The sequence below is a fragment of the Pempheris klunzingeri genome, chromosome 15 (assembly GCF_042242105.1).
Source record: "Pempheris klunzingeri isolate RE-2024b chromosome 15, fPemKlu1.hap1, whole genome shotgun sequence".
NCBI lineage: Eukaryota > Metazoa > Chordata > Actinopteri > Acropomatiformes > Pempheridae > Pempheris > Pempheris klunzingeri.
In genome coordinates this window covers 18,997,502-19,141,680 of record NC_092026.1, presented here as the reverse complement: position 1 = coordinate 19,141,680, position 144,179 = coordinate 18,997,502, and the positions used below count along the sequence as shown (strand labels likewise).

The 144,179-nt window shown below is 40.1% G+C and overlaps 1 protein-coding gene and 3 non-coding genes across 4 annotated transcripts; 1 reads left to right on the top strand and 3 right to left on the bottom strand.

Annotated features, from left to right (window-relative positions):
• Positions 1-25,445: 25,445 nt before the first annotated feature.
• On the top strand, positions 25,446-129,512 carry LOC139213849 (contactin-associated protein-like 4). Its single transcript, XM_070844511.1, has 24 exons — positions 25,446-25,530; positions 54,312-54,422; positions 65,483-65,676; positions 70,765-70,912; positions 75,063-75,269; positions 83,290-83,465; positions 83,591-83,737; positions 86,501-86,768; positions 87,050-87,193; positions 88,467-88,638; positions 93,996-94,102; positions 95,363-95,482; positions 96,219-96,419; positions 99,790-99,952; positions 101,745-101,872; positions 102,389-102,559; positions 106,455-106,673; positions 114,899-115,138; positions 118,254-118,478; positions 119,953-120,086; positions 121,774-121,861; positions 125,059-125,277; positions 127,278-127,349; positions 129,225-129,512. The coding sequence occupies exons 1-24, from the start codon at positions 25,446-25,448 to the stop codon at positions 129,419-129,421; spliced, it is 3,936 nt and encodes a 1,311-aa protein (XP_070700612.1). The 3' UTR covers positions 129,422-129,512.
• trnal-caa (transfer RNA leucine (anticodon CAA)) lies at positions 89,055-89,137 on the bottom strand. The gene has a single exon. It is a non-coding gene; the product is annotated as a tRNA-Leu (tRNA).
• Positions 90,894-90,976, bottom strand: trnal-uaa (transfer RNA leucine (anticodon UAA)). Its single transcript has one exon. It is a non-coding gene; the product is annotated as a tRNA-Leu (tRNA).
• Positions 91,078-91,156, bottom strand: trnal-caa (transfer RNA leucine (anticodon CAA)). The gene has a single exon. It is a non-coding gene; the product is annotated as a tRNA-Leu (tRNA).
• Positions 129,513-144,179: the final 14,667 nt, after the last annotated feature.

The following is a 144,179-nucleotide window of genomic DNA, read 5'->3' as shown; positions in this document are numbered from 1 at the left end:
GTGTCAGTGTTGTGTGTACAGCTTGTTGCACTCAAGTGTCAGGTGAGCAAGAGTACTTTTTTATTAACTAACGTCTACGTCTGATGGAGCTGCCTGTACACGTGCTATGAGTTGTGGCTGTTATTTTGTATTCTAGGAACAATCGTTATTATGTCAGCTGTGATTCCTACTGATCATAGCAGCTTTTTCTTGTCGCCTCACTTGCTGCCGCTGCATATGCAGCTGCTGCTGATGTCTCTCCTGCAGCGAGCTGCTGCTGGAAACAACTGATGCTGCTGGAGCTTTTGTAATGGAAGCTGACTGACTTGTGGAATTGAGGTCAGAGCTTTCACAATGTTTGTTTTGTTCAAGACATTTGAAGCACATCAGCTGTGGATGCACAAACATATTACATCCTCGTCTCTGTCTCCTTCTCACTTTCGCTTCCCCCCCTCCCCCTCGGTGGTCAGTAATGGATGTTTACATGGAAGGAGAAATAGCTTGGTCAGATCAGTCCCGCTGCTGTCAGCAGGAGATCAGTGGAGGGGAAGCTAGTGTCAGCTGTGACAGGAAGAAGCCCTGCAGAGAAAAATGTCCAACGCTGACAGGAAGAAAGGAGTGAGACACAGAAAAGAGAGAGTGAGCTGATGAGAGACGGTGTACTTACTAGATGTACTCGGCCTGCCAGATCTAATCAAGGCTCTGCATTTACAGCAGCATTTACAACAGCATTTACAAGACGTTACACATCATGACTGTATGACTGGCTGTATGTCAGAAAGTCCACAGGTGTGTGTTTGCACTGCAGACTACAGTTTAAATGAGAAAAATTTGGTTGTAGAGAAAGAGATTTACCTCTAATGAAATGTGTTGATTTCAAATTAATAGAGTGCTTTAATTACAGCTTTGTGCCATGAGGTGTGTTAGTTTGCTTGGAGTTAGTGTGTGTTTTTGTGTTTGTCAGTTAAAATGATGTGATATTATATTAGCATTTATCAGATTTTAAGATTTTTCAGTTTCAGTTTCACCTGGATAACGATGGAGAATGTGTACCCTGTAGCAATGATATTCGTTTAATGAATATTAGTCCCAGACTGCAGCACGACAGTTATACACACAGCCAATTATAATGTCTTACTGTGTAACATCTTCTGTAAATGCAGTACCCCGAGCAGATCTGGCAGGCTGAGCACATTATGTACCTGTTAAGGGCAGACAGACAGCCAGAAGGAGAGACACAGACAGGAAGATGGCAGCATGCGCAATGAGAGAGGGAAACGGCAGAGGAGGAAATTACATATGTGATGGAGAAACTTAAATGGAGAATGTAGCCTGAGGCGGCGCTAAATGCATTAAGAGTTTGTGAAGAGCAGGAAATTATGTTATTACAGAGGACTGTGAAGCAGGTTATTAAAAATGAATAATTGTCCAAATGTATATGTGGGCAATTTCCTCTAATACAGGTTTGGGACCTAAAACCAGAACAGCAGCGCTGCAGTATTTAATAAAATGACTCCGACCAACTAGTGAGACAAATCCCTCAGACGAGTCAGATTTCAATCTAATCCCATTTTTTACTTTTAAAGGGGCATTCCCTGATTTTAAGGAGTTCTTCTCTTAGCCTGTAAAATCAGTTGTATGATGTCAGCTTTATATTTTATAGTGCTGTAAGAGACTGTCCAGGTAAAATGTACTCACACAGTGAGGTGAAGAATCTGGACCTTTAATAATGCACCTTTTGTTTATCTCCCCCAGATGTAAGTCTGGAAGGGATAATGTGTTTGGTTGTGTTTGTGTGTATTTGTCTGTCAGGCAGCTAATATCTCAAACTACTGAGCTGATCAGCCTAATATTTTTGGTGCACATTTTTGCCTGTTTGCTGAACGACTTGTCGTGGATGCGAGGATTCACATTATTTGAAAAACCTACTTTATTGACTGTTTTGTACCGTCACTGACTCCTCACTCCTCTTTACCACCACAAGCCATCAACACCTGGTTCAGTTTGACGTCACAGTGCAAAAGGTGTTCAGAAGAGCTAAAAAGCCTTACAGAGTGTGTTCTCACTTTTGAAGCAGAGCAAACACAGATTAAATCCATATTTAATATGTTATGATCCACTAAAGATAGCAACATTAAGACATGATAAATTTCTTCGCCGCTGTCTCTGATGTAAGTAATTTTTTAAAACTCTATTAAAACAGTTTTACAATAAGTTTGAGACTCTTTAGGCTTGAGTCTGTAATTACAAACACGCCAGGGGACCAAAGGTTGTTTAAAAAATATCTTAAAGGAAATAAAAACTTAAATACCTTATTAAGCTTACGGTGGTTCTAGTTTAAGGTTGGATGATAGTTAGGTGTAGCAAAGATCTGCACTCTACCAGTCCAAATACCGTATTGTTAACTGTTTTCCAGCGTCCTCACCTGTCTTCTGCACACATTGCAGCATCCCTTCTGATGTACACTGCTTCTGCAGGTATGCAGATACAGTGAAAAAACGCCGAGCAATATCTTTACAATGAGAAGATTGGTGACTCTCACTGTTTTATTGGTCAAAATTCAGTTAAGTGGAAACTTCACAGGGAAGAAACTCCCATTTCACCAGTTCCTTGATAAAATAGTAAGTGAATTCTACTGTGACTCTGTCTTCTGTCAGTGGGCATTCATTCAGAGTAATTTTCAGTGCACTGAACAAGCAGACAGGGTTTTTGTGTCTCAGTGTGAACACTCTGGTTATAACATTCGTCGAGCTTGTGACCTTTTGGTTTTTCTCTTAACCGAGGTGCTCTGTCTGATCCTGGACTTTCAGAGGTGTCAAAATGTTATCCAGTGATCTGTGGTCAGTTTTCTGTCCCATTAGCAGGTTCACTTCTCAGTATCTGTACTTTCAAAGCGTTCAATAATCTGTAGACAGTCGCTCTGTCGTAACAGCAGGTTCAGTCCGCTGACCCTCTCCTCTTCATTTCACATTACTGAGGCAGTTTCTCCCTTTTAGCAGCGTTTTGTTCCAGATGAGAGCAGCTGTCAGTCACAGCCGACGTCTCAGATGCTCAGAGGTGGTTAGGACTCTGTAGCCTCCCGCTGTGATGCTCAGGGTCTAATATCACGCTTCATGACACTCCTCAGGGATCCCCAGCTGGGCACTAGCCCTGAAAATCAGTCTTTCAAACAATCAGTTGGTTGTAAAAACAGGTATTTAGAGCCCAAATCCTAAAAGCGAAGACAAATGTCAAACAAAGAGCCAAAAGTGTAATGAATGAGTAAAGTTTATGCCGTCATCAGGTTAGTTTTCCTGTTTTTTTTTTTTCCGTGTAAGATAGATTTTTGAGGACATGAGGTGGGCTTACTGAGGCCAATAGGCTGTACAGATACTGATTACCGCATCACTGGAGACCTGAGACCTGCGTGTAAGCTTGTGAGTTTCATATCAGGTGTATTGATTTTAATGTCAAAGATTCATTGTGAAGATTCATGAACAGGTCAGATGCTATTGGAGACAATATGAAGATGTCTTACTCCAAATGATAAACGAGATCCTGGGTAGACCTGAGTATGCGTCAGTCCTTTTTAAAAAAAAAACGGACTGAAACACACTTAATTCCTTAACCATGTTGGAAATAAACAAATTGGAATGTGCTTAGTGTTTGGACATTTAGAACAGTGTTGGTTTGCTGAAGTTTTTCATTTTTTTGGAGCTTTTTGGGGCTTTAAGTGCCTGAGTTTTGCCAAATCAGACCTCTTGTCACTATGTTTGCAGATTGTGAAAAGAGTCTCAGCAGGAGTAGTCGGTGCTTTTCGTGCCTTGCTGTGATAGTTCAATCACTGCCTCTGCCATCTTTCCTTTGGTCTGTTATCCTCTTTTTCTGCTGTACAGGGTTTATTTTACACTGTCAGTTGCTCTGTGCCACACATTTCTTATGAACAGAAGTTAATATAGAGAAAATGCCTGCAGTTTCTCACAAATTACAAAGCAATCAGCACTGCCAGTACAGGCACTCTCTGCGAGAGAGAGCTCGTTAAAACTTTTTAGCGAGTAGCAAAATTACAGTCTGGTTTAAATTGAAATTTGAATAATAAACCAGGGTGCACTTAAATATTATAAACAATGTAGTCTAACCTAACAACCCTCCAAAGTTTTAAACATTAGAAAATGCAAATTGGCTTGATTTCAAGAGTCATTGGTTATTAGGATGGAAACTGTCCTGAGCAACGCCTGAGGTTGAATCTTGTTGTTGTTACAAGCTCGTTTCAGCGTGTCTTCGCCTAATAAAGGATTCACAGCTCCGAGGCAAACACACAAAACAGGGAATAACTCCTGTAGCAGTTTGTTGCAGATAAATCTCAGTAGCAGCACAGGCTGTCATGTTTGGCAGCTCAGATGGCAGCTTCAGGATTCCCAATCTCCTCACAGGATCTCCTCAAAATGTGTGACGGCAGTTTTTTAACTGCACCGAAGTGAAAGGTTCAGATGGCATTTGGAAACACGTTGCATTTCAGAGTGACGAGCAGCATCCACCTGCTCATAAAAAACGTGATCAAAAGAGAACTACTGTACCTCTGGCTGTTATCGACTATATGGATGATCGCGGTGCAAAAAAACCCAACAACAGACCCAGAAATATGTCGAGTTCTGGACGTGTCAGTCAGGTTTACGTAACTGTTAATTAGAACAACTTTTCATTAGCGCAGGTTTGTCATATGCATATGCTGAATCTGCTTTTATAATACAGTTATAATACAAACTGTGTGTCAGGCTGTAGCTACACAGCGTAGAACTCACTAGATCTTAACTCCTTGGCCCATTGGATCCTTTTTTTTTTTTTTACCAATGTGGCCACTTACTCACATATCAGCAATTAAACTGTTAATTCCAGTGTTATTATAATAGAAAAGAACAATGGCTAAACCCATGAAAAAATGGTCCATATTATAATGAAAAGGAAATACCTTTGAATAATTGTTTTTTTAATGAAAATGCATTGTCTTTGACATGATGAAATTATGTTCGTTCAGATGGTCTCTGTAGAGAAGGGTTTTGGAAGTGGTGGAGAGAGATCTGCAGCTCCAAACTCTTCTGTCAGTTTGCCTCTGGTCTCCCTGCTGAAGACGTCCTTGGTGAAAAGTGCTACGTGAATAAAGTTTGCTTGCTTGCTCGCTTTCAAACTTGCAGAGGGGCTCTCTCCTGACCAGCAAATGTAACACAGAAGTTTTTTTGTCATGCAGCTTTTATTCCCCATTTGCATGAAAAGTTTAATTCATTTCCAGCAAAAATTAATTTTTCATCACTTCCATTGTTGTGTGTAGTCATACAGTAGAGGTTCTGGATTCAGTGTTATATTGCTGTTCAACATGCTTCTGACCAATATGACCATTAGTAAGAACAGGCATTTCTCATGTTATTTGTAATGAAATGTAGGTCCACATTAAGGCAATATATTTAAGAGTCCCCACTCCCCTCACTATTTTCAGTCAGTGCAACCATGAAAGAGCTTGTTGTGAAAACGGATGCAAAATCTCCTGTTTTGGATTATTTTTGCACTGCACCAGAAAAATGTCTCCTACACACTACATACCCAATATGTGTACTATCCCTGAACATACTTCTGTGTGAATAAACAGTAGAATGTATTTTTTTGGATGCACCGCTCAGTGCATAATCATCGTGTCACTTCCTGAGAGCCCACTTGTTGGTTTGAGATGTAAAACTGTGGAAACCAAAACAACAAATTCATTTAAAAAAATTGTCATGCAGACCAAAGTGAAACCATTGGACTTGCACTTGAATTGAAACATTACTGACGTTATATCAGAGCTGGCTCAGGTCTGTCCGCCATTGACTGTTATGGTGGTGTTGTTGTCGTCAATACTGCATCACATTGTTGGGTGTGTATGCTGGCGCGGTGTCCAGTGCTTACATACTGTAATATTTCATTTCTAAATAATATATCATAATAATGTGTCGGACACACGCGTCCTAAATAACATGTCTGGAATTTTAAATTGAGCACAACCAGCAAGCTGAACGACCTTAATGAGGCAACATGCAATTTTTTACCAAGTTGAATTCTCGAGGAGGAAGGCCATTAAATTAGCAAAGCAAAATGACAAGAATCCCCCAAAAAACACCCACAAGCAGTGACGGATTCAGCCATCGCTGATAGCCAGTGTATTTGTCTAATTGCCCAACCCTAATCTACAGTGACGTTGACGTGTATCTGTGCAGAACTTACACACACAAACATTAATTATGTGGTGAGATGCCATTAAAATTTCAGACCATACAGTTTCACTTGTTCAGTTGTATTTACTGCTTTTCTTTGTGTTTGTTTGACAGGCAGTATGATGACATCATTTTTGCAAATTGTTTGATATTTTTTAAACAGATAATAATTGTGAAAATAATCTATTTGATCAATTAATGAAATAACATTAGTTGCAACCCACTGGGCTTTGGGTGCTGATAAAAGGTGTGAGTACACAGCAGACTTTCAGTTGTGTCATCATGTTGGCCAGTGATCAAAGCGTTCAATAATCTGGAGACAGTCGCTCTGTCCTAATAGCAGGTTCAGTCTACTGACCCCCTCCTCGTCATTTCACTTTACTGAGGCAGTTTCTCTCTTTTGGCAGCGTTTTGTTCCAGATGAGAGCAGCTGTCAGTCATAGCCGATGGCTCGGAGGTGGTCAGAGGTGGTTAGGACTCCTGCTGTGAAGCTCAGGGTCTAATATCATGCTTCACGCCACTCCTCAGCGATCCCCAGCTGGATAGAAACCTACAAAGCTGTGAAGTCAGTTTAGAGCCGCAAATACTGAAAGCAACAAAATAAAAAGAAACGTAAATGATGTATTCATCTGTAAATATAACACCAAAATCCCAAAAGAAGAAGACCACTGTAAAACAAAGAACCGAAAGTGTAATAAGTGAGCAAAGAGTTACAAGTGCGTGTTCATCAGGTTAGTTTTTCCTGGTTTTATTCACGATGGAGGGCTGAAGCTGCTGCTGTTGTGTTTTTCCATAACATTGTGAACAGCTAAGACAGGGTACTGTCTCTTATGTGCAATGCAACCTCAGTTTGATCAGTCATTTCAGTTCATTTGACCTTTAGTCACTCTAAACCGCCCGCCCCCGTCACCAGTACAACCCATCTCCTACGTGTTTCTCAATGAGACAGATCATCTGAAGTGAGTGTCTTCCTACGAGAGAATGTGGAGAGCTGCTGGCAGACGGAGTTAAGAATAGCCCTTAACATCCCCAAGTTATGTATGAAATGTTCCTGTAAAGCCATTCATGTCACAAAACCATCACTCGCGCCTTCAACTTCACATCCGCACAGACCTCTGGACAAACGTAGCAGCCGCTGCTCCACAAAAAGCCATAATTAAAAATTTGACTCTCTTTTTCGTCGTCCTCCTCGTTATCATCTGCTCATGACTTCGCTGGCTTCCACTGCAGATCAACTTAAAAATGAAATGATAAGTGCAGACCTTAGTGGCGTCAGTGGCACGTGGGTCAGTTCAGGACCAAATCACGCTGGAGTCTGTTACACATTTAAAAAATAATGTGAACAAGCCAAACAAAAAAGCACATCTTGGCATTAAATCTGAATTGAGCACTAGGGGCTCGCAGTGTGATCTGAAATATCCGGCGCAGTGCAGTTACAGTATGCCATGGACATTTTTCCTGGTGGAGTTTCCCCACAATCAGTCAGCTCAGTTTGCTGCTCGGTGCTTCAGAGAACCACTAAAGGGAAAGTCATCTGCCAGTGGCTCCAGAAGCGTCAGGTTTCCCCTTAACAGAATTAATATGGTTAAGCTTGTGGGAGAAATTCCTCCTAATAACAGAATCCCTTCTGAAAGATATTTTAGTCCCGTACGAGCTTCAGGTTTTATCCCGAGGTTCAACATTCATATGTGCCATCTTGAATTGCGTTGAACCCTACTTCTTCGCCAATAACAGTAACCGTAACTGAGCGCAGATATAATTACAGCAGATTGTTTCTGCCTACATCTATTAACCTGTCTGCCGATTCCTCTCCTGTTCCTCTTAGACTTAACAGCAGGTAAACTCTTCTCTGTTGACTCTTGTATCTGTCTCATTGTCCTCAGTGGACTCGCTGCAGCATCTCGTTCCCTGTAGAAAATATCTGCAGGCAAATGCTGCTTCACTGATTCCGTTTTTCTATTTATCAAGATGGTTGTTCAGTCCTTTATTCACTTGAAAAGACAGAGATAATCAGTAGAACAACATGGTAGTTCTGTTTTCAGATCCTTAGAGGTCAATTATCTCCAACTAAACTGGATAAGCGTCATAGTAAAACTAAGTCAGGGTTTTTGAGTGGCACTTTTTGTTGAGTTTGTCTCAGTTCGAGACTACTTTCATACCAGGAGAAATAAAATGAATATGCTGTTGAGAGATAAGCTTTCGGATCAGCATGACATTTCAACCGTTTGCCGGACACTCTGTCACAACGTCTCAGTGCCTGATCAGAGATAAACAGCATGTTTCATGTATTTGAGAAAGCTTAAGGAGCTCTGCTGTCTCTTATCTTTTAAAGAGACGTTTCCACTTGTGAGGCTGTTGGTGTGTCAGGCGAGATAAACCAAACATAGCTTCAAAAGGTTCAGGTGAATAAAAATCTGATTAAAGTGAATAGAGATCTGCAGCACAACTTTGACAAAGAAAGAAAGAACATTTCCATTTCTGAGGCTGTCCGACTTAAATCAGATACACTTCAAAAAGTGCAGACATTTCATGCTTTATTCATATATTTTTTTTTTGTCCAAGACCGACTTGTCTGAATAAATTCAATAGCCATTAAATTGAAACCAATTCATGGAGCAAAATACCACTCCCCTGCAAAGTTTAATTTCCGCTACCAGCAGATGTGTTTCTCTTCATGAAGAGCAGATTTTTTTCACTTCAACCTGCTTCAATTTTGCTCTGGTATCGCTCACACTATCAGTTCATAGCATAACGAGTTGGGTAATATGTTATTGATTTATTTATTGTTCGGTATCTCAGAGGGTCTGAGGCAGAGAGAGTTCTGAAGAGACGCACAAGACGAGAATTCATAATGGAGGTGTTGGTTTATTAATTACTCACGGAAACATTGCAGGCAACAGTCCACCTCAAGTGCAGAACTCCTGGGAAGTCCTCATAGGGCCCCCCCCCACTGCAGCACACGTTACACGCGCTAAGCATTGTGGGAATCTGACAGAAACAGCAATGCAGTGATTTGCATAAGTTGTCGGTTTGCGAGTCAGGTTGAGTTCTGGTTGTCTTTGAGGGGGTGGTGCCAATTGGTCAGGAAGGTGCAGGTAGGCTATTAGAAAAACCTGAATCGTGACTCACTACAGTCTTGTGTTCAAGCTAAAATTAACAACAGCACAACACTTTTTATTTTTTTTGGTGAGTGTTTTTTGCTGACTGTGGTGCGATGTGAGGGAGAGTGGCCTGGAGCTGTTCTGAGAGCAAACGAACAGCTAAGTGAGCGAGGAGCAGAAATTCTCAGTGCTCCGCTCTGCTCACATGCTACGTCCTACCACCAAATATTATCTGTGCTGTCAAATCCTGATATATGTAAACCTCTGAGCTCCATCCGGTGCTCTCTGTGTGCCCCCCCACCCCTGTCCTGAGCACCTGTGGCTCATCAGCCCTGATCAGCTGCCTGCATCCCCAGCTGCCTTTCATCACCAATCAGTGTCTGAGTGCATATTAAGGTCAGTTTTTGGCTGTGCCCACACCGGATAGTCCCCCCCCTGCTCCACCTCCATCCTTTTTAGGTGGCCATTCATTTGTTGTCAGGGATGGTTTTGCCAGCAAAGTCACTTAACCTGGACTCTCTCACTGTTTACACAGTGAGTTTAATTAGCTTCCATTATGATTATTATGAGTTTATCCTCCTATTGGTGGCTCTTCCAGATACTGTATGTCCCTATAAGGTCTGTTAGTCTCATCAGTGTTTGGCTTTTCAAACAAAATGTCATTTGGCCTGCTGTGGATTTGCCATGTGACCCGCTAGTTTCTTGTCGCTTTCTTTAGATGGTTTTGGTGACGACGATGATGACAGTGATGTTGCTGTTGTACTTGTGAACTTTTTTCGTATTCATTCAACTTTGCTCCTGCCAGGAGTTCAGAGAATTAGTTCAGGACGGTTTCATTTGTGGGCTCATGGGTTTTTATCTGACTGGGCTCAGGTTTACTTTAAGTCCAGGATCAGATGGTGTGGCTGGTGGTTCCTGTTGTCCTCCACAGGCTCATTCTCTGCTGCAGGCTGCCCCTGCAGTCATCCAGCTGGTTTGACAAAACTGGTTTATCACCCTGCTCACTCATTATCCACTTGCCCTGCTCCCCCTTTATTTAGTCGTTTTTGTCTTTATTTTGACTATTTTTACTTCAACTAATACAATTTTGGTAAGAAATTGAATTGAAATGAGTTTCTCCAGCATAAATTCATGTTCTTCTGACTCTGCTGGCAGACCAGCCATCCGTCCCTCCGTCTATCTGGCTTCTTCTCTTCCTTCCTGCCTGTCTGCACACTGTGTCAGCCAGCCCATATTCTGGGAGCTATTTGGATAGATTTTCTCCTCTTCTTCTTCTTCTTCTCTGCACTACAATACAGTTGGAGTGATACTTTGGATGAACCGCACATTGGCAACAACGACTTAAATGAGCAAACAGATGCACGTTCAATAACATCACCTTACAACAAAAAGCCAGCCTAAGTAAATCCATATAAAACTCTTGTTCATAACTAATTCATGAATGACGTGATTAATTCTCCCACCAAAATTGAGCTGATGATTTGGGCTCAGTCAAATTTCCTCTCAAAAACATTTTTAATGAAGGAGGTGAATTGGAATGCTATTTTCAGGTTTAATGATACCCCTTTTTCCCCTACTCCTTTAATGAGCCCATTAATGCACAAAAAGTGAAGCTCTGGTGGAATCAATTTACACTCCAGTTAACTCCAGAGCTCTGATTGACAAGTTGATTAATTTCTTCTCACCGTGCCTCAAAATTAAAACATGATATTCTTTTCAGAGAACTTCCTGGACTTCCATATTTAGATTGGTAATATGACTGCATATGGCTCGTAGAGTAGTATTTTATGTGTTTTCAGCCAAGGAAAAATCCATGTGTGTTCCAGTAAACTGCACGGAGATGATCAATAGATTAGCAGGGAGGATAATGTCTCACTGTAGTAGATAGATGTTATTACGTGAGTAACTGTAAATGCTTTATTTTTTTAACTTTGCAACATCAAACACGATTTATGTGCTGCAGACAAATAAATTGTTTCCACTTTTCCACTTCCAGCTGTGTCATTTTCCTGTCTGTTGTTGACTTTAGAGAGAGTCTGCTGCTGTGTAATCCAGCAGTAAGCATGTTAACTCCTGGAAGAGACCAACAACTCGACTGTCTGAAGCTTCCAGGAGGCGGCTGCCAGTCTGATCAGCTTTGCTCCAAAACAACAAACCTGAGTTGGCCTGAAAGAGAAACCAATGGGATTAGTGGCGTCGCTCTCTGTAGTTGTCTAACATCGGTGTTTCAAGGATAAAACAAAAGAAAAGTTATACTGAGCTCACTTTTAATACCTTTTGAATCTCCTTTGTTCTTTGCCCTGCTTTCATAAATCCAGGCTTATAAAACACCTTCAGGCTGTTTTTAACCGTTATTGAACTGGGCGTGTTGTGTAAAAAACATTCATATTTATAGCACTAGACGGGGGGAGTCACTAGAGTGGGGGAGAAAGGGGAAGGTCAGATGAGAGAGCTCAGGTTCACCTCCATCCAGCATATTTAGCCTGAGCAGAAGGCACTCAGTGCTTTACTCAAAAGTGCTAATGTGGTACAGAAGGGATAATGTCCTTCAAGCAGACAACAAATTTCAGCGAGGCAGAGCTGACCTCAGTGGTTCATTGACATCTCATAACATTGACAGAAGCTGATGTTGCCCACTCTGAATCATTCCTGCAAACTCGTCACCTTTTGTAGTGTCGACCAACTCATTCATGTGAATTGTGTAGATCTGGAGAGCTTTTAAAAAAGGGGATATTGCCTGAATGAGCGAATAGAAAATGACTGCGATTGCATATTAACTGTCTTTGCTATGAGAACGTCCCTCCCACCGATCCCGGCCAGCTTTTTTTTATTTTCGTTGTGAACAGCATTGCTGCTCTTGTCATGTTTGGGGCCACAGTGTGACACTTTCATGTATTAAAGGTTCTTTATACAATATCACAGCATCTCAGACCAAAACAAATGTGCACGTCCCCCGTAGCTGATTGGCCGGGTCTCTCGTCTGTTCTGTGAACAGCCACTGACTGACTATGCCTCTGAGCTTTTGTGCTACTGTGTTAACTCAGTAACTTACCTCAGCCCGTTGCTGGGCAGTGGCTCTGACTCCTTTTTCGGTAGGGTTTCTCTGTGCCACTGGTTCACTCACTGAGCGACTCACATGACCTAACATTTTAATCTGAAAATTCTCCAAAAGGCTTAATTTGCATTTTACAGTCAATTTTGTGAATGCCCCCGGAGCTCCCTGTCTTACTTTAGTTTCATATCGTTGTCACCTTTTTAACGACTGTAGAGTAATTTAGTGACTTAAGTAATTTCTCCGGAAACTAGTGGCAATTCATCGGTGTGATGATGCCAATGTTTCTCAAATCAGCAGAGCCCCAATAACTATGTAGTCTGTCTGCTTGGAACACATTTTAATATGCTATTTGGTGGCTTTACAAAAAAAACACTGAACACAAACACAACTGTAAATGATAGTTTGTGGTTTTATACTGGAAAGAGAAGCTGGGACTTAGAAAGTCTCTGCTCCTGCCTGTTGTTCCCCAAGAAATAGTTAGAACATATAACACCATCTTTAACCGCGATTTGTCTTTTTCACATTTCATTTGTGTACACATGAAACAAATTAGATACGGGGCCCTATTTTCATGGCAACTCTACGACCAGCAGAAGCTTTGCTCTGATTCTTGGTATTTTCCTGACCTTGAAAAACACTTTGTCCGTTTGTGCGCAGGGTGCTCGGTGCACAGGTGGGAGGCTCATTCAAATGAGAAAGTGCAAAGAGAGCTGTTGGCATTTTGGTGAAAAATGTGCTGGGAATAGATGTTTCAGAACCACGTCCCATCACTTTACCGCCAGTCTCAGTAATACAATGCTTGATTTCTGCGTCTGTCTATCTGTTGTCCACAGCTGCTTTATATGGTATGAAAAGCTTCTCCTCTAATAAGGGTTCGACAACACTTACTGCTTTTTGAAAACATCTTTTGTCCTACTTACCATATACAGTAAAGCCAACAGCCTGGTCCTGGTATTGCTGTGTGTGTGTGTGTGTGTGTGTGTGTGTGTGTGTGTGTGTGTGTGTGTGTGTGTGTGTGTGTGTGTGTGTGTGTGTGTGTGTGTGTGTGTGTGTGTGTGTGTGTGTGTGTGTGTGTGTGTGTGTGTGTGTGTTATCTGTCGAATTCTGTCGTTGTCAGTACAAAGAAAGACAACTGGAGGTAACATGCATCCCCAAAGTCAAATTTATCAGGTTCATTTATGTAAATTAATCTTAATTTCTTGTCTAAGTGTGCAGAGGTAGTGAATGTGTTGTTGTCTTTTTATTTTTTAACAATATTTTTTGTTGGAAAATATAAATGTGTATAACATTTATATTTTTCTTGTGTCAGACAAAATGTAGGAGTCCTAAAAACTGCTATTACATGTAGACCAGGAACAAATACACAGACTTTTATACCCAGAGGCTGCAGTGATGAAGACATGTAGCTCCAGACAGACAAGAACCTGTCGGATTAACAAAAACCTCATTTCTCTCCTCTGTTAGATCTGATGAAGAGCAGCTCACCTGTAGTCCACCCAGTAGAGCCAGGGAGGGCCTCTCTGAGGAAACCTGCTGCTGTCTTAATCAACTGACTGGCAGCCTGCAGGCATTTCACACCGTCTGTCAGGTAAGGATTAAACAATGCAGAACTATACACTCCCACGGCTCTCTAACTCTATCTAACAATCTTCCTTCTCACACAAAACCTGCCACAAAAAGACAAGTCTGGATCTAGTGAGGAGGATATTTTTGTGCTCAGCCATTAATTCCTTGAGAGGTTCATTAAATCCAGATAGCAGAGTTGATTATATAGAAGTCGTTCACCTGCGTGGCTGGTAGATGTTTTTCATAAAACCCCTGATTAATATTACATTTTCTTAGATTTAGTCTCTCCATATAGGAACTTGTGCTTGAGTGATAATAATTTGTTTTCAACATACAAAGAAATGTTTTTTGTCCCAGATGAGTTCTTACAGAAATTGAATCATCGTCTCAGCGCGTTGAGTCTAGTTGCACAGTGTGGAGAATTATCATCACAGATTTCCTAAAGTGTGGCATTTTTAAAAAAAATCCTTTGACCCATGTGGAATTTATTCTTGTACATGAATCCAGCAGATTCAGTCGTTTTGTTTTTTGCCATGAGTTAATGGCTACACCTGTGACCCATTTTGCGGACGGACCATATTTAAACTCTCTGGGGTCCAGCTTCAGTTTTGTGTGTTTTGTATATAGTGCAGTGAAATTAGCACAGGTTGAATTGTTAAACATCTTTACCACCAACTTAATGCTGACATTGTTTATTAAAATATCGCCAAAAACATGCATTTTATAAAGTTGCCTAAAGAGACTCAACAAAGTGAATAGATGATGTTCATTAGATCACCTTTGAATATGTTTTCTTCTCACTTCAGCTCTGGGAATATCTTAATTCTTTCTTTCTTCACTTGCTTTAAGAACTTTTTTACCTCTTACAAGAGTATTCCACCTTGCTGCTTTAACATTGTCAGACTCAAGGTGGACAGATAAAAATCATTAAAGAAGGATCAGATGTATTGTGTTTTTTTTTTTTTCTTCTAACTCTAGGTGTGCCAAAACTGGTGCCTACATTAACCACAATGCAATTTGCTGATGGTTATAAACGGGAGTGGGTACTGTAAGTGGCGGCTGATGTAGCCTTGTGCTGCTGCCTCAAGTAGGCAACAAATGAGGAATGGGGAGTTCTGGGTAGCGCTCTTCTTCACTTCCAATGCCTCACCCCCAGATAAAACAGTTCTGAATTTGAATATTTCATGATATAGAATCTCATTCTGTCAAAACTGCGTAGACTAAGATGTTATCCACACTTAAAGTAGTAAAAGTAAAGGATGTTGAGCAGATCATAGAAAGGATACAGAATAAAATATGCATGTGCTTATGTATGTAGTAGTAGAGTCCAATCGATTGGTTGATGGTGGGGGATTATTCCACTGCTACACTATTTCATTCACTGCACTGTGAACACACTCTTTCTTCCTCCACTCTGTTTTCTTCTCCATGTGCTTCTTGTACTTCCTCCAGAACAATTGTTCAGCCAACACGGAGCAGAAGAGAGGTGTGTGTGTGTGTGTGTGTGTGTGTGTGTGTGTGTGTGTGTGTGTGTGTGTGTGTGTGTGTGTGTGTGTGTGTGTGTGTGTGTGTGTGTGTGTGTGTGTGTGTGTGTGTGTGTTCTTCTTCTTCCGCTCTCTCAATTACTCCCTTCAGTCCAGTACCTCCACTAGTGGCCAATTATAGTATTGTGTCATAATAAGTACACAAAAATAATGAATTAAGAAGGTTTTTCTACACTCGTTCATGTCTGACAAATGAGAATTTGATTGGACAATCGCATCATATTGACCAACTGACCAGAAACATCAGCCTTAGTGTGTAGAGAGTTGGAGTATAAAGGGTATGTTAGTAAGATGATAAGAAATGTGACATTTAAGGTCAAGAATGTCCTTGATCTTATACATACAACTGTAGTCATGTTAGCCTGACGCCGTGTTATATTGAATTATATTGTCACTGCCAATAATAATGCCACAACAGGTGATTTGAGTGTGTTCATCACTAGGGGTTGTATTTTAAGGGAATTTATAGATGCACAATATTTCTAGATATAACGAAGAGGTTAAGACGGTGTGTGTGGGAGTTTAAATGTAGATTTATCCTCTTCAAAGAACCTCCATTAGTTTGAGGACAATAAATGAAGGCTAAATAAAATGATAAACAAAATTGGAAACAGAATGTGATTTTATTAAAATGTATCGGCAGTAGCATCACTGCGGGATGCTGATTCCTGAAGGGGAACTCTCCGTGTCGCTCTGCCAAAATAAAATGTGTTACATGAATAAATTAATGAACTCCAAATAAAACTGGATGAAGAGAGTCTGAAGAGCCACAGGAAACAGGCTAAAATGGTACCAGTTGTATCAAAATGGAAATATATTCAAATATGTCTTCTCTCATATGCTTATGGTACAGAATAACAGGGCTTTAATTGATCTCAGTCACAATGCAAATCATATTTCAAGAAATTTGAATATTTGTATCCACCAGCATGAAAGTGAGGGAACATCACAGTCCTTAAATGTAGTTATTTGCTTAGTAGCCAAACAAGAATCTGTCTTATATCCAGACTAAGTTGGCAAAATCTATATATATATATATATATCTATGTATCTATCTATATAAGTATATTGATACATGGAATGTAGTTGTTGGTAGGTCAAAAAATATAGATATGGATACAAGAAATTAGACATAAATTAAACCAAGATCTGATATAAATATTATGTACAGGTTAGAAAATGGATACTGTATTTGTATATGCATACATAAACCAGCATGTAGACAGCCACTGAACAACACACAGATGAAATACAAGCTGGATAAGGAATAAACTGAGGTTGTGATCTGGTTGGCAGACTCAAGCGCCACTTGTTTCTACAGCCAGTCAGCTAGTGACAAAGTCAGCTGGTCAAGTCAGAAAACTGTCAGTTTGTTAAAATGTTTTGGGATGAGGGGATCGCCTCATCAGTTTGAAGGTGGAACAGCCTTAAATTTTACTAGAATAAGGTCAGCAAATAATACATGTCTTTTGACACATTGCACAATAGATAGCTCCAAATTCAATGTCCAAATTTAATGTTTCTGTTGTTTCATCAATACTAGAAAATCAGCTGTGGCAAGTAACTCAGTGTCACTATCCTCTACACACTATAAATTATATCCAACTCAAAAAAAGCCTGAAAAGCCAACAGTTACACCTGATGAACAGAGTCTTTACTATAGAGACGATACGCCATCAATGCTCGTAGCATTTGTGTAAACTGGGAGGTTCCAAAACGTTGCAGAGTGTTGCATTGCAAGTATTGGCAAGTTTCAACTTGTGTCGTCACAAATCTTTGGTCTAAACTTGGCTTTATGGGTCACTTTTCATGTGTGACAGCAGTGTGCATCCACAGCAGTACTTTTAGTTTGCTTTCATAAAGATCAGTTGTCATGTAGTTTTTCTTTTTGGCTTTAATGTGTGTGTGTGTGTGTGTGTGTGTGTGTAAAAGATGATTTTTGGATTTAGCCAACTGATTGTGGACAGACTTTAACATTAAGGTGACATTATGGCTTCTATTTGCCCACAGGGAACCGATACATATCTTATGTGATAAGAAGCTATTTGGCAATTTCCACAAAACACAGCAAAATGCATTCATGCTCTTAAGTCACTGCACAAGTCAGTGCTGTTTGGCTTAAATGGGTCTTAAGTTTACAGCAGACAAAGGGCCAACCTTCCTATTCCAACCCTTTCTACCCGAAATCCAGTGTATCAGTGTGCAGTTCAGAGAGCAGTTGACTTCTCTCTGAAACTCGTTGATTTCTCTTCCTCTTGCTCGGCTCCCAGCAGCTTGATCTTTGCTCTGCACTCAAAGAAACCCTGAGTGTCTTTTCTGTTTCGGCCAACTGGCCGGCCGGTCGGGCAGCAGGCCTCCAACAGCCTGCATCTGCTGCTGTGAATATAAAGTAGAGTCAGAGAGCATCGATCACCGGCTCGCTACATCTGCTATTCAACATAAATAAGAGAGCTCAGAAACAGCTCACGTCATTCAGCAGCAAACTCACTCATCATGTCAGAGACACTTTGAGCCTTTAATACTTCAATTTACTCCATTATCACTTAATAACTGTTCTACCGACAGCTCACCGTGGCTTTGACTGCCTCTAATATATACTGGATGATTTTACCGCTTTCATTCAGAGACTAAAGTCTTGCCCACACCACAAAATGATCCAGCAAAATTAATTTGCACGTCCTCGCAAATTACCACAAAATATATGGTTCTAGAGGCTTAATGACAAAGGGAACTACTCACAAGTACAGTTGGTTAACTACCGTAGTTGGCAAGCTAACCACTAACAACCCAGCAAGCGCTGGATAAATGTCCCATTGGACCACACGTCCATTTGTCTGTTATCTAACCCGAAACCTACAGAAAGTTAACCGCCAACAACAAAATAAAGCAATGTAGCCTCACCTTGCCGCCTATATAATATAATAATATATATATTATATAATATATAATGACTCAGGTGACAGTGCAGGTGTGTTGTGTGGTGCAATGCCAGAAAAAAAACCATTGATTTCATGCAGTTGTGTTTTAGGATTACATAACATCGTAGCTGGTTTGCAGCTCGTTCTCTGTGTCGGCTGATGTGATCCTCTGGACCAGTTCTAAAAGTTGTTGTACCTACCACTCATTTCAGACCCAAAATATGTAAAAACAGTGCCCAGGTTCAAAAATACTGTAGTTATCCTTAAAGGGAAAAATTCAGCTGCCAATTCAGCACCATGGACAGAGCCAGCAGTCACTCAACTAACAACTGCAGGGAGAGTGTGTGTAACGTGCCTTCAGAGCAATGGCCGTATGTTTTCAGGATAACGAACATTTTTCAGGCTATTGGGGTTTCGGAATGAAGCCTCTTTCTGTCTCCTCTGTACATGACAGCTTACCCTCCTGGCATTTTAGCTGTCTGAACTGTGCATCATTTCACTCTATTAAAAAAAAAAAAAAAAAAAAAGCTCTCCAAGCTAACAAGCATGCTTGCTAACTGTCAGTTAGGGTGTTCGTTAGCTCAGTCGCTAATTGGACTGTCTGTAAACTACTCCTGTTTTGTGGAGCGTTTATACTCCGACAGAGGAGGTTAAATTAAAGTGGAGAGTGCCACACAGTTAATAAGCTATAGTAGCTTCTTCCATTTTGGACTCTAAAAGGTCAGCGCTGTCAACATTGCTTGTTTTCACTCAGTCAATAGCTTTAATTAATCGGTACAAGTCACCAAAATTAAAGTTGATGCTAAAAGAAATAATGATAATTGCGTGAGTGACTCCACAACATTTCCCCATTTTAAATGTTAGTACAACCAAACGTTTACTCTGCTCTCAAGTGAATGTGTGAATAATTTACTGTAAAATGTTAGCATAGTGCAACCACAGCATCCCACTGGGCTGGATTTTTTTAGAACAAACATGAAGCCACATATTATAGATTATTGACTTCAGTGGGACAAGACAGGACACCAAAGCGAACCGACTCAAATAAAAAGCGGCGGTTTCATTTCAGTATTTATCCAGAGAACCACACAGATTTACGAACAAATCCTGAGTCAATGTTTTCTCACACTGTTGGTACATAAATTGTCAGTTTTCTTTAATTATGCATGAAAAATTTTTCATCCAATTTAGCGTCAGCGTTTAGTGTCAAACGTGAAATTAAGTGAGCAGCGCATCAGATTTTCATTATATGACTGCCTTAGTTTCAGTTTTATTCACAGCCTCTCTTTCCCACTTGGCTCTTTCTCTAACTGTTCTCCTTTCTGTCCATTCAGTGTCCATTTAGCTGTTTTGTAAGTTACCATGGCAAAGGAGAAAAAACTCTTCATTAATGACAATGTGGTGCAGAAGCAACACGTTGCCTCACCACAGGAACCGCTCGATCAAAATACAACGGCAGCTTTGACCGGCAGCAAATGCTCCGTGAATAGTTTTTGACAGAAGAGGGGGAGATTGTTTAATGGCGAGGGTCCCGTTGGGAGTCAGCGGCTGAACGAGTGCTTAATCACTTAGTGTGTTTGTATGGAAATGTATTGATGGCCACTACTAACCCTTTAAAAGACTTTCACTTAGGTGCTTAAAGAGGTTTGTTTCGATCCGACACAATATACAATACACAATAAAACAATCAAACTAATCGATCAATACAGCGGCAGACCATAAATCTGTGTTCTGTGAGGTAGCATTTCTGTTTTTGTCACTGGGATCAGGTGACTTTAAAGAGAGTGACACAACAGCCGCTTGTGGTTAAACAAAAAGGATCTTACATTTCTAACTTCTTTCCATAATGTTATCAGACACTCAGAATAACAATCTGAGCCTGTCGGTGGCTAAAACAACCACTTTTAGTCAACATACCTTGATCGAGTGCAGTTTACACAATTACATTACAGCCATTAGAGCCTCTTACACGGCCTCTGACTGAGGTGTTCTACTGGACCACTTCTACAACTTCTTCTACCTACTTGTCATTTTGAACCCAAAATACGCAAAGATAGAGCCCAGGTTTAAAAACGCCTCATCTCCCCTTTAAGAATATTTGCACCTCCCATTTACTTTAAGCGAAATAAGAGAATAAGAGATCACGTCGATCCCCTGACCAGCTTTGGAAAATTTTCAGGTCAGAGATCAGCTTTGTTCAACTTTGTACAGTCTCTGTCTGAAAATGGACAAGTCATCCCTGTATTGTACAATATTACTCTCATACATTACCCACAGTTTAATTACTCTGTTCAATATTTCTTTATTACCCACATAACAACTCTGACAGCTCATCTTTTTACGGGCTGATTATTGGGGAATTTTACTGTGGTGACACCTGACAGCCTGTATTTCTCATGCTTAGAAATAAAGCCTGAGCCTCTTTCTTCCATATGAATAATTACCCACATGCTCTCACCAGTAACCAGGTAGATTACAGCACAGATTAAGCCCATGTAGTCATCACATTGTGGTTTGATTTCCTTCTGCTTCCAAAATCTCTGACAGGACGTCTTGCTACACTATCCAATGAATGATTTCCATCCAGCTTTGACTGGGGAACTTCAGAGGAAAAAACTTATAACAAAAGCCAGTCTGCACATGTGAAGGAGGGAGGGGGAGAGTCACTTCATTGCCCACAATCCTCTCACTCATTCTGCACTTTTTACTCTTAACCTATTTTACCAACTTGTGGAATACAAATCTGGTCACATTTTACACACATTTCTAAAAAGCCACAACTCAGTCAGTTGAGACGAAAAGGGATGTTTCTCTTTTTAAATGAAACAAATAGCCTTTCTCAAATTCCCCACTGTGGCCCAGTTTCACTCATGACTGCCAAATGGTTTCATCAAACCTTTCAAATGCAGCAAAAAGTAATCTTCACTTACCAAAACAAAAATGGCATCATTCCAGTGTTGCTGAAACTACCTCTTTTCTGTTAATAAAAATACAAACCTTAACACGAACTGAGCCGGCGCCTTAACTCAGCGAGTCGAAAGAGAATCAAACCTCGACCCACTGTTCCTTTCATTTTCCATTTCTCTTTATCTCTCTGACCCTCCCGCTGCTTGTGTTTGACTCTCGCAGTTTATCGTTAAGTTTCATATCTGTCCTGCCACCAGTAGCTCGCTGTTTCCTCTCAGTGTGTTTTGTCGTATCTCAGGTCAACATAATTTTAAAATTTGTCACTGGTCTGATTTGAACATTGAGCAGCCAGCTGGTTTCTCTGTGTGCAGCGTGTCCGCGGGCCACCGAGGTGTGTGACGCTCACGGTGAGTGTGTGTGTGTGTTAGTATGCGGTGTGATCCCTTGTTTCTCACAGACTCTGGCTTTCAGTGTTATCTGATTCTCCTGCTGTGTTTGCTCTCAACAGGTTTTTTATCGTCTGATTCCCCTGCTGTCTATACTCTCAGTAGGTTTTCATTATCACGTTCCCCTGCTGGCTCTCTCTGCACGCCTTACTCTCTCCTCTCTGTTTCCAGGCTTTGTCTCAACTGTCCACTGAAGGCAGCCAAAATCCTCTCTCTCAGAAATGTATTCACTTAATATTCAGTGCTGGACCTGATCTGTTGAACATGACACCGTTACCTCGTCCCCAGGCGGTTCTGTGTTACACAAATTGGTCTGAAACTCCTGCTGTGTATTGATTCAGTGCTGCTCTGACCCACCTGTTGTAATTAGAACCAGAGCCACATTCACACTGGACTCCTAATACCCGTAGCCAAGTTTCCATTCAAATGTAGCGCCAATTTAAACCAAATTTCCAGGAAATCAGCAACATGAAACGCTAAACTATTGCAGGAGAAGAGATGATGACGTGGAAAACCTGATGGTTTGTTATGAGTTATTCACTAAGTCTGTTTTCATCGCACTTTGTTGCCCTTTTGTTTTAACAATTGACCAACTTCCAACTCAAGCTTAAAACCTATTTAGCAATATTTTGACTTCTTAAATCTGGTTTTACACATGCTGGCAGTGAAATGAATAAAAACAGGTGCATGAAACACATTTGGTGTTAATTTCTTGGAGAAGTATGTAGGATTATATCAGAGGAAAAAATTATGTAGTAAAGTAGTTTTTTGCAAATCCGTATTCTCACATCACACAGATGAACCAGCTGTAAAGGGAAGGGAAAACATTTGTTGGTGCACTCGCTCTTGATGCATTAATGAGAAGCAAAGTCCAAACTTTTGTCATCTTTTTAGTCACCAAATGGAAGCAGAATATTACAACATACATCTTGTATGCTGCACATATGGCATCAGACTGAAACAGTGGCTCAGAGCAGTGCTGAAATTAGACACACCGCACCTCTTTATTGATAATGCATAATTTGTATGTAAAGAATGAAAGCCAGGAGGTATTTTGAGGCTTTAGCATTAAAACAGGAGGTGGACACAGTATTGAACGGGATGTTATAGTATTTTCACTATTTTTCTGATATCATTAATTAGTTGGTGCTTTAGTTTAATTGGTATCACAAATAAATGCTGAATTAAATTACTTTTTTACAGAAATAAAATCACCTCCTCGCCTTGAAATGAGAAAATTTCTCTCTAGACCACGCTCTCAGTTCAGCAATCATTGCAGGTCATTAATCCAAGAACATGGATTTCCACACCGGTATTATTTTCTACTACTACTACTACATTTCTATTTTGTTTCACTGGATTGTTCGCCTTGATATGAGGGAAGTGATGAATATTTGGTAATTTACTGTTTTAATTGCTGAAAAAAACAAAAACAAAGATGACTACCATGGAAGGAAATGTGTCAAAACACGCTAATATGCCTTAATTCTCATAGCTCATAAATACCTGACATGAAGTCACTGAAGTTGAAAAGTCTGAACCAATAAAAGACACTTTGCAAAGCAACTATGTTTAATAGTGTTTGATAGTGGTTTAGAAGACTGTTGTCAAGTGTTTATTAATTGAAACAGACATGGAGTAAATCTATTGAAAATAATGTCTTTTTGTCTCTCTCTCTCATATCTTCATTTCCATTTTCTTCTCGTCTGCTTTATCCTGCAATACTTGATGGTCCTCAGATATTTATCTGAGAGAGAGAGAGAGAGAGAGAGAGATCAGCGGAAATCAAATAATGCTACATACCAATACCAGCATCACTTTTCCTGTATTCATGAAGAGATCTTAAAGCATTCTAATTCTATTGATCAGGACTAAATGATAGTTACTCTGATGATGATTCTCAATGAAAATCACACAACAACCAACTCTATGGACTCCCCTGACTCTAAATGGGCTGTTACACTGTGTAATGGGAGCACAGGTGATTATTATAATTGTGTACTTACACTGCGGGATGTCAGAAGTTTCTCCTATCATGTTGCATAACTCGATCTCTTTCAGTCTGATGAAGAGCTCACACATTTCATCTGCCTCGCTCCATGAGGCAGAACCAGGATCCTCCGCCGTCCCGCTGAAGACGTCCAGAGGTCGGTAATCGGGCGCTGCCAGGCGGCTCAGTTTCATCCATGATGCTTTAGCTTTGTCCTGCTGGCTGGTTGAGCTGTTCTGATCAGCAGGATGAGACGAAGAGCCTGAAGCGGAGATGGTGGCCAGAGAGTTCAGTTGTTTTAGTTTAGGGTCAAAATGAGCCCAGATTTTCCTGTTGTCTGCTGAGCTGTCATGTATTGAGGGGAAGTAACTGACAGCAGCCATTTTGCTCAGTGAGTGCATCATTTTTGTTTGGATTTGAACTGAAGGGCATCCTAACAACTCTAGAACCAGAAAAGATTTTAGGTTCCACAATAGGATGCCAAATAATAAATAATGTAGTTTAAATTTTAGCAGCAAGGATGACTAAATATTTATGGTGAAGGTCTATTCTGACATGATGCTAGTTTAACATTAATGGAAAATACGTTGTTTGGTTTCTTGCAAAGAGTTTGATGAAGAGATTTATTTGTTTGTGTGCTAAATATAAAACATCAGTCTGTAGCTCTTTAGCTCAGCTTAGGCATTTCAAGCCTGGGTGCAGTTATTTCTGGAGGCAGTTGCTCCAGTTGAAACTTAATGTGAGCTTAGTTCTAAGGAGTTATTACCCATCACAGCTGTATTTCTTACATAGAGACGACTTATTACTAAATATATTTACACCCTCAAACTACCAGGTGTTCCTGTTGTGAAGCTAACTGACAAAACTAACGCTGCTTGCTTACATATAACCCGTTTTTGAGAGAAAAAATATATCGATAATATGGAATATGTCAACAAATCTGACCAGACACCTCATAAATTACGTTTAAATATATACATTTTGAACATAACTCAAATCTTGGAACTTCTTGGAAGTTGTGTTAGCATGTGATGCTACAGTGACTTCCTGTTTACTTAATTGTTTGCTCCTGATTGGACAGTGTAACAGATGTCTCCTAGCAACTGATTGACACTTTCCTGAATTGATTTTCCTGATGTTTTAATTAGGCTGCCTTTGGTAAATCAGTAGTTTGAAACTAGCTAATTACTTAACATGTAGGAGGGATCTAGTAATACATTTATGAACGAGTTTGAATGACTGAACGAGTTTATTCAAACCAAAGTTGGTGTGAAGCAAATATTTTCCAAAAAGGAAATAAAATGCAGAGATGTGGGTAATAGAAATATAAGAATATAATTATTACTATATGGAGTTCAGTCTCTTTTCATTGGTATGTGCGTGTTGATTCCGGCCCATATCGCTGTTACCGTAGGTCTGTCTGGTGGGATTTATTGCCCTCTTTGTGCTCGGTAAATGGTGATCAATAGGTCATTAACTGTCAGCCGCGCACGCAGTGGAGGCTGGGAAACTGGAGGTCTCAGTTTGGATGTGGGAGCTTTCGGAGGAGGAGGAGCTCTGAAGTTGGAGCTGTGGCCGCGTTGTAAAACCACCCTCCTCCCTCCTCTGTCCCTCCAGTCGGTCTGAGGAGATCTCTCTTGGAGCTGGAGAAGAGAGGTTGACCGTCTCTCTCCTCCAGCAAGCCGCCGGGCTTCTCTGCAGCCTCCCGCCGCTTCATCATGGATCTGGGGACTAAAAGAGTCGCTGGGATTATCGCTCAGGTCGCCCTGCTTCTGTCCAGCTCGTATGGGACAACCGGAGAAGGTGAGCAGGCTGTGCGCTCTTTTACTTTCCCCGGAGGAGACGGAGCGAGTCCGGGCAGCGCAGAACCGAGAGGTGCGGCTTTAAACGGGGCTTTATCCCTCTGTCAAACCGCCTGGAGAAACACAGGGCGACTATTTTCTGGATTTAGCAACATTTCACTTGTTTGTTACACTTATTTATGATATTAATCCAGGGAAAGTGCAGGGCTTTCTGTTTTATCTCCTTTGGGTTTTTGCGCGTATCGGTTGCGCACCAGCGCGCGTTGTTGAAGAGATTCAAGAGGAGCTGAGGTGGTTTGGCATCAGTGATGATTTAATTTTGTATAGATATATTTTAAAGAACTGCATCAGTCTGAACAATTAACCATATGAATGCTATTTCTTAGAGTAACATTTAAACAGAACGTGTCCTCTGCATATTTTGTAGAAACAACTTTTATGCAACGTCCTTGCCTTATTCCATTAATCAGCTATTTACTGATTCTCAGGCTTAATATGATCATAAGTCCTCCTGAGAAGCTTTGCATTGGAGGACTCTGCTGCACAGACACGGTTTCTCATTCACAGAGCTGAATGTTTGGCAGGTGAAGGTGTTAGCTGTGTGCCTCATCCTCTCTGGGCTGAAATGAGCTTTTTTTTTTTGCTTCTGCTGGTCCACCCTGTGCATAAAACAACGTTATCTCTTCTCTCTCTGGTTAATTTGGTGCTCAGAGCAGCATGATGAGCACCCTGGGACTGAGCCACGTTTGTGCTCACACACTCCAGCCAGAGTGTGAGGGTGTGTGTCAGATAGAGACAAATGTAGTATGCAGGTTTGGAGAGGTGTGTGTGGGACTGAGAGGTTGCTGGTTTGATGCTGGTTTGATTCCTCTAATAGGAGAAATGCCAGTATTTCAGTCTGGCATCATCATTGGGTAGTTTCCAGGTGTGAAGCCGTGTGAATACGAAAAGCGGGGCGTTGCTGTTATCCCTCTCTGCCTGAGAGAGGAGGAGGAGAGAGAGAGAGAGAGAGAGGACGAAGGGAGGAGAGAGGGCGCAGTGATGTATGCCCCGATGTAATCGAAACAGATGGCGGAAAAAAGCCCTCCATCCTTGCACTGTTTTATTCTCCTCTTGCACAACACAATGATCTCTTGTCCTCCTGTTTCTTGTCCTCCATTTTCTGCTCTTTATTTACCCCCCTCTTGCCTGTTGTTTCTAGGCTTTCCTGCCTTTCTTATCTGCTTTTTTTTTTATCTGTCAAATATTCTTCTTCTTCTCTTATCCCCTTCCCTCCCATCTGTGCTGTCTTTAACCTCTTAAACCCCACAGTCACTACAAACTCATGTTGCACTCAAACTTTGGTCCAACCCACAGATCTTTATTTTAGACTCTAGTGAGGATCCTGAATTCACCACCAACCTCCCTCCAAAAAACATATATTTGGTTCAACTTTGAAGAAATGGTGCAGCCATTAAACATGCAGTCTTGGTTTTAAATACTTCACTCGATCAATGAAGAGCTGCCAATAGAAGAAGCTGATTTTCCAACCTTGAAGCTTCTTAGAAGGAAACTGTAGGCCAAAACTGGATATTAAGGTACTTAGGAACCCTGATATTTCACTTCAGGGAGGATTTTATAAGCAAAGCAACATGTAGCATCATTTTGAGTCTGATCTTTCTGCTGCAGACAAGGAGAGAGACACTTGGACAGATGAAAGAAGGATAGAAGAGTGTAGATGGCTTGTGCAGTTCCTCATCCGGAACTGTTCTTCCTCCATGAAAGAAATGAATACAGCCTGACCAAAATATCACATTGTCTCTGTTTTTCCTTCCTGCTGTTTGTGACTCAGATCTGCTGTAAACTCTCCGTTCTCTCCCCAACCTGTCTTTCAGTTCCTAACTTTCGCTGTCTGTTGTTTTACTGTCACCTCATCTCCTCCTCCTCCCAACACAAACTCTGCAGTATTTGTCCTCATACTCACTGTTTTTCTTTCTTCTCTTCTACCTGATTGCTGCCCCCTCTGTTCCTCACTCAGAGAGCTGCCATGTCCTATTTTTTTTCTGTCCTCCACATACCCATGTTTTTAAAAAAAAAAATGTGCCCACATCCCTCATTCTTGCGCTGTCCTCTCTGCTGATGCTTTCTCCTCGTCTTGCAGTTTCATAATTTTCATCTGGACGAGGATATGTTTGGTTTTAGCTGTTTCTTTGAATATGAAGTGTTTGTATGTCGAGCAAAAGCAAAAAAAGAAATTTTATTCGAAGGCCCTGCACATCCCTCCACATGTTCACCGGTCTGATTACACCTCTGCCCAGGTTGGAGGTGGGTGGAGCTATAAGAGGCCACCTGACTGCATGTAACTCAATTAACTATATACATCACTGATAGTAAATCACGATTATACAAATCATGTTAATATAATAATGAAAAAGTTTGTAAAAAGGATCATCAATCTGGCCAGAAATGGGAAACCAGCTTTCGGTGCTTGACGGTTTTTGCTACAGACAGTATTGGTATTGATGTGTGATCCCCAAACTGACGCCTTACCTGTAACATCCTTCTTTACGTAGAAACCATAGATTGCATATAAGAAGTGGATGTAGCCTCTGGGCCTGAAGTGCCTTTAAGGAAGTGCCTTAAACGTGCAGTCTTTCCAATGGACATGGACTACGAGAAAATGAGCCGACTTCTCACAAGATTTATTACCTCAGTAAACATTTTCCTAATGAGTTTATTGTCTCAGTTGCCAGTTAACAGTCTTTTTCAACACAGCAGGATGTTCATTTAGAAAATTCTGGTCCCATTTAGAGAAAAATAGACAATAAAGCAGAGCGGTATTATGTTGAGACTGAACAATCAGAAGTGGTCTTTGTGGAATGAACGTCATGTCTAGTTCTAAAAAACCAAGATGGCGACGCCTGTAAAGCGAAACTTCAGGCTTAAAAAGGGCAGTCCACAAACCAACGGGTGACATCACGGTGGCTACGTCCACTTCTTTTTTACAGTTTATGGTAGAGATGTACTGAGGTCCAGACTGGTACAGTGCTTTAATGAAGTGTCTATTTGCACCCTGGTGGCGTAATATAAATGACGTAGAATACATGGATGTTTCACATGTTAACATGGACTTTTTATGTGTAGACTTATTATTGTCATTTGATATTTTCAGTCACAGTTTGGGTCGATTTAGACACTACAATTACTTGGTTAGGTTTAGGAAAAGATCATCGTTGGGGTTTAACATAATAAGTGAAGGCTGACTTTTGGTTTCACAAAAGACACAAACCGTGACGATCGGCAGAAAGTCCCAAGGCAGACTTCTCCCACATGCCAGCTACGTGTTGGCAAGGCTGAAGGGTGATACAAATGTAAAAGATGGGGAACATTAAACACAAAATACACCCTTTCCAACATGCACCTGGGTGGAAATTGCCAAATTGGCTATTCCACCCCATCCCAAGTACATATGCCATTGTTTTATTGCCTCCAGGTCCGTAAACGAGGTTGACCCATCACTCCTATTCAATGGCAGAGGAAGTCTGTGATACATTTCTGCCTTTAAATGAATAATTTATAATGTATGTTTAACAGCTTAGGAAATATGTCAAATGAGCAATGCCAAAAAGAAAATGAATCCATCATATCAGAGGTGGACAGCACTGATTGAAATAATTAAGTTAGGGCTGAACGTGGCCAAATGTTTTGTTTTGGTGCAGTTCTAGTGGAAGTGTTTCCTACTCTTTTATTTTTTCTGTCTGTTTTTTTTTCTCTGCTTTGGCCAATCTCTCTCTCTCTCTCTGTATCCATCTACCTCTCTGTTTATCTCGCTCGGCCGGACCCAGCAGCACACTCATCATGCACGGACCATAAACCACAGCAGCATAATAAGTTCAGGTTTCAAACTGAGCTTCACATCTCCTTCCCCCCCTGGAGACAGTTGACTGTTCATTATACAGTTGGTACTAAATGACAACAAAGTAGACATACATATTTTAACAGACACAGATGGCGCTCAGATGACTTGTTAGCCGGAGCAGCGAAGGAGGGAGTCACTAGCAATAAGATTCGAGGAAGTCAGCGTGTGAAACGCTGCCCCGCAGGGTTGTAAAGTCACTGCGCGTTTAATCGCCTTCCAGTATTACAGCATGAAAGAGTCATTGTGTGTTTAGCAGCTCAGAATCCAGCAGCCAAATTATTAAAATGTGAACTAAAATGTGCCCTCGAGCTGCCAGGAACAGTGATCTGCTGTTTTCCTCATTTGCGCTGCAGGTTAGTTTAGGTGTTGAAGGGAAAAGGTGAGATTGAGAACATAGAGTCTGTTAGCAGTGTGTCTTGTGGTTATAGCAGCTCAGTTTTGTTGTTTGTTGGTTATTTCTGTAGATATCTTTGAGTGAGTGGCTTCACTGTAACATGCTGTAACATTTTTTGTAGAATTGTTTGGATGGGCAGGTGATGCAACATGAGCGTCATCGATTATTTTGTTGGTGGTTTGATCCCCAGCTCCTCCTGTCCAAATGTTGAAGTGTCCTCAAGCAAGACTGAACCTGAAATTGCTCCCGAAAAGTGCAAACACCTGCAGAATGTAAAGCGATGCACATGCCTGTTGTTTTGTGGTGGTGAATATGATTTCTGGGAAATCTAAGACATTCCCAGAATACAGAATGTGAGAAATCACTAACTGAAATCGTAATATCTCTTCGTCAAGTGGAGAGTTAATGCATTGTTAAAGTAAATATGTCACTGACTACTTATTGGAGAGATTTATCAGATCTGACAGCCTCTTACTGTGGATCTTTGACTTCTGTCATTCTGCTGACAGATGCAGGTTCAAGGTTCACCTAGCAAGATTTAAGACTTTTAAAGAACTTTTTAACACCACATAGAATAAAGAATTATGAACAATTTCATGACTAATGCGAAAGTAGAATGGAAAAGCAGCATGATGTAATTAATTAAATGAATGCAACCTGGATCAGGGTAAGTGACAGAAAATGGATTAAGAAATTAGAAATGATGAATTGATTCTTTTAAATGTTCTACAACTTTTCTGCTACCAAGGTAGTCTAATGAATGAAATGAAGGTTATTTAAATCTTAAAAAAATAAAAGGTAAAAGAATTTTGTTGACTATTCTTAAGACCTTTGTACCTTCTGCTTGCTTTTTTGTAGAAACTCAATTAAATTCATTTTAAGACTGCGGATAAGCTGACTCATATACTGTCTAAAAAAGGTCTTATAAAGGCTAACTTTCAGTAAAATAACATGTACCTAGAGTGAAATTTAATGTTTGTTAGAGCAGCTCAGACTGCCTCTTCGCTCAACTGCTCTTAATGTGCCTTTAAAAAGGCTCCAGATGTTTTATTGGTGATGCTGACAATCATAGATGATTGAATGTGTGGAGTTGAATCAAAATTAGTCTGAAATGCTGCAGAGGTGTTTAGCAAGACCTTCCCTGAGCAACAATAATAACACCACTAGAGGTTTTTTCATTACTCTTCACAGGGAAGCTGGTAGAAACTGTTGTCTTTCTTCTTTACTGTTTTATGGTTTGCTGCTGTGCCTCTAATTGTGCCCTCAGAAAGTTTTGTTGTCTTGTGACTTGTTTTGTTCTGATTTATTTCTCAGTTCCTTTGAGCACTGCAGTACTTTGAGTTTATGCCTACGTTAATTAATGGATTTAATTAGTCCTGCTGTATTGTTAGCTGATGGTTATCCTCAGATGCCTTCAGAAATCTTCCTGATCCTTTGATTAGTTTGCTTTTATCCCTTTGGATCGGACTGTGTATGTTCCAAAAATATCAGCCATGGGAATTTTTGTCATTTAGTTGTGCTATGAAAGTGCACCTTAAGTGTTTCTGTCATACATTTCAGAGGATCCTATCATATGATATTGCTACACAGTAAAGTTTGGTAGTGTCTGTGGGTATAAGCAGACACTATTAAATAAACTGAAACAGAACTTGTGAATAACCTCACTGACATAATAGATCCTCCCATTACCCCACATGCCTAAAAACTACTTCTAGTATATATAGTTTAAGTCTTTTAAGTCTCTGTGTCACTGCTTCCTTAGATTCAGACTGTAAGTCATCAAATAGCCTATTTCTAATTTAAAGTTCTGTTTAAAGATAAAGAAAATTATCACACTAGTTCTTCCTGTAACATACAATCCATCAGTCAAGTTCAAAGACTGCATCTCTTAAGTGTTAGATTAAACTCAGAGACTTCATTTCCCAGAATACCCTTCAAGATCTTTTTCAGCAGCCTGTTCTCTGGTGTAGTGATTTTAGTGCTTTGTGGATATATTTTGTAATTATCATCATTATTACAAATAGAAACTGGATCCTCGAGGTGGTGCCAAACATGGCGTCACAAAACAACTTGTCATCATACCGTGTAAAGTTTTTAAGGCAAAAGGGTTGGCAGAGAGATGCTTATTTACACATCCAGGAGAGAGCAACATTAGGATTCATATTCTAATATTTACCCTCTTTTAGCTCTGTTTTTGGTCCCCACCAACTCCTCAGGGAATGCTCCACTCAGTTCACCAGCTAGTTACTAACTGTGTCTGACTGTCAGCTGGTTTTGTCTGAGCTCTTTTTTGTTGTTGCTGAAAACAGCTTTGTGTTACTGCTGGAAATGGGATTGATCAGAACAGTGATCCAAAACAGTAAAGCTGTGGGACGGAAAACCAAAAACAAGTGACAAGAGGCAAAAAATGTCAATATAGCCGAGAGGAACTGCAGAGTCAGGTGATAATTCTCTGTGGGTTTGTCCCCATGAGCAGTCATTTCACCCATTGTTAATGTAAAATGGTTGTTTAGTGCAGCCTTAAACCCAGTTCAAACTGTATGCAGGAGAAAAGAGAATAAAACTCTCAGGAAACAATTAATTCTGTTAATTGATCTTCACGGTGACATCACATTTAACTATAGCCATTACATCATACTATCACATTTAATTTGACAATTAAATAATGAGGCTATTACACGTATAAGGTTTGTAAGGATTACCCTAGGGGTAATTTGATTGAACAGATAAATAACTAGTTGTTATTGAGAGAGATCAATAAGTGTGCTCCCTGTGAGAAAGAAATCAGGAATGAGGTGAGAGGAAATGAAACTGTAATGGGTGAAGTGGGTCACTGCAGTCTGAAAAAGAAAAACAAATGAACATGCACCAAATCCAAATAGATAAAAAAGTAACGAATCTAAAAAAAATACTGCAGGCTAAGGTGGCTCTACTCTTGTATTAGTTGTCAAAGAAAGAGACAGAGTGTGGATTGAGACTGCACGGTTGATTAGATAAGTGCAAGGGGAACAATAACGGTTGTGATACTGACATTAAGCTGAATTCAGGATGAATGAGTACATAATAGATTAACAGAGACCTCTTTAAAGGTGAAGGATGATCAGGTAAATGGACTCTTAGATGATAGACAGGTTTGTATTGAGAGGACAGATGGATGAATGAAAAGTATTGTCATCAGAAGTGGTAGAGAGCCAAATTAAAGCCTATTGCCTTGATGGAAAAAAGTATCTGTCATTCCAAAGCTGTAAAAAAAAAAAAGTAATAAAAATAAACAAAGGAAAAAAAACAGCTCCCTGAAACCAATAATTTGTCCTTCAGCCATTTAATCCCTGAAGAGCCATGTATAGTACATCATTCACTTAATTCTTTTCTCCACATTTCATTAGTTTCTGTGCTCTGCCAGTGCCAGGGGCAAGGTCTATCTAACGCTGTTTATCAGAATACGTCCTGTGAGGTTTGATATTTGTGTTTCTTCACTCGCAGAAACTCTGCGTCTGAGCAGCAGCAGGCCTGAATCTCTTCTTCAAATGGAGCCACTTTTCATCCCTTTTAAAAGGAGACACTTTAGAGAGTCAAAACTGAATAGTGGAACCGTCTCCCGAACAGCACATATTAATCACTACACATTCAAAGAAAGTTTGACTAATATTGGAGTGTAATTCCACTTGAAACAACAAACATCCCAATGTTAGCTCTGCTGTTTAGAAATCATTACTGCACTAAAGCATTAGCATATCGGTGCCACCTTGTTAGCAATGTACAAACATCATTTTCTTACAGAAACACACAGTTGCCATCAAATTATCTCTTAAATCTTTTAGCATTTGTTGTTTTATTTTGATGTGTTATTTGGTTAATCATATGAAAGGCTTTCCCAGGCATATACTTCAGCGGACTAAGTAAAAACAGAATACGTAAAAGCAGCTGATTCTTAATTGTCTCTGCAATACTTTTAGATTTTGGGTGGTACAGTATTCCTCATAAAACACGCCCATTCTGTCTCATAGATCATGGCTCTTGGTCGTCTGTCTGCAATCGTTCTGGTTAGTTGGTGGTCTAAAAACCTTTAGAAATCAGAATCAGAATCAGAATTCCTTTAATAATCCCCAGGGGGAAATTGCTTTTGTTACACACAGCTCCAAAAGAATAAGAATAAACTTCAAATACAAAAGTAAAAATATAAATATATAAAAATATGTTTTAAAAATTATGTATTACAAATTATTACACAGAGGTAAATTATTGCACCAGGTGAGTCCAGAGTCCAGGGTCCTCTCCTCTCTGGTGCCCAAAGTTGGGCAGTGCCTTTGCCATGGTGACATGGTTGAAGTCACCCGAGATAGCAATGAATGCAGAAATAAGACAGTACTAACAAATAACCAGAAGACAGCACTTTACTGAGTAAGTCTTCATTTAAACTGGACTGAGTTTGTATACTGTAGGGCCAAAAATGTTTTTCCTTGGTTGCTAAAAGAAATTAGCGTAGCAGAAGCTGCTAATGGGAGCTGGGTAACAACCAAAAGCAACACCCTGAAACACCCGAAATGCCAAACTTGATGACGCCACTTCTTATATACAGTCTATACCTGTACTGTTTGTCTTGAAGAAATTCACTGTGCTTCACCCAGTCAAGGTTTAGGTTGTTTGGTAGGTCTGAGATTCAAGTTGTTACCCATGTTACCCGACATAAGTCTGTCTTACATAAGGTCTTATCTTACTCTCACTGTTGTTATATTGCCTGAACAATCATTGAAATATAGCACAAAGTCAACTTTGTTAAGGCAGAGGGCCTACTTTGTATGTTTGTTGTGGCAAAATATGACCCAGCTACAGGGGCGTGTGCACGAATAGCCAGAGATTGAATTGCATCACTATTTGAAAAAAAAAAAAAATTGGATAGCGATACAGAAGTGTGAAACTGAAACAGGTAAATCATGTCCAACATGCCAGTTGTCTTTTCTTTTTCTTTTCCTCATGTATGAGCAACTAACACAGACAGTAGATTTAGATATCTTCTGTTCATACCCCTGTCTTGTTTTTGAAGGCTTATGTGTCTTTGGCCAATAGGGCCACACCCACAACCTCCACCCCTTCGTTTTGCATTTGGTCCCAGTGACAGAGGGGAGAAAGGCTGTATGTTACCTGTCCATTAGCAAACAGAAAACATTGGATGTTGTGGATTGACAGGCATGGTTATGGAGAAAGTAGTAACGGATATTGCACCATTTTTAAAAAGAAAAGTACTAAAATATGTATCTGTCACAGTTCAAGAGAACAAGAGGAACCCAAGAGTACGACTCAGGAGGCAAAGGTGAAAGTGGAGAGTTTTTACCTCGAAAAATTCAAGGATATAAAAGGCTGAGGCAAAATCCGAGCAACGTTGGCAGGATCGAAAAACTAGATCAGGATGAGAAAAGTAAGAGGCAGGCAATAAACAGGATGCAGGAAAACAAAGACAATCTGGTAGAGAGGCAGTGGAAATGGACCGGTAATACACTAGAGAGCTGATGAGGAAATGGGAACAGGTGAGTGGGGAGGACGAGCAGGTGAGGCGATCTATTGGTAGGAAGACTGGGTGGGAGTGGCTGGGTCTGAAATGACAGGAGAGTTAGAATATGTACAGACAAACTGAATGAATGAGCTGACTGAACATCAAGACCGTGACGGTGTCGGTCCCACCCCCACATGCTTCATATTAATGTGTGTGTGTGCTCAGCTCAGAGGTTGTGTTTAGCCTAGTTTGACTGGTAAATATTAGAAAAATAAAAGATTACAATCACACTTAAAGAACTGCACTGATTGCACAGACAGGGACATCCTCATTAGATGAACTACTTCAGAGCAAAACACCAGAAAACTGCAGCGGCAGAAACTTGATGATTTTGCAGTGAGCTATAAAAAGTCCACTGAAAGTGCTGCATTTTCCATATATGCCACACAGACCTTTATTATCTTTTATTTACATTGTGCTTTTTACAGCAGAGCCATCTCTCAGACGCACTGCAAACACGCTAAAACGCACAGTATAAGTAACAGGCCAAAGCACTCTTTTATTTTATAGCTATAATTATAAATTTTACAGTTTGAAACTAATGTCAGATCTTCCAAATCATGTTTCAAAAATAAAATATGATGTAATGGAACTTTCTGCTGTAATTATTTACGTTTTTTCCACAAACTTATTGAAATATGCAATAATTAAGATCAGTGTATATGATAAAATATTGGCATTAACATGAGTCAGAAGCCACCAAATTTTACAGTACAAGTAAAACAAATTTCAGTGAACCCTCAGACCACCCACAGAATGATGAAGTTAATTGCAGTAAAGGTTATGTGTTATGTGTGTTACCCTATTTGACAGAAATATGGAGATTTTCCTGTTGTTTCTGACCATTTACTCAATAAACAAAGATTTCCATTATCCTTGAGTAAATGAAACCCCAATATTATGATTTTGAAAAGATACTAAAATGTATTCAGAATCAGAAATACTTTGTTCATCCCCAGGGGAATTTCAGGTGGTACAGTCACACTGTGATACGCAAGAGAAATATGGAAGTACAATAAACTAAATAAATAAGAATAAAGATGAAATCTAATAGAATATAAATAGAGAATTAGAACCAACTCCAAAAAATGGTACATTTTCCAGACATTCCTGTGCTTAAGTTACGTTAAAAACCCTGTGTGAACTCTGACAGAATAGTAATGATAGAAGTAGTTAGCTAGCTGTAAAAAGAAAATGTTGACCTATTGCCCAAATCTCAGACTCAAATATGTGTACATGTTATTAACCCAAACCACAATCTTTTCCTAAACCTAACCCAGTAGTTTTGGTGCCTAAACCTAACCAAACTATGACTGAAAACTGATAACAATAAAAGAAAAACTTAAGAAATAGAATAAGAAATGTATAATTTAACAAGTATATCAATGTATTTATCAATGTGAGTGTTAGTCTCACACAGGATTCAAACCCTGCTCTCCTGAGTGAAAGTCCTGGACCTAAACCACCAAACATATAGTCTTGCTATTTGCACCTGGATGCTAATAGTCACTTCATATTTAAAAACTAAAAACAAGCTGAAATTCATTCATACATACCTGATGAGACAACAAGCATCCATGTTGGGGGTGATATTGTAACTTTACAGTGACCTCCAGAATAAAAGATGTATGTATCACAGTACAAACAAGTGTAAATGTGGACATATACACAAAAACACCTGTAATTTGCTCACAGGTCAAAGTTTGTCCTCCTAAAACCTCTGCCAGCTTTTTCTAGTCATTTTCAGAATCAGATCCAGACATTGTCGTATGTAGCACCCAGAAGGAGGTTATCAGTTCTCACCTACTGGAAATACTACTTTGGTTTATATGAGGGTCACAGGAGGCAGGATATGACTCAAAATCTACATTTAAGTTTATGTTAAGTTTCCTATGTTTAAGTTTCCTTCTTGTTCAACAATTGTGAACACATTCAGAGAGGATCTAAATTTATTCACAATTCTTATCATTTTGGTGCTGCTGATTTTCCTTTGTTGCTGACTAAATCCTCTTTGGGGGGGTGCCAAATATTCCTCTGCGCAGGGAAAAACCCTGCACAAGTAGGACTTCAGCAATCAGCCCCTGCATTATTTCATCAGATTATATTCATGCAAGAACAAGATACGTTTGTGAAAATGTACTCAATCATATATTGTTTATTATGCAGGCCTGCAGTCGAGTTTCTAGAGCTAATTACAATTTAAGTAGCAATCACAATATCAGTCAGAAAAATTGCAGTTAAATATTTCCCTCAATAATCCAGTCCTATTACATTTTTCACTTTCCCTGTTGTCATCTCCAAATATCCGCTCTCTCTCTCTCTCTCTCTCTCTCTCTCTCTCTCTCTCTCTCTCTCTCTCTCTCTCTCTCTGTCTCTCTCTCTCTCTCTCTCTCTTTGTCTCATCAATCTTCCCTGAGGTTTTTATCTCCCTTCTGAGCTGATTTAGAGCCACTGGAGTTTGCACCATAATCATAGCCTAATGACAGATAATCTGAAGAACACTAAATGACTTTAATCCTAGCCTAATGACAGATAATACCACTCCACTCCTACTGTGTGTGTGTATGTGTGTGTGTGTGTGCGTGCGTGTGCGTGCTGATTTGCATTTTTGCCCACATCCCTGGGCGTTTAAGTGACGGTGACTCAGTGATTCACTTCCTCTGAGTCACCACATTCCCAGTCCAGCCTCAAGTTTCAAACTTGCATCTAATGAAATTTAAACTTTGTAGTCTGTTTACTTTCTGCCTGCAGAGAGAAACGTGAGAGAGTCCTGCCTGAAAGTCAAATTTAAAAAGATCAGTCAGGTGACAGACTGTTGAGGAAATGGAGGTGAAATTCATTCACATATAGAGGGGCACTGCCCCTTTGTCTTGTGGTTAAACTTTATCAAGGCTGACATGACGGGCAGGTAATTGTATTTACTTTGCCTTGAGCTTGGTGACCAGTGTCTCAGCTAATTAGACTATAAGATCTGGTTTGGTTATTCACATGCTCAGTGTTGAAGGAATTGGTTGATTATTCAGCTGCTGCAGGCTGTGGACAGATTTAATATGAGTTATGGTAAATTATTGAGATGCCAGAGGCTGAATGGCAAATTCAAGGGTGTTATTACTCACCCAAAGAAGGCTATTGGGTGCCTTACGAAAGGGTTGGTTATTTAAGATGTGGAGACTCCAGGGGAATATTAAGGGCGCTTGATTAAATCTCCAAGCTCATGAAGTATCCTTCATGTGTTCCAAGATTAATCTGGTAAAGAAACGCGGAGGAAGGAGAGAGTATGCTGGAGCTTATTTCAGGTGTGGCAAAGACGTGTTAATGGGAATTTATTGCTTTTCAGTGAACTGGTTATTTGCACTGATAAGAGCTAAGCCATTGCAATTTGGGGTGAATATGGCGAAATTCCCCACAAACTTCCCGGTTCGTTATGATTCATGAGAGGGCAGCATCAGCGAGAGCCAGGATGAGGGAAAAGAAAAGTAGCTGGGGATAAATCCCCATCATATTTCTTCTTTAGTGTCATTTATGGAGATGTGTGCAGGCAAAGTGGAGCCATGAATGGGATCTGATGAAGTCAAGGTTACTGAGCGAATGTGGAGCCACCAGTCATGAATCTGGATTTATTAACGCAGGAACACGTAGCTAAGTGAGACGCTGACAGAGCACTCCAGTCCATCCATTTGATATTAGGACCTGCTGGACTGCTGGATTTGTTCAAGTCCAACTCCCCAAAAATGAAGCCATTCATCAAATGAGGCTGTCATCGTCAAAGATGACTTGTTGTTGCTTCGAATATCAGCTTTCATCTGCTGAGATCATGATACTCTGTCACTCTGAGACTGTAGACTAACAACAAATGGATTTTACTCTTACAACTCTATTTGCACCAGTGTATACATTAGTTATGACTGTCGTAATTGGATATTATACTGGAGGCATTAAATTTACCATCTGTAACTGCATTACTTCCCAAGGTCACCATGTTCTTTCAGTCTCTGTTACAGCAGGGACTTGCTTTTGATTAGACAATTTGTCCACACACAGAGGAGAGTCTGTCCTGCAGTTGGTGCAAACACAGCATGTTATTACACATAGTCACAACTGTTAACTACTATTTTATAGTGATGGTGGAAATGGGAAATGAAATGTGTTCAGCAAAGTTCAAATTAAACTGTTCATGATTGTGATATTGTAATCATCAACATTAGGATATCACTGTATTTGCCAGCAGATTTTAAGGAAATCTGACCATTAGTTCCCTATATTTTGCATACAAAGTTAAACATTACACCTCATATAAGAATAATGACAATTATTGTTATGATCTTTATTTGTATAGCACCTTTCTTAACAAGGTTACAGGGTGCTTGTACAAGAAAAATAAGAGGAGAGAAGAGAAAAAAATACATTAAACAGCAAAGTGCAAAAACAAAAAGAGATAACAATCATGGAGTCATGAGATGTCAGAAATGAAAAGGAATAGAGAATTTATAATAACATAATAATAATCTTTACAAATCTTTACAAAACCCAAGTGAAGACGTTCTTCACACAAGGCAACACCTTAAAATACAAATAAAATTGATTAGTTCAGTAGTAAAAAAAACAAAAACAAAGATGTCGCTGATATCTTAAAATCAAGGTCTATTTTACAGGGCTGCAGAGGAGAAATTTTGGCCAAGTGGTCGCACAAAAAGGAGACTTAAAAATCATCATTATAATTTATCCTCTGGGGACATTGAATATTCTCAGTAAATGTAAGAGAAATCTTCAGAGAGCTTCAGAGAAAACTTCAAACCCTGGCTCCTGTCTCGCCTCCACACATACACAGATAATGTCTTACACACCCGCTTCAATTCCCACCTCAGGAAGGTATGACTGCTGTTTGACCTTGCAGGTCTTGTCAGCAAAAGGTGGATATTGTCATGTTCTGGTTATGATGTAAATGTTTGTAATACCTTTGTCCCTCATACCCAGGCAGTTTAACACCTGGATGGTGTTCCCTGGATGGGTTTTCCCAATAGCATATGACCTCATCCACTTATGGAAAACTCCACCTCGTTCTACCCTCACAGTGCGGATTAGACGTTGTCATTGTAAGCCCTGCAATTAACTGCTTTTCAGCCTTGGGCATGAATCAGGTTCGGACTACAGTATTGTACATCAGCAAGTCCACCAGGGAGACTTTTTAATTCAGCATTCATTCAGAAGGGTTTTGTTAAGTGTCAGAGCAGTGCTTTATACTTCATATCAGACTGTATAATAACTTGACTGGCTTGGTCATTATCTGCTTCTCACTGATGTATGTTAACGCCAGTCATCAGTGAGCAAACCGGTGTATCTACGTCACGTCACATGGCACAGTTCAGGCTCTGACGTGTCCCCTTTTTTTTAGCCGAGACAGACGCTGATCACAGTTGGACGTTGTGTCGGTTGTGTGTATTTTTATGAATCTGTTGGCCACAGCTCTGCAGACTGCTGCTCTGTGGCGACTGCTGATGAGAAGAAGCAGGCTCGGTCAGTTTGCAGTAGAGAGGAGGACGGAGCTGAGTCAGTGGTCGTTAAAGACGGAAGGGAAAGGCTGAATTTCAACTCAACAAGACAGAGCTAAATTGGAGCTAAGCACTAAGGTGAGGACAGAGGAGGAGGAGGAGGAGGGAGGTGGACAGTGTGGGAGAGAGGGAAAGAGGGTGAGGAAGAGCAGTAAAAAGTATGTGAGGATAAACTTTAGGGGTCAGAGTCTGCAGGCTGTCTGGTAGTAGAATTCCCTCTGTATTTCTCACAACTGCAGTGACATTTTCTACTCCCTTTCCCATTTCATCCCTCAATGACTTTGCTGTATGTGTGCACCGGCCACCATCTGCTTTCTGGATGCACCGCCTCACATCTTTGAGATGGTTTGACTTCATAAGACGAAGCACGAGGCAGAGGAGGACAGGGAGGATAGCAGATAGCAGGTATGAAGGAAAGCAAGGAATGTTGACAGGGATAGAAATGAGCGAGACGGGATGTAAACAAGGTGAGGAAAGTGGAAGAGGGGGAAAAAAACAGTTGTGGAAAAGGGACAGTTAGAGGAGGATTAAGGCGAGAGGAAGAATGAGGAAGTATAGAAAAGAAGGGTGATAACAAAATGTTTCTAGCTAATAGTTTCTATTTCTATAGTTTTCTATTTCCCTGCTGTGCCTTCCCTTCTCAACCGCCAGTACAATTTCACCCCCGCTGGCTTTTAAGGAAGTGCGAGCGCGTGTGTTCATGTTCAACCCTCAGTTTTGCAGCGCCCCAAGAGTGCATCTTTCTGCAAGACTGCACCGGTATAAATATTAATGCACAGCCAAAAAAGTTCAAGTTTAAGGAAAAGATTTCTGCTGTTGGTTGAATCTGTCCATGATCCAATACTAGCTGAAATAGTTATGATGGAATAAGCTTCCATTTAAAGAAACCTGTGTCCTGTGTCTTTGCTTTTCTCTTCGTTAAATTAAATCCCATTGCGTCTGATTGTGTTCTTGATTGCTGAGGGGTATGAACACTGTCTCAGACATACTGTAGCATTACAATGTCATCTGCCAAAGCCCTGCATTTTGCTATCAGACTAGTTTAACGCTGCACTAATAAATATCCTTATACTAACAAGGATTCAAATGATTATGTGTTATATTGTGTGTCTAAAGAATTCACATATGTGTGAATTCTGAGTTCCCCTCAGCTCTATTGAATATTTTAGTGTCTTTCAGCTCATTGTTTTGGTTTTACTGTTTTGACTCACTCTCACTGCTCTCATCAGCCTTGTTTCCAGATGCATCAGGCAGCTGTTGTCAGTAAAAAAGCTCTTAATAATATGTACAATTCAATGTCAAATGGAAACTAGATGATTATTATGAATCAGGGATGGAAAACTGCTCTGTACAACTTTACTACAAAGATAAACTCTATTTTTAACCCTAAAAATAGGTGATTTATTTACCTGATAGTTATCCATTATTTCTCTGAAATCACAACATATTCCTTCAATGAAACAATGGCATGTACTCCACTTTCTCTTAATAATCCCACAATGTCAGTTTACTTCTCACTGAAAACTATCAAGTGTCCTTGTACTGTTTTTTTTTACTGTTTTTATTGATTTTATTCTTTTATTTGTATTTATCTATATTTGCAGCAGCCTTTTATCTCCTCTGCCATCTGTTTCTTTTTCCTCTCTTCTCTCTTGTTTCCATCTTGTTTCTTCTGTTTTTTTTCTCACTATCTTGTTCTTTTTGTTTTAAATTCATCTTGATCCTTCACTCACTGTTCGGCTTTCTGTTATTCTGTATTCTGTTTTGCTTCATGTATCAAACAACTTTCAGAGAAGCTATTTTTTATTATAATTAGTGGTTTAATAGTAGTAGTAAATGAGTGAATAATATCTGAAGTGGACTCTCTGAGCAGTCTGATCGTTCTCTTCAGGGAGCGCGGAGTAGCTGCAGGAGCTTTTCAGGTCTTGACTCGTCATATCGTAAGAGTGTGATAAATTCTAACCTGGAGAACCAAACAGCACAAAATTGAATTTCTGTGAAATGCATTATCATTTTGGACTTAACATTGACCTGAAGCTTCAACACAAGATTAAATTAAAGACAGGCAGAGAACAAATGTGTGTAATACTGGTGTGGAGCAAAGCCACCTATAATCCTGAGCTCTCCAACCAACCACCATCACCACCGCCAGCTTCTCTCTGACAGGAGGTGGAGAGTCTCTTTCATGTGTGAAGTGTGTGGTTTATCAGTTCATGTGGGATCTGGTGTAAAGGTTTTTTTTTTATTCTGAAAGAGCTCCTGTGTGTCTTCAGCCTGTCTGATTCAGGATTTTCAAACTGTAAAAGTTTGACTATTCGTGAAACAAGCAGCCGGGGTCCTTTTGAAGTGAAGTTTCTATTCCGTAAAACTCAGAAGATCAATCTGTTCAGAGGGATGTGATCAACAAGCTGTGACAGGAGATATTCACCACCACGTCCTTCATTTCTGACCGGTGCTTGGTAATTGGAGTCTGTCAGGATTTTTACTCCAATTACAGTCCTGTGAAGGTTTAGTAGTTCAGTCTAAAAGTTGTGCACGAATGCCTGTCTCCACCACTTCTGCAAAGGACAGAAATTCTTCTCTTAAGTCTCTTTCATACCTTTACTGCAACCCTGAACTTATTACTTACTTACTTAGGAGCTGTATATGAAAACGCAAATGTTCGAATAAGTTGGACAAATGGATTTTATTTCAAGGATTCAAGGATTCAAGGAACTTTATTGCCACACCAGCACACATTTACACACGAGATGGTATGAAATTTCGCTCTCAGGTCCCGGTTTAAGCCACAATAGATATATAAAATAGAGTCATATATAAAAAAGAAGTACTTAAAAGAAGAGCAGTGTAAACATCTAGCTGATAAAAAAGTTAAAACCAGATATAACAAAAAAAAACAAAACTGACTGAAACTAAAAATAAAATAGAAAAAAAATATACAGGAAATGCTTTTGGTTTTAGTCTTTGTGAACTTCAAATTTGTCAACAGAAAGAGCCTGAGGAGGCGTTGTTGTGTCTTTTTATTCTATGTATTAAGACTGGGAGCCAGCTGTCTTCATAATTTGTATTGTGATACCAATTCTGAACCTATTAAATCTGCCCCTGACAAATACTCACTATCTTATAATAAGAAAAAACTAAAACTGATACTGAAAATATCAAAAAATAAACTAAAACCAAACCAATAAAAACTAAAGTGAAATGAACAAATGAAAAATAAAAACCGTATTTCATACACACACTGTAAACATGCCCACACTCAAACAAACATAAACAAACACATCCACTTTCTCTGATACAAGCAGAGCAGCTGTTACAGTGAACTTGTAAAGGTGCTGTGTCATGTGTGATCTTTATAGCTTCGCTGTTGCAGTGGCTGCACCTGGCCTCAGGTTACAAGAAACATGCTTCCCCTCACGTTAACTATATTTCCCATTTAGATCTCCTCTTCCTGTCCAGCCAGCTCCGCAGTGGACCGCAGCTGGGTTTTACAGATTGGTGATGTGTCGGAAAATCCTTTAGATAAACGAGGTGTAGAAGTGCAGTATTGTTTTGTGCTGTTGTAATCGTTAGTGCTTGCTGTTGCTTAGCCTTAGCAGGTGTACGGCTGACTGAAGCTGCAGAGTATCCGCTCTTTGATTAGGTGAGGGTATGCTTTAAAGTCAGCTTGTCAAGGTGCTGTTTAATTACCACAAGGGGGCACTAAGGTTGGAAATGTATGGAGTCTACTCATTGTGGCCTTAATGAAAATAATCAGTCATTACTAAGGTAGATGCTGGGTGTTGGTCAAGCAGAGACTGGCTATTAGTTTGAGTCAGCTACAATTGCCTAATGGCTTCAATAAATTGTATTCCTTTACTATAATGCAGCATTTTAAAGTAGGGCTGTCACACTATGGACACGCCAACCACAGAGGATGCCAAGAAACTCTTACAACTGCAATATTACATTTTTTTTCTTTTCTTTTAATACTGTATGTAACTAGTGCTGCAGATGAGTGAGACTGATTAACCTATACTGTGCTGTTGAGCCACACCACGTCACCACAGGGGATAATCCTTCATTGCAACAGCCCTATTTTAAAGTCACTATTCACACTTGTAGCTTGGCTCACTTGATCCAGACCAAGACAAGAAAACCTGCAGTAGTTGCACTAGGACACAAGCACAACACACCTTTTTGTTTTTGCATTCTTTATCTTCATAAGCACAAGTGTGTAGTACTACCTTAACATCTTTAAGGGGCCCCCAAAACACACCGTCAGACTCAAAGGAAATGGCTCCACTGTTGTGATATGATAACACAAATACCAGGCCATCTTATCGCCAGTCTCACCCCACAGTATAAGCATTGTATTGATGTATTCAGCTCAGCTGTAAGTTTGCACTTGGTCAGTGGACTACCTACTGTCCACATAAAAAGACAAAAGCTACAGTATGCTGCTCTGCCGCTCATTTGCATAAAAATAGTTTGTAGTATAAGCTCTTCTACTGGTGCAATGCAGAGTTTTCAATTTTATGAATCCCCAGTGTCCAATTCAGTTTTTTCATTTTTGAAATAAATTAGATTTGCTGGGTGCTTCGATGATGCGGATATCCTCGTGCTGTGTATTTCATTTGAATGACAGACCAAAATTACATTTTGTGCCAAACACTTTTTTATTTTCCACAGAGACATGTTGGTCTACTGCCCTCTATAAAGAGACATTTACAGGCAAATTTATTCAAATTATTTACTTAGTGCAGCTGGTAAATTAGTCGATTTTTTATTATACATATCTCCTCCTGGAGCCATTAGTACGAGTGATGTAGCCTGCAGCACTCCCTCTAAATCTGCATAATTCTGGCATTATAATTTGCAGTGGATGTTTGGGGCTCCAGCAGTGTTTGAACTGAGCCCTGGTGAAAGTCTTGTTTCTCAGCAGCTTGTTTCATATCTCTTGTCTGTGTTTATGCGAGTTAAACCTGGCAGTTTAGAGATGAAGAGATTTTAAACGCTGCTGTGATGTGGCTCGTCGCTGTTTTGATCACTTCATTTGGTTGATATGTGTCTCCCACACAGCCACCCACATCGCTGCTCAGTGTGACGAGCCTCAGTGAGATGGGTGATTGTTTTATCCTTTCAAAGGCAGCAGTAGATTATTAGCATCCTTAGTGGTGTGATGCTGTTTGTGGCGATGTATACGTGGGCCGCTCTCTTGCACATACAGATTGTACTGTACATAATGAGCTTATTATCTGGTACTGTCTGGCTGGATAAAGGTTGAAGGCCAGAAAGAATCCACATTACACAGGAGTGTGTTTGACAGCTGGATAACAACTTAAGATGAGGAACAAATATTCGTTAGCAGTGTGAAGTGGAACATGCTGAGCTCAAACACAAAATAACAATTGTTTATCTACTTCCAGGTTTACAAAAATATCAGATATATGCTGACACTCTTTTGTGCTTTCAGTGCCTTTGAAATGTAAGGGCTTTCATTTAAGACGGGCTATGATGAGGTGTTTTCATTTAGTGTAGTGTAAAGCCTCAGTTATGCTTTCTGCACGGATGGTCACAAGGACACGAGCTGACACGGAGTCATGAAAAGGAAATGCTTGGAGGTTTTATCTGTGCAGGTTTCTCCTCGTGCTGCCTGTACTTTCTCACCAGCCTGTCCTCAGTGTTCTGCATTTTGTCCACGTATCTGCATCTGCGTAGTCTGATGTGCATGGACACGTGAAACCTGCTGTCTGACGTCTCTTTGTGGACCTTCTGATGCATCACGCATAAGGGTGGACAAACACAGAATTTAGAACATTTAGATCATGTTCTTCAACAGGTTTTCATGCCCTAAATGACGGAGCAGGAGGCTTTTCATTTTGTTCTATAATTGCCGCCCCTTTGGTCGAGGTCTAGTGCTAGTGAGGAACCAAATATTGACTCTTGGAAGAAATCAGGACATGGAGATGATTTGCACATCAACAGTTCACCTCAGCCGCTCATATGAGACTTTTTGCTGCAGTATGATAATGCCACGACCCTCCATCATTCATATGAACACAAGAGGTTGGTGTTAAGAAAAGGTGCCAAAGGTTGTAGCATTTAAAAACACAACCGTTTGTCCATACCTTATAGAACAACTTGATGAAGCATTCTCTGATCCGATACTTCTAATGGCAGGACGTCATCTGCCTGCGCTGTGGTTAAGGTTTGGTTAGGTTTAGGAACAAAAATGACTTAAATTGACTATTTCACTAAGGTAAGGAGCTTTATCATCACGGTGACAATCATTAACAGGTGGTTAAGGTTCAGGAACAATCGTGGTTGCGGTCAGTAAAAATTCAAAATGGGAAACAAAGATGAGCCTCCCATGGTAAAGTCAGATGTTCTGTTGACCTGTCTATCCACCCCTACCTCTGATCCCTATAGACCCATCATAATCACTACAGCCAATAGAGAGCTTTGTGGCTTTGTTTTGGAGCACTTGCTGCAATGACTGATGATGATGTTCTTTGTGAGGGATGGAGACCCTGTTGATGTGAGAAGAAATAATAACAGTGCAGAATTTCTGTGGGGAATGTTCTTCACAACTGGCTGATATGTTTCATCAAATATCAACATTGGCTTCCTACTTGTTAAACTCAACAGTTCTATATATAATCTGTATTGTCGATATTGTCCATATTGCCAATATTGGATGTTTATAATTCTTAACCTATTTAAAGCTAGCATATATAGAGCTGTCTAGAGCTGTAAATTGCACGTTGTATCAATGATTATGCTAAACAGAACTATTAGACTGCATGATGTAAAGCTGCAGTAGACGAGTGAGTGGTTTTTGTGATTGATCAGGATAAGTCAATATCAATAATTCAGCATGTAGTACAACTAAAAGCTATACAAAACTACTACAGTTTGGGACTGGGGAAGTGACACAGAGGTGAAATTTATGCTACATTTGAAGTGTTTTCAAATGGTACGTGTTGTGGTTTTACAAAACAAAAGATTGAGGATCAGTCAAATGTTTTTCCTAACTTCTCTGCGTGCAAAGCAACAATGGGAATCACCTGGGACTGTGTCTGTGCAGTGGATGAAAAACTGTTAATTTTTAAACAAAGAAAAACATGACTCAGATGAGGTGGAAGCATTTTACTGAATGATGAATGATTTTTGTAGTTGTTCTTGAGGACAGCTCATGAAAAACTTTTACCAAACCCAATTACATAACTCAGAATGCATCTTTTCAGTTTATCTGCGAGCTCTATGACTGTGAGAAAACCAACTGTGCGCAGATAAAAATGAGGAAAGGTGTCTCTCTATGTTCTGTGTTTTTTTTTTGTTTGTTTGTTTTGTTTGTGTATATCCCAGCTTGAACCCCTTCAGGTCAAACTGTAGACACAAGTTGGGCGGATTAGTAAAATGAACATTGACGTTTTCTGCTTGAGGATGATTGTTAGTGCTCTGGAGCAAAAACAACCACTGCTGGAGCCTCATTATCCTGCTTACTGATACATGCTCCGAATGGCCAAATGAGTCGCCTCAGCTCATACTGAGAAGCACTGAACTCTGGGTTTGTGGGGCTTAAAGAGCTCTGACCTTCTGTTCGCTGCTGTTTGTTGAGGTTGTTCATCGGTATTCAGGATCTCCTGCCCTGTCACAGACTCTGTCATATTGGCGCTTGGCTATTCACCAAAACAGTAGAGAATTGGACAATGCAGATGAATGAGCTGTGGTCTCTCTCTCTGTCACTGGCAAGAGTCAGTCAGTCTTTGAAGGCCTCGAAACTCCAGAGAATCTTTAAAATTCGTTTTGGGTTTTTTTGCTGCCGTCAAACTCGCTATTTGTCACTTCAGCAAAATGATAAACTTCACGATGTATGGATTGATGAATTGGCCAGAGGGTGAGTGATGGGTGTCCAGGAGGATATTTTATTGAAATGAAAAGATATTTCCCATCAGTCAAATGTCAGCATAATGGTTTCGTGCCCTCGCTGGTCAGGTTTTGTGCGACTTCCCTTTCTTTATTGTTTCACCTGAGGCAGAAACTCTTTTTAGTGGGCCAGGTTTAGGTCCTTTGATGCTGTTATTCTGCAACTCAGTAGAGATAAGACAGCAGAGTTGCTCCCTATATTCTGTTACAGACATCATCTCTTCACTTTTTTGTCCCAGAATAACATAATCTTTTCATCAATGTTGCTCCTTGACTTGCTTGGAAGTGCTTTTGTCTTGAAATAAACAAGTATTGTCAAGTATTGTCAGCTGTTTAAGAATTGTGGTTTATTCTGCTGTTGACCTGGATGCCTAAAAGATAAATGTAAGAGGAAACAGAAAAGGGAAGGAGGTGCTTTTTCTTCTCAGCAGTTTGTGGAAGGAAGGTGCAGTAGTTTAACATTCAGGAAAGCTTTCTGTTCAACACAGCCAGGGTCAGTGTCGAGGTTCAGTGGCTGCGGAGTCCAGCAGGTATTCAACATTTAGCTCCATTTTCCTCTGAGCTGTCAGTGTTTGGGCTCCACTGGTCACACCGTCAGGGACGTCCGCTCTTAAATGCCAAAGCTCCTCTGAGGAAAACCGGCTTGGTGTTTTTAAACTCCTCTGCCCTGCCTCTCACTCTTTTGAGTGTTACCTCAACGAGGCTCTCACCACACATTATCTCCTCAGGGATTACAGCACTCTGCATTGGAGAGCTGTTCCTCTCATTTCACCTCCGCAGACTCCTGTAATTCACCTGCTTTTCATGCTGAGGGCTCCCCCTCCACCCACAGGAGCAAGTGTTGCTGGGATAAAAAAAAAAAAAAAAGATCAGGAGGAGATTCAGAGGGCTTTCGGGAGGTCTTCTGATGATTAAGTAGCCAGTCTACATTTAAAACAGTAGAATTAAGTATGCATGAAGCTCAAAACCACTCTATACTAACAATGGACTTATTAAAGATACATTCTTAAGTTTCTCCAAACTTTAGGCTCAAACAATACGAAATTATTTTATCATTAAAGAGAAAGCACTCACTGAGGCCAAGCTGCAGGTGCTCGGATATTATTAAGTGCCTGGCCTAAAAACAACAGCAAAACTCTTCATATGCATATCTGAAACTTTTAAAGTTACAATTCTTAAAACTGCATTGACTTATTTTCCTATCCACTTAACAGCAACATAAACAACAAGTACTCTACTGCCAATAGTCACTCTCCTTATCCTAAGATAAAAATCTGACCCTTTAATGCTAAATGCTTTGCTATGTTCCCCAGCTAGTCACTATCTGTCTATGCGTTGATGCTTGGCAGGCAGCATAGAGAGGGTTTTAAGTGTGGGGCTGATGAGCGCTGTGAGACTGAGCTAAAACCAAAACAATGAGCTGAAGGGATCTACAGAGTTCAGTGATAATTCTCTGAGGGTTTGTCACTGTGTACAATCCCTTTCACATCACACACGCAATGAGCCGTTGCTAATATAAAAATATTGCATTTAGCCACTTTTCATGATATCAAACCCCATTTTTTATGCTATTAATGACCACAGTTTTTCAGCAATAGTTTCCCAATGTATTTTCACTCTCTGTTTGCCTATATATAGTAATTTCATGGTAACTGGCAGAGTCGACTTCTCCTATTCATAATCACACAAAAGTGACAAGTGACACATGCATGTACATGGACATGATATGTAACACAAAAGCGGTAATGCACATTCGTAATAATACAGAAGAAAATAATTGACCATGAGCACAGTGTTACTATGTCAGACGACACTGTGTGCTGTCCTCTTTATTCTTCTATATTAAAACAATGTGACATTGTTTGGCTGTACTGATTGCCCTTCCTCTGGTTCATTCTAAGGATGAGCATTTCAAGCATAAATACTATTCAATAGTCACTGTCAACTATTCAAAGATTATTCAAGACTATTTGTGCCCACATCTTCACAGAGACTTGCTCCATCTCAATGCCCAGCATCAAGCTACCGCTCCTGACGAGTGTACAACCAGGCGCCAGTAAAAACTAAGGAAAATATCCTTTTAAAACAAGATGATAGTCGTATAAACTATCCAATATTCTATAATTTACCAAATATTTGTATTTTCAAAAATCATGGCCCATCCCTAGTTCATTCCTGAGAGTGTTACCACTTAAAGGCTCTTTATTGCCCCTAGTTTTTGATACGTGTGTCTTTTGGAGCAGAACTTGAAGCCTGGTGCTTTTCCTGGGACGTTGCTCTTTATGCTAAGCTAGTTTCTGCATGCTCTAGCATCAAGGTCAACATACAGGCAGATACTTTTTAAAAACCTATTGTTTTACAGGGTTTAAACATTAAATGTAAACTGGCTGGACCTCTAGCCACTACAATGTATTTTGTTGCATTTAAGTCATAAATTCACACCATTTACTTTGACTAAGGATAAAATATCTAACGCTGTTGAGACATCCATCTAATTAACCTCTGAAAGCTTCAGCTTAAAATGTGGCCCCACTAATGGAGTGTTATTCCCTTTTAAAAAATGAAATCATGTGGCCCTGGTGGATATCAAGAGGCAGATGAAGACCTTGTGTTGTTGAGATGAAGTACACTGATGTTGACAGAGTAATCGAAGCCAAAGCCTTGTTGTCAGAGTTGTGGGCCGCGATCAGACTGCAGCGTGAATCATAGTAATTGGCTCTTGTCTCAGCAGTGGAGAACAACATCCATTAACAGAGAGGCTTCACATGGAGGCAGCGTTAGTTTGCAGCTTGGAGCTCGAGAGGACAGCCATGAATATTTATTGAGCCGATGTTCATGAAATGCTGTGTGAGATACAGTTGTAGTACAGACCACACAGTGTCTCATAAAACAAACACTCATTTCTACTGTGTGTCATACTTTTACTGTGTTATTTATTCATGTTATGCAGTTTTAACATAACAGAAGTAACTGCAGCAGCACATCCTCAGTGCTTGAATAAAAAAATAAAAAAAAATTTTTATTAATTAATTGATGCCATATCTGTTTATTTGTTAATGCTTATGGGTTCCTGTGTGAGTCAATTAAAACAAGCCTAATTAACCATCTTAATTATTGCATTATGTACAATATATGATGGTTTTTATCGTAGCCAATCATACACAAACCATTAAAGTGTGTGAAACATGAAAAGGTCTCCTTTGACAGTGCTGATTGTTCTCCATCAGTATCATGCCTGTAATGAGCCAGTCAGGACACCATTCATCTCCACAACATGACATAATTACACCATTTATTCATCCAACTGGACATTATTACACTGTTCATTCATCTAATATGGTGCCATTACAGCTGAGAGACCTGCACCCACTTGGAGATAATTATTTGCCTCCCGTCTGCCACTTGCACTCACATTTGCTGAATCAACAGGTATTTGTCATTATTTTCATTTAAACGATGTAAACCCCGTGAAGCCACAAAACATGACTGACTAAACTTTGAGCCAATACAAGGCTTTTACCTCTCAGTATCAGTGAGCTCCCGTCCTGCTGTTTTTTTTGGCAATTCAACTGTTTTTTCACTCAGGCTAAGATATGGAGAATAATCCACCTCCAGCTGTGTCAGATATCCTGATATCCTCGGCGTGGTTTTTGCTGTTGATCTCTGCTCTCTGAGCCACTCAGCTGTGCTGATGCTTTCAAGAGTTTGGGTGCCTCTTTGCAGCTACTAAACAAGTTATATTAATGTTAAAGAGAGGAGACCTTTCTGTCTCATCCTGCATGAACTACTTTCTGTTCTGTGAGAGACTGGAGCGTGCCATCAAAGGCCTATTTTCACTTAGCTGACATTAAACCTGCAGCTCAATGATAAACTCCACGCTTCTTCAACTGCTCAATTGTATCTATGGAGGCTAGGAAATGTGATGCTCCTGCCCTGTCACTTCTGGTATTCTGCTTTTGTCTCTTTCACCCTGGAAAGATGAATGGAAGCTGCTGTGAAGTTTTCTCTGCATACACAGGTCCCTTCTGTAATGTGTGTGCAGGTTTGTTGTTTTACTTGTGAAAATATGTGCAAGTGCAGAAACACTGTAGCTAAAGCTTGTTTGAAGGTCAATCTGTTATTATAAATCCTTGTAATAAATAAAAACTCTGTAATACTTTCCTAAACTGAGGGCAAAGAACAAATTGACTCTTCGGGAAAGCTAACAACAGAGCTTAATTGTGTGAATGTGATTTGACTAATAATGAATGCTTCAGTTTCTCTACTACAGCCTACAGTACACTGTATAACGTGATGTTATTTGACCATGTTAGTCACTGATGTTTTGGATTATTTACTCAAGCTGTTTGGGTCAGATGATTAGATTTCACACCTAACCCAGTGATTTAATGTGAGGTATGGCATATTTTTGTGCGTAGGTGAATAATAGAGAAGTGAATTTAGAGAATGAAGGGTAAAAAAAACGTCATATATCCACAACATTTACAGGAACTTTTCAAGTTCAATAAAAAAACACCAACCACAAGGCTTTCTTATGACACTTAAGTAGAATATTCCTCTCACATCATGAAGAATATCTGTAAAGATGAGATCAACATTTCAGTGTAAGCAATAAGCCACTGGTCTTCACTGGCCTTGGTGACTTAAAGGGGAATTTGACTTATTTTACACATGGGAGTCTGTTTATGGGACTTGTTTACAAGTATCACATTGAGGTGCAGCCTTTATCAAACATGGTCCCAAACTATGAAACATTATACCTAAAGATATTAAAGAAGCAAGCTTTCTAAATATTTGTAAACTAAGATGCTAAAGTTCTTTAGTTTGTTTTATGCTGCTATGAATTCCAGTTTTGACTTGTTTTATTTTATTATTATTATCATTTGATGTTTTTAATGTGTTTGTATGTTCTTTTTATGTGCTCTTCGTGTGAAGCACTCAGCACATGTAATTTTAAGTGAACAAAATCTGTTTAAAACCTTTTGTGGCTCTTAATGGATAAATTGCCTCAAGTGACAGAGTAGGTTAAAGACTGCAGGTTTGAGAATGAGGAAAATCTGGAGGTGTGGAGTTAGAAACAAGTGAACTTATCAGACCTCTGTAGCCTGCTCCTCATCCCGGCTTGAGGCTACAAGGATTGCACACCCGAATCTCTGACTGTCTGAACTGTCAGTGGTCGAGTTGCATTGTGGGAAGGTACATGGCAGGTTTTGACAAAGAAGAAGAAGGCGTAGAATAAAAAAAGGCTATCTGTTGTTCTGCTGCACCTGCACTCTGCATTTTGATTCTAACAATGTTATAGGTGTACAATTCGAATGCTAATCGATGGGGTAATAAAGTCCACTGTCGTAGAAGCCTGAATCTAACAGCAACAACATATCAAATTTCAAAATTTGACATGCTTCATCTAAAACTGCTTGAATTATTTTAAAGACGTAACTAAGTGTGCTTTTTTTCCTGCTGTGTGATTGGTTGACAGAGGTGTGTGACAGCGCGCTGGTGTCCAATCTGCCGCCGTCGTCCTTCAGAAGCTCCTCCCAGCTGTCCAGCAGCCACGCCCCGGGCTTCGCCAAACTCAACAGGAGAGAAGGTGAGGAAAAGTTTGATTCAATAAAATGTTTCATCAGGGTATCTAACAAAGCAGACCAGACCAGGTACATCCTGTAAGTGCCTAATTATTACTGTTATTGTGAGTGTATTAGGGCCTGGAATAGTGTTGACAATGCCTGTGTTATTTTTGGGAATGTGAGCTTCTCCTGTAGTCCAGTGAAATGTGAGGTTTATCTGAGTCTAGCAGAGACAACAGAGAGGAAGGAGCGGTGCCAGATCTCCACTCTGTTACTGACAAGCTGCTCGGCTGCAGTTGCACTCAGTGGAGAAGAGACTTTGTTTAAGCTCAGGACGCAGAACACAGAACACCGAACAGCTTTTTAACGGATTCATAAAGACTTGCAGGTAACCTACCGACGAGTTGAGAGACAACAAGGAATGGCTGCTTTGTCCCGTCCTTATTTTCTGTGGGAGCTGTTTGGATTGAAGGTCTATGTTAGAAAGATAAGTGTGAATGGTGCTTGTTTGTCCAACATGAAAATCCAGCAGGGAGCCCTGTGTTGGATGCTGATGTGAGGCTTTGAAAAAATGAAGATCATGGTCTATTTTGGAGCAAGCTGCACTGCTTTATCCCGACAACAAAGCTCAGAATCAGCTGGGAGGGTGAAATGGATTTAATCTGAATGTGAATGATTTTCACCATCCCAGAAACTAAAGGAAGCAGAGCCTGCTCAGTCCTCAGTCCTCAGTTTGCTTCAAACAGCCTTTTTGTTGCAAAATGCTGCCTGTCTGCTCTCTTTGTTTGCTGATCTGACTTTGATTTTTGTTAACAGCGGATTGACAAGGCTCTCTGCTGTGTATTAGTTCACATCCGTACCACCTACAACAGTATCCAGCACACTGGATTTATTGAAATGTTAGCTCTTACTCTAACTTACTTCCTGGGATCTAATTCACCTGCCAACATTGCAAGCTGCCAGAAAGAAGAAGTGAAGGGTTCAGAGGTTGCACTGATACTTAGATCATGTAGAAGTCTGTAGAAGAGAGCTAATTCCCATAATGCCCTTGGCTGACACTTCCTGGTCTTTTATTAACTGGTACAAGAGACAGTCAAGCCAAATATGTCAGATATGAAAAGATATCAAAGATCTGTGAACACCCACAGGTAAAACCCTGAAATGAAAACTGTGCCCTGTGACCATTTTCTTCACATCACAATGGCAGAAAAACTTGGATCAGTCCAACAAAACAGAAAACAACAGTAAGAAAACAACTTACATGTAAGTATAGAGCTTCAGGCTCTTGATAACAGGTGACTTTTATTTTATGTGGGTCTAATTCAGTTAGAGCTGTACCGAATAATTAAAATCTTCTAAGCTTTGTGCATAATGTTGACATTCGAATTTTAAAGTCATTGAAATGCTGTGCAGTTTTTTTGCTTTTTTTTTTGCAGTTTATGACTTTAGAAAACTCAAAAGAGAGCTTTTTCTGCACTATCAGCTAGCATCTGATAGCATGAAAGGGAAAAAGTAGCAACAACCCACGAAGGTAGCTTTAGTTTTAGTCTCAGCAAATTGTGACAGAACAAGAGACTTTTAAATGAGGAAAAACTACCTGACGGCTGCTGTAGCTGTACGGTAACTTTAACATTGACTTGAATTTCGTTGTATTGTCCAGATTTTTTTGAGGATTTTTTTCCCCCATGATGACGTAAGGTTAGTATTTTCTTGTCCATTTTAACTAATTATGGTACCGTGTCCACTGGTCCACATGTGACAGGTTAGCACTTGACGCTAGTTAGATGAATATGACCATTTAATACATGACTTGATGGATTGGACTCTCACTTTTTCATTCACTGGGGTAGTTTGTAAAACGTTGTTGTAAAAAAGTGATAGAGATTACATGCACAGCAGTTAGTACTATATAAAACCTTCAAAATGTGGTTTATCCATGAATATTGGTGTTGAAGAATTAAGGGTAGCGTTTAAAACAGTGAATTGCAGTAGATCACCTCAGTACAAAAGAGTAGTGCTGTCAATCCTCCATTTTCACTTATCACTGTAGCTTAGTTTACTGGTGCTGGCGTACAATCGATCAAGATGACAGTGAATTTTAACAAACCTCTCTGATGGACCCTAAGGTGAACTATTTCAAGCATTTTTGACATTTTGAATTCAAACACATCGTTACAATTCAAATATTACACTTTTCCCACATTTGAATCACATTTTTGGATAAATTGCTGCAAAATAACTCCTAGAATGTCACAGAGTGATGATATAGAGCATCTCTAAGATTAATCACATAAATTTTTGCTTCAACAGCAAATAAAATGGCTCAACAAATGACTAAACAGCAGTAGTAACATGGGTGCATTTTCCTAATCCACCTTTCATATGTAGTAGGTAGATTAGAAAAGCTGTGTGTGTGTTACATTTCCTCCTCGGTAACATTCATGGTGCAGGATCCCAGAGAGCGATCCCAGCTGCTCACTGAGGAAATCGATGAATAAATGAACGTCTCCATCTCATTTCCATCTCGTGTCTCTGCTGCTGCAAACACTCTGCCTCCTCTAGTTGTTCTCAGAGGAGCAACTTCAATTTCAATTCATTTACCCACTAAGTGAACAGAGATTACCAGAGTCTTGGAATACCACCTACACAGCATCTTTTCAAGGGATTTAATCAGACAGCTGGAATCTGTAACATTACAGCCGTTCAAAATCATCCAAGCACTGCTCATGTGAATGTGTTATCTGTGGATATTGGTGTACCAATAAATCATTTCATGGCATAAAACACTGTTTTGCATGTGTAGCTGACTTGAATATTATGTAAATCTAAGAATTGGCTTCCAAACAGGACATGTGAGCCCAGTGCTGGTCTTTTTTCTCTAATAACTACAATAATGACGGGAATGCCATTAGTTTAGCAGGTATTTGGTCATAAACCAACGTATTGGACAAGTTAAAATGGTGATGATGATGAGATGTTGAGATATTTCAGTCGAAACCAAAAGAATTGGACCAATTGAGCCCTATCCATACCTCTGGGTTTGCACCATTTTTGATGCACTTTGTCCCTCAGAAATAATTAATAATTATCAGGGCTAATTGCATGTACAGTGAAGCCTTTATTAAAACATAGCAAAATCAAACATACAACCAATTTAACTAAATGTGCCTAATAGTGTGTGTGTGTATCTGCATTTGAATATGCAAAAGAAGGGAAGATAGAGAAGGAGGAAGAATCAAAAGGTGACTACCGACAAAATGGCTTCCACTCCGGCCCCCTGATGTGTGGGTCAGAGGAGGATAAATACACAAGCCATGTGCTGTAGCTGTAAGCTTTGTGTCCTGGAGGAGGCTAGTTTATATAGAGTGTGTATGAAAAAGGGGGGGGAACTCTGGGTTTGTTGGGCTAAGGAGGTCGGGTCATGTCCCACACATTGACCAGTGGTGGTGATAAAGCTGGGTTCAGGGATGCATTCAGCACATAGGTGAGAAACCAGGACTCTGGGAAAATGGAAGGGAGCCCATTGTTCAGAAGACAAGAAATGTTGGAGGCTTAAGACCTCTAACAAGTCCACAGACGAGAATAGAACTTCTCTCAAACTTTTGTGAAAACTGACTTTTTTTGCAGCTCTTCCAAAGGGAAACTATCTCTTTTAACTTATTTTCACAAAGACTCTGTGTAGACCCAGCAGCAGCAGTGAGACCTGAGGCCCTGACATTGTGCTCAGGATTTTATCCTGATGTAGCTGATCACAGTGGAGGCCTGATGGCTCTGAGTCTGACACCAGAAGTGGATGAGAAGTCTATTGATTGGAGATGAATTGCCTTTTATCGGGGACCTGGAGGATGAATGACTCAACGATTTCAGTCTGTCCATCTGCTGCTCTTATTCCTCATTTTGATTTCTCCTCTATCTTTTTTATCTTTTATTTCTCTCATGCCTTCCACCGTCTTCTTTTCTCAGTGTCCCATTTTTCTTATGTCCCCCCACCTCCTCTCTTCCTTCCTCTGAACTGCCCCTGTCCATCTCCTCTTCTTCTGTGCCATTTTTTTGTTGTAATCATTAGTTTCACTCTCTCTGCAGTCACATTTTCATTTTCATTTGTGCAAACTAATTTAGCCAGCTCTGTCTTCTTGACAAACGTTAATAGCAGTCTTCATGTTTAAACATCTTCTTTCTTCAGCGGGCGACGCTGACAGTTATCGGTGACACCACTGCAATTATGCTGGAATGGACTTTAAAAGAATTAAAGTGCCACAGTAATCATTTTCCCAAAGAATGAGCTTTGGAAGTTGAATGAAACTTTAATTGGAACCTGTAAATTGGGACTGACTGTGTAAATGATGTCCAACTAATCAGGTATTGATCTCCACATTGTCATCCTCCGTGGCTTCTAAAAAGTTCCATCACACTCTTTGAAACACTTTTATAAATGCAATGTTTCCTTTGCACTGCTCTGGCAGCATGACCCCAGTCAAAATACGTAGAAAATATCCCCCAAATTCATTTGGCCGAACAGCTTTGGTTGCCAAAGATAATTAGAAAGTACCTGACAAAACTCTCATCACAAAGGCCCACACAGTAGGTGACCTTCTTGAAATTAGCAAAAAATATTAATTTAAAAGTGTTCTCTCAATAGATTTTTGGAATATTAGTGTGACAACCATGCAGTCCACTTTTTAGACTTGTTTGTGGTTAATTGTAGCTGAAAAGATGTATTAAATATCTCAGATGCAGATACAATAATCTATAATGCAAATTGTGCCTTACACGATCTTGGATATCTTGGATAATAAAAAAGAAAAAAAAAGAAAGAACTATCCTGAAATAAGATGTTTTGATTTTCTTGGCGTGCCTTTCTTGCAGTGTGGCATTTACAAAATGGAAACCTTTCCTGGTTCACCTGCAGAGATCCTGCTACTGCTGTCAGTGCTGCATTAAGCCCATTAGCCTCTTGTTGGACTCTGTCTGGGTTCTGTCACTGACGTGTTATCAGGCTGCTGAAATTACCCTCCAGACTCTGTATTCTCATGCAAATGACTGCTGGCTCTCGTTCTGGGCTGGCTGCTTACACCAGTCTGTCTGTAACCAGTCTGTCTGTGACCAGTCTGTCTGTAACCAGTCTGTCTGTGACCAGTCTGTCTGTATCTGTCTGTAATTCTCTCTTTCAACCTCTACCTGTCTCTCTCTCTACCTCTGCCTGTCTCTTGTTCTCTCCGTTTCTGTCTCTCTACCTGTCTCTCTCTCTCTACCTGTCTGTCTCTACCTCTCTCTGCACCTGTCTCTCTCTCTCTCTCTGTTGAATTCCAGTACATTATTGATGATGAATCATTCATTTGTTTTGTTTTTGTCATTCATTTTTCATCAGTCATTTGGTGAATTATCCATCCAGCTGTGGAACTATACTTGAGTACAGTGTTGAGGTATTTGTACTTAATTGAATACTTTATTTCTGCTACTTTATATCTCTACTGCATTTCAAGTTTTGTACCTTTTACTAAGCTACATTTATTTGATAACTTTATTAACTAGTCACTTCGCAGATTAAGATTAATGATACAAAATATAATCAACAGATACATTTTGATGTATTATAAGTTAATGCAACAATTACAATCCAGTAGTTATTCTGAGATTTCCCATAATTAGAACTTTTATTTTTAGTACCTAAAGAATATTTTGATGCTAATAATATTATTTTACAATAACCCTTAGACAAAGATGACATTTCACTAATTCACATATTCACACATATTCTAGCTCTCTTCTCTTGTCCTCCTGTCCACACTAAGCCTCATTTTTCACACTCAAGAATGTAGCTCTTCAAAAATATGCTCCAGAATGAATGGCGCCTTTGCTGTGCTCAGGGCTTATGTAACGGTAAAGTCTGGAGGCTTTTGTGTCATTTTAATTAGCTGTGGGTCAGAAAGATAGCCAGACTGCGTCGTCACACTTCTTACCACATGCAGGCTGTGATGCTGTGGTGCTCACCTGCGGTGTGCTTTGTTGTTCTCGACAGAAAGTGTGTCGAGAGTCGTAGCACAATGTTTTCACTTTTAAATGCCCTACACATCCATAATCCACCTGCACAAGTGCTTTAATTATGTCGTCTGGTTACACTTCTTTGGACAGTAAGGGCATGCTTGATTGACCTCTTCGTCACACTTCTGCAGCGTTTATTTGCTTTATGTGTTTTTCCTTTCAACAGTTCAAAATATCTGCAGTGGAAATGGTCTATTCCCAGCATAGCTCCACTAAATGCACCCCTGACTGAAGTCTAAGCAGCCAAAGTAACTGAGAGCACCTGTGTGGGTGTGCAGAGCCTCTAAGATTTAATGGGTTTATTGCAGCTGTAGTCTTATAATCCTTTCTCTGGTATCATTGCTGTCATGGCTGCTGTTACAGATTTATGTGCCGTACCTGAAGGAGACCACTTTCATGAATGAGATGCTGATAAAAAGAAGGCATGACACACCATACTTTTGTGTTTTTGTTGGTTAAAAATTCGTATTGATTTCAGTTTACTGCTAGTTACTGTATTTCTGGCTTCTGATAGTACGGTATAATGCTGTAGTTATTTAATAATGTTTCAGCTGTATTTAAACAGTCTTGTTTATTATACACACTTAAAGAGATTTTCAGTTGACTAGTCAGATGATTTATATGAAAAATGTATTATATATGCTAATAATACCCATCACTAATGGAAATTTAGAGAATATTACAGGAACTCTTTATGACTCGGTTTAAATTACTGACTTAAACCAACTTAAATAGTTGTTTATGTGACTTCTCTGAACAAATCAAACAAAACCAGGTAGAATAAAATATCAGACGCTGTATTTAAGGAGGCTTGTGCCCCTGCTGATCTGGTTTAATAGTCCCACGTTTCCACTTGAACTGTGCCACGTATTCCCTGATCTATTAGGCCACAGTGATAATTTCAGCCTCTGTTTGGCCATCGGAGCGGTGATGTCACACTCCTGACCTCCATTATCTTCACTTTTCTCAATGGATGGTTAGATGTAGTGCCTTAAGAGACGCCAGGAGAGAGAAACCAGGGAAATCTCTTTGATTCAAAGTGACAACCGTGACAGAAAGTGTTCAGACCAACAGTATCAGTTCACCTCAATTATATTAGTTTCAGTTATACTGTCAGGGAGGACAGAATAAGTCTTTGTAATGCCTCTGTCTCTGAATTGTTTCCCTCTGATCTCTCTCTCTCTTTTCCTCTGCAGAGCAATCTTCATGAGTAAAGGTCAGAGTATCTGTTCTTTTCTTTGCGTCTGTCACTGGACACGTCTGTTAGTCAAGTGCTTATTAGCTTTGGCCTTTAGCTCTTTAAAGATCAGGCTCCACCAGCCACCATACCGACACTGATCCATTTTCACTGCTGAGTTTTTCTCCTCTGCCTGCCGCCACACATTGTTCACAGCCACTTCTGGCTGGTAACAAAAGCTGCCGAGGTGTTGCCCTTTTGAAGTCGCATGACACACTTGAACATTTACCGTTGTATAACCATATCAAACCAATATTAGGTCAACACACGAATAAGGACTTCTGTCAGGCTTCTCATTTATAATAAAGTGCCAACTTCAGGAAACAATTTAGGAAACCTGAGTGAACCGTAGAGACTCTTTGAAACAATGACATGATGTACGTTGTACACAACATTCAGACAGAGCACACATGGACTGAGTTATCAGTCAGAAACCTTTTGCTCGCAAATAGAGGGTAGTCATTTTATGGATCATCAAAGGGATTCAACTGTGAGAGTATAAAGTTGCTTAATAGTAATCTGCCCATTTTACAGTAGGTGGCACAAAGTGAAGACAGGTCATCATGTGGGGAGCATGACTGCACTCATGTCAGGCTGACCGTTAGATATCCTCATTTCATGTGTGCAAAAGTCAGAACTTTGGATTGATGGTGGCACTAAACATGACCAAACACATTAAAGTTCTTCCTTTGGGGTGACACGAATACCTACAGCATATGTAATGTAAATCTGTACAGTACTTTTCAAGATACGTTTTCATTGGCAGAAATGGACTTGTGACCTGATGCTGGGACTTGTTGAAAGGTCACTAAAGGTACTTAAGATCATCCTTAAAGGCGCAGTGTGTAGGATCTAGGGCAGAAATGGAATATAATATTCATAATTGTGTTTTCAGTAGTGTATAATCACACAAAACGAAGAATCAGTGTTTTTTTTTTTTAGCTTAGAATGAGCCCTTTATATCTACATAAGGAGCAAGTCCTCTTCCAGGGAATCCACAGTGCTGCGCAGCCATGTTTCTACAGTAGCCCAGAACAGACAAACAGGGCTTTTTCATGTTTGTTACATTATGGTGGTAGCTTGAATCTGTATTAGTTTTGGAGGATTTGCTCTAAACCTCAGTCTGATGGACTGAAAAGTGGATGGGTTCATTACAGATTTGATGTTATTTGTTTTCAGATCAGAAAAAAGCAGAGAATAGCTGCAGAGCTAGCAAGAGGGGGTAGTAGACTAAATTAGCACTTCTTTTGGATAATAACTTATTAGGTACAAGAGATGCATTCGGCATGATGCCTGTTCGTGTGTCATGGTGAATCAGATTCTGCTTTTATGATTTTCTCTGTGATGCTTCAGAAGTCACGGTTGTTGAAATCCTGATTACGAAAGTTATTGTCTGACAACTCCCACCTGATCTGAAAGAAGCCATCAACAGCAAGCTCTGATTGCCCACTGTTCAACATGTGGTCCAACAAGTCTCTCTGCCAAATCACTGCAGGGATTTAAGACAATATGATCACCTAATCTGACAAAGTGACCATCTGGAAAGACATACCTGTTGTGCAATCTGATGCTAGCTGAATGCACAAAATAGGCTCTTGGAGGATAAGGCCACAATTAATGCTAGTAGTGGTACTTTTCCTTCAGCATCGATTTGTTTTTTACCAAAACCACATTAACACATAACACGTTGTGCTTGTAAGTTGCAGCTTGTATGAATAGCAGCTGGTGGGCAACATATTGGCTTGCCGCTGTTTAAGGAAGAGAACTGAATCGTCTTTGTTCAAGTCAAGTGGCATTTAAGCTGCTTTCACTGTGTTTGTTCTTTGTAGGGCTCTCTGACACTCGCTCTGCCTGCGTGTTTTCTGTGTGTGTGCTCAGTGGGAAACTGGTCAACAGCATCGTCCATCTGGTGTTTGGCCTGACGAGCATTTTCCTACACACACACACACACACACACACACACACGCACAGCCTACTTTTTCTGTGTTCGATGTGTCTTTATTGTGTAACGGCCCATTCGATTAACCACAGTTTATCCGTCCAGGCAGACCTCTGTCAACAGCCCCCACATTTATACGTGCTATGAAGGTAGTGTGCATAGTTTTACACACACACACACACACACACACACACAGAAATCATTACACTACAGCTTAAGGATCAGTTAAGAATACACATCCTGTCAGCATACTCATACTGTACAATTCTGCAGTGTACAGTATTCATTAACGAAATGTTACTAAATATATTGCATCAAAGTCCCTTGTTGATGCTGTTTTGTATCAGAAAGGTTACAAACCCACTGAAAGCAACCTTTTGATAATCTAACTCTAATTGATCTTTTTTTTCTTTTTTGTGGGAAAGCATCTCATCGTGATGACCCAGATCCCTTTTGTTGGTGACATTTAATATGAGGAAGGATACACAAATGAAGAGATACTGTAAAACCAATAGGTTCTTGGCATTGGTAGTGTGTATGGGAAATGATATCGTCTTCTCTGTGCTTCTGTCTTTATTCTGCTTTATTTGTCGTGAGCTAACGTCACCCACAGGCCACCACAGTGACCTGGGATAAACCAGAGTCAGCCACTGGGGACATCTCGGTCCAAAATGACGTAAATCCACTGGGTCTGTCCTTCCTCAGATGGTTGGAGGACATGAAGACTGTCGTGTTTGTTTCTGCAACCAACAACAGCACAATTTATGCCCTTTGCTTGTACCTTCAACATCTTAGTTTTACCAGAGCCAGCGTTGGCGTGATAACAGCAATAGCGAACAGTGTGGCGGATTCAGGTTTTCAGGGGCGAGACCATCAGCCTGCTGAAGGGCTTAAGGACGTCACGTGTTCAACAAATCCCTGCATGTGACATCACGAAGGAGGCCATTTCTAAACAGAACATTTTTACTCACGTTTACTGAAAGATGGAGCTAGAGAAAATTAGAGAGCACGGTCTTTTCTCATAGTTTGAGCGTCTGTAGACACATTTATGTTGAAAAGACATTAAAAAGTGTTTAGCATGACGTGTTCCCTTGAAGGTGATGTGAGATTTCATATTAGCTGTGACTTCAACTGGTCTGGAAGGGTTTTCATTTACAGACATGCAGGCATTTTTACAACAGCAAGGATGTTGTCAGTGCTTTATTATAAATCAGAACATTGGAAAACCACATTTCAATTGAATTTAGTGGGAAGTTGAGGTACGGATTAAGGCACAAATGATACGTTTTTGATGAGGCTGTAACACTAGGTACTGATCTATGAATGTTTTTATTTCTGAACATTGTGAAGACATTCAGACTACTTTCTCTTAATATGTTATCTTGAGATTTTAATTAGCTTATTTTACAGCCTATTTTTGGGGCACAGATGATTTTACCTTTTTGGATCTCTGATTATTGCTTTGACAAGTGAAATACGAAGTTATATTACATATTTTCATTTCACAATATGTATGTGAGGTTTTTTTGATAGATATGAGAGGAAAGTACTTCCTCTTGCCAATGAGGGTCACATGTGAGCAAATGTGAGTGATTTGAATTCCTCAGGAAAGTTCCTGAATTATAATTTATATCACATTATAGTTTCAAACTTGATTTAAAGATGTGTGCTCTGGTTCAATCAATTTTCTTCATTCCGCTTTCATATAAAAAAAAAAAAGAAGTATGACTTTAGTTCAGGATGATAGGTCAGGCAATGCAATTGATTTTTCGGCATCTACTAAAGTTCATTTAATCTCCTCTGACACAGGTGGAGATCTAATGAATTGCTTATGTGTGCTGGTTTTTCTGCTTCTCTCCCTGCAGGAGCTGGAGGCTGGTCTCCCCTCACCTCCGACAGGTATCAGTGGCTGGAGGTCAGTCTGGGTGAACGGACCAAGATAACTGCTGTCGCCACTCAGGGCCGTTACGGCAGCTCTGATTGGCTGACGTCATACCTGCTGATGTTCAGCGACACGGGACACAACTGGAAACAGTACAGACAGGAGGACAGTATAGGGGTGAGTCTGAAACAGTTCCATTTAAACAGTAGTGTTAAGACTTTCAAAGCTTGTGCAAAAGTTCTTTATCACTTTTCATTTGCATCGCTTCAAAACATGTTTTTCGGGCTCCTCTTTTGTTCTTTGGTCTCATATTGGCTCTCTTTCCCCTCAGGGATCAATAAACATCACATTTTGTTTTGCGTAATTCACATGAAGTGATGTAGCGTCGAGCAGTGCTGTGTGGCTCCGTCTATCCTGTTCAGATAAACTCAGTCATCACGAGTTTATCTTCTCATTTATAATGAATGAACCAAATGTAGAAGCTCTGCTGACTCTGCAGACCTGTGGAGCTGCAGATCACGAACAGAGAGGCAGTCGAGTGTGTATTCTCTGTGATTCATGTTTCTCTCTCTTTTAAAGAGGGAGTAAACATGTTCATTTCACCCATCACTGCTACTTCAGGTACAAATGTTTGAAAGATGTTAAAGAACGGGCCTGAATATAAAGTGACACAGATTGTTTTGTAGAAAACATAACTTATCCTTCTCTACCTGTTGGCTGGTACCAATATTTTTCATAGGAAACTCTAATTATAAGTTATAGTTTATTATTGTTATTGTTATAAAGAAATGTGAAATATATTGCTCATACATACACATACAATACATTGTTGTAAATCAATTAGAAACACATTTCAATATATACCGTTTAAAAAACAAAATTTCAAAAATCATATATCAGTATGTATAAAAATCCATTAATCCATTAATTCGGGTTTACAACAACAGAAGTGCTCTACATATTCAAAGTTTCTGCAAACAGTCATACACTTGAGAAAATTCTTTGACTAGTTTGCTTCTACCAGTGTTTACCAGTGGTATTTCTGCATTAGTAAGTCATTTTAGTGCTTTTTCCTCCACTGAACAGGAGGAACGACGTGGCAGAAACAAGGCACAACATAGCTGTAAAATGAGAAAGCTCAGCTGGTCTCTGTAGAACTGATTAATGAAGAAATCAGTCAAATGGACAGTAGAGGCAGTGAGGCATCGTCTCCCCCCTCCTGGTAGACACAGCATTCCCCTTCAGTGTTTTCCCGTCGCACGAGTGTCATGTTGGACTTGTATTTGTCCCACCGTGGTGATGGTACATGGTTCACTGTGCAGCCACAGGAATACTAAGCAGTTTTGTTTTTGTTTGGATAGGAAGCGAACAGTGATGGATCCTGTCAGCACAGGAGAGTTTCTTACCTGTATGCTCCTCGTGAGCCTTACACCAAATCAAATAGTGCAGCAAATATCGGTGTAATATTTTCATACTGTTTTGACATTTATCCAGAACCATATCCAAAACCACATTTGTGAAAGTGGTGCACAGAGGAGCTTTTGATTAGAAGTGGAGCCGAGGCAATTTCCCCTCATATGGAGGGAATCCAGCTAATCTCTGCACTGAGGATCTTCTCTGAGAGAGAGCGCATAGGACAACTTCTCACAGCTTAAAAACATGTCGATCCGACTCTCTGAAATGTGACTGGGATTGTGCACAGTTTATGTAAAGCGTGTCTCAATTTCTGTGTATTAGTCAGTCGAGCTCACGCAGCCTGTCATAGGAGGAAGTTGATGGGACAGCTTTAGGATCAGCATCTACTCTGCTTCTGCTTTTAGCTTCGAGCCCTGAGGACCGAGGAGAAAATATGCTGCTTTCTCTTCTCCTCTTCCTCTCTTTTTTGCTCTTTTCTCAGAGGCCTGTGGGTGCTTGAAAATATTGCAATCCATCTTTTCTTTATTGTCCCTCTCTGCTTTATCGGTTTGTTTCCTCCTGCCTGCAGGGCTGGGGATGAGTACATGAGGTTTGCTCTTTCTTGCTTTTCCCTGTTCTAAAATTTCCTCTCCTCTTTATTTCCTCGTCTCATTTGATGCTGCCACTGCTTATCTCCCTTCTCCTCTCTCCATGTGACTTTCCTTCCCTTTCATTTAGTCCCTCTGTCATTTTAATTTGACACTCTCTATTATATCTCCTCTTTCTTTTCTTTTTCGTCTCTTTATTCCTGTCTCCCGTTCTGTTCTTCATTCACAGTTTATCTCTCTCACCATGTCTTCACCCTCTCTGCTCATCAAAGGCTGCTGTTCACATCACATCATCTTTATAGAATTAAATGATATTCTGTCCTCTCCTCGGTGTCATTTATAGAGTTGAAGGCCCTATTGGTTGCTCATAGCTTTGAGGAGACAATCTCTCTTTTTGGTCTTTCACAGTAAATGTTACATACCAGCATATACACAGAAACATGACAATTACTGATGTTTGCGTCTTCTTAACAACGACATCTTGCTGTAATGTCAGGCTAGAAGATGGAAATGGCATAAAATTGTTATTATTCCACAAAATCTCTCAGGATTAAGCTCAGGGTTGGCATGATTTATGGAACCCATTTCTCTCACGCAAGGAAAAAATAAATAATAAATATCTTTACAAGATAAAAAGTCAACAAAAAGATGTTGAATTAAACATCGAAATTAGGACAAGTTAAAATGTTGTCATTACAGTGACTTTGTGTGAGTTTCAATATTCAAACATTCAAGCAGCTGAAGCATAAACATCTGCCTATAATTTAATTTTCATGGCAAATTAATCTAACATTAAGGTTTTTGTTGCATTTAAACATATCACTTGTAAAAATATGAAGTGGAAGTGTTTCTCCACTGTTCAATCACCAAAGCGGGCCCTTAAATCACTTTTTGGTTGATAAGCTCCCTTAAGATTTGCCAAATGTTGTCAGCTGTTGGGCGCCTCCGGCAGTTGAGAATATCTATGCTTCTCTTTTTCCCACTCTTGTTTACTGAAATCATGACGTAGGCGTGGCACCTTACAGCCATTTCCCAAAGTGCATTGCTCGTAAATACTGTTCCAAAACTGTCAGCACATCCCTCAAAACACCTCCATCATCCACAGCCTTTTCACGTCTTCCATCAGGGAGAGCCACTTAGAAGTCAGCGTCATCCGCCATGTTGCTTTTTTCATTAAAAAAAACTGCAAAAGTTCTCTGAGAAACAGCATACCTGCAACCTCTCCTTGGAACGATGATGTAACAGACATTGCTTGGGAAAGAGGTAAGGTTTGTTCAACACAGGAGTGTTCGACCCCAGAGATGCTCTCTGTGTGGAAAGTTCCAATGCAGTTATCCTCTGAAGCATCCACATTAAGCGCTGCTTTGTATTCATGCATCACGTGGGTCGACTGTGGTATAAAGACGGGAAATGCTCTCACATCAGTCACAGGAATGCTGGGAGTATAATAACTTTGCCTTTTGGTACAGTAATACTATCCTTGAAAGTCGTTAAATCAATATCAAAATCAGTCTGCATGTTTTCCACCATTATGAAACAGCCCTCTCAACCAGATATTGTTTTTTACTGTCCTTTGGTGCCCTCTTTTCCAGTTTCTCCACCCACTTTCAGTTTGTGCCTGCTCAAATTTGCCCTCTCAAGATGAATTTTTCTTTTGAGCATCTCTTGGTGGTGTTTGATGCTCTCTCAGATACATGTTCACCTTCATCTTTGCTTCCTCAGAGCTCGCCTCTCAGTCTCTCAAAGAATTTTGACTTGCCAGAGCTGGGATCGTTTTCTGTCTGTCTATAATATCCAAAAACAGCTCAAACTGCTCATCGTAGGAGGGCAGTTACTGGCTCGAATGGTCATCTGATGTATGACACTGGAATCATCCTATTTGTAAGATCAAGTGAATAAACTGACTCTTAGCGTCCAGGTCCTCACAGCGTTTTTGTCTGGCCGGACGCTGGGGCGAAGCACTTGTTGAGTGAGAGAAAAAAACACTACACATGGGTTTTGTTTCTATGACAACGTATCACTACACTCACCATGATAGACTAGCACCGCCCCTTCACTTTTTATTAACTATTTGTTTCTATTTGTTTGACATTGGGGTTTTTTCAGTATGAGCACCAATCGGAGGATGCTTGCCCTCATACTTTGTACGGATGAGTTTAATGTCCCCGCTGTCACCACTCAGTCTGACAGCCATAGAGCGATGTGGGCGCAGGACACTCGCAATGGGTACGGATGAGCTTAATGTCCCCGCTGTCACTGCTCAGTATGACAGCCGTACAGCAATGTGAGTGCAGGACACAATCCATCAGAGAGAACAATACGGCAAATATCATATCCTCGTCAGTCCAGTGTTTGGCCGATCTGCTCAGTGCTCCTACAAATTGACTTTTCTGTCTCTGTCTTGGTAGTTTCTGTCTGACATGTATTAATTAAAGCTCTGGATAGGCAGACACGACCAGAACAAGCTTCTCCATTTACTCAGTAACCATAGTGACAAGAAAGCCAATTGAATGTATGAGATGTTCATGAGATGCACAAAAACAGTTAGAGCACTCTGAAAAAAAGACATTGGGTGTAGCGTTTTCTCTGTGGGTGGCCACATACGTTCTCATCATTGAATGAAAAATGACACTGGCGCTCATGGCCACATGTATATAGGCATAGATGTTTCCTGCTCTTTGTTCAAATTGATGTTTGCTAGACAAAGATTTTGTGATGCTGCTTCATCAGCGTTTGGAAGCTTGTTCATGCTGCTTTTGTCCTGCCTCTGCACAATAACGTGTCCCTAACCAAGTGTCAGCTGCAGAAACCTAAGCAAAATTATTGCCTAGCGTTGGCCGATCAGGACACGGCTCAATTATTTTGAAAGGCAGTAAATAGTGTCATCCTGCTAAAAGGGGGGAAAAGGCTCAAATTAGAAAACTCCCATATTGTTTTTCTGCTTAAGCTCACGCTCCATTTACACTTGTTTTTAAAATTGACATGCATTATACTGGAGAAGGGCTTGTTATGAGTTTAATTTTGATGGAGCTTCACATTCATCATAATTTGTTTCAGAACTGAGCTTCCTGTGAAGTTTTAGTTAAAAGCCTGTAAACCAGCATTAGGAGTCATTTAAACACAAGATTGTCATTTGATAACAAGACAAATTCAAAGCGGTGGTCCAGCCATGTTTACAGAGGAAAGTCAGCCGTGGGAGAGCCAGTTAACCTGCATGTCAACCTCAAGGTAATGAATCCTTATTGTGTTTGTGTGTTTTCAGTCTTTTCCAGGCAACAGTAATGCAGACAGTGTGGTTCAGTACAAGCTGCAGCAGCCAGTGATCGCTCGCTTCCTCCGCCTCATTCCTCTGGACTGGAACCCCAGCGGGAGGATCGGACTCCGGCTGGAGACCTACGGATGTCCTTACAGTAGGTCTTTTTCTTCTTCACTGGACTGACTGGACTCTCCAGTTGTCATCCAGCTGAACAAAGCTGTGGACACCGGTGGCACTGAGTTTGTTAACTGTCCTTCAGGGAAATTTAGTTTCATGGAGGATTTAAAATACATTTACATGACAGCTCATTATGACTGAGTAAACAACAGAGAGAGAATCAACATTACATATCACACCAGTGAAATACTCATCACATCCGCATACCGAAACAATAGATTTGATTGAGTTCCAATGACTCCTAGAACAACATATATGTGAATTTCCAGCATCTTCTATAGGACGGATGGTGACCAGCCACAAGGAAGCAAATAACTTAAGTTACATAACGTAAATAACTCAACACTGGGAAACAATCTGAGATTCGTTAGGTTTAGGCACCAGAAAAACTTGTAGTTTTCGGAAAAGAGTATGGCTTGGCTTAAGATAAGTTTGTCAAATACAGAACAGACTGAAGTGACAGAAAATGTAACAAATGTAACGTGAGCACCACAACTTAAGTCTTCTTTCACTTAAAATCAAGTCAGTTAAAATAAGTCAACCTTAGCTTTTGGTTTCACACAGGACATGAAGCTGTCTCCTGTGTGAAAGTCCTGTGTCCTGCTCGCATGCGTACACATCGGTGGTTTAAGCCTCTCGATAAACATCCGCTATTGTCATTTTCAATATGAGGATGGGTTGAAATATTGAAGTATTTTTATATTTCACAGTTTCTTTACACTCCCACCTCTGTTATTAACAGTGATAACGACATGTTTCACTGAAAACATATTGTCTCTACCTCTATTATATTGTCTCTGTAAATTTGCAGAACACACAACATATTGGAATTAACACAACACAATGAACTAAACACACATCACTTTGGGTTTTTCCCACAGAAACATATTTTCTGGGAGCTCATTGTGGAAGCTCTCAGACTAGAAGCTTATTCTAGTTTTTAAAGTTACATTAGTTTTTCTATCAGCAATGCGGTCCAAAAATCACAGTTCTCATCCTCTCCGTGAATTGAAGAAGCAGGTGTTTGGAAGATGTTGTCCTCTCAGCATTCATTCCCTGCTGTGTCTTCACCCTGATTTCTCTCCTCACGGCTGCAAGTTTGCTATATCATCCCTCATTAAAACTTACTTATGAATATTGCAAACAACTCCACACATTTACATATATGCCCCAATACATTTATCAAACAGTACATATTAACATGCAAACATGATTTCCATGTAGATGCTCTGTGTCTGGGATTCTTTCCACAGCTGCAAGTATTATTTTTGGTTTCTCCTTTCATCTGATGCCAGACTGGAAGCTTTGAAAATAAAACAAATGTTGGGTTTCAACACTGATTCGTATGAAACAAGAAACTATATCAAAGGGGCGACATGCAGTAATTTCGCATGTCCCCAACACAGAAAGTTTCTTCTGTCAGGTGCCAAGATCGTAAAACTCCAGTGATGTTTTCGTTTTTTCAGCTTTTTTTCCAGTAGCATTTTAAATGTGTATATCATACTGTAAATGAATTACAGTGACTTTTTTTCTTCTAACAATTAAAGTTTGCTGAAAGAAAAGTCAGAGGATCATCAAAGTCAGCTGGCTTCATCCTCTCGGGATCATGAATTGCCCCTATAAAACTTTCATGGCTGTTCATCCAAGAGTTGTAGAGATATTGAAGTCGGCACCAAAGTGGTGGACTGACTGCCATTGCCATCCCTAGAGTCAGCTAAAGCATGATTCTTGTAGAAACCCGGTCAATTTACATCCTCCCCCAAGACAAGGTCCATTAATCTTAACACACTCCTACAGTCCTGTGCTTAAAGTGTGTTGGTGCTTGTTGATTTGTTTTATGTTGAATTGTTCTTTGGTTTGTCACAGCGATCACCACTTCTACATCATCTTGTGTGTCTAATTTAGGACTAGACTCTTTTTCTCATCAATTATTCATCATTACTGCTGGGTCTCACCAGACGTAGGTTCATGTATCTGAGTCAGACAGTGGACTTTATGCTTGTTAGCCTTCCTCTGGAGTTTGGCGAGACTTGTTTCTGCAATTTGGTTGATAGTGAGACAACTTTTATTGCCTGTTACGGTTTCACTGTTTGATTTAAATTATTTTATTGTCCCCAGATCAGTTATTTCTGTCTCTGTAATGCTAGAACATGCATACATGCTGGTAGATTGCAAAAATAACACACACATTGCATCAAAACAATTATCACAGTAAGTTAAGATTTAAAAAAAATGCTGTACTTCAGCTTGATATTTGCGACCCAATGCTGGAAAAGTCAAAATACATCCATAGTGTTCCCGACCCACGTATGATGAGGCAAGATAACGCTATAATTCATCTTATTAGTTCACCAAGGGGAAGGATGATTTATGGTAAAACCATTTTATGTCCCTTAAAACTGTGATGAAGATGGATTATGAGAAACATTTAAAAGATGGATTGTGATAAATAGCCTGTAGTGGTTTAGAAATACTCTCAAGTTATTTTAGGAGACAGCAGATACATTTGTGTAATATGTTTATCAGCCAGCGTGACGGTTGGCAGAGAAGACTCTTGGTTTTCCTGGTGGTAAACTAATGTAGCATACACAGCAGAATCCTCCTCGGAAAAACAAATGTGATATACTGAGGGGAGCTGAAATATAGCTGTTAGTGGCAAACCATTTACCACAGTGTGAAAAATACATCATTGATATTAGTCTGTTGTTGACAAAACACAACAGCACGTTTCATAATGTGCCTTGTCATTTGTCATTAAAAGGAGATTTCAGGCAAATAAATTCACAAGAGTATCAGGGTTTCCCTCATAGTCACAGTTTTTTTTATATATTAGATTCAATCAATCAGATATTTGTAAGTTTTTCTGACATGGGCTACTGATTTATTTATAGTATGAGGACCAAATGTAGGTCATGAAGAGTATTTTACTGTGGCGTTTGTGCAGATTACAGAGGTACTCCAGTCCAGCAACGTTCCTCAGACATTATTGCATTCATGTGTTTTGAGGGAGTAGCTTAGAGGGAGGCGTGAAGGGAGGGGTGGGATATTTTCAGTTGGATAATTTTAAAATGTAACTTCTCTTGTTTCTGCAATTTCTCCAATGCTACAGACCCTGCCTTTAACACACCTAGTTAACATACCTGCAACATGCTGTTTCCCAGACATGTGACAGACTGCAGGGCTATAAGCAGAACACTGCCATTTTGTACCCAACTTATGAGCCATAAGCATGCACTAATCTATTCTTGGGGCACCTAAAGGGATAATTATAATCCCACATAACATAATATTCTAAGACGAAACGTAATTTAGGACTTAATTAGAATGGCTTGGTAGTATACAGAATAGTGTTTTCAGCTTTTCACACCGAGGATGACTCAGTGCTCTGGAGCTTCATCTTGCTGCCCTACAATCAGCAGGAAATGGACTCTACAATCCAATAAGAGCATTACTGCAAGAGAAGTGGTTGTGCGATTGTGTGTGAGTCTTGGCGTTAGGGAGTCAAAGACTTGCCAGGTTCATTAAAAAACATTCAGAGAAATTAGTTGTGTGGCCGAAAAGGAAATTGATGCTGAACTCAGCTCCTGCTCTTTTTGAAGAATTCACTATTTTCAGTTCATTCTCGCAGTTCAGCCTACACATCCCCCACTGAACACACACTGTTTACCTCACCTCACCTCACCTCACCTCACCTCACCTCACCTCACCTCAGCCTAAATCCCCAGCGTGCAAGCGAGACACTGAGGTGAAATTTGTAGATGAAAAGTGATACACAGGAGACAGATTCAGTCCTGTCTGTCTGCAGAATTTCTGTCCAAATGAAGAAGATTTTGTGTTTTTTTTAGTGTAGAGGGGATGTTATTTAAGAGCCTTGAATGTTTAACCCTTTGAGAATATTTAAGAAACACTCTCACAGCAGACTCTCTCGTGAAATTAACAGCTACTCTGACAAACGATCATCTGTTGCGGACTTGAATACTCTCAGGACTACAGTATGTTCCTTCAACGCTGAAAGACAATGTGAAAATAACATAGATTCAATCCAACAGAGTTTCTACCCTAGTCAGGGGAATATGGTCATAGTTGAGATAAAATCTAGCCTCTTCTGTCTCTGTTTTGTCTTTCAGCCTCCGATGTGGTGGGTCTGGACGGCGGCAGCAGCAGCCTGGTGTACAGGTTGAGTCCCGGGCCAAGTCGGACGTCCAGAGATGTCATCTCCCTGAAGTTTAAAACCCTGAGGAATTCCGGGACGCTGCTGCACGCTGAGGGAGAGAGAGGACTCAGCCTCAGTCTGGAGTTAGAGCGAGGAAAGTTACAGCTGCTGCTCAGACAAGGTACAAAACACCCTCCTTAATGGAACTGACATCCTCAAAGGTACTGACTTCCTTTCATACATAGTGACAAAGTACAGTGAAATATGCCCACAAAAATCAGTGAAAAGCATCATTTGCAGAAGGAAGGTAGGGGTTAGTTGTGCCTAAATCTTCTCTTCTGACTTTTTTATTCAGATGAAAACACTTAAAACCGTAACATAAGAAGACACAGCAACAGGCTATTCAGATTTACCAAGATTAGAAGCAAGCTGGTGAAAAGAAAGAAAAAATTTAACAGAATTGGAAAAAACATGTAGAATCTGTACCTGTTGAAGACTTTAAACACGTTCCCAGGATGTTTTCTCTCACTAGTTATTTGAGGGCTGCACAGCTTCTGCATTCATTTCTCCATCAAAACAGATAATCAATAGATGCGTGTGCCAGATTATTTTTTATTCAGTGTGCCATGAGACACTAGCTAAAATGTTTTTAAAAGTACCCATCTTAAATGTAAAAAATAGACCAAAAAAACATATTAGCTTGTTGGATTCATGAATAATCTTAAGTACTTTGACATCTTTAAAAACGAACATTTGGCAGGTTCAGTAAACAGATCTCTGATGAGGTACATTACATTTCCATCTGTGTCACAGCACAGGTATTGCAGGTATTAACCAACTACTACTGATAAAATCAAATATCCTACTGTCTTGTAATCAGACAGTAGTATATATGAAGTCATAAATCATCATGTATACTACTGTCTGATTTCCAGTAAAAGAAAACTTGCAGCGGAAACAATTTGACCTGTGCTTCTTTGTAGTTGAATCTGTGAGTGTGTTGGTACATAACATCTGTAGGGTGGAGGGCAAAATAAACCCCTGTGAAATAACTTCATTGGTTGTGGTTGGGTGAGATGGACGACATGCAGGCTGCCGCCTGATTGGTTTAAATCTTGGCTCACGCTCTGCTGCTGCATCTCTGTCTGGTTACAGCCGTGATGGATGGTTCCCGTTCACTGTAGCATGTGTTGGGGCCGGACTCTGCGAGTCTTGACGCATGGCGTACAGTCTGTACAGAGGGTGTATGTGTGTGTGTGCGTGTGCCCATGGCTTTGTGTAGTTATGAGAATAAATTTTGGTTTAAACCATCGTTGTGAGGACATTTCTTAATTGTGCAGACACTTTGCCTCTTCCTCACATCTTCAAAGGCCTATTTGAGGGTTAAGACTTAGTTTTAAGGTAAGTGTGTATGTGTGTGTGTGTGTGTGTGTGTGTGTGTGTGTGTGCGTGCGTGTGTGTGTGTGTGTTAATGTGACTGAGGTTAAACCAGAGGTTGTCAGGCTGCCATGCTGAATCATCACCATATGGTTCATCTCTCATCAGGAACTTAATCCATCCATCCATCTATCTATCCATCTTTTTCCATTTCACATCCGCCTAAAGTTTTTTCCTCCATCTCATCCTTTTTCTTTCTATCCCTCCTCCTCTCCACCTCTCTGATATACATTTCTCACAGCTCTTCATCCCAGCATCCTTATCTTCCGTGGCCCATTCCTTTCTCACACATCTATCCTACCTTTTATCCATCTGACGCCCACATCCCTCTGTCGCTTCTCTTTCTCCTCCATCTCCTCTAACAGAATGTAAACCTATGAAATTACTTCAGCTCAAAAGTAGATGATAACATATTCTTGAAGAAAATCACGTTATGCAAAAAAATTAAATCACCTGTACAAAAGACCCAGACATCCAAGGAACGTCTGCATCACCATAACAAGTGGATCACCTTGAAAAACCGTCTCCCTCAGATGACAGACTGTCACCCTCAAGAAAAACACACACAACACCTGTTTTAAGCGAGGATTGTTCCCCCTTAATCAAATGTGTGTCGTCTTACCGAACAGCAGTTCAGCCTTAAAGACCTTAAAGACACCTTAAAGTCTGTGCCACCATAATGAGAGACAGCAATTTGAGGAAATTAAAGCCACTCATAGAAAAAGAGGAGCTCTGCTTCTGCTGCAACACTGAAAACAACAAACAGCCTCTCTTCTTCCTCTCTTCTTTGTCTTATATCTCTAATCCTCTCTACTCCTGCGTGTTTTGTGACTATTTGCTTCGGTTTCCTCCTTTTCAGTACTAATTACTGTTCTTTGAGCCCACAGATCTTCCATTGCAATATTTTTCCCACATCAGAAGAGGCCATTTGCCTTTTTCAGCTTTTTACACTTTTGTCTCCCCTCTTTTTCTCTGACACACACACACACACACACACACACACACACACACACACACACACACACACACACACACCATTTTGATATTCCTCACCAACCGTCTCCTCTGTTCCTCTTCCTTCATTGTTATGTATCTCTGTTTTTTGCATTTGCCCACACAGCTCTTTGCCTGTTTTTCCTTTAATGTTTTTCCAAAATGTTTTTTAAGTGTCCTTCAACTTTTTGTCTCATATTTTCTGCTTTATTTCTCCCTCTTGCTCCCTTTCTCTCCACTGAGGCGTTTAATGTTACAGATTGTGTCATTTAGGTCATCAGCTTTGTGCTTTGACCCTTAGCTCACACGTGGTCCTCTCTGCTCTGGGAACACCAACACATCCAGGTCTGAACCTCTGGAACAGATGCAGTTCACTTCATGAGTAAAAGCCCTGCACATAAACAGCAACTCTGGCGCAGATAACAGAGAAAACTAATAGTTACAAACTTAATGGTACACACATCTGTCTTTAGACAATCAGAAACTTCTGCTCAGTTCAGTTTGTCAGTTAGTATAAACTGCCATGTGAGTGTATGTGAAATTGGCCAAATGAAGAGTTCTCACATGACAACAACTCCCACTCTCCATATGAAAGCATTTTCTTTCCCTACATGGGGAATCAATTTGTTGAATTTTGTACCTTCTAATGCATTTTATTTAAGGCGCCTTTCAAGGCTCTCAAGGTCGCCGTATAGAATACAAATAAAAGTACAATACAACAAGTAAAAACGGGTAGAAAACAGGTAGAAAAACAAACAATAGAATACAGAAACAGTGCAAGATGATCAGAGGGAGTAGGAGAGTGTGAAAAGATGGGTTTTGAGTCTGGTTTTGAAGAGGGGTAAGGAGTCAGTGTTGCGGAGGTCAGGGGGGAGTGAATTCCATAACTGGGGAGCCGAGCGGCTGAATGCTCGGTACAGAGACGTGAATGAGGTCAGAGAGGTATGGAGGGGCGAGGTTGTGGATGGCTTTGTATGTGTGAAGTAGGACTTTATATTGGATGCGGTATGTGATGGGGAGCCACTGAAGCTGTTGCAGGATGGGTGTGATGTGATGAGTGGATGGTGTCCTAGAAATTATGCGAGCTGCTGAATTCTGGACCAGTTGAAGCTTATGGAGGGTTTTTTGGGGGAGACCGAACAGAAGGGAGTTGCAGTAGTCGAGTCGGGAAGTGACTAAGCTGTGAACCAGAATGGCGGTGGTGTGAGGGGTGAGGGAGGAGCGCAGGCGGTTGATATTACGGAGGTGGAAGTAGGCTGACCGGGTTGTGTTGTTGATATGTGATGTGAAGGAAAGTGTGCTGTCGAGGATGACACCCAGACTCTTCACCTGAGGGGAGGGGGAGATGGAGGAGTGGTCAAATGGAATGGAGAAACTGTTGGATTTGTTGAGAGTGGATCTAGAGCCAATTAGTAACATTTCTGTTTTATCACTGTTTAATTTGAGGAAATTTAGTGTGAACCAGAGCTTTATTTCAAGGAGACAGTTGGTGAGGGAGGAAGGTGGGATGATGGAGTCGGGTTTAGTGGAGATGTAGAGCTGGGTGTCATCTGCGTAGCAGTGGAACTGAATATTGTGTTTGCGGAGAATGTGGCCAAGAGGGAGGATGTAAGTGATGAAGAGCAGGGGCCCCAGGACTGAGCCCTGGGGCACACCTGTGGTGACTGGGAGTGGGTAGGAAGTGAATGATTTGAGCTGGATGAACTGAGTGCAGCCAGAGAAATAGGATTTAAACCAGGTGAGGGGTGTCTGTGTGATACCAATAGTGCGAAGTCTGTCCAGGAGGATGGTGTGGGAGATGGTGTCAAAGGCCACACTCAGATCAAGCAAGATGAGGATGGATAACAGACCACAATCTTTACCAGACCAGAATCTTTATGCCTCTATTACTTTAAACTGAATATCTTCTGGTTGTGGATGAAACAAGAGATATGAGGACATCATCATGGCCTTTGGGAAACACTGATAGACATTTTCCACCATTTTCTGATATTTTATAGACCAAACAACTGATTTTAATCAATTAATCAAAAAATAATCATTCTTTGCAGTTGCACTAAAAGTCACAGTTGCCTACTTTGCTCCTCTGCAGGGTTATAATCAGTGGACACTGCATTTGTGGAGAAACCTGTCGGGAATTTTCGCACCATGTACCAAATCCAAAGTACAATGTTAGTAATTTTGAATATAGTTTAAAATACTGATTTAAATGCTGGATGAAAACTTGCATCAGCTCAGAGAATCAGAGATTACTTCGCAGAAAATCCCGGGTGTGACTTGCCTGTGACATTTTTGGTTCTTTAGTGGAACAATAAGCAGGTAGATGTCGTGGACTTAACACCTGAATGTAATGCTAGGTTCCCTTATCAATGTGCCCCATACATTCAGTTTCTTTTATGAAGTACGTAATGATTCTGTGCGATCATTTATTTTATCTTTGACACAGAAGAAGATACTGTAACTGCTTCGAACGGGACTCTCGTCTTTCTCTCTATATTCAAATGATAGAAAAGTGGATGATGTTACCTTAAAAACTGCATCAATTAAACTTTCTTAATGAAAGAAATAAATAAGACAACATCTGAGGCAGCAAATATTCTTCAGACAAACCTCTCAGTCTGTGACCAAAGTTGTGGATCATCACAGAACTTCTGCTTTGAGCTGATTATGTAACAGACATTGTTCTTGATGGGGAGCAATTGCTGAAATAATTATACCAGCCTGTTTTCTGATAAGACCTGGTATTGTCTTTCTCCATAATCAGATTTCGAGCAGCCGTAATAGAGTAGCAGATAAGACACGATGATGATGAGGTGATAGTGTCTTGAGGACATGTGTAGAATGATAAAGTAATATAGAATTTAGCACATAATGTTGAGATGAGTACGCCCAGGCTGATTTCCTATTAACATGAGAAATACAAAATGTTGCAGCAATAGCGGTTTGAGCTAGTTTTAGTTTAGTTTAGAGTTAATCCGAAGCTTTTTTCTGAACAGGTATACTTTCCTCCTTCCTTGTGAGATGTAATCAAGCATTGTGTGGTTTATGACTTTTGGCCCATTTTGTTCCACAGCATTATCAGATCTGTGACACAACTGTCAGGCTGTGTATGAAGCATCAAAAATAAGTAGCATTTTAATAATACATGCAACAATGACAGGTAATTAATCAGAGCCGAGGCTCAAACACAGATTCACAGAAAAGTGAGGATGTTTGATGTCTGTATGTGTGTGTGTGTGTGTGTGTGTGTGTGTGTGTGTGTGTGTGTGTGTGTGTGTGTGTGTGTGTGTGTGTGTGTGTGTGTGTGTGTGTGTGTGTGTGTGTGTGTGTGTGTGTGTGTGTGTGTGTGTGTGTGTGTGTGTGTGTGAGTGAGTGTAATAATGTTTGTCACCACAATGACATATCAATCCATGGTACGCAGCATAATACACCATCAAATTTAAGCAGCTGAGAAAGTTTGAAAGTGCACAGAATGCATCTGAACAGTATGGATATGAAATGATTAAAAGTTAGTAGAAGAGTTTTGAGAGCCAAAAATGTCAGCATTTGTTCAGCTAACAATTACTTTGTGCACTGGAAAAATACTAAGTAAATTGACCTTGACACATATTACATACTGTACATTGTATATGTAAAAATATATAAAAGAAATGTATGATACCCAAAAACAGACTATTCAAATCTGAAGCACGTAAATAAACCAGTTACTGAAGAAAGTCAAGTCAAATTTTATCTTTACAGCCCAGAGTCACAGATCACTGTTCGCCTCAGGAGGCTTTATAATCTGTACAGGCACCCTCTGTCCTTAGAGCCTCTATTTGGATAAGAAAACAACTCTCCAGAAAGCTGAACAGATAAGGAATAAAACCCTTGATCCACCATAGGAGCTTGTAACATACATGCAAATGTAAACTAAGTAACTAGCTAACTAGCAAGAGTTGATGATGAAAAGGTCTGCCGCATCTGGCGATGGTTTCACTGCCAAAAAAGAGATAGAACTACAAAGAAAACAGAGGCAGATAGATGAGGAGGAGGATGAAGATGGGTCTGTATATTAATATCAGTAGAGTGATTTCCTATTTGTTTGCCCTCTGATCTCTCATATTGATTCTCTCTCTCTCTCTTTCCAGTCATTCACACCGTAATCAAGTCATCCATCCAATGAAACGCTCCATCATGAGCTCCTCTCCCTCTCTTCTCTTCCTCATACATCATGATAATTGTTCCATTAATTAATGCCATTAAAGACATCAGACTCATTTTTGAGTCTTGCCATCGTTCCTCTCATATTGATCTCATTACTTTATACTCGTCCAGAATTAAATAACTGATCACAACAACTGTGTTGACAGGACAGACGTCCTCTATATCATGAGGTCCGTGTCCTAACTTCGTCTGGATGAAGTTGTTTTTCTCAAGCTGCAGTTGAATATATGATCTCAAGAATTGGGCTGACAAATCAAACATACATTTGTCCATCATCCTCCAAACTGTCTCTCTTTCACTCTTTGAAGTCAGACTTGTGTCTCCCTAAAGAATACAAATACATTTTTAATGGCTGACTGTATTCAGCTCTTTCTACAGTTAACCTCCTCTCAGCAGAAACACAAAGTTTCTCTCCCAGTACTTCGGGGGGAAGAATCCACTTATTTACACGGGCTGGTGCTCATCTATCATTAATGATGTCTCGCTTTGTTTCCTCTGCAGTTTTCCAAGTTGGGCATTATCACAAAATCCTTTCCAACTCCCAATGCACGTATGCAGATATCCTGTAGTCTCTAATGAGATGAGAGAGGTTGACCCCGGTGTGAGCCTCTCTGTGGGATGCTGAGAAAAGTGAGATATTTAGACACAATGTGGAGGCTGGTGCGCTGTAGCTGTCATCAGGCTTGCGTTCTCTCGACACCGGGTCAGACTGTCAGAAAGAAGCAGACTTGCGGGTCAGATAATGAGAAGACAACAAACTAACGGGTCAGATAACAAACAACAAGCTGTCAGGTCGGATGACTAAAGATAGAAAGTGAAAAACAACACGGATCGCATTAACTAAAAGAAAATTACCTGCTGTGATGCTTAATAGAAACAAACCTACAGATTAAATAACCAGAATAACACACTTGAAAAAACACTCACTAGTCCAATAACTTTAAGAAAACCTATGAAGTTTCATTTTATCTTTTCTCATTTGATGCATGTGGTTTTTCTCTTTTCTTCAGTGTGGAGTTCAGACTTTGCAAATTGGACAGTGAAGATATGTTGATTAAAAGAAAGTCTCTGTAATTTCCATTTCTCACGGAGTGATTAGTTTTCATAACGTTCTCTTTGTTTCTGTCTGCTTCATCTTGTCTCGTCTCCCCTTCCTCTTTTTTCACCCCCATCGGCTTGCTTTTCTCCATTCATTGACATCTCCACCTTCTCTTTGCTCCTCTCTTCTTCCTCCCACTCATCTCGTTTTCCATCCTTTTGTTTAACACCTTCCCTCCTTTCCTTGTACCTCCTATCATCTGACTGAGTTTCTCCTCGTCATCATTCACCCTTGTTTTCTTCCTGCCTCTTATCTTCCCGTACCCCTTCGTCTTCACTATTTTCCCTCCCATTTCTTTCCCATTACTCACCTTTGTCCACTACCCTCTGTACAATCTTCCTTCTTAACCTTCTTGTCTTTTTCACCTCCCTCTTCCCCCTCTCCTGCTCCTCATCCTTCATTCCTTCATCTTACCTCTTATCTACCCCACCGTCGTTTTTCTATTCCCTCTCCACCTCCTCATCAGGTAGGACTTCATCCCCTGAACCCCAGCGTCTCGCCTCCCTCGGCAGCCTGTTAGACGATCAACATTGGCACCATTTAGCAGTGGAGCGACGCGGCTCTCACCTCAACCTCACTGTGGACAAACACACAGAGAGAGTTCAAATCCCTGCAGAGTTCAACCACTGGGACATCGAGCAGGTGGGAGGGAAGACACAGAAACACGCCTACATAAGCACACTGTAAATACAAACTCATGAATATGCATTTACACAGCAGATGTATTTCATTGTTGCAACACTGTGTGTGTTTTTGTCCCCATACAGCTGAGTGTAGGGGCAGGCCAGAGCCTTGGCTCTCAGAAACCAGCCGTCTCTAAAAGGTACTTTCACGGCTGCCTGGAAAACCTGCTGTACAACGGCCGAAACCTGATAGAATTAGCCAAACACAACGACCACCAAGTCACTGCAGTGGTAAGTAAATAGTTTACAGTGAACACCCACTAACTTTGTCCTGACAGAATGAAGTGAGCAGGCTGTTATAAATATGTGTACAGTAGTCAAACATTTCAAGATGTAACAGTGTTGTAATCCGGTTGCTACACAGTAACGCAAACTTAATACATCTTGTTAAACGTCCTTGCTACATAAGTTGTACTAAAGTTGCATTAATATTTTTTAAAATCAAATTGCGAAGTGTAACATGAGAAGGCTTACTTGAAGTGACAAACTCTCTGAGAATTATCAGCCATCTCTGCAGCTCTATTGATCTTTTTAGCCTCTTCTGCGCAATGTTTTGGTTTTGTGGTGAATACTGTTTCGGTTCAGTCCCAGTGCTCATAAAGCTAATTTCAAAGAAGGCAAGAAGGCAAAGAAATCTCAGATAAACTAACTGTACACTATCGGCTGAGAACTGTACAGCACATAGACAATGTCATGAAGTAGCTAGTGAGGAGAGAGGAACATGTCTCCCATCAGAAGTAGGTGGAGACCAAAGCAGAGCTACGATAAGAGTGCGTATTGGATTTGGATTTATGCTAATGTTGCTCTGTGTTAGCAACAGATTAGCCCCCACACTAACACGTCAGGGCCGTATGTCTGTTATTCTGCCACCTTAGTGCCCCAAAATCTGTAAGTAAAGCTTTAACTTGACTGAAAGGCTCGTGCAGTCAGCCTTCGTTATTAATGTGTTGAGCTTTATCTTACATTTTAGGCATTCATCCTCAAAAATGTATTATCAAAACATTATTATGGGTGCAGCAGTAGTTGTCACTCAGCCTGAATATACTGTAGTACACATAGTTCACAACCACACCCACTTAAAATGATGTAGTGAAGCCCCGAAGAGTTAGACAGGACAGGCAGCTCTAATTTACACAGCTATAAACACATGACAAACTTCTTTCACTACAAAACATATCAGAGGGTCCATTTTCATTAAGTTTAATATGTCCAAATCACTGTTTTCTCTCAGTCTTTACCTTTTCTTCACAACCAAACACAGGGGGTGTGACAAGTGGGGAGTCCACACAAGTGGTTTTACATAAGTACTTTATTAAAGCAAGTCAAACAAAACCAAAAGACAATGACGCAGGGTGGATGCCAGCTGCAGGAAGGGAGAGAGCAAGTGATCCCACAGACCAGCTTTTATAGTTTGAAGACCAGGTGAGACAAATCAGCTGACGAGTCTCACAATTTATCTATAAGCATTTATCAATTAAAATGTAGGCAATTAGTTCAAAAGGTTTGATAGATGAGAAGTACAAGCCTGTATATCTTTTGTGGCACCACATAGAGTTGTTTTTATTCTTCCACGGCAATGATGACAGATAACATAAATCATTTGGGGAAAGCAAAGAGCTTTGATGTTCAGCCCCTCAAACTCTCTGGGCTCTTCTATATCTGAGAGAGAATACAGCATCAATAGCTGGAGCTGCGCCACCTAAAATAAAATCTGCACGATAAATTTGTCCCCCGCAAAATTCTTTTTGGCTCGATCAAAAGCTGATAAAACATTCTGCTTGGTGTTTTCTGTGACTCGATTATTACAAGACATGCTAACAAGCACCAGGATGACACAAACTTCAAGACTACACTGAAGCTTCTGCACTGTTAGCGAATCGTTCACGTGCATGAATAACTACAGGTCAGTGTGTAGAGCAGATGAGGTTCTGTGTGTCTACATGCAGGTGTGTTCAGACATGTTGACATAGAGCACCAGTGGGAAATCATCTGGATGCTGTTGGTGCTGCTAATGAGCTGCTAGCTGGTTAATGAAGCTGACGCACACTTAACGAGGACAGTGAGTGACGAGAGGACAGAGGATAGTAGACGATGGCTTAGACTCTCAGTTACGCATCCTTGTCTTTTTCATTAGGACCTTGTTGAATGTGTTGAAAATGTTTCTACAGTGACAACAAGTGGACCGAACCCAGAGGAAACCATTTCTAATAAATGGCACCTAATTACAGTGAAGTACCAGAGAGCAGGGGAGCAAAAATTCTTTGTGAAAAATGTTGAGAGATTCACATGCATGGCTGAAGATCTAATAGAGGGTGTTTTACAAGAGTTCTCCAGCTCTCACGGTAATGGAGTCCTTTTTAATATAGCAACCACGTTTGGCCTTTCTTAAAAGCATGATAACAAAATGAAGCAGAGCCCTCAGCGATGTATGTGTGTTTTTTGTGTGTCTTTTGGGGGATTTTATCGCTCACTTTTTTACTTTATATTTTGCAGTGGCACTGCATCCTCCACCATGTACTTCCATATATCACTTTAACAGCTCTACAAAGGGCTTTTAGATGTCATCTGTGTTTCCGGAGCATTATAAAGATGGCAGACTGATATTCCCAGCAGAGAGCTGGGACTGTAATATATTACTGCTGCAGCCTTAGCAGTGGACCTGGTGTCATTACCACTATTCAAAACAATGGGCCACAACAGAAATGTCTATATAGCACTGTTCACATACACACCCATCCCCTCCACACATCTACACTGGGTGACATTGGTATATGCAGTTTGCATTCACGGCTTTTATTCTCAAGGAGACTTGCTGATGAGATCATTGTGACATGAGGTCACATCGGCACGCCCTCTGCAACTTATTAATATTCATGTTTTATGTGGTTTTATCTCTCTAGTAATCATTTTTTCTGTTCCACCTCTTCTCTCTCTCTCTCTCTCTCTCTCTCTCTCTCTCTCTCTCTCTCCCCAATCGGCATGTTTCTCTCTCAGGGCAATGTGACCTTTTCTTGTGCTGAGCCAGTTTCCGTCTCTGTGACGTTCCCCGGCCCGCAGAGCTTCCTCCAGTTGCCGGGGACCATGGCGTCCTCCTCAGATGGTGTTTCCGTAGGGTTCCAGTTCAGGACCTGGAACAAGGCGGGGCTTCTGCTCACCTTTGAGATGTCTCAGGAAGGGGGCGTGGTCTGGCTGTACCTGAGTGAGGCCAGACTCCGGCTACAGGTTCAAAAAGCTGGCAGAGTGCTGCTGGAGCTGAGTGCAGGTCAGTCGAACAGCCTAAAAAAATGTCTTTCTAAGCTTTTATCTCTTGTTAGCTATGCCTAGAAGGCATGTCTTAACCTTTATAACTAAACTGTAACTCCTAATCTTTAAGCTTAATGTAACTCTTAACTCCCTCGCTTGTCACCCCACTCCTGAATCCATTTAGGATGGATGAGGTTGAAAATCTTTCATTTTACTCTTTTTTTGTAAACTTTGCAATACTGTCTTAAAAATGCTACATACATGAAAATACCATATTTGATCTATTTCTGATTATTCTAGGTTCTGCTCTGAATGACGGTCAGTGGCATTCAGTGGAGCTGATCTCCAGACGCGGCCGTCTGACCATCGCTGTAGATAGAGAAGATGGAGGCGTCGCTCATGCCAGCACCTCCATCACTGTAGGAAGTCAACTCTTCTTTGGTGGTAAGACTGAAACATATGGTATTAAACTGTAGAAGGTGCTTGTCACTGGGCACTTCCAGTACAGCAAACAAAAAAGCAAGCATGCACATCTTTAAGTTCATTATACTGGACATGCCTCAGTAATATTTTGAATTAATAGTCACTGGATATTAGTAACAGTAAAGTATAAGTCATTATGCAACAGTGGTTTTGCTACACACAATTAATATTATCATATAATAGTTCACCTACATTTTGCTGTAGCTTTGTAGAAGTCAAGCTGTGTTTCAATTTTGAATTTCATTGTTCTGGATTTTATGCACTTTTACCCTAAATGATTAATTTAATTTTTCTTATTTATGAATTACTTGAATTCTTTCTTTGTATGGATGGATTCAATCCCCCTTTCTTTTGATCCTGATATCTGTCAAGGCCCAGTAATTCAAATCAACCTGAATATTTTATGATACCTTTTCAAAGGTAAATGTGGTTAAAATTGTCTTTTCATGTACAAAGAAGCTTTTTACTACACCTTTGAACATAAAAGCTATAGTTGGAGCAAAGATTGACGAGCATCTAGACTGACTTCCAAATCTGTCTGTTTCCCAAAGTTTTCATATTTGCCCTGAACGGTGTTTTAATATTTGAACGTTGTTGACATTCTTATATATTGTACAGTACAGTAGATGTCGTCAATACCCCCCCCCCACCCCACCCCACCCCCCCTGCAGCTGTGTGTGCACTGAGCCAAATTTAGCTCATGGCTGCTTTATAATGAAAGTTATAAGTCTGCTTTATCCTTCTCTCGTTCTTTCTTCCTCTCATCTCTGTCTGTCGTTCTGCCCTCCTGCCCTCTCTCTCTCCTCTTTCTCTTCCTGTTTTCTTTCCTCTCACCCTTTTCTCTCGTCTTATTCTCAATTTCTCCTTCTGTTTCCCTCTCACTGGCTTCCTCAATGCTTCTTTTTTCTTAAATTTGATCTATTTTGTCCTCTCATAGCTCAGCAATATTGCAGTCCCGGCATGTCCTGTAACTGCCTTAGGCTTTTTATCATTCTGCACATACACTATCCACTTTTACACATAAAATGGACTCAGTAAGAAATACCCATAAATCACAAATCACAGGTCAGCTTTCTGTGTGGTGAAACACATTTACCACAGTTTCATTTAATATTAGTCTTTGCTAAATCACGATAGGTTTTAACTGTGATAGCACATTGTACACTCTGCTGTCATGTCACTTTCATTTCATTTTTCTATTGGCTGTAACTGCTGTCTTTACTTTCCTGTCCAGGTTGTCCTGCTGAAGAAGACAGTAAGGAATGTAAAAATCCCTTCAACATCTTTCAGGGCTGCGTGCGTCTCCTCAGCGTGGAGAACCAGCCCGTGGACCTGATTATGGTGCAGCAGAGACGGCTAGGAAATTACAGCCAGCTGCTGATCGACATGTGTGGCATCATTGACAGGTCAGAACCACCAAACATCACTCACTGGTCCAAGATTTTTTTTCTGCAGCTGGAAACGTAAGAGTCTGTGCTTAAAATCGACTTGAACATACATGTACTTTCACTGCTCTTGTCATGTTGGCACAACAGACTAGAACCAACTTCAATGTTCAATGCTGTTGAAACTTACACTGCCTTTGAATAATTGGTTGCACAAACATCAGGGTAAAGGTCATAAGTCAATCAAGCTTCCAGGAGTGGGGTTCGAACCCACGTGGGCATTTGCCCATTGGACCTTGGCCTTAACCTCAACCTCAACCTCTCGGTCATCCTGGTACTTTTGTGCATCAGATAGCACACCTCATCAATCCATTGTGCTGAAAGGGTTTTGGAAAACAATATGTGTGGTGCATTTATACCTGAGAGAAAAGATAAAATACCAGGAATGGGATTTGAACCCATGAGGACTTGTGTCCATTGCATCTTGAGTGCAACGCCTTAACCGCTCGGCCATCCTGGTGATGCATTAGGGTTTGGTGACATCCAATACACTGAACTGATCAATATGTTTGGCTTCCAAAGCACTCTTGGAAACATTAATCACACAGTAACTTATCATTACCTGGTACTCATGTCAACTAATGCCCCAAAAAGGCATTGTATGCCTTAGTGCCTTTAAAAGCAAGCCATCCAATAGTGGTTACTTCATTTTGGACCAAAATGGTCCTACTGACTCTCATTTCCACGTCGAGAGCCTTAATGTGTCCATGGCTATAAACAGACGAGGGTATTAGAAAATGAAATATCACAATTTCCACCCCCACAGATTAATTGTTACAAGTCACTATTTCCCTTTTCATCTCTAAAGGTAAAGGTAATTTAAAGTTACCTCGGATCAAGAGAGTAAGTCATGTGGAGTAGAACCAATTATCTACTGTCCCAGTGTCACACTAAAAACACAGTGCAATTAAAGTAGCAATTATAACACCTATTAACTCTCCTCTAGGCAACAACCAGCAGACACACACTCATATACATACCTTTATATAAATACCTTGTATTAATACAACTACACACCAGACAAAACCTCAGAGAAGGAGAATCTGCTCCAGTGGGTTTAATTAAATATCTCTCTGTTTCTACATTTATTATATTATTATTCAGCAAAATTCAGTTCCTGCACAGATCTGACTGCTCACTGGAACAGAACAGTAGAAAAATAATGGCTCTCACTGTATTTTTCCTCACTGTAATTAAATTTGGGCTCCATGGGAGTTACAGACACAGCTTCCATACACTTCTCTTTCCTCTCAGGGTATTATGTCTGTGTTAGTGTGTCCGTGTGCAGACTAAATGGCAGTGAAACCCCATGCAATGAGTACAATGTAGACGCAGCCATGCATTTAATAGACTTGACCCATCAGTCTTGTAGCGGGCGGGGCTGGAAATGAATCAACTCTCAGATCTAATTTACTTGTTACTAATTTACTCTTCTAACCCGTGGTCACATGGGAAGCAACAAGATCAGAAAGTCAACAGAAGTCCATCCACTTCCTCATTCAAAGCTCTCTAGTTCTGTTCAGCCAACTAAATGAATATAACAATGTGAAAGAAATCACCGGCTATAGCTATATATAGTATATAGAATACATGAAATATGTCCCCAATCAAAAATAGCTGCAGAGCAACACATCGATTTAATCAAATGCTCTAACTTCACCCACAGTGAATCAGGTAAGTTAGCAACTTGATCAACCAAGCACTTTTGTGTTCTAAGCTTCAGCTTGACAAGTTGCTGTATTACTCCTGTAAGGACTTTACTGTTTTTAACAAAGTTAGATGACAAGTTAGACTAATCAGTGAAATTGTTGATACCAGGATTATTAATTCTATGTGGGGATTTGCCCATTTGATTCCAAGTCCACTGCCTCAATTGCTGTGTGTTTTTCTGGTTTTTGTTGCAGTATTACATTATAAGTCATTGTAAGTCATCAATCAATTTGAGTTGGGGAAATATATTTCTTACATAAGAGACCAGAAGTTGGATTTGAAACCACAGAGAGTTATACTTTACTAAGCAGATGTTTGTAAATGCAAATTTGCAGGTCAGTTTTCACCTTTGTCCTTTCACCGTAGCCAACAGAAACACTGGTGCACTTTGTTTGGAACAGAGATGTTAGAAAGTTTTATCAGCATATTGTCACACTTCTAACTGCAGTGCCAATTACACTTAGTTATTATTGTGCCTAACACATTAGTTGTGTCCATTAACACAGTACCAGGAGTGGGGTTCGAACCCACGAGGGCTTTTGCCCATTGGATCTTAAGTCCAACGCCTTAACCTCTCGGCCATCCTGGTACTTTTGTGCATCAGATAGCACACCTTATCAATCCCTTGTGTTGAAAGGGTTTTGGAAAACAATATGTGTGGTGCATTTATATCTGAGAGAAAAGATAGAATACCAGGAATGGGATTTGAACCCACCCTTGTGTCCATTGCATCTTGAGTGCAACGCCTTAACCGCTCGGCCATCCTGGTGACACATTAGGACTTGGTGACATCCAATACACTGAAGTAATCAATATGTTTGGGACTCGTCAGTCACACAGTAACTTATCATTACCTGGTACTCATGTCAACTAATGCCCCAAAATGTCATTGTATGCCTTAGTGCTACTGTGTATTTTTTATTCTTGCTGTTTCTTGCCGTATCAACCCTTTAAAGACTCAGGCGCTCACATCAAAGTAAACTTAAATCCACAACCTTAGTATGTACAAACGCGTAAGCTGATCTTCAGTGCTTGTGTTTATGTGCTTATCGACTCTGTTAAGTCTGTTTTAATTTCACTGCTCTTGTCAACACAGGAGACTTCTCATTCAGGCAAAACAGGTAGACTGAACCAACTGCGCACATGAAAAAGATCAGCTGTCACTGCTGCCAGACTGAGTTAGATTACTGTACATCAACCGTCTTTACTGCCCTGAAACCTGCCAAACACACACACACACAAACACACACACATACACGCACACTCGCAAACAGTAAATATCTAAAATAAAAGAGCCAAGCAGTGTGGTAATGTGAATTTCAAGTGAAAGCTAAGTGCTTTATCTGCAAGGCTCCAGCTTACTCCTAGATTAAAGCAGTATAGAGATAAATGGAGGTAAAAAATCACACTGTAGCAGGCTGACAGGCTGCTGAGTCAGACCTTTTATCTAAATAAAAGGGAGGCTGCGGATTCTGTACAGTAATCTGTTTTCTCTTCAACGTTCCTGCTTGGCTTAGGGCAAACACGCATTCAAACGCTGTCACATACAGTACATTTACATACGCAAACACTTGTAAATGTGTGTCACGGTGTAACATGCATTCATGAATAAGAAGACAGATAAAAACCCAACATACATATAACACCAGTGATGTAAAATTGCGCGTGTGTGTCTGTGTTTGTGTTAAACCTCCTGGAGGTGCCAGCCGGTCTTGAAACAGATGGAAAGCAACCAATGTGGATAAAAACACTGTTACTCATCACCTCCTGTAGTTCCCTCTCTGTCTGTCTGGGCTTCAGTTGAATGAGGTCACGCAATGTCTTTACGTGTCTTACCAGAGACATCAGAGGCTGTTTTAGGTTTCAGTCACCACGCCTATACTGTGGGGATTGGTTTTTTACTCCAATATTTTTATCAGAACTACTTTCTACCAAATAAATACTCTCTAATTGATAGACTGACACTGTTTTCTTTTGTGGATTATCCAGAACTAACAGACTAACGAACCAATAAAACACAGAAAATCTGTATCATTAAAAGTCCTATGACAGATATAATTCAGTGTACAATGCAGTCACATACACTCAGCTGCCAGTTTGCTACACCAATAACTAAAAGCAATACACTGCAATGTCGTCTTTCTGGAAACTGGTTTAGATTTCAATGATTCAGCTTTCAATTGTATTGTTATTTATATCCTTGTTTGCTTTCTGTTGTTGAATTGTATTGTGTTATACTAAGAAATGTTAGTAACATTAAGTCCTTATGGATGAAATGCATATACTGAACTCCTTTGGGAGTATATGGCCAGTATATGTGGTAAATCCAGTGTAATTTAGATCATCTATATGCAGAGAAAGAAAAACACAAACTACAGTCCAACTCTTCTTTGTCTGTTTTTCTAATGTCACAATCTGATTTTCAGTGTCACTTTCACAATCGCTTGCGCTGCCACCCTCCTTCAGTTACCTCCCACACAGGACTGATGTCATGGTGGTTACAGCAGTATGATATTTATCTATAAATAACACACAGAGCTTCAGTGAAGTCTCCTGGGAGCTGAATTCATTTAAAGAGCATCTTCAAACGGCCTGGCAGCACTTTAGAGGAGCAGCTCAGCTCAGTCAGAGAAGTTCTGCTGCTGAGAGGAAGTCAAAGGATATTTTCTGTTCAGCGGAAAACTTTTCCTTTTTATATAAATGACAGAAAAATCTAAAGATATTAAAATAAATAATCTTTAGAGTTTCAGCCAAAAGGTGAAATGGGAAGCTGTATTTCATATGAGGGCAATTTAGTTTAATTGATTAATTTTTTCTCTATGAAAGGTAGTGGGAGTTTGAAAGCACGGTTTCCTCAATCATCTGCATTATTACAAAGGTGAAGCTGGATGGGCTGATGATGGTACGAAAGAGATGATAATTAACTTCAAAGTCAGAGGACCTTCGGTACTTTTAAATGCCCACTAATGCTTTCATTATAGCCACAGTAAAGCAAACGTTATGCGACATGTGTCGCCAATTTAGCATTAGACTCCTGTAACACTGTAGAACTCTTGATGGATTAAAAAAAGGATCAAAATTAATGCAGCAGAATCAGAGATATCGTCTATTTTATTCCATGCATTCTTCTTCCTTGTCAAATTCCGGCACATTAATCTACTCATTAATCTTTTAAATTGTGTGGTGCAGTCTGGTGTCTGTCAGTGTTTTAGTTGCATAGACTGTTTTACTACAACTAATAGAGCAAACATTGAAATGCTCTGATCATTAATCAATTGATGAAACATCAACGTTGCTGTTATTTTGCAATATATTCCTTATACCTATTAGCCACTACCTTTGTGGTATTCTAATATCCAGATGATACTATGAACCATGCAAATACTTTAATCAAACTTCTTACTGCAAGGATACCCTCAGTGATGTTGTTATACCACCTTCAAATAAAAAAAATTACTGTGGAATACTCAACACAAATCACTGTTGGAGGGAGGAAATTTTGCAATTTTGACAAAATCAAGGAGCATATCTCTAATTGAGGTATTCAGGAACCACATGTATAAATGCAGTAAGTGTCGTAAATGAACTTATCTCTCTCTTTCTCTCAGGTGTTCTCCCAGTCGGTGTGAACATGGCGGCAGCTGCAGTCAGTCGTGGACCGTCTTCCACTGTAACTGCTCTGACAGCGGCTACAGCGGAGCGACCTGCCACAGCCGTAAGTCACCTGTCAGTCAAACGTCAGCATATGATGAAGAAAGACACAGACAGATAGACAGGCAGAGAGGTGAGATTGGACAGATGAAATACAAACAGAATAATGAAGACTTTTTTTCTGCCTCATAATTTACACTCTAAAGAGGCAGAGCAAACAGAGAAATATTTCATTAGATGGAACATCTTTTGGTGCAAGCCCATTAAAAAATATCAACACATTATTGCCATTAAACAAATGTAATAAAATTCCAATTTATTTTGCACATTTTAAATGGCAATTCAATTGCTATATACATAATCCAATGAAAACATTAAAGAGGAATCACAGAAAGCATTCAAATGGTCAACACAGACAGACCAACTTACTGATTCAAAAATTTCATGTGCACTCACTTTCATTTCATCACCATCGTGTGACCTCCTGTGCGTCTTGCGTTATTGGATTTTATTTTAGCGATGTTGCTATGTGCCCAGATCCCAGCAGTTACTTTGGTGGCTGCTATATTAACATAACATATAGAAATGATGGCCAAAACTACAAAAAATAAAAGCCAAATTTGAAAGTGGAATCAGCCTTCAAAGAGGCCACCCCCCGTGAGCTAAATTTGATATCTGCACATTCTTGCTTCCCAAAGGAGGAGGTTACAGTAGTTATTATAAGACCTGTTTGTGTGTGAGAGATATGATGGAGGTTGATCAGACTGTAGCTGTGACTAAACTGCCAAATACCATATAAATAAATTAAATTGCTTCATTGAGGTGAACTAATAGGTGAGATTTATGTGAAAACCTTTTTCTAACCTCACTGAGGGAATGTGGTGAATAAAAAAACCTTTGGCTGTGGAGAAGAGGAGAGATAAACCAGTGAGGAGAGTGTGGGAACCTTTAGATATGGATTTGACTGAAAGGGCTTGATCCTTTCACCACTGTGGATCCACTGACGGAGACAGAGAGGAAGATACAGGGCTTATAAAGGTCTAAAGTTTTATTTATTGAGTCTTTGTCCTCCCATCAGTCTTTACTGTCCCCTCCAGTTAGATTAATCTTTACTTTATGGGACGCTGGTGCAGAAATAAAACTTAACATGATTTTCTTCACTCAGTGATTCAGTGGTGATACCGACGTATGAAGCAGCACCCATAATCCCCCACAGTGTGTAATCTCATCCCCTCACAGCTCCTTTGTGCGTCTGCCAGCTGATGTGTTGATGTTGATGTTGATGTGATTCACGCTGCAGCTGATCTCATTATTTTCCTCCCAGCTGTGTACGAACAATCCTGCGAGGCGTACAAACACAACGGCAACACGTCGGGACATTTTTATATCGACGTGGACGGCAGCGGACCAATCAAACCGCAGCTGGTCTACTGCAACATGACAGGTGACACACACACACACACACACACACACTTTCACTCCCCTTCCTCCTGTCACGCTCTGATCCACTTTATCTTCCATCCTCCCTCTTTCTTCTTTTTTCTGTCACGCCATTTGTTTAAACATATAAATATGAATAATGGTGACACACTCTCTTTTTCTGCCCTGCTGCTTCATTTAATTGGTGTACGTGTAGAAATCTTAATAGTGATGATATTCTTTTTTTTTCTTTTCTTTGTTTTTCTTTTGTTTTTTCTATCTGTCTGTCTCTCTGTTTCTCTTTCTCTTGAATTTCAAGAGAGGTTCAAAGCTCTTGAAGTTCAAGGAAACTTTAGTAGCATCAGTGTAAAAGCCAATCAGCCAATCACTGGATTTGGTTAAAAGAATAGTTCTGCATTTTGGAAAATACTGTAGGCTTTTTTGCCTTTTTGCAGAGTTAGACTGATACCACTTTCTTGTCTATTCTCTAAATATGGAGCTGGAACCAGGAGGTTAGTTTAGAATTGACTGGACAGATAGCCTTGCTCTCTCCAAAGTTTAAAAATACAGCTACCAACACCTCTGAATCTAACTAATTAACAATGAATCTCATTGTTTAAGCCGTTCAAAAACTAAAGTGTGATATAAATGTGGCCCAAAAGTGTGATTATTCATGTCAGTTTTTGTGCAGATTAAAAGAAATAGATTTAATGAATTAATTAGTGACCTTTAAGATGATCTATCTATCTATCCCCATCCAGAGGAGCACACATGGATGGTGATCCAGCACAACAACACAGAGCTCACCAGACTGCGACCGTCTACAGGTGGAAACCAGCATCTTGTCCACTTTGACTACTTGTCTGAAGATGAGCAGCTATTGGCCGCCATCAGCCAATCAGAGCACTGTGAACAGGAACTGTCGTACCACTGCAGGAAGTCCCGCCTCCTCAACACTCCAGGTAAAGCCTGTTTTAAGAAAGGTTTTCTGGATACATCCTCTTTTCTTTATAATATGGAGGAACAACTAGTGTTATTCTGTAAGCAGCTAGCTTGGCTCCATTGAAAAGTTACAGAGGATGTACACCAGAACTTTTACAACTCACTGATCAACTCAGAGTCTCTGCTGGTTGCGTAGCAAGTGAGCCAACAAATAATGCAGTGAGGCAAAATGAAATTTAACACAGTCTGTACATGGGTCTCTAATTCCAAGCTGTGCTGTTTTATTTATATTTTGAGTCAATTTCTTACAACTTAATTATACTTTGATAATTCAAAAGTAGATCTCACAAAAAAAATGTGTCTAATTTTAATCCTTGTTTGATAATTTAATTTTAATTATTTGATTATTTTAGGATCTTTAGGAGAGCATTTTCTCTCTCTTTTTCCTCGATACCGCTCAAGTGCACATTTACATAAGAAAAGACTATAAACAAGAGCTTGTTCTTAATTGACTTGTTGGGTTAAATAAAAGTTAATGAAACCTTGGTTAAGCAGGAGCTCCTCAGCTGGGACTTTAGAAATCATTACGCTCTTTGCTGCAAACTTGGGGTTTCAGGGATTTTCCTTTCAAATGATTCAGAGAGATTGATTGTTCAGGATTTGTTTAATACCTTTAATACCTCCTCCTCTTAGAATTAGTATTGAGTTATACCAGTGTTTTCTTTGTTTAGTCTTGTGTTTTGTTGTGCTTTTATTGACTCAATGTTGGTGAGTAATAGAAAAAGAGGAAGGATCACTTTGTTCACCAAGTTGCATTGATTTTTTTTCTTGGTAGATGTTAATTCAGCAGTTTACACTTTCAGGGAAGTCCATTTACAAGGAAAACACATCAGGGACACATTTGATAACATTCAGTTAGCCAAATTAGCAGTATGGCTGTAGGTTTGCCGGTCGGTTCTCCACTTGGATCTAGACTGGAATATCTCAACAAATATTTGAAGGATTGGCATGGAAGTTTATACAGACATTCTTGTTCCTAAGAGGATGAATCTTTGCTTTTTTGGTAGCGTCACCATGTGGTTGATATAGTGTGGTTCTGAGTAGTCTCTCCAACTCTCAGATAGATTTCTATGAAGTTTGGTTTAGACATTCATGTTCCCTTCATGCTGACTTTTGATCCATTGACTTTTCCTTTAGCGCTGTCTTCCAGTCAAAATACTGTCTTGTCCAATATTTTGGTTCATGGCCAAAAACCTACAAAACTACTGGCATGCCTATCAGCCTCAGCTGTACTTTTAAAGCAGGCAGCTTAATTTTGGCGTCATTGGGCATAAATTCCATAATAACCTTTGCTATTATGTTGTTTTAATTCAAGTGGTCGGGGTCCTATTTGCTGTTCTACAAATGCAGATGCACATCCCTTCAGATGTCGGTGAAATCCTGATTTTATGGCAGAAAGTCCTGCTGAAAAAGGTGCTGCTCCAGCATTGGTAACGACTGTCTACCCTGCAAAGCAACCCAAACAAAGGAAGATGGACTCATCAAAAAGAGAGTCTAAAAGTCAATATCGACAAAGCATTTCAGAAAGAACTTAATGACGAAGCTGCTATCTTCATTTTCCTGTAATATCTAAATATGTTGCAGTGGTTTGTTCGGCTATTTACTGTTGCTAATAGCTTAGCCTTCTGCTAACACAAAAGTTACCCTCGGGCCTTTGGCTGCAGCTAATTCAAGTTCATGTTTATGCAATGTTATGGAACAGCATCAGGATCACAATCATGACTGGAATGACTGAAGCTGCTATCTTAATTTTCCTGTAAAATCTCAATGTGTTGCAGTGGTTTGTTCAGTTGTGAACATAGTTTTACCATGAAAGCAGAACAATAAGTGGCTGTGCTGAAGTTTTGCTAATAATTTAGCCTTCTGATGACCGTAGGCAAAGGCTCAGCCTTGTGGCTAATTCCAATTCAGGTTTATGTTGCTAGTTAATGTTAGAGCCTTGAGGATTGTATAGATGATTGCCTCTATACAGTATATTGACATTGAGAACACAATCAGGATAATCGAATCATTTTCCCGTGTGTATGAAGGGCTGCATATGTCCGTGCTCATCTAGTAAGAGAGACTTAGGACAAAAAGGTGAGAGCTTCATAGGGAGGGCTTTATTTTTCAAATTCTTGCTTTTTTTGCCTTTGTCAGAGAGCTGCATAGCCCAGCTGCAGGTCATGTATCAAGCATACCTTTGATTGCCAGTTATTCAGTGGACATCCATATAGCTATTGATGGCAAGGACACATCTTCAAAGTGTCTCTCTCCTGTGGCACTACAAAGACTATATCAGAGAGAAATTTGAGCAGGGAAGCAACTTTTTGGGGGCCAGGTAATAAAATGATGGATGGAAATAGTGAAAGTGGTGGAAAAGGAAGAATGGCTAGAGAGATAGAAGCTCCATTATAAACTCCCTGCTGCTCTGTGGGAAAATAAAGGAGTGCTGACTCAACAGAGACCTTTCCAATCACCTATTCTCACTCCTCTCCACCTACACACTCTCACAATGTGAAATACATTTTTCACTGTATACCATCATCACCCAACATCCAAAAACAATGTATTCAGTGTCAGGAGTAGCAGCCGGCAAACATCCCTCTGCCTTAAACACTGGATTCATATTGGGATGCTGAGAGATAGAGACTCTTTCTATACAGAGTCCGTTATTTTTTCACAACCCTGCTCATCTAAGGGTGCAATATGTCTTGACACTATTTCCAAAGAGAGTGCATCTATGTAACTTTTGCATCCTGCAAATGTATATTGGTTTATTATGCACAGGGGCAAGAGGCTCGCAAAGTTTTGACCATTAAAAATAAGCTGCAGCACTGAGATAGACCTTTGTTGCTTTGGTTTTCCCTTATTATAACCTGTAATTTTGAATTAAGCTTACCGGAGTGCACTAATTATGTGTGTTGCATTCATTTACATAAAGTTAACAGAACCACTAAATAAAATGACTTCAAAGGGCATTGGTAACACAGATAATTGAAGGAGCTTCATTTTTGAGGCTAAAATCTTTGAGAAGAAAGATTGTAGAGAAATTGGTTGAAAGCTTTTATGGCTGTAATCAACATTTCTTCCATTTTGCCAGGAAGAACATCTGCTGGTGAAATAAAATCAGTCGGGGAAATGACAAAAAGTACAATTACAGAATCCATAAATATGATAGTAAACCATCCGAGGTTTACTCTAGCTACTTGGACTCTTTTTTGGCGTATCTCTCATGTACCTCTCGTGACAGGACATGTGGTAATGACATCTGGGACAATCATCTGAAGTACAGAACGTTGATCATATTCAGAGACATTCAGGGTGTGTTTGCCTGTGTGTGTGTTTCAGAGGGCTCTCCGTTCAGCTGGTGGCTCGGGGGTCCCGGACCTGGTCGTCTCCAGACTTATTGGGGCGGTGCTCAGCCAGGCAGCCAGCAGTGTGCCTGTGGCCTGCAGGGCGTCTGTGTGGACCCACAACACTACTGCAACTGTGACGCTGACCGCACTGAGTGGTACTGACATTTATGAATATATAGACCTGGTTACTATTACTGTATATGCAAAGCTTGCTTTTGTTTATATCTTTATTAGGGTAAGTTACCATATTTTCTTGACACACTGCTGTGGACTCTGTGCTTACACTGAAGTCTGCAGTGTTGGAAAAACAAGCAGGAGGAGCTAAATTGTGAAAATATCCCATCCCCTCCCTTCAGAACTACTCCCCTACAGCACATAAACACACTGCCTGACTAACTTTACTGCTGGGGGACGAATCTACAACAATGATGAGAAGATCCACCACTGCCACCGGGTCTCTCGTTCGTTCTGTACACCATGGCCTTTCTCAGCTTTTCAGTCTGAAACAACATGGACACAACCAAAACAGCTGTCATGAACGTACTGTTAATTTAGCTTATAGCAACTGCTAACTGGCCCCAGAGGCTGTGCTTTGTGCTGTTAGCCTGCTAAACGACGTCTGTGTTGGCTCAGTGGATGTGCGCTTCCTGCTGTTTACTCACCGCAGTGTGTCGCTGAGCTGTAATTTCAAGTCTTGCTCAAGTTTCTCTGCCATTCTTGTGTGAGTAGCCTGCTAGCTTTAGCCTTGTGGAAGTCTCCTGTCATGTGCAATGGGTACACTTCCGGCATGTGCAGCAGGTACGAAAGTAGATTTCTTTCTTTTTTCTATCAAACAATTTCATTTATTTTTTGCTGTCGGGCTTTTATGAGAATTTCAACCAATATAACAAAAAGTGCTTCTAAAATAACTTAGACACTCATTGATATTTGTAATATATAAGCTTTGAAGGAAAGCTAGATCAACTCGGAAGACATTTGTACAAAAAAAGAACATTTTTGACCATGTGTTGTATTGTGGCAAATGCTGTCTTCATAACTCCAGCTCCTTCTGTCCAAACTGTCCAAATACTCACACTCTTCTTTCTGACCGTTCATCACATCCCCATCATGCTTTGAGAATACACCACTCATTTCCAGTCCCGGAAAATTCTCACCTGCAACGACACTGACATGTAGATGGCTGAAGTCCATAAAGCTGAACATGGGTGTGTTTGGACAGAGCTGCTCACTCAGCTGTCTGTCTGGAGTGCTCTTTGAGAAAATAGCTGTCACAGAAATTGGCATAGATGTAGTTTTGAGTGTCAGGACGGCTAAAATACCATCTGGCTCACCATTAAAATACCTTCCTGGAAAATTGTCCCAGATAATGCACAGGTTGTGTCAGCATATTGAAATACTGTTCTAATCTAGTACAATAAACTACCATATTTATGCATGTAAATAAATATAATTACAAAGTAGTTAATATCAAAGTAGTTAATCCAATAAAAATGTTCTTTCTGTTTTCTTTGATAATTTGTACTAATACTTCATAATCTCATTGCCCTTCTTTCAATTCTTCTGCTGCCTCTCCTCTTCATTTCCTCCCCCTCTCGCCCTCCCTCTCAATTTTTTCCCCTCTGTGTCGTCTTTCCCCTTCATTCCCCCTTTTCCTGTTCCTCCTCTGCTTTTCATCTCTTCCTCTTGTTCTACACACCTCTTCCCTTTGCTTATTCAACTGATCCCCTCTCTATTTCTCCTCTTTCTCCCCTCCTTTTCTCCCCCTCTTCATCTCTTCGCCCTTCTCCTCCCTTCTTTTTCATTATTTTTTCTTTTCTTATGTTTTTCACTTAATTTCACTTCTGTTTGTGTTGCTCCGTCCTCCTCCACCCCTCCATCACCTCCTATCCCTTTTCCTCCATTTTGCTCTTCATCTCTACCTTCCATCTCCTCCTCTTCCTCCTCCAGGGCTGAAGACTCAGGCCTGCTCACCCATAAGGAGAGCCTCCCTGTACGGTCTCTGGTGCTGGGTGACATACAGAGGCCGGGGTCAGAGGCCGCCTACAGGGTGGGACCGCTCCGTTGTCATGGAGACAGTAAGGCCAGCTCTGGTTGTCTAGTTACACATGATGGAGCGTTTTGTTAGAACGTGTTAAATCCACATTCAATCAGCCTGAAAATAATAACTTGTTATTTCTGAGATGGTGATTCCTCTGAGGCATATTGTTGATATAGAAAACATTTAATTTTGCTAATTATGTGATAGATTAATTATTCTGGGTACAGTACCTCAACACAACATTAGCAGAATTTTGCTAATGCACATTTCCTTCCTTCCTTGGTACTTGCCTCTCATTAAATGCATTACAAGTTAAATCAAAGTAACACGCTGTTTTTTCCACTTTCAATTATTCGTAATTACAGCTGCTCTATATCTACCTGAGCCGATAGATAAATAAATGTTTGGCCTGACTAATCAAACAAGACAGCGTAACAGAAATCATACCCTTGTGTAAGCTCATTAGTTGAACGTGCTGCCTCATTTCATTGCTACATGATTTCCATTTAAAGATCTTCACAGTGAGTTTTCACTGTGTGTGGTTTATTTCTAGAGAATTTCTGGAACGCTGCTTTTTTCGACAAGGAGACGTCGTACCTCCACTTTCCCACCTTCCACGGAGAGCTGAGCGCAGATATCTCCTTCCTGTTTAAAACCACGGCCTCGTCTGGTGTGTTCCTGGAAAACCTGGGCATCAAAGACTTCATCCGGATCGAGCTGAGCTGTAAGTAGTCGCTGGAGGGTGAAGATTTAATCCGGATTATAGTGATGTGTCAGTGAAACCTGGAAAATCAAAGTTGTAATCTGGATCTGTGTAAAACCCAGAGGTTACAAACTTAATCTGTATCAAACTATCCTGGAGGGAAAATGTTGTTTATTTCAGATTGAACTCAGCTGTCTTGACCTTCACGTACTGATTAAATACAAAGTTTAACAGCTTAGTCTCGTACTTTACTACATTAATCACCCAAGACTTTAATATTACATGATGATATGACTGTTAAACGTGGGCATTAATTACAACTATGCAACAAGAGGCAGCTCAACAGACTTTATTCTTTTTAGATTCAAGAATTCAATGGGTAAAAATACCTTTTTATACATGACTGCAGCTTTTATACATCACTTTTTCAAACTCATCTTTTTAAAAAAGCCTTTTATTGATGCTGCAACCTCCCTGTTTTACTTCTCATGTGTCTTATTGGTTTTATTATTACTGTTGCCGTTCTTATTTCCATTATAGTACATTTTATTCTTTCATTTTTGTTTTTTATCTTCAGGGTCTAATTTAATCCATCTAATGTCTCATGTTATTTAGCCATGTGAAGCACTTTGTAACTTTATTTTCGAGCAGTGTTAGATACATAAAGTTTATTATTCTCATTATTATCATTATCACTGAAACTCATTGAAGTAGAGAGAAATTTATGTTGTTCTTGTCATGTGATTGAGTGGAGGCTGTATTTGTACCTGTCAGTCTTGCCAGGCTCGGCAAGAAGATCACAATGGAAATAAGCCTGTCAGCTTTAGCGTGTAATTTAATCCTCAATAGTTTGTAAGTGTTTGTGATAACTGTCTTCTGATGAAGCAGTATTATGTGTATTTTCTGCTTTCTGCTTCCACTCTTCTGGGAAGCCTATCCACAAATGTTTGGGATTTTGTTCCCATTCAGCTACAAGAGGATTAGTGAAGTTTGGGTCAAAATTGACATTCCTGTTCATTTCAGAGGTGTTGGATGTGGTTGGTGGAAGTCAAGGTTCTACATCTTATGGACCTGGTTTTCTGCACAGAAGCATTATTATGTTGAATTAGGAAACAGTCTTCTCCAAACCAAAAGAACCTGAAACATGATTTTAGAGTAACTCTAAAGTCTTCTTCTTTAACAACAAATATGCATGATTTAATAAGCAATAATTAAAGTTGAATTTAAGAAAGACACTTCCTAACACTCCTGTGCTGGTGTTATGTGATCAGATTTAACAGATAATGCTGGCAACACAAGCACACAACTCCCTCATCTGCCTCCACATTTCACTTTAAGTGTTGCTTACTTCTAATGCATTTCAGTACATTACATGATACCTTCTTCCAACTGAGCCATGTCCACGTCAAAGCCCCATCATTCATAGAAGCTGAATGAGGGACTAGGTATTTGTATGGCCATTTAGATTGACTATACAGTTTATGTAAAACATTCAGAAACTGTGGTTAATGTCAGAACTAACCTGTAATCTGACTTTAAACTGACTTTAGCTAATTAAAGCCGCTTTAATATGTTTATAATAACAATCAAATGACAATGTGAAAACAAGGTAAGAATGGGAAAGGGCTCATAGTGATGAACCTACAGAGGATCATTACCCAAATTTAGTGCTTTATAGTGAGTTTAAGCTCACTGTTTAGCTTTGTGGCAGCAGCACTCTTTTGGTTCATTCCCACTTCCCTCATAATGTTGTTTTGGTCACAGCAGGCAGCTTTTTTCAGCCAAAAACCTTTAAAATGTTATACTGCCTGCCCAGCAACAAACAGCAGACAGACAGTTAGCAACTAACTGGTGAACAAAGTGGAGCCATCCTACTTATACAGGACATATGGTGCTGCTGACATGAGCTTAGCATAAAACCTGGTAACGGGGAAGCAACTGGCTCTGTCCACCCCGAAAAACATAGAAATGTTTAAAGTTGTATAAATAAATGTCTTTAACTAGAGCAAAAACAGAAATTAAAGCAAATCTGAAATGCCTGCACTAACAAGAGAGGTTTATTGTATTTTCCAGTTATTTTGTTACTTTGCTTCAGGGATTTGTTGCTGAGAGTTTGCTAAATTTTATCTTTCAGTTTTCATTGTTCTGATTATATTGTCTGTCTCAGCTCGCTCTGTTCTGCATAGTTTTCCAGCCATCGTCCAAATTGTATATTATTTAGAATATGTCACCAATAACAAGAATGAGAATTACTTTATGGGTGCAACAACATCATGACTGGGTAAGTGTTTTACCCATAGCCCTCATTGGTGTGTCATTTAAAATATGGGAGACATACCCCTAAGGGTGGTTTTCACTATTTTAATGATGATGTAGCTAGATATGAGATTGGCATTTATGGACAGACATGGTGTTTAGTAAGTCTTGTATAGATGCATCGAATAGGTTATTAGAGTCTCCATCAGCCATTCTCCCAGTTTAGTTTGGTTCAGTTTTTTTTTATTGTGCTGCATTTTGCATTTTCTTAGAATTGGGACTTGAAGAGACACACAGACAGAATCTAATACAGGGATGCTGCTGCACAAACTGCCTCTCTCTGCAGGGAAATCATTGTCGGTGTGGTTGTTCCAGCTCTGAACACTGCTGCTCAGTTGCTGGCTGCCTCAGATCTCTCTGTAACACTGTGGCTGAGCCTGAGAACAATTTCTAAATGAAGTTACCGTATGATGCTGGGAAATGGTTTCATCTTGTTCTGTGCTCATGGAGTAATATATCTTCTCCTTCCAAAGCATAAAGGATGAGGGATGAGATGCTTGTGCTTTCCAAAATCGACTCCTTTTGTCAGAATGAACATGGCAGGAATTTTGTGAGGTGAGCAGACCGCTTGAAAGGGGCAGCAAAAGAGAAAAAGTGGAGAAAACTAGATAACCAAATAGAGAAAACTCTCAGGTTCTGTTCCAGAAGTGAGGAAACCTCATTCAAAATCCCACTGACATTTATAACATGACTAATTAAAAGTCCAACCTTGGAACAAAGCCCTCCTCAGCAGTATTAATTTTAATTGTATTATTGTCATATGTACAGATAAAACAACTTTCACCGTACAATGAAATTCTTACTTTGCCCTTTGTCCTCAATGCCATATTAAAGATTACAGATAGATGGATAAATAGAAAAAGAAAAGGAGATAAATATCAACAATACTATGCAACACATACACAAGGTAAAAAAAGAATATATACAAGAAGTAAACTGTACAATTTCAAGTCTTAAGAGCAGTAAAAAAATATATTGCACGAGGAGAATGTCTTTCTCACAGCATGTCGTCCGGCTCGCTTCACATGTCTCTATAGAAATGTTAGATTTTTTGAAAAACAAAAAGTCTTCACAAAAGAAAGCTGCCTGATGGTTTAATCAACCCTGACTCAGTTCTGCTCCTTTTTTATCTGTTTTTATGCCTCCATGTTGACGACAGCCATGGGCGGAGGCATTATATTTTTGGGTTGTCCGTCCATGTGTCTGTATGTCCATACATCCCATTTTGATGAACATGATATGTCAGTAATTTCTCTCAAATGCGGCTCAGAGATGAACTGGTTAGATTTTGGTGGTAAAAGCGAACGGGATATCTCAGGACCACCTGGGGGCAATTTCATTACATTTGGCACAAATGCCCACTTGGACCCTTTAATGAGTGGAACCTTATTCAATGCCATAATATAAGGGGTGATTGCAACCATATTTCACAGTTAGTTGGATACTAAATTGGTGACACTAATCTTCAGACATGGATGTAAACTGCTACTTGACTGCTTGGCTGAGACATGCAACCATAAGCTGGTAATTCTTGTCTTCTCTTACCATCCTGTCCATAAGTCATATCATAAATCATCTGTCTCCTTCTGCCTCCCGCCAGCCTCCACTCAGGTGGTTTTCTCCTTCGATGTGGGTAACGGGCCTCTGGAGGTCCGTGTTGAGTCGAGCGTCCCGCTGAATGACAACCGGTGGCATCGAGTCCGAGCAGAGCGGAACGTCAAGGAGGCGTCGCTTCGATTGGATGGACTTCCTGTCGCCACGCAGGAGGCTCCTGCTGACGGACACTTTCACCTGCAGCTCAACAGCCAGCTGTTCATAGGTGAGGCACGTGTGGGGAGTGAACAGTTCCCTCATCAATAGCAGTAATGATGGCTTTCACGTATCTTTCTCCTCACAAACACAGGCACTTCTTTGGTGTACATACATATAGAGTATACCTTCTCATACAATGTCTTCTTTGTTCTCTGTGTTTTTCTATCCATGTTGTTAAGTGTCCTCTGACAGATGTTCCTCTATCCTACTGCAGTTTGCCATTGTTTTTTGGCATATGTCTTCATTATTTCTGTATTTGTGATTGATGCACCAGCAATTTATGCAGCAGCACTCCATTTTGTGCATAACAATGAAGTCATGGTAAGCTGAATACCAATTAGCAGTATGTGCCAGCTTTAATAGAGCTCTGGCTGTCACTGTTTTCATTATGAGTTTTGCAGAAAAGGTAGTTGCGTGCACTGCATGCCTTATATTTATGTCCAGGTGCAGGATAACTGATACAGGACAGTATCCACACACTGAATTAAAGCTCCCAAAACTGTAATGGACAGAGAAGAAGCAGCTTCACCAGACATTGGCCAACAGGACAAAGGACAAGATGTACTATTTATAGGTGAAAATTTGATTACATGCAATGCTAAGTGTCAGTGTGAAAGGTATTTTTAAATATTTCGGGTTTGAAATCATTTTGGAATTGGCCTGGTAGATCGCCTCCTCCAGCGGCCGCGAAACAGACTTTGTCTGACAGCATTGCAGAAAGGATTCCTACAGAGATAGATCTATAAGATCCTTTTTGTTTAACCAGAAACAGCCAAACTTTTGTGTTAAAATGCCAAAATCACAGCTACCGAACGAGCAACTCCCGTGTTCTGCGAGGTAAAATTACGAGTTTTTGTCAATTAAATCTGGTGGCTTTTAACCAAGCCACACAACGGCTGTCTCTGGTTAAACAAAAAGGATCTTAATGGTCTGCAATGTTGTCAGACACTTTGGATATCAATCTGAGCCTTTCGGTAGCAAATACAAGCACTTTTAGCGGACGTACTTTGATGGGCATGGTTGCCCCAAAGGATTACATTACAGCCATTGCAGCCAGTTTACGGCTGCCAGCTGATCTACTGCACCGATTCCGAAACGTTTTGTTCCCACCAGTCATTTTGAATGCATAATATGTAAAAGTAAAGAACAGGTTTAAAAATACAAGAGTTATCCTTAAAGTGATCAAGCAAAACACTGACAATACAAGATGCATACCTCCAGATAAGTTACAGAAAGGAGTTTTCACAGCTACTGTATGTTAAACAACTTCAAGATCTAGGCCAAATAGATGTTTTACCAAAATGTACAGACGTGTATAGAATTATTACTGGTTTTGTTTTGTTTTTTCTCCCAACTCCTGTAGGAAAGAGCCCCACAGTAACTAGTTTTAGATTCAATATCAGCAAAATTGTCTGTTCTTAGTGCAGGTGCAGCTGTTTGGCTTTACAGAGGAGAATAGGTACAAAGTCCAATTCCTCTGCTTTGAAAATCACAGCTGATTCACATGTGCTAAGCATTTTATTGATTAAATGCCACCAAGTGGTGCTAAATATGGAAGATGCCAATTTGACACATTTATCAATAGGAGGTCTGGCAATGTACATGTCCCTCCACAGCTGTCAGCGAGGTAATGTTTACAAATCAGCAGCACATAGTGCAGCATGTGGTCCTCCAGACTTACGTATTCTCTTTTTTTCTGTGTATGCTAATCTGTTATCAGCTAAATCCTGTTGTTTGATCAGCAGTATTGGATGTAAAAGGTGCTGCTGAGTTTGCATGTCTATTCAGTGGGGCTTCTACCACCTCTTCATACCCAGCCCCGCAGTGTAAACTCCTGACAGGCTACAATCCAAAGACAGGCAGTTACCAGTCCGATCTCCTCCGGCAGAGTCCTGCATTCTCTAAAAGGAAAATGAATAATCAGTTTCGAAGTGCTAAACTGCTATTGGCCAAATGCCATCAGCTGCTCAGCACTATTGAATATGAAAATGCTGAGTTGATGGTTTCTGACCACTGAACAATAATCGCTTTTCATGAATAAGCATGCATCCGGGAGCATAAATACGAGCATATATAAATATGATGTGATGTGATTTCTGTCACTTCTTGGGTCTTTAACGAATCTGTAAATTAAGCTGAACCTGTAACTTATTCATTAGGCTTTCATGTAATTAACCACCAGTGAGCTGAAAATCTCTAACACAAACTTCATCAATACTTGCAGCTCTTTTTATCTCAACAGTTCAATTCTACAATTCAAATTCCATCTGAAGACCTGCAGGAGAAAAAATAATGAAAATCCATCATCTATCATCAGGTTTTATCATTCTGCAAATATTATGTATGCTACTTCAAACCAGCAAACACTGATGAAAATAAAGAAACAAACATTGATGAGATTGGATGAAGGCAACAGCAGCAGGGAAATGGAGGTGAATATTGATTGGCTGAATGCGATAATCCGCTCTGAGGTCACCACCATCAGCCTAAACCTGTTTACTTCTGAATTGTCAGTGCAGTTCACTGGAAGAAGTCAAATGGATTAATTTGTTGAAGCTGAAATGTGCTGATATTTATTGGTGAAAATGGATGTTTGTAGTACAGAGTTCTGACTTGACTGACTTCTTGTTTTGAATAGAGCAGTGACGCTGTCTAGCTGTTAGGAGAAACCAAAAGATAGCCGCAGGTTTGATTCCTGTAACCACTCAGCAGCTCTGTTCTGTCACAGTGTCCTTGAATAAGACCTGAATGTATCTGCTGAGCATCAACTCAATGTCTGAAATCTGAAAATAAGGTTACACAATAACTAGGAAGCACCAACATCTTGGTTAAGCTTGAATATTTGTCAACAATTTGTTATTTAATTGCAAATTAGGTGTCTAATGAATATTTACATGCTATCTTAGTTATCTTTAACAGCCCAGTGGTGAAGAAAACTCTACGGATCCTTGAGAGTAAGTAGACAGTAAAAGGAACAGTTCCACAATTCTGAATTTTCAAATTTTGAAGGCTATGCAAACCTATTAATGTTTGAATGTCGAAATTTGATTCCATTGCGACCCTGGCGGATAAACGGTATGGATGGATGGATGGATGGATGGATGGATGGATGTGATGATTGTTCAGTCAAATGTGATCAAACCATACCCACACACTCCTGATGAGGCAGATGAGTTTTTTAGTGTTAATCTTTTCTTTCTTGAACTTTTGACTTTGATTGCTGCATCTTTAGTCATGAAGATTTAAAGTTAAAAAGAAGTATGTTGCACTTAAGTTTTCAGGGGCTTTGAATGTAGCATCTTTATTTGGAAAACCTATACTATATATAAAATATATAACTATGCATACTGATTGATTATAATGTATCTCCATCATACTTTTCTGGATACTCAAACGTGTTTTACATTACAAAATGAGTAAATGAAGTAAGTGGCATTAAATCAGATACTGAAAGCAGCTTTTAAGAGGTGATCTTCTTATCATAGCAAGATTAGAGCATGCAGTCACGGATGTATTTGGGAAGGAGTTCAGAATGGGAGTGAGTTTATGGATTAGAGTTTTAAAAGGGACATTTAATGTTATCGTTTTAACTTCTTGTCCCTAGTGGGTGTCAAGCTGCAAAAATGCTGCATCCTAATGCAACAATAGCTCATTAGCCATGGCGGCAACATGGCTGATAGCAATATTGGTCTCTTGGCTGGTCAACCACTGTGGTCCAGACTGAAGTATCTGAACAGCTATCTGCTGGCCACGTCATTTCATTTAGACATTCATGTTCCCCAGAGGATGAGTCCTACTGCCTTTTGTGATACTTTTCCTGTACTCTTCCTCCATGAGGTTGAGGTTCGGGTTTGCCATGAAACTTTGTTTGCACGTTTATGTCCCCTTCAGGATGAACTAAAGTCATGGGGTTTATCCACCTGGGGTTAATTTACTCTCCTAAGAATTTATACTTTTTTAATCCTGAGATGTGACACCTGGGATGGGTGATATTAAACGGGTTATCTCCTCAAACTTGACGAAACTTCCTCCAGAGCCGCAGAATGTCTTATTTATCTGGTTTCACATAGTACTCCTCATGACTAGTAAATAAATCTCGATGTGTTAAGCAAATGTTTTCATTTCTATGTTTGGGGCTCAGAGTGTGACTGCTGGCTCTGCAGGATTACTATGAACATATAGAATATCGTACTGTTTACAGCTTATTCATGAGCACACAATCCTTCCCCGCAGACACACAGTATGTGGGGATTCACAAGCCTCAGCACTGGCTTGTTTGAATCCATAAACCATCCTACCCCATGCATTGTATTTATGAGTCTTGATTTGTAAAGCAAACTGTTTCCATTGTTTGAATTATAAGCTGCTGTGTTTGTTTGTATAAATTCATAAGCCATCTTTCAATGTACACTGTATTTATGAGCCATAATCCTGCTTTGCTTTATAAGGCAGTGAATTCCATCGTTTTGATTAATAAGCCATGTTATTGCCTTGCATGGATTTATAATCCACAGCATTGTTCATTTTCCAATTCCTTTATTGGTGTTTGTATTGTAGGTGCTAAAAATCCATGCTCAGCAATTTTGAGTGAGCTCAGCTATGAATGCAAAAATAACTTCCTTTGTGGAGGTTTATAAGTAATTATTTAGCCCTGTTTGGATAGTTAAATCTTTGTATTTTTGTGCTGAATACCGTCCACCGACTGAGGTGCTGGACACAGAGTTTATTCCTCTCTGCCGCCGTGTGTAGATGAAGCGCCCTCCTGTACCAGGATGTTGAGGATTCTTTTGATCTTCGCTTCACATATCTCTCGAAAAGCTGCAGTATTGATGTCAGATCATCCCGTAATATAAAATGTAAGCAGCATCCTGACAAGTCAAGGTTAGCTCGTAATCTGTCTTGATGTTCTTTTGTTTTTTCCTCTCGTCCTCTTGGCAGGGGCATAAAAGACAGTTTAGTTACATAGTTTCTTTGAAAACCGGCTGTGTCGAGGTGTCTTTTGATTTCAGCATCACAAATCCTTCCTGTGACAATGGAAGTGAGATCAAATAGAGGCGTTTTCAGGAAAACTGCTGTCACAATGTTATCTACAACAGCAGTTTTCAAACCTCAAACCTGGACTGGCTGTCGGATCATTTCCTATCAAACCCAGAGGAAACAACAGCATTTGAACCTGGCGCATTCAGCACCACTGCCTTTCTCTAACTAGATTCAATACTTATTTGCATGTTGTGAGGATGAAAAGAGTGAGATCATACCTGGACAAGTTTTCCAATCCTTCTTTTGAGGTATCTTTTGATTTTGACTTAATAAATCCTTCACATCCCAGTGGAGTAGACATCATATGTAAACTGTTATGTATACGGATGGATGCACAGATATGTTGTTTTCCTGTGTGCATCATCAGCAAACTACACTGCACTGTACATGCACTGTCTGTGATGATTGGTTTGACATGTCGCAAGTCAGATCATTTTATACAGTTTTATATAGTTTTTAATATCAGACAATGTTGTGATTTCATGTTGAGACTTTAATTCTGACGCTTTACTGTACAGATATGCGGTTGAGTCTCACGGAGTTGGTGAGTTTTTTATTGATTCTTTGTTTTGCTCTCCAGGCTTGATCACGAGGCTTGTGCGTGCATTTTAAATTTTGATGATCACTTTGATCTCCACTTCACTAATTGTTTTCCACCCTGTTGTATTGTTCTCATGTGCTGTAGCACACGGTCTGCAGATGTCACGTGAGGTTCTACTGCTTGATTTGTGGTTGAAATTCTCTTGAAGGTCCCACGGATAGGTTTGCTCCTTTGGTCAGAGGTGGAGCATATCTGCATTTGGATGCTTTGATGTTTTCTTTGATCTCCACGTCACAAATCCCTCATTATGCTCTTTTAAGTGTTTCTTGTAAGCACTGTCTCCATTTGATGTGGAGACAGTATAATCCATGCTGGAGCTGAAGAACAGCAGGATATGTGGTTAAAACCTTCCCCACTCTGATAGCCTCCCTGTTAGGAGGCTTTGTTCTCTAATAATCTTTCCCTGCTTCTGTTTGTTGCTTTGATCAGGGGTGATGGTCCTCGGGGATCCGTCGCTGGTCTCTGCTGGAATCACAACTTTTACACACACCACCATGTTAACCTTTCTAGCAATACGAAAGCTTTCCCCTGTTATTGCTACAGAGTTGCAAAGGAGGATTTCTTTCGGGTGTTAAGGGTTCTGTAAGTCCCTTAAATTTCTGAAAAGACAGGTTAACTTACTGGAAGTTGGTGCACTTCCAAGGCTTGGCTAGGGCTAAACCTCACAGTGAAATCATCAGAAAAAGGGATGAAATATGTAATACCTAGAATATCTTTTTCTTTGATAAAAAGGCAAAAACTTTAAGCGTGTGTACTGAAAAATCTGAGGAGAGAAGTCAGCTAGGATGCCCATAGAGCGGTGTGTTTGCCAGTCCTGCTCCTTAGGGCCTGCTCATGATCCAACTCTGCAGAAGCCTCATAACGAGCCACTTTGACATTAGCATTACTTGCATGGGCTGCTAAGTTTCCATTTTGTAGAAACCCCATAACACATTTAACAAGTGGATCCATTTTGAGCAAATTTGGCAAAAATTATTCAGTGTTTTGTTCTCTTTGGATTCTGAATTTGCCACAATTCTAATTTATGTCTCATTCCCCAGAGAAATAGTGGCTAAGAGTCCCGTATTTAGAGCTATCTGCTATAACAACCTGACGGAAAAACATGATCCTGCAAACGACCTAAAAGTAATTAATGCTGGTATATAACATAAACCTACTGTATCGTTAAATTATTCAGGAGACTCTTGTGTTTGTATATTGAGGAACATTAAGAATATCATTGAAAGAACTCTTTCAAGTGGGAACTTACTTTGGTAAAAAAAATGCCAGAGGTGGTGCAGAGTTGTAAAAGAAAAGATAGCTCCGGTCAGAGGTATTAACTCCTTTAATTAGTGTCTTTAAACTTTGAGAAGAAAGTGTACAGCCCTTTGCAGCTCTTCTTCTTTGACTATTGTTACTGTGCACAGTAGCCTGAGCAAAGTGTGTGTTTGTCATAAGCCAGTCTGAGCTAGAAATAGTTGTTGATAGAGTGTGTGTAATCTGGGAATCATTAGGTTTTTGTTCACACTAGCATCACAAAGCAGGATTCCCAGGACTTTACAAGTTGTTTTTTTTTAGGGTGAATTATTATGCAGAATACTAGGTGTAATAACTGGGTTGCACTTGCTGTTATTAGGCCACTGATTAACATACACAAGGCATTTACATAAGAAGTGCAAGCAGCACCATAAGGCACTGTAAGTAAGGTCACATTATTAGTGTGCATGTGAGGGCAGTCAGTGTGTCACCCCAATGAATGAATATTTAAGATTACCAATTCCAAGGAGGACAGTTTGTCATTACTGTGGACGCTGATTTTCAGGAGACTTAATAAAGATAAAGAAATTACTCTTCGTTGTGTCAGAGGAAATGTTAAAGCAAGTCTTGTATCCTGTGTTCCTTAGCAATAATCCGTACAAGTCAAATCAGAGCAGACAGAGCAGGCCTAGAGGAGAGTCCAACAGAGCTCAGTGATTTATCGGTGTGAAAAGCTGCTGCTGCCGAACAATAGGAAATTGTCAACTTCAAACTCCGAGAGAAAAGAGCTGCCAAGTTTGTGCTCTAAGCACAATAAGAAATTCAATCTGTGGTCTTACAGAAATGAGAGGTTGTCATGTTTGAACCATACGAACAATAGGTGACCGTGTTACATCTCAGAGAGAATGTGCAATGGTGAATGCAGAGTTTGATCTTTTGTAGCTGATGTATTGAAGTGAGCAGCCAGCATGGCATTGCGCAGATGGACAGCTCATGAAAGGTATACAACCAAAAAAATAAAAATAAAATAAATATATATATATATATATATATATTTTCCACCTACAGCTTGTTGCCTCATTGCTGTTTCATCGTTGTGTCATTTCATAAGACTAGTGTTGACAGTTTGGAGCTTGTGGGGGAGCAGGAGCGACATGTGGATCTGCGGTAGATGACAGGAGGAGGAGAGATGAAAAACTAGGGAGAAAGAAAATATACCAACTTGTCAACACAAAGAAATGAGAGAAGTGCTCAGACAAGAAAGACAGAGTGTGTTGAAGTAGATTTTTGGCTAAAGATAGGAGTGCATTTGCTGAATACCTAAAATGTAAATTTAATGCTAATTTCGTTTACAGGAGGCACTGCATCCAGGCAGAAGGGCTTTCGGGGCTGTATTCGCTCTCTGCAGCTGAACGGCGTCACCCTGGACCTGGAGGAGAGGGCGGAGATCACACCCGGGGTTCAACCCGGCTGCCCGGGTCACTGCAGCAGCTACGGCTCGCTCTGCCAGAACCAGGGCCGCTGTGTGGAGAGAGCCAACGGCTTCCACTGTGACTGCAGCCTGTCAGCATACACTGGAGTCTTCTGCCACTCAGGTACACACATGAAAAGGCACGCACAAGTTTGTACTACTTTGGTTTAAAAGCTTATTATCATTTTGTAGATATTAAAGCTGCATTCATTAACTTTACTCCACAAGAAGGTAACAGACAAATAGCCGCCACGTATTATCGCCGTATAAAGCTGTTTTTGAATAGTCATCAATCCGCTATTTTAAAAGACACAGAGCAACATTAGCATTCAATTGGCTTTGTGCTTCTATCCACCTGATGAATATGAGTCCCACAATCACTCTCCTGTATCTTTGCCTGGTAGATGCTTGACTTTCTTCTCTTGCTGTATTCTCTGGCTTTGTCTGTCTGCTGTTTGGAGCAGAGAAGTTAGCATCCAGTCGGTTTATCAGCGCCTGTTTGTAAAAAAAAAAAACTACAGTGAGACAGAACCAAACAGTCAATGTACCAAAACACCAAAACAATTAGGCAAGTTAGCGTGCAAGTTTATTTTTCATAATAATGTGGTTGAAGTTTTTATGGTGGAAAAAAAATATCAAAGCATTGAAACTAATCAAACCATTTCCACACAGATGTCTCCAATGTGTGTTTCATTTGCTCAAAATGTTTGCATTGTTACCAAAATTGTCATGTCAGTGCACAATTTCCAATATTATTGCAATGTGTTGGTTGTTGTATGTTCATCTGCCTGCCTCCTGCTCTTCCACTGGTCATAACCTCTTTATCCTAGATTATTCATTGACTACCCTGACAAACACACTGCTGGTTAAGGACACGGTCACACATTGACAAAATTTATATTGGCCTCCAATATTCGCCTCCCTTTCACTTCTATCCAGAAGTTGCAGTATTGTATGTATTGAAATATGCGTGCTGGCATACTGAGCTTTTGACCACTGTGAAAGATAAAAGTACAAACTTTGTACAGCCTAAGGGACTTTTTAAAGCCTTTGATATTTAAAAGTTGGACTTTGGGTGGAGTATGTTTTCAGTGGTGCCACCTGCTTTGACCTCCCTCTGGGGGACCTGTCTCACCACCACTAATATGCTGCACAGTGTCACTTCATGCCTCCATCCCCTCCATCTGCTTTGCATTTACTATAGTCTGCCCATATATTTCAACAGCCAAGGTTAAAGCTGTTTAGATGTCTTGTGTCATCTTGTAGTTGTTTTAGAAGAAGTGTCCCAGTAGAACATTTCCTCAGTAGAGCCTTGAACTTCTGTCTCAGTTTAAATTACTTCTAATAGCTCTTTTAGGGCATATATGCAGGATTTATTCCCTCAGGCTCATATAAAAACACAAATAGAAATGGAAATGTGAGTATTGACAACCTCCTCTACCTGCTGTTGTCTAAAGGTTAAGGATTTGTGTTGTTTCAGAGAGCTTTTTTTTTACAGCTTTTACTACACTTAACACTCATCAACAAATACTTAGCTACCAGAGGACATCACAGGGTATTGCAGATAGTGTCTGTTAGATGTTTAGGAGTCTATTTTAGTCATTTGTTTGGTGTTATCTCACTAATAATGCGTCATCACATTGACCGTTATGTACTGCATGAGGTCAGTAACTTAAGTGGGTTCAGCCACTTCTACTTTTTTAAAGAACTCTCTTAGCCCTCCTCCCACTACATGGTGATATCTACCATTCCTACGTATCTGTGCAGAGTCAGAACGACACTCTGAAGCCCTCTGTTTTAAATGTTCACCTCTGTTTCCTGTTGCAAAATTAAAGCAACGACTCATCAGTTCTAAAGACTTTTCTCTTATTAGCTTGAACCCTCTGCAGATATTATCTTTTTAGTCTCTTTCTAACTAATCAGACATGCAGGGTTGTTCCGATTCCTCCCTTGAAATTTAGTTAAAGTTTTGAAACTAAAGAAGAAAGTCTAAATATATGCACTGAACTGTGGCCAAGAAATAGATCAGTCATTTCCTGGTAAAATGTGCCATCTTTTTCTAATGCAGAAAAAATATTGAAGATTTTTAAAGTAGATTATGTTCATATAGGATTATCTCCAATACTGCTGTAAGAATTAGACAGTTGACCAAAAAGATAATCTACAATAATTTTGATAATTAAATCATCGTTGATGAGATTTTAAATGAGAATAAAATAATATTATTACTGGTTCAGCTTTTTACATGTGAGAATTTTCCTGCTTTTCTCTTTCTTGAAATTTTGAAGTCATCACATTGGGCTCTTCTTACGACTGACGGTACCACTGATGGATTTTTGATGGATTTTGATCATCATATGAGTAACTGAAAAAACATGAGATTTGGGCTGGCTGTAGGGCAAAGTATTCTTTTGGATAACGTGTTTTATTTGTGTAATGTGTTTTTGTTGTTCGTTAACAATAATTGTTAATGTATAATCTCACCATTAAGCCCCGGTAAAGGCTGAAATGTTCTGTGCTACATGTAAGCAAATGTGCATGGGTGTTGCTCATATATATATATATATATATATATACATATAGATAGACAGATAGATAGATAGATAGATAGATAGATAGATAGATAGATAGATAGATAGATAGATAGATAGATAGATAGATAGATAGATAGATAGATAAAGTCGCTATCATATATTTTTTTGTTTCAAACACAACTTGGATCAATTATCCTGTGTGTTTAACACACAGGTTCACACAATGCATTGTGCATATTACATATGCAGGTGTGCATATTGGCTCTTCTGTGATCCTCCACAGACTACAGTTACCCATAATACCCTTCTAGATCTGCTAGATGTTTACGTATGTTTCGTATCTTTGAGGAACCATACTTCCAGCCTGACACTGGAGAAGCAGGAATAGATAATAGATTTAGTAATGGAAATGCTAATTATTTGCAAAAAACATTACAGAATGACCTGATGGTGAATTTATATTCTTAGAAATGAGTTAAAAAATTGAGATTACTGTTTTGAAAGTGCTACTAAAATCTGTATAACACTAATAGTTTGGGATTTTATCTCGTTATTTTTAGAGTGACTATCCCATTCAGGAGGTCATACACTTTATTGTAATAACACTGAGGTGAATATCAGTACTTTGTTACACAGCTTAAACCTAACGTACATTAATAACAAATCACATATATTCTTTAAAAAAAACTCTCTCTCTTCCTCCAGAGGTGTCGGCCAGCTTCAAGTCGGGGACGTCCGTCAGCTACAACTTCAAGGAGCCGTCCGAATTAAGCAGGGAGGGCAGCGTTCTGCCGTCCTCCATCTACTCGGACATGACGCTGAGAGGAGAGAACGTCTCCCTGAGCTTCAGAACCAGCCAGAGTCCAGCTGTGCTGTTCTACATAAGCTCGTACTACAGAGAGTACCTGGCCCTGCTCATCAACAAGCACGGTGAGGAGGACGCAGCCCAGCTTTCATTCTGAAGGGTTATTGTTTGTTTATGTGTTTTGCTTTTAAATTCTTTTTAATGGTCCATCCCTGAGGATAAGATTTTTGACTAACATTTCTTCCTCCTTTCTTCACCTTTAATATAGTGTTCCTCAAATCTTATATTTTCTCGCTAATTACCCCCCTTGAATCGCCTTGCTTTCTCCTTTTTTTGTTGCTTTTTTTGCCCTTGAAACTTCTTCCACAGTTGTCAAACAACAGAGATTGCATGTCTTTTCCGCCTCTTTGTCTTCCTCCCTCAACTTTTTTCGATTACTTTTCTCACTCTGTATCTCCTCCCAGCCTCTCAGCTTATGTATCCTCCCCTCTTCCGCACATCCTCTCTTCTATTCCTGTCATCTTCTTCTGATATCCCCCTCCTCCTCTTCTGCTGTGCTCTGTAGCCTCACCAGATCTATCAGGATCTATCAGATCTTTCCTCTCTTTGATTCACCCCGTCAGCCTCTGCTGCCTTTTAATCTGTCCAGCCGGGCCGGCCATTATACTTTGTCTCAGTCTGTAGAAAAGTGTTCACTGGTCTCATCACAGAGACTTGATGAGTGATGCTGAGAGAATAAAAGTTTGGTGGGCTGTTAATGGGTGGCAGGTCAGTGTGCTGCTGAATAAAACAGCAGAGAACTTGCTGATGTGTTTTATAAACTTCTGTGTGAAATAATTATGTTGTGAGTTTGCCTTTTAAGTAGTAGTAGTTGGAGGCACTTTAATTTTAAAATTACATTTTCAGCGTCCAATAGTCTAAAAAATCAGCACTTCGCTGCTGGATTAGCTGTAAATGGATTTTTTCCAGTGTTAATGACTCAGAAAAAGCTGATGGACAGCAGGGCATTAAGGTTTTCATGCAGGCCGTGGAGTCGTCAGGTAAATGCACTTAACTAAAGTGTCCAATTAAATCTCTGAGAGCTTTCTCTTGTTTGCCCTGACATGGCTCATTTCTTTTTACCCTTGACTGCAGTTACACCTCCACAGCCCAAACACAACCTCTCTACTTAAGGCATCTTTTCAAGAGTAAATTTGTTATCAGAGCAGCAGCAGGTAGCTGGAGGTCCTCCTACAATAACTTAATTCTTCCTCCACATTCCCTCGACAGAGAGGAGTGGGTTTTTGTTAAATCTACACTTCGTATTCTGAATACCGCAAGAATTAAGTAGACTTAATTAAATTAGTTATGTTATTGATAGGGAATAAGCTCTCATCCTCTTAATATAGGAATCTTCATTAATCAGTTGTCTTTGAAGGATTAAATATGTTTACCCTGTTAGCCAAGATTAAAAGACATGACAAGGCCATTCTCAGGAAAAGAAAAACTTTTGAAATATTAAGAGTAAATCCCTTAAGTTATAGCTCTGAAGTATTTTTTTTTTCTTTGTCGTGAGTTCTGAAATATATCCCCATGGTTTGATGTGTGTTGTGTATAAAGATATGCTGGAGGTGAGATACAAACTGGACAGCAGCAGAGATGCGGAGGTGTTGAGAAGCAGAGTGAGGAGCCTGGCCAACGGTCAGCTACACACTGTTACCGTCAGGAGGCTGACAGACTCTGTGTCTGTGCAGGTAAAAACCACCCCATCTCGCTGTTGTAGCCTACGCACACATCCACCAGACACACGGCAACACGAGAATCCCTCTGGAGTCTTATTTCTGGTCATCTGACATGTGAAAGTCAAATGTTTACTCTCCTTTTTGCTATGGTTTGGTCTCCACCATCGCAACATAATATCTCATTTTTTAGCTGCTGTTCTACATCAAGGTTCAAGGTCCTTTAGTCTCATATGCACAAAGCATATAATAGTGATAGTAAAGTGTAAAAAGTGACACTGAATAGTAACATGAAAGTGCAAACAGCTAAAAGACACTGAAAGCCTCTCTGAAGCTACGGTTAGATGTCCATTCTCAGAGGTTGTCGTTCTAGCATGGACTACAGAGATTTTTCTGCTGGGTGGCCTTTCTCAGAAAATAAATGTTCTCATGTTAGAGTGAGAGCGGTCTGACACGTCTTTGAAGAACATGTTTCAGTCACGCCTACCATTCACCTGTCTGACCAAACCAGTGCTCTCCAGTTTTAATAGATACATCCGCCTACACCGGCCGCAGAGTCACTGTGACCTCTTTAGTAACACTTTACTGCAAGTTTCCCTATTAAGCATTTATAAGTAGTATACAAACAGATATATGGACATTTTTCTGTTCTTATAAATCTATTTGTCAGCAGTTATACCCTCTCCTGTGAAGAAATGTTTTATTTTTATACTTACATAAATTGTCTATATTTATTATATATTGTCATTAACTATCTCTTTATACTTCAGCGTCCATTTATGAGTGCCCACAGGAGTTATAGCTAATAATTTAAGGTGTGACACATCTTTTTGGGCTTCACGTCTGTTTTATTCAACTTAAATACCTACGTCCGTACGCTGTGTATTAGACTGCAAGCTTTGCAGCTGCTGTTTTCATGTTTCAGACGATCAGAGAAGACAAAGTGTGAAGCTTTAAAACATGAACCGTTCTCCATGTTTTCCAAATGAGGCGCCGGTCTCAAGGACAAATGTAACAGCGCACATACAGACGCTCACGTAGCCCATCTACTACCTGTGCGTCCTGTGCTACAGTATTATGATGCTTCTCTGTATACTGAAGTCCCAGTCAGCACTTAATCCTCAGTTCAGCCACATGCAGCTGCTGTCCTGGCTGCAGCAGGGACAAAGTACACATTAAAGCTCCAGATGAAATATGAAGCTTCTTAATCATATCTGGATCTACTGAATCTCTTATCTTTTTAACAACAGCCTCACATGATATATGAGGTAAAGTCCGGCTAACCAGCAGCCTGAGCGTCTGCATAATTATAAACACCCTGAAATGAAATATAAGGTGACCTTGTCTCACATGGGTGCAGCCTCCTGATTTGCTGTGTTGTGAGGCTCCATTGAAATATGAGGCACATTTCATTTGATCAGTTTCCATCTTCAGTCATTATTTCTTTAGAAGCCTTTCCTAAAGGTATAGGATGACTGTTTAGTCTGACGAAAGATATCTCTACAACTATTTACAACAGGTTTACATTAAATTTGGTGTGTTTTTTGCCACATTTACACTCTTCATGGGTTGAACCCTTCCCATCTTGAACAAAACAAAACTTCATCTTTGCATATAAGATCTACTGCTAGGAGCCATGAAAGTTACTTTTTTAAAAAAAATGTATTTAGTTTTCCAAAAATTAATAATTCTTCTGTTTTAGGTCGATCAGAACGCCATAGAAGAATTCAATCTGACATCTGACAGAGAGTTCAACGCCATCAAGTCGCTGGTGTTGGGCAGAGTGCTCGGTAAGTGATGCCGTTTTAGTTTAATTAGAGCTCAGACTCACACTCATTTAGCTTCAATATGTTTGGACACAGATTAGGAAAATTTAGTGAGATAAATGAAGCTTCAGCTGTTTGAACTACATGGAAATGTTATTCAAGTTAGTTCTGAGGCAACATGTAAGAACTTCTTGTCTCTCTAATCTAAACTAAAGCACAATCAACCGATAGACAAGACAGAAAAAAAACATGAAATGTGGATAGAATTCAGTCTTTTTTTTCCGTTTAGAAACAGATGTGTTTCTTGTCTGTAGATGTATAAACATTTTAAGATTAGCCAGCAACAAAACTCAAGACAGTTAACATGGAAATTACTGTGTGATGTTGCTAATAGGCCTCATTCATTTATATTTAACTGGTAGTCTACTGTTCAGTGCATTAGCTAGTTTATAGCATTGTTCCAAAGTTTTTATTGAATTGAATCCAGTAATTTATGTGTTGCTAATATTTTGAAACAGGTGAAAATCAGATAAATCAATAACATAAAATGATAATGTAAACTCGGAAAGAATCTCATTATAAATTGTTTGTTTGTTTGTTTATAGTTTACCCTAATTATGCTGGACCTTTGCTGGTTTCAAACTGGCTGTCAAAACAAATCTGGTGGAGCTTGATGCATAATTGATTAGTTGTTGTGAATATGACGTGAATCACCTTTCACTTTCTATAATAACCAGAAGAGAAGCATGTTAGACAGCTTCCAGAAGCCTCAGTGTGGATATGTTTAGCATCAGTAAATGAGCGAAAGTTAAACCAGGACTTGTGCTCTCCTATAATGCACCTGCACAGACTTTAAGCCTGTAAGAAAACCCCTTGCCCTCTGGGAGGGTTAAACCCTATTCTCAGTGAGCTCCTGCATGTAGTCCCGGACGGGGACCTGTAACAGCATCGGGGCAAGACAGTAATTGGCTCTGTCATGACTTATTCATGTTCTCTTTGAGCAGCTCCATGAGAGACGGGCTGAGATATGAGCTGTTAATAACATGAGAGGCTGCAGGCTGCTGCAGACACAGCTCTTTGACGAGGTAGTGACACAGAAACCGTTCTGTCAATTAAAAAAGGAAATGCATTGGCTATTTGACACAACTTTCATCAGAGGCATGCATCAGGTAATACCAAATAATGGGTGATTAATGTGCGCAGATACAAAATATATCGAGAAATGTGTTGTTTATTGATTCTGTGAGATTTGAATTTTGCTTTGTTTTATGAAAGTGGCTCTTTACTGGAGTATTTTAACCAAATCAGAGAAAGCATGCTGCAGTGTGTGTTGGTTACAGGATCTATTTATTCATTTTTGTATGTTTTTGAAGATTTCAGATTTGATTTGATTGAACTGCACTAATGCATGCATGTATGCATGTTATGTCAATATGCTGTATTTTTCTTTTTTTAATTTCTTCTCTGCCTGTGCTGAAAGATTTAATTACTTGCCTTTTTGGACATTGAAATTATAAAAATCCTCTGTTGAGAAAAAAAATTTAATTGGCAGCTTAATTTCACCATGTTGGCCGTTATTCTCTGACTTTCAACACTCATATTTGTCAAGATCTACAGCTAAATAAATCAAAACAACTAAATGTACAATAGTACAAAATTCATGTGTCATAAACATGCACACTACATATTTAATGGAGAAACTAATACCAAGATCTTTTGTGGCTCAGTGTGTTTTAACCCCCGTCATGTCAGCATGTGACCGGTCCTCCCCTCTGTCAAACCAGAGGAGGCAGAGAGTCAGATCAGGATCAGAAAAGCAGGGGGGAAAGTGGATTTTCTGTCGTTTCCTGCCAACCCTGTCATCCATCAGGCTAACTAATGGACCCGGAAGGAATACAGAGAGACAGAGAGGGGAGAGAGGTGATGGAGGAGAGAGTGTATCAGCTGAGTGGAGCTTACAAGCTGCAGTAATGTTTCCTGCTGCTCTCATCAGCATGCAGATGTGTTGTGGTAAAGCCAGTCACCTCTCAGTCATCTGAACAGACACTGATGCAGCTGTTTACAGCGGTAATGTCGGCTTTCGCAGCTGCTGTTTACACTGCTGTGAAGGAGAGGAGGTGAAAGATGAAGAGATTTAAGTCAATAAAATGAACAGACAGAGGTGAGAGTGCACAGCTGTCTTGAGGAGTGATAGATGCAGACGGGAAACTCAACTATAGTCTGTGTATGATGTTATGTGTGTGCACTAATCATTATGAGTCAATATTCTGCCACGATTGTCCCACTCTGATAACAGCAAAATGGGAAGCAGAGTCAATGAGCCTGGTAGTGTGTGTTGTGATTTATTGGGCAAGTCACCCTAGGTTGAGAGAGTACAGCCTCTAAGCGAGAGGTTAAAAGTTCAGTCGCTAGTACAGATAAGTGAAGTTTTATTTCTGAACTCTTTCTTGAATGCTTAAAAGCTTCAGTTAGTTAACTTGTGCTCTGCAAACCAAATGCAAACAATAAACATAGAGTAAATAAGGAAGTAGAGTATCAGAAAAAAACAAAGTACAGCAAGTAAACAAACATAAATAGAAATATTATTACAATACAGAATATGAAAAAAATATGATCAAATGAAATAAAACGTGTACAAATATCTGTTTTTTTAAGCAAAAAAGCTGTGCCATTGTGCACCAGAGTGTGTGCAAAGGTTAACAGTATGAAATATAGAGAATATATTCACTTTACGGAGGTCAAAAGATGTGTGTTAATGTAACACACTAAGTCCAATGAGGAGACTGTATGTCAATAAGGGTCTGTGTCAGTGGGGGTCCCGTTTCTTCATCCCAAAAAAGTATTTTTTGATTTCATCATTACGTTCACCATTACAAATTTAAAGCATCTACATCTCCACACAAAAGCAAAAACAATTCAAACAATTTGTTCAAGACAAAGACAAAACAAGATAAATAAGACAAGAAAATGATTTGTAGAAAATGTTTCCTTCTTCTACAGTACTTTTGATACTCTGCAGATATTCAAACTTTTTTTAAGCTGAAGAGCTGAGAATAGAGTAGAGGGGAGTCTGAAATGTGGATTACATAGTTGTTAAAAAAAAAAGTATGCAGCCTCTCTGATTAAAAAAAGAACTGCAAGAAAAAAAAAATCACAGCTGCAGAGCTCTTTTTAATTCTGTTGAATTGCTCCAAGCGTCCCTCTCATTCGTCTCTCTCCAGGGTCTGATGATCTGGATCCAGATCTGGCCCAGTTGGCGTCTCTGGGTTTTACCGGCTGTCTGTCGGTGGTCCACTTCAACTCCATCAGCCCTCTGAAAGCCGCTCTGCTCCACCCGGACAGCAGCCCCATCATCCTCACCGAACCCCTGGTCCGGTCCAGCTGCGGCTCCGCGGCGTCAGCCAATCCCTACGCAGCAGAGAACACACATCACCTGTCAGGTAAGAAGGAGGAGTCAGGTATGTAGCTGACGTCAACAAGTTTTACCTGGCATTTTTAATGTGTCCATTTTCAACACATATGAGTGTATTTGGGAGAAAAGTAAAAGTGAATTCTCACTTCATAGTTCATAGTTTTTTACCGTCCAGGTTAAATCTACTGACCTGGGACAGCAGACACTCAGGGGCCCCATAAATCCAAGGCTCACGATGTTCCAGCACAACTAAAGTACAGCATCAACTAATCTGGGTTCAGCTTCCATAATAATGTATCCCTGTCAAAACTTAGTTTTAAGTAAGTTTAAGCAGAAATAATAGATAGCGCCATGAGACGACCCCAGAACAATAAGACAGCTCAGACAGTTTTCTGTAATTTTATGTTTGAATATGCAAATGAGGTACTATTTAAGCAATTACGCTCTAATTTGCATACATTTCCAGAGCAGGTGTCTGAGCAAAGCCAATTTTAAATTCATGTTTTATTTCATTTGACATATTAGAGCCAAAGGTTTTCACAGAGGGAATTTTAGATCTTTTTTTTTTATCATTTCATAAATCAGAAAATACTGTCAACAGCCATAAAAAAAAATAAGAAAATGCCAAATTTTTAAGAATAAAATGTTATGTAAATCAGGCTATGAATGATATATGAGCCCTTATGTAAAGACCTTCAGAATATAAATAGGAATAAAACTGCAAAGTTGGTGAATAAAAATGCTGCTGAAGTGGAGATTTCTGACTCAGAATATAAGAAAAAACGTATTTTAAGAAAACCGTCTTCGCGGATATGGATTGTAAAAAAACAGATGCAAATAGACAAAGTGTCATAAAATAAACACCTGAATGTGTATTTTGGATGTTTTTCTTTCCACTAGCCTGAAAGAAGACATGTTATGAAAGTAAAATGGCCCAAAATATCGATCTCTCTCTGACCAATGCATGAAGAAACGATTTTCTTTTTTGCCTGTTGTGTCTCGGCGTAATTTCACAGTGAATATTCAGAGGGTGGGACGTGGGGAGGGGGGCAATCATGTCTCAGCAGTGAATTTTTGCCCCAGGGTCCCTAAAGATAATCCAGCTATGGCTGCACTATAAGGTCGGTTAATCAAAAAAATTTTCCCTCTATGATGAATGAAAGAATGGGGGAAAAAATCACCAAACCGTTAAATCACCTGTGGTTGTTCACAGCAGATGGGAGATGCACTCATGTAGTAAAATCTGTTAGCAACACAACCACCATTAGAAAAGTGTGAAAGGCAAAAAAAAATTAAATAAATAAACCTTTTATAGGATCCAGAGGATGTTTTTCTCACTTTAGATGTTACTGCCCTGCTCTTGACCCTAAATGGCCCTAAATAACTGCGGAGCCTTTTCATGTTGAATGTTTTGGTAAATGTGTAATAATAGTAGGTTGGCTGAAAGGCTGACAAAATTTAAAGTAAGAATTAGATGTTGAACTGTGCTCCTGAGAACGATCCATGTGAGTGTGTGTCTTGTCTTTAGTTCTCCTTTTGTTTCTGTGTGTGTGTCTATTCTTGGTCGGAGCTGCTGTTTCAAGCTGTGTAACGTGCTCATTAAGTATGTACACCTTGTTGAGGAGACTCAAGACAATGGGTTTGATTAGATAATTAATTTGGATCACAGAGGGGAGTTTCCAGGGGCATTTCTTTCCTCTAGTCAGGTTTCCATCCAGCTTCCTGCTGTTGTAATATAAGTCCTTCAGAGAGCTGCTGCTGTATCCCCTGTCTGATCTGACTGATGATGTTGTCTCTGAATTTCTCTCCTCGTCTCTCTTTTCTGCTCTGATCCCTTTATTTTTTTTTCTATTACATTTTCTCGTCTCCACATCTCTTCACATCATCTGTGCTTCTCTGTTATTTTTCTCAACATCTCCTATTCTGATTCTCGATGCTCTTTGGGTTTTCATTTTCACCTCTGTCTATATTCCTCTTTTCCTCCTCTACTTTCGTTCTTTCTTCTATTTTTCTCTTTCTCTGCTGTAGACCAGTCTGGTTCAGTGGGTTCAGGTGAACCTTTAGTCAATGCCATCAGGACTGACTCGGCTCTGATTGGAGGTACTGAACTGTCTCACCAACCTTCACTGTACTGGAACCTGTTTCACCTTGTTTAGCAATGTTTGTATCACACTTCTATTAACTGTCAGAGTCAGAGATTACACTCAATAGTTTATTGATGAGCGACTTTCTGCAGGAAGCCAGCAAACATAAAGTTAAGAGGAAAATAAATCCATCAAAAGTACAAGGTTTTTGCTGAATTTTTGCTCTTCTGCCCTGTCAGATTGATTCAAAGTGAAGATTGAAAGTTTCCTATAAGTGTGCAGATAGAAAAAAAGTGAGAAAGTCAAAAGTCATTTAAAAGTGTCCATTAGATCTCTGAGACTGTGTCTCACTGCACAAAGGACAGCTGAACTAATTAAACCCCCGCTGAAATGACTTGCTGATAGAGAAACTTTGACTCTCTTCAAATGCAAACTAAAGTAATACAGTGCAAAAGTGATTTCAGCTGTATTTTGGAATTCCAATTAGATTAAACTTTCTCTGGATAATGAAATGTGCTGAATAGAAGAGTCCAGCTGGGTCCAAATGTGTGAAATTCAGCTCCCTGTGTGCTCAAGTTAGATTAGTAGAACAACCAGACTGCGGGGCGAAATAACTCACATAGCCAGGGGAGGCAGCGATGGGCAGAAATCATGCTGCAACTTCACAGTATTTTGACAAAGCTCTGCCACCAAAGTCCACTGTGGCAAATTTAATTTACAGAAAGTCAGCGTGTCAGTCAGCAAGCAACAAGGCTTCTCGGGATTCAGAGAGACGGACGCACATCAAATTGTTACTGCTGAGTTACAATATGGATCCGCTCAGCTGGCTGAGGGGTTTATACGTCCCCATCAGTATGCTTTAGCTGTTTTATGCAAAAGTTAACGTTGCTAATTACTTTCGGTGTTTTATAGTTTGTAGAGAACGTGTTTCCGACCTTCCACACAGCCTTGTCTTCAGTTTACACTGTTTAAAATCCGCACAGAGTTTTAATTACTTGCTGCCACTCGTTGTTGTGTTCAGAAATATAATCCATGTTGTTGTCAAATGTCTGCTATTGTTCTGTGATGAAGTACCGGTAAGTTCAAAATGATGTGAAAAAACCGCAGTGCATTACCACACAACCATAATGTAAGCAGACACTGTGATCACTTAGTGATCTCATCAGGTATTAAGTCTCATAAATTGATGGTCATACTTTAATGTCAACAAAAGTGTGATTTATTTCGGAAGCAAGTAAAAATAAAGCATTTTAAAAAACCCTAAATAAAAAGATAAACATTGGAAAGTGGTTCTGTGTTAACTGTATGCCAGCTAAACCAAGTTAAAGTGGAAAAAAGCTGTAGGTTTCATTGTAATTAATGTTTTTAATTCAGTGACACATAGGTAGGGCTGCTGATGTGAATTTGTGTATGAAGTACACAGCTCCAAAGTTATCCCCCTGTACATGTAGCGTCGTGTTAGCCAGCAAGCTAGCCACAGATACATCAAAGACTCAACCTCCATTTGGATGAAGAGATGGGAAAGTGTGCAAAACCCGCATCCAGCTACTGTCAGTCAAGAAACAGCGACAAAGTCTAAACTAACTGTTAAATCTGTGAGTGTTGTTTTCTGTGTCTCCATGTGTTAAATGCACAGGATACAATGTGAACATATGACAGCTTTTTAGCTGCTAGAAAGCACTTTTCATGGAGGTTTGTCCAATTTTTTCGCACTTCTTCCAGTATTCGAGCTAAGCTAGGCTACTCGTGTCACAGAGCCACCTGTGCTAAACTCATACAGATGAAACTGATATTGATCCTGTCTTATAACTCCCTGTAAGAAATCAGACAAATGAATTCCCCAGAGTCTCTGAATATGTCACTGTAAATGTAAATGCCCTCTACCTTGCAGGTGTCATAGCAGTGGTGATCTTTGTGATCGTGACCGGCCTGGCAATAACCGCCAGATTCCTCTATCGGAGAAAAGAGACGTATCGAAACCAGGAAGTGAAGGGAGTCAAACAGGAAGACAGCCAAGATTTCCCTTTCAACAACCAGGCTGAGTCCCAGAACGTCTCCAGTGAAAACCCAAAGGAGTATTTCATTTAAATGGAAGCCTGATGACCTGATGAACTGATTTCTGGGGCAGAGGTTGCAGACAGGAGTGACCTACCATGCCTCAGGACTTTACACTGCACTCAGAGCCGTTCAGAGACTTCACTGGAGGCTGTGGCTCCACAGCGAATGACAGCAAAAAAAAAGGAACAATGCACACAGTTTTGTCTTTTAACTGCATATAGTGTATATACTGATCCAAACAGACAACAGTGCTGGACTTATAAGGCGTTGATACCCTCGTTTCAGAAATTGTAAGTAATCAAAAATGTAAATGTGAAAGTAATATCTATAGCAATCTCTACAACTAATGTCACTGTCGTTTTGAAAAGTTGCACATGCTCTTAAGGGAAACTGATTTGTGTTTTTAGGGGTTGATTTAGAGCATTCAAACTTAACTTTATTTCAGGGTGCTTGGAATCGTGACTTCAGTCATTTGGCTGAAGCGCTTTTCTTTAAGGATTATGAATGGATGTTTGCTTCACTGGACGTGGACATGCTTGACCTGTAATTAGGCCCTCAGGAAGAGTACTTCTGTAAGAGTTTGTGTTTGGTGGTTTGTCCATGTGTAGAGCCTTTCTGTCATGTGCAGTGCTTTGGGGGAGTAACAGTGCGCACTCTTTAGAGTTTCTACAGCCTCAAAACCACGTTTAAGGGACACCTATGTGAGCTCCACCAAATACCAGGACATTGTTTGATGATTTTCTAACTCCGGTCGGCGCGTGAATTAAACATTTTCATGAGGGATTTTCTTCCAGCAACATTGTCTCCTAACACATAATTTTGGTGTTAACAAGTAGCTTCAAAGTCAATATAGTCACTCCAATCACACACATCGCCACGAGCACATAGCACATATCTACTTTTTGAGAAGTGGTGCACAGCAGTATGGCAGCCACAGGTTGAAAGACATGGGAGCTTTTTGTACAGCAGGGATTAGTTTTTCACTTTATTTTTGTTTTTACGCTTTTTCTTTCTTTTTCCCCCTTTCATGTGGTTCTTTTTTTTTCTCCTGTCGATTCTTTCCATCCTCACTTTAAAGCGCAATAACAAAGCAGGGAACAAAAATCCATCCATAAGCATTGAATATTTCCTATGTTTGCAAGCTTTTCGGAAAAGGCTCGTACAGGTCGTTCGCTCTGTTATAAAAGTTTTCTCCTCCCTGCTGCATGCTGCCTGCTGGGAGCTTCCACACCCAGCTCTCTAAATGTCTCTGAACAATAACACTTTTAAGTTTGACAGCGGCACAGATTCTATAACACAGCAGCTGTCTGTCACCTCGTTCACTGCATGCAGAGACAGCTAATGTGTTTTTGTAATGCTAATCTGCTTCGGCCTGACAGGTGGATTGTGACTCGATGGAAAGCAGAGAAATGATCAGAACGAGATAATCTGAGAGAAAGTGTCAAGCAAACGTGGATGTTATAAAAAAAAACAACCTGATATTAGCAAGCTCAATCATGTGGTAATTCAGCTTATGTGTAAAGCGCGCTGCTGATAGAAGGAGGATGAGAGGCAGAAAGAGGATCGACAGCAGCTGTTTATCAAACGCACGCCACCGTGTGTCTGCGAGACCCCAAAGCACAGATGGGATTTTAATGACAAAAGTTGCGAAAACTTCAAAGTGCATTATTTATCCCTTTGTAATTTTGTTTTTCCCCACCTCACAACAGCTGAGGCCACACACTGTTGTCTTTGCCACATCTTTGAATCCAGAGGGTTCATTCTCTGGTGAGGAAGATGTAGAGACTGTCCTCCATCCTGCTGCGCCACTGACTGCAGTGCAGCACTTGATTACTGAGAGGAGCTCAACAGGTGACCTTGACAGCCTGTTAATGGTGCAGACTGAGCGCAGCTAGAGGAGACTGCATGGGAACAAAGCAAAAAGAAAATGTTTACGGTGATCCAGAGAAGAACAATTGAATATTGACAGCTTCCACTGAGAATGATGTATGATTTTAGCAGCAACTCATTGATTAATAAATTGATAGTGTGCACACCAGCAAGCAGGCAGATGTTTGACCTCCAGCTTCATTTTATGTCACTGTGAACAACAAGCTTTTTCTGGGTTTTTTTTTTTTCAAACCATTTTCAGCTACAAAACAGGAATATCTCAGCAGTTTTACAGTTTTTGAACCTCCTTATTCCCACTCGAAAAAGCACAAACGCAAGCTTCATCCACCCAATTTGGAAGTATCTGGCTCTCAAGGCCTCTGGGACGATGGCCAGTTGGTGAACTACTGAAACTAACCAATACCATGCTAGCCAGCTAAGAACCTGCTAGCTAGTCAATCTCAATAGCTTTCAGAGTTTTAATTTACCCACAATTTAGAAAGAATGCATGTTTAAGGCACTTTTTCAGACCTGGAAGCTACGTTCACTTCTTATACACAGTCTGTGGTTTTTGAAAGGAGAAAAACGACCTTGCGTCACTAAGAGAGTTTGTTGTCTTATTTGCTAACTGGACAGTAAGTTCACAGTTTGCTCAAAAGATGCATTTTTTCCATCAGTTGCTGTGTCATATGTGTGCAAAGTATTCCTCCTCTTTTCCAACACTTTATATTCCAACAGAGAAGGTTTAATAAAACTGGAGGCTGCAACACACCTAAGCTACGGCAGCTTCCTCCATTTTGGTCGCTGTGTATTTGCTTTGCCCCTGTGAGCAAATCCACAACCCCTGATGATTTGGCTGAGATTCATTTTGCTGTTTAAATGCTGATTAGATCCATCCTTAAGGCTCGTGAATCAGTGCAGTTTCCGCGTCGTCATCAAATCCCTTGAAAAGACACGAAAACACAAACAAGTAATAGCACTCAGTAACAAGTACTGAGTCTATCGCCGACCTGATGTTGTGTAGTTTATTCCCCTGTGCCATAAAGCTCCATCACTGTATAAAAACTGCTAAAAACACTGCAGTCACTCTGATGCACTGGCTGAAATGTTCCTTAAGTAGCATGAACACACACACTGTAGTTTATTTTGAGTCAGTCCCACACACACACTGTCCTGCTGCTGTAAATATTCATTAGAGCACCAAATGCACTCTTTAACTTGTCTGAGTAACACTTGCTGAAAGCTACAGTGCCCCGCTGTTTTAGGATATAACTGAGCCCGTTTTATACATGTATGTACTGTGATCTGCAGTTAGATGGGCCACATACATGTTGGGGAGGTCAGATACTGTGGAGATACTGATTAACACATTCCAGACTTGGTCTTTTCATGGGATTTGTTGACAGAAAGAAAAAGAATATAGAATAATGACAGCCTTGTCCTTTAGAGAGTGTGGTGTAGTTTCTGTTTGACGATGCACTGGTTTAAAGGTGAAGTTTGTTCAGTGTAACTAGTGTTGGTGAATAACAGTGATGTCGAGTGAGTCACATGCCATAGAAATATTCAGAATTTACACTTACTCCGGTTGTTTGGTTATTAACAAAATCTTGTTTGATGAAAATAAAAATCTCTTCTTTTTTTCAAAAAAAAAAGGTGCTTTTTGTTGTAGCTGGAGTTTTTTCGTCTTCACACGTGATTCATCATGTAAAATAATTCTGCAGTCGGAGCTTGTGAAACATTTTATTTTTACATTTCAATGTCTGACGGACTCCTCAAACAGATGATGTGTGTTCAAAGAATTGAAACCACTGAGTTCTTTTATTTCTTAGTTAAATGAAGCTGATAAACAGCAGAGATTTCCCAACCAGAGCAATTTAAATACATTTGCATCTTTTATCCAGTATTTGCTCCTTCAAGATACTGTGGGAGGAAACACATCCATCAGTAATGACATCTCTAATGGCTGTTGACATTCTGCAGATGAGATGAGAGAAATATGTAAAGCTGAAAGCGTCCAGGAGGAGAGGACGTCAAAGTGATTCGCTGTGAAGAACCACTTAGCCTCTCTGCCTGGTTTAACTCTCGAGATGATTCAGCTGCCTCAGATCAGTGATCCCTGCTTGATTCATTTGAATCTCTTCTTATCGGTTGTGATCAGAGACGAGGTGTGAAGCTGATAACGGACATCTTCAGCACCATCAGCGTTATCAAAGACTCGGTGAAACTCCAGCTAATCTACTGCCAACTGGAATCTAAACGTGATAAAAGATTTGGTCTCATCTGTAGGCAGTTAATGTGTTTGATTGGGATGATAAGTGCCATTTCTTCCACAAGGAAACATGAATATATTTTCCATAACATTTGAAAAATCTTTAATGTATCCATCCATCCAGCTCATGGGATTATATTTAGCTCACTTCTTTGTATTCCTTTGGTTCTTTACCATTCACACTGCGGTGGGAGCTCATGCTGAACATCACATGCATCTCGTCAAACCACATTTTGGTGCTACAGTAGTCAGCTAGAGCCACTCCTCCCACACCTGTTTCTAATCGTCTGTCCAGCCCCAGCACATCTACCACGTGTATTTAATATGCATATTCAAATGAATAGAAGAAAGTAGAACCCAATCAAGAAAATATGCAAATTGAGCAACAGTTTAAGTGAGATAATTAGGAAAAAACTCAACTGATTATTTCATGTCCTAGTGTCACTTTTCATGACAGAAATAAAAAAAATTCGCTTAAGACCTTTTACAAGATATGCCACAGTGAAAATGTGTAGAAGGTAATTTGTTCAGTGCTAGCAGCTCTTTAGGTCTTCCTTAAGCACAGTGGTGCTTGAGGTAAATTATATCAACATGCTCACAGTGACCATATACTAGCAGGCTAACATTAATGAAAGTTCACAGGTTTTTGGTTGTAAATCAAAGTGCTGGACAATGATAATTTTGATATAATGGTGGCATTAGAAGAAAAGTTAGAGAATCAGTTATTACAATTCACCCTGAGGACATTAATTTATTTGCTAACTTACATATATCAGCTTTCTTGTATTATCAGTTTTCAGTTGCAGTTTGGTTAGGTATCATGGTTTGGGTTAAATTCAAAATATCTTCTCTTCAACATACCCCTGGGTGTAAATAGCCACATTGGCTACATCAGTTTGTTGTAACCCAGCAGATGAAAGGTGGAAGAGCAGATATAGCACATTCAATATCATATCACTGTGTCACCAGATATATGCAAGAGAGTGCATTTTGGTGTTGAATGAATGCACAACATTGCCAGTTTGTTTTACAGTGGTGTTGCGACGGTCGATGGATGGAGCCTGTGGAGAACTACATCACCTCACTGTTGCCAACAGATACAGAATTACTACAGCACCACTTCCATGCAGATGAATAATTCAAACTGTACTGGAGTCTCTTTGTTTTTCTTTGTTTTATAAATCTGCTGATGGAGGACAGCTTGATCTACACGTCACATTACCAGACTATAATGAAGCTCACCTCACCGTAATGCAACAGAGTGAAACAGGACTCATGGACCCTTCTGTGATTCTGCTTCTTTTTCTCCCTGCTCGTGATATGCCGACCATTTAGGTGACTTAAATCCCTTAATTATTCACCTCTGCTTCCTCTTAGCCATGTGAGCAGCAGCTTTAAAAGCCCTAATTACTGCTGTGTCCAGCTGTTAGTGACCGCTCAGCTGCTTAGAAAGTCTTCCTGCGATAATAAAGTAATTATGTTATGATCTCAATATACCCCAAACTGTGTTCTTATGATCCTCAGATAAAACTGTGCTAGACTCTGGAGTGGTAGTAAAAAGCTTTCTTGTTGCTCACACGTCATCATGACATCAGCAGACAATATAGTTAGTTTGCTATAAGATAAATAAAATTTACTTCTTCATTGCAAGGAAACAAAACGTAACCAGTGTCTGTATATGTGCTCTCCCAATACCTTTATTAACCTGAACAGAGACTATATATCTCATCTGGCTTCGGACGATTCTTGACCCCCCCCTCCCAGATGGAGCTGGAAAATGTAGCTGGGGAGAGGGACGACTGGACTACCTCACTTAGCCTGCTGCCACTGCGACCCAGCCTTCAGTAAGTGTCAGACGATGGATGGATGGATGGATGATACAGTTTTCTTTGAAAGTGAGCAGATTCCAGAGCTGAGAGGGATTTGAAAGCAGTAGAGATTAGATGGTAAAATGTGCAACATGCACACAGTTGAGCGGCTGTTTGATTATTGCACAGCTTTATGCAAATGTTCCTCACCTGTTGATCTGCACTCTTTACATGTAAAACCCGTGGCTGTGCAGCACAGACCTGTCTGCTTTTTTTATTCTTATTTTCTATCGGTGCCCTACTCCCTCTCTCCCATTGATATATCTCCTGTTTTCCTCCTCTTTTCTGCCTCCCTTTTTTCTCTTGCTGTCCATCCTCCATCCTACTCCCTGTGGTCAGCAGCTCTCCATCACATTATGCAGATGATGATGTTGTTTACCTTGCAGGAGGAATTTGAGCTTCTCATCAGCGTAGTGACACCTGCTCACTCATCACTGCATGTTCACGGATTTAGTTTATGAACTGTGCATGTTAAAATCATAGAAATGAAGCAAATCCATATATGAATACCATCTATCACTTTATTCATGTTGGTCTCAGCAAAATCTTTTAATTTAACTTTTTTTTTTAAATAGCACACTGAGGCAGTTTTTGAATAGTCAGCATTAACTACTGGTTCTGTTATCATTTTAATATTAATGTCCCGAACCAAATGTCAAGATTAAGATTAAGATCTGCTTTTCCATGAGTGTGTTAGAAGGAGAAATGAGATTAGCTGAACAAATAAAATCACTGCGACGGCGAAGAGTTGTAAGCCTTGGCACACAGCCACCGGTGCTGTAATATTATTGCATTATGGTGATGCAATAGCTTGCATTTGGTTCTAAATTAGACCGTTAGATCATAACTTTATATTGTGATGTCTTCAGGGCAGCAGCTCTCAATGGCACTGAATGAAAAAACTAAATTGATTCTTGACAGATATTTTATTTAATGTATTCACACATATTATACAGTCTGAAAAGAGTGAACAGACCTGTGAGTATTCAGCACATTTTATTGTACATTTCTGTCCCTGTTGCAGTGATAATACTGTTGAAAATGAATCTCCTCTGTATCTCCTCTGTATCTCCCTGGCGTATTTAAACAAATCACACTCTGGTGTTCCTCACAGTGTAGGTGGGCTGAATATGTACCTGTGGGTAGATAAACTGGACCAGTTAATGAAAAAAGCCTTTACTTACAACCACTGGAAAACACTGCGACATATAGAGTTGGAAGTCTGATTAATTTTCCCCACTGAGAGAAGTTATGTGACTCACAGCTGAAGCACTGCTGTGGCTTAGATTGGAAATTAGAAATTCTCCCGGTTAAATCATCAGTACAAAAGATTAAAAACTAAACTAACTATCTGGTTATTTTGTTTTAAAGAGCTGCATATACAAACTAGTCTATATAAAAACTTCTGGTCAGAAGTTAACTACGACTCCCAAGGTGCTTTTCATTACATGCACGACGCACGACAGGTAACAAAGACACAGCTGTAAAAAAACTGATTTCATCTGCAGTTTAATTAAGTTCACATTTGGGTTCAATTTTGGATGAAATCATGGTGTTGCATTTTACTCACAAATTTACGGCAAAGCATTGTGAATTCGCTGCAGATCTGATCAGAGGCTCATGGGAACTGTGGTATTTTGAGATGATTACCTTGCAAAAAAAGTTGGAATAATTAAAACTGTTGGCCACAACATAAATCCTCTGTACATGATTGGGAGAGTCCCCCTGTAGAGGACAGACAGACAGCAGACTTCCCACTTCTCATCACTTTTGTAAACAGAAATAATACCTGTGACTGGCATATCTTATTAGCTGTAGCTGCATTATAACTAACACTAACTCTACAAGCCTTTTTAATGTTTCCATGCAGTGCTTCTGTGCTATTAGGTCGTGTATTAGATTCACATTATTGATTTCCATCGTTCCTCTTTGACTGGCTGGAAGTGGGCGGGGCTCATCAATTAACTCAGAGGCTCAGGTGCAGTAAGTATCCACACAGCAGTTTTCAGTGTCTGGACTGAGAGGGACACAACACCTGTTGTCCAAGTTTGTTTCCCTCTGAACAGCAACATCTTTGACAAACTGTTTGAGCATCTGGTTGCACTAGCTGCTGCTGCCTGGAGGTAAGAAAAACCTCGAACCACCCACTGCCAGCCGTCAGTTTCTTTCCTTTAGTGAGGATGCAGAGTGGAAACCTGCAGTCACAATCCACTGTTGGCTTTGTCGGCATCAAGCTGCTCCTGCTTCTACTTATCAGTGGCATGTTGTCAAAGGTCACAAAGAACACTTAATGGAACTGATTTTAGTTCTTGTTGGCTGTTGTCTGGGCAGATTTGAAGATACTGAAGGACCTCGTCTCATCACACAGCAGTAGAGTAACAGTGGAGTTTCTCTCTGCTTCCACTTGAAGTCCTCCAACGGTTGTCACGACGCTCTGCTGGATGGAAAAGATCTCTCCTCTCATAGCAAGCTGCTGGTAATTATCCAGCCCACCTACACTTTATAATCTGAGCGGCTGTGGACATGATTCTCATTGCAGAGTTTGAATTCAGGCAGATGAGTAATTTGATGGCAGAGTTTCTCCTGCTAATTATCAGCCCACCTACAGCTCGTAGGAGAGAGCAGAGCCGGTCCATTATCACTCTGTTCCTCTGCTCCTTCATTCAGCCGCTTCATTCACGTGTGGGCTTGTTAATTGAGAAGATCAAACATTTGACACAGACTGAACAGGCTCATTACAATCAATTAACACTGAGGAATGTGTAACCCAGACAATTTTAGAGGACAGGGCAAATAAAGGCCCAATCAGTCATTTTTTAACCACAAAAATAACAGTCTCTAAATCTATCATATTTACAAATATGGCTCAGTTATGGATGGATGAACCATGTGCCTGAAGGCTCCACATGGCGCCGCCAGCATGTATCCTGTTATATGGTGGCAAAGCAGGCGACTCATGAGGTGGCTGGTTATGTTCGCTCTGTATCTGTTGTTGATAAAAACAGCAGCAGGAGAGGAAATGCTTTGGTAAAATTTAATTTCATCTTTTCACAACTGAAGTGTTGGCAGAAATAGACTTTCTTTTTTAGGAAGGGCAGAATGGCTTGCAGCAAATGTACCTGGCACTAACCAGACCGCCATGGCTCAGGCACGACACCGTGACCTCCAGGCCACCAAACATGATGGGGTTTTTTTTGTGTTTTTTGTTTTGTTTGCTTCTCCCAGTGGTTACCGCTCTAGGCAGAGGAGAAGCCCTTAAGCAAATCGCCTGCTGAGGTGATTAGTTGGACATAAAGCCTGCACCACCCCCCACTCTAGTAAAAGCTGTGGGTGGGTTTCCTGTATGCTTTAGCCACTCTTTGCTCCCCTGTTGCAGTTTTACACCTGCAGTGTGTCTCTTAAAGCCAGGTGTTACTTAGAAACCCTTAATGTTTTTCAGTGGGGAAATGTGACTCAAAGCTTCCCAGCAGGGCAGAGGAGTGCGGTCATGTGGTCGCATTTAATTTTGTCACAAAATACAAGGAGAGAATGTTTTAAAATAGTTAAACTCATACAGAAGAGGTGAGGACATGCAGCAAAGACTGAAACCGAACTGGGAATGTATTTTAACCACCAGAACTTTGAAGGAAATGCATGCGGTCAAACTAGTCTCCATCTCCTTGAGGTGTGTTCAGAATGTATTTATGGGACCTTCTCTGTATAATGCTGAAGATTTAATCAACAGAGCATCAACTCAATGATCGATGTCTTTACTCTCTATCAGATTTGTCTTTATCTGCTTATCAGGGGGATTTAAAACTGGCCTGAGGGTTTTCTGAAGACAAAAGATCTTCATTAATAGTCATAGTTGTCTGGATTTTGTCCTGCCAAAGGCCTGCACACTCCTCCTCACAGCTGCCTGATAAGAGCGCGCAGAGGTGAAACTGAAACATTTTTAGAAAATCAGTTTATTATTGGATAGCGAGGCTGTGAGGTGGCTCGGCCGCGATAACTGATATGTATCAGATCGAACAGTGACTCCTCTGTGTGGAGGCAGACTGAGGGGAGAAGCTGGAAATGTTTTGGAGAGAGAGGGTGATGAGCATGAGGATTATCCTTTTAAAAGTGGATGTCATCTGCAGGCACCATGTTAAAAAGTTGTCCTCCACTGCTGTTATTTCTCTGTCACAGATTAGCTCTCTTTCTCCGGGGACTGTTATTTTTCCATTAGAGATTAGACCGGTGTTATCTCCCATTAAGACGGAAAGGTGGGAAGAGTCAAGGTGCTCTTAAACCAAAGCTGTGGGACTGTAGAGCAATCTGATAAATATTCTCTGCAGACCCAGATAATTTCTGCTGCATTTAAACTATCTGTCCCTTACTCCTCTTTGCCTTCTACCTTTTGTCTGACTGTCTTCTATCCTCAATCTTTCATCCGCCCTCTTCGATCTGTTTTCCTGTTTGAGTCAGGTGAGACAGGTGACAGCCATCAGTGTGGCATTGTAACTAAGATTTGCATGTTAGAAAAGTTGGTTAAACGACCATCTTCAGCTCATTCAGACAAAGTCTGGTGAGCATTTTACTGCAACAGCTAGAGCTGGTCTTGATTAACTGTGTGATAACCCCAAAACCATATCTGGTGTTAGAGGTCAAACAAAGATTGGATAAGTGTGAACAATAGTAAATCAGCCAGAAAATAACAAGCACAAGCTCTGCCTGTGCTGCTACCAGATAAAGTTTATAGGATTCGATATGCTTAAAACACAGCAGTTTGTATAAATGCTGTCTAACCACGCTGGCGTGGAAAGGGACAAGACACACTGAAGCAAACAGATAACGGCACACACTTTCAGGGAGTCTCTCCTCAAAGACATTCATAGTGCTGCACCCGCAGGTATGAGTGGAATTAATGTAAAAAGAAAGCTTGGCTGAGGAGTTCAAACCTGGCTTACTCTCTCACTTCCCCACCAAGTAGAAAACAGGTCATTGGTTGCGGAAAGTTGCGTCCCTAGTTCTGATGGTGGAAAGATGTGAGGGAGGGAGTTTCAGACTCCATCGTCCTCCCACGTTATTGTACACATTATGGAAATAATGCATAATGGAGTGCTAAACACATGAAAGAGCCATGTTATTGCATTTGGTACGTTGGGTATTGTGGCATCAGTGCATGTACTGATCTGAGCTGGTAGATTAAAGCAAAACCTTCATACTAAATTCTTCTGGATGAATTCGTCAAACATTACAACCCTGGACTGTCAGTGAGTTTGTTTTGCATTTGGCAACTGATATAAGTTATGTTGAAGTCCTGTGTTTTGGTCATGTTCTCTGTCAAACATTTACAGACGTCTAAAAATAAGCACATTTTACAGTGTTACAGCCGTAAGAAGCACCAATTTCTTGTCTGCAGCCTTTAAAGCATCGGCTCCCTCAGCTGTGTTATAATGTAATGTAATTCAGGAAAGATGTCTCCAGATGCCAAAATGCCACTTCTCTCATGATCTCGCTAAATGACTTGGATTCTGTTGAGGTGATGTGCAACGTGCCCGATTCAGTTTCGAGCTTTTTAGATGGTTATGAAAATTGCCCGTGTTTTCAATCATATATAATTATCCCAGTAGGCAGCCTCCATTTTTCTCCAGGTATCACCTAAGCTGTCCCATTAGCGTCAATATCACGAGGCTTTCTCCAGCTAAACTCTCCCATTTACCCCGTGGCACTCTTCCCATTATACGCGGCTACAGGCTGACATTTACAGGAGCTTCCTATTTGTTGTTATCTCACACACAGAGATGGTAAACTATTTTCTGCTCAGCGGGGGCCTCCATCTCATTCCCTCTCAAATTACTGCCACTGTTTCTCTTTCCCATCGTCAATTTGCTGCTGTATTTCCCAGTTGGTGTCAGTCTGTCTCGCTGCTTTGAACTTTGTCCATTTTAATTTTGATTTAATTTTTTTGCACTCTAATCTCATAGTATTAAAAGGTTGTCAGTTGTCATAACTGACTATATTCACATGCACGCTAACATTCAACTATTATTCCGAATATGACACTTTTATGAATTTGATCATTCTGAATGAAGCCTTATTATAAATAAATAAAAAAACATTCTCCACTTAAGACATTTAGGAAACGTCAGTATTATTTGCATTGTAGGAGCACTCATTGTGTGTGCATACAGCGCGTTCAGAATATGTCTTGCTTGGCGTTTTTCACAGCAGTTTGCGACACACGGGCTCTTGCCTGTGTAGAGCCAGCTGTGTGTGTTGTAAGTTTAGAGATGCATGCCCAAAAGACAAGCCCACATTTCTGGTTGGAAGAAAAAACGTCATGGGAGTGTTTCACATTAATCGTATGTGTGAACGTCTGCATGTAAATGGGAATCTTTGTGGAATTTTTATTTTCATTCGCCATGTAAACAGCTTAGTAGGGATATCGTCTTTTTCAGAAGAAGGACATATACTGAATAGTTAGTGCATTGAAATGAGATCACTGACGCTCCTCTGATGGCAGTGTGTATTGATCTGTTGAGCTTCAGTTTGCCTTTAATCCAGGTGACGGGCAGAGGGACAAAGATGCTCTGACTGTAGCCTGGCATGGTGTGGATAGATTTAGTATTACAGTGACATCTGTTGTGTGTTCTGGAGCCTAATAAGACACTTAGGAAACAGTTTTATTAAGCCATGCTACACAGGAAATAAACTCTGTAAATATGACCACAAATCCCTGAGGTAAACAGTTTTTGTTCTGCTGGAACAGTGGGATTTACATGTCAAACCCACAGCAGACTAAAGTAGATTATGGCCAAGTGCTGCAGGAATCATTAGTATCCTCCCAGCTATGTAGACACTTTTAAAGGGCAATATATTCACCCAACAACAAGGCAAGAGAGGTGATTTCTAGCTATAATTTAAAGCCAGTTAAACGTCTCCTAAAAGGAACATGAATAATGTATTTTCCAAACAGATCTATTCAACCTAACATAGCGTTTCTGTATTTATTTGCTCACACAGAAAGCAGCAAAGCTGACAGCTGCAGTTTAATTTCCCCACCGGGCAGATTTTGGTTTGAGAAAGCACTGCGATCCTCCTTTTCATTCATTGTTTCATAATGTAGGCGTTGTGAAGCCCTGTGAGAGTGCAGCCTTGATTAAAGGCAGTGCAAATGAAACTGACTTGACTTATAGAAACATATAGAGGATGTTTAATGCCCCAGCAGGCCAGGTGGTAAATGGTTTTATCAATAAGAAGAAAACGGCACCAGTAAAAGGCCCATATCGCAGTTTGGCCACAGTATTCAGAAGCATCCATTCGGCAATAACTGAGACCTATTGCCTTAACCCTGACTCCCTCATTGAAATTCAGGAGTCACGTCGTGGATATAAGTGAGAAATCCTCTCCTCATACCAAGTGACAAATTGGAACTTAAGAGAGAAAAAGCAAACAGCTGTGATTGAACGCTCCGTCCAGAGAGAGCTGAAAACACCACTGTTAATCTTTGTCCCTTCTTGTCCCTTTGGCATCATTCAGTGTTCATCTTCACAGACAGGCTGAGCATGTAAACAGGAGCGTGTTGTGTGCAAAAACAGCATTTAACTTCTTTGATTTTTGAGTGGTAACACTAGAATATTTCAGTTAGCTCAGTGGGAGCTGAAATCAGAGCTGCTGCTCCCATGAAGCCTGATTTTTGACAGATTAGATTTTACTTTAAATGACTTTGAAATTAAATGGCGAACAGTGTTTCACATACATGTACGTAGCAAAACATTCAACCTGACGACAGCAAAATTACAGAGACAAAGACCACCACCATAAACACAAAACATCATTTTCAAATAAGCCATACTTTATAATTTATTAATCCATTTGGTTTGTTTGGTCATTCACAGACTCCACGACGTTACTGATTTAGATACTTTATCATTATCTGCATGTAGAAATAATATTCCGTTAAACGTCACGTGTGGCTCTCCATTTTCTTCATGCCTTGAGGCGAGCCGTGACAAATATTTTCCTCATACTGTCAAATAAGACGTCCGCTCATTTCTGGTTAAAAAGCAGGATGTGAAAATCTTTGCATGCTTCCATATCTAATTCACATCACATCGATCTGGCGACCTCTCCTCATCCCCCGGCTGGGGAGCTCTGATTTAATGTCTTCAAAATGCTCTTAATATGATCACCTCATGTTGTAAGTGCAGGATGTATTTTCAGTGTTCAGTAATTAAAGCTTTAGTTTGCTGTCATATTCACCACCTACACTGTTTTTATTTACAGATTTGTAATTATATCTGTATCAAAGTGCTGCACCGCGCTGATGGGGAGTTACAGTCAGAATGATTAATTCACCACTCACAGCAGATATGAAGGAATTTATCTTGGTGGCATCAGAGATGGAAACTGCACCACCCACACTGTTTTAACACGGAATCAGATTTATCATCATAATTATATTAACCACACTCAGCAGAATGCAGCATATCAAACCGTCTCTCAGTGAATCTAGTTTAGACACGGCTCCGTCTCACTGAGTTTTATCTGTAACCAGAGCAGTAATCACATGCATATTCACATCCCAACTGATCCATATTCCTACTCGTCCGTATTGACGGTGGGCAGAGAGCCAGTCAGATTGGGTGTTAAAGGTCATCTGCTGCTCTGTGCCATCGCTCACTCTGTATCCCTGTAAGACATCAGCGATGCTGTTTATGCCCCAAGGTCAGAGCACAGTGATGGATTATTAGTTTACAGAGCTTTGAACTGCTGGAGACAGAGACAGATTTCAGTAAATCGGCGAGAGGCTGTT

Coding starts and splice junctions, on each gene's coding strand:
- LOC139213849 (XM_070844511.1), top strand. CDS start 25,446: ATGGATCTGGGGACTAAAAGAGTCGCTGGGATTATCGCTCAGGTCGCC. Junction 75,270..83,289: donor ACAGCTGCTGCTCAGACAAG/GTACAAAACACC, acceptor CCTCCTCATCAG/GTAGGACTTCATCCCCTGAA. Junction 95,483..96,218: donor GGTCTACTGCAACATGACAG/GTGACACACACA, acceptor ATCCCCATCCAG/AGGAGCACACATGGATGGTG.